Here is a 144,179-nt window from a genome sequence, read left to right as displayed (position 1 = left end):
GACCTACCTGGAAGAATTGGAGCAGATCTACCTAAAGGCATAAACAATCAGGCATTTGATATCCAAATAGGAAGTTGGGTGTTTTAATCCAAAAACTGAATACACTTAACTTGCCTTGATTAGGTGAGATATTTCTGTCCCTGGCTCAGCTACAACTCAGCCAATGGATAGAAAAGTTTCTAACTCCAAAGATTAATCCAATGCGTATAAAATTCTTGTAACATATTATTGCAATTTATAATTCAATCATTGTGCATGCAGTGATAGCTAGGATTCATATGGTTATTAATTTAGTCTTAAACTCAATTTAGGTAATTCATAACTATTTCAACACTGATACTCAATGGAATACTGATAGTTTCTATCAGTCTGCTAAGAATGATCCATTCTGATGGATATTTAATGTCGTTTTCACTTTGGTTGTTCCCATTCACTACCATCCCTTCACTGATGGTTCTCACCTAGTCACTCATTATACTCCTTTAACACTGATCTTTGCAACGAGAGGGGAGAACACATTGGACCTGGTTTACACAAACATACCCGACGCGTAACTGGGCAGAGCCCCGCCCCACCTCGGATACTCAGACCACATCTCTGTTATGCTAATCCCAGCATACAGACCGCTCGTCAGGTGCTCCAGACCAGTTCAGAAGCAGGTGAAAACCTGGCCGGCAGGAGCCATCTCTGCTCTTCAAGACTGCCTTGAGCACACTGACTGGCACATGTTCAGGGAGGCTGCAACCGATGTCGACTCTACCAACTTAGAGGAGTACACAGCGTCAGTGATCAGCTACATCAGAAAGTGCATTGATGATGTTACTCTGTCCAAGACCATCACTATACGTGCCAACCAGAAGCCATGGATGACCGCAGAGGTGCGTGCGCTGCTGAGGATCCGTGACTCCGCCTTCAGAGCAGGCGACAAGGCAGCTCTAACAACAACAAGGGCTAAACTGTCCCAGGCCATCAGAGGGGCAAAGCGCACACATGCTCAGCTAATTCACAGTTACTTCCAGGACAGCGGCGACACGCGGCGCATGTGTAAGGGCATCCAGGACATCACCAAATACAAGACAACATCACCTGACTGTGCAGGTGATGCCTCCCTCCCAGATGCACTGAGTAACTTCTACACCAGGTTTGAGGCGGAAAATGACGTGGCGGCGAGGAAGTCCACCCCTCCTGCGAATGACTAGATGCTGTGTCTCACCGTGGCCGTTGTGAGAAGAACCCTGTGCAGGGTCAACCCACGGAAGGCTGCTGGACCAGACAATATCCCTGGTAGAGTGCTCAGAGGATGTTCAGACCAGCTAGCAGATGTTCTCACTGACATCTTCAACATCTCCCTGAGCAGCGCCACCATTCCAACGTGCTTCAAGGCCGCCACCATCGTCCCCGTGCCAAAGAAGTCTTCAGTGTCCTGCCTAAATGACTACCGTCCCACTGCACTTACATCCATCATCATGAAGTGTTTCAAGAGGCTCATCATGAGGCATATCAAGACCCTGCTGCCCCACTCACTGGACCCCCTGCAGTTTGCATACCATCCCAACCGCTCAACAGATGACGCCATTGCCACCACCCTCCACCTGGACAAAAAAGACACATACGTTCCGATGCTGTTCATAGACTTTTGCATTCAACACAGTTATTCCTCAGAAACTGATTGGAAAGCTGAGCCTACTGGGCCTGAACACCTCCCTCTGCAACTGGATCCTAAACTTCCTGACTGGGAGACATCCGTCAGTCTGGATCGGGAGCAGCATCTCCAACACCATCACACTGAGCACGGGGGCTCCCCAGGGTTGTGTGCTCAGTCCACTGCTGTTCACTCTGCTGATCCACGACTGTGCTGCAACACACAGCTTGATCCACATCATCAAGTTCGCCGATGACACGACCGTGGTGGGTCTTATCAGCAAGAACGACGAGTCAGCTTACAGAGAGGAGGTGCAGCGGCTAACGGACTGGTGCAGAGCCAACAACCTGTCTCTTAATGTGAACAAAACAAAGGAAACAGTTGTTGACTTCAGGAGGGCACGGAGCGACCACTCCCCGCTAAACATCGATGGCTCCTCTGTAGAGATCGTAAACAGCACCAGATTTCTTGGTGTTCACCTCGCGGAGAATCTCACCTGGTCCCTCAACACCAGCTCCATAGCAAAGAAAGCCCAGCAGCATCTCTACTTTTTGTGAAGGCTGAGTAAAGTCCATCTCCCACCCCCCTCATCCTCATCACATTCTACAGGGGTTGTATTGAGAGCATCCTGAGCAGCTGCATCACTGCCTGGTTTGGAAATTGCACCATCTCGGATCGCAAGACCCTGCAGCGGATAGTGAGGTCAGCTGAGAAGATCATCGGGGTCTCTCTTCCTGCCATCATGGACATTTACACTATACGCTGCATCCGCAAAGGAAACAGCATTATGAAGGACCCCATGCACCCGTCATACAATCTCTTCTCCCTCCTGTTGTGTGGGAAAAGGCTCCAAAGCATTCGGGCTCTCACGATCAGACTATGTAACAGTTTCTTCCCCCAAGCTAATACCGGAAGCCTGGACTGACACCTTGCCCTACTGTCCAGTTTATTATTTATTGTAATGCCTGCACTGTTTTTGTGCACTTTATGCAGTCCAGTGTAGGTCTGTAGTCTAGTGTAGCTTTCTTTGTATTTTTTTTAAATTACATAGTTCAGTCTAGTTTTTTGTACTATGTTATGTAACACCATGGTCCTGAAAAACGCTGTCTCATTTTCACTATGCACTGTACCAGCAGTTATGGTCGAAATGACAATAAAAGTTGACTTGACTTGATCATTCCTGTCATTCCATGTGGTCACAAACATAAGTTTATTTATTTTTATTTGAAAATAGAGCGCAGAACAGGCCCTTCCAGGTGAACCAGCAACTCACTTATTTAACACTATCATTGAACAGTTTACAATGTCCAATCAATCTACTAACTGGTCTGCCTTTGAACAGAGGGGAGGCCAGCAGAGCACTGGACGAAGCCAACACAGTGCTGAGGAGAATGTACAGGCGTCTTACAGACAGCAGAATCAAAATTTGAACTCCAGCGCCCTGCGTGTACAGCATTGTGCTAACCGCTAAACCACCATGGCGCCCTATGTGTGTACTAAGTCTGCAGAAGAAGCTGATTTCTAATCACTTTAGACCTTTGTACAATTGGCGGAGACTTCACTACATAGCTGCTGCTGTGAATTACAGGAGTCGTCTACAGGCACCTTGCGTCCATTGAAACTGGTGTGGAAACAGGTCATTCTCAATCTTGTGAAGAGGATCCCTGTCACCTGGTCATGAACTCATCTCCGCTTTATTTTCTAAAGCTGTCTCTCTCTTTAAATACAGCATTGAGAAAACATTGAAGTCTTTATAAAAAGGAAACAAAAACACAGGAGACCTTTTGAAGAATACGGGCTTTACGGAGAAGGTTATAGGAATATACTTAAAGATTCTTGTTCTTTTAAAATATTAGGATGAAGTAATCAGGTGGAAAGAAAATATTTGCTTAACTTTATCGGATAGATCAAAAAGCTCTGGAATGCCAACAGCTGCTGAGTGACGTTTCCTCAATTCCTTTTGCTTCAATTTGCACCACAGAGGAAACTGTCAGCTGAAAATCTGATATTCATCTTCTGACTAATCTGCAATAAACATTTAAGAGCAGGATTCTCAAATTAAGAATGTGTGTGTTGCCAGGTACACAAGGTTAGATTACCATTAAGAAGCAAAGTGTCTTTTGTTTGCCCTCTGACACAGCTCCTGTAATTAACTTTGCAGAGCTATTGGAAACACTAAAACAAAGCAATGGAGCATATGGATGCTTGAGTTAACTTTCTTCTGGAAAAGTAAATGATTTTTTTTAATTGTTGCTACCTATATCCTTACAATATCACATTCTATGCCGCTGTTGAGAAGTTTTAAACAAAAAAAAATCCAGAAAAAGAAATTCAAGCAACTGACTGCAAGTCCCTTCAAAAGGGATTACAAGGACTGTTGAGAAGATCATCGGGGTCTCTCTTCCACCCATTAGAGACATTTATCAGGAGCGCTGCATATGCAGGGCCCTTATCATTGTCAATCATCAATTCCAACCATCGGACAATTGCTTTGACCTCCTACAATCAGGCAGGAGTTACTGTAGCATTAGGACAAGAACTGTTAGAATAGGAAACAGCTTCCTCCCCCTCCCCCCCACCCCCAGGCTGCAAGACTACTAAGACTACTTTATTAGTCTATCTCACTGGCCCATGAAACTATTGCAGAGTAGGTCGATCCCACCACTATCCCCAAATCTAAATCTTCCTGAAGGGTGAGCTCAGGCCTTCCGTCATCATCTTCAGGAAGACTATGTTGTCTCTTCCTGGATTATCCAACCCTTAATACTCCTCATACGCTCAATATTTACATTCTGCATAATCCATGGCTGTCTCATCAGCTCTTCAAATCACTGCCATTATCATTCCCCAGTTACTCTCATCTCCCCCCAGTTGCTGACTCACTTCTCCTTTAAAATTGCAATATCTTTCTTCATTGCTGGCATTCCTAGTAGTTTACCATGTTCCGTTACGCATCCCCTCAGCCATATTCTCCCACATATTCTTTGAGCACTTTGTTTTTACCAACATATGTATATCCTTAGGGTGCATCTGGTGAATTTTAACTATTTCCTCAAGCTTGTGCCAGAAATCCGAATTCCCACATGCATTGTTAAGTGAGGGCATCTCTGACAAAATGCATTGTTTCGCTCCAGGGATGAAGGGCTTATGAATGGTCGCAATTAGGGTCAAGGGCTGGCTCAGGTCATTAGGGTTCTCGACCTGACGTTGCCTGATCTCGCTAGATGCCACCCTGACAGATACCTCAGGGTAAAACCTCTCCCTGAAATATTTCCACACCAATTTCCACACAATGCAAATCGTGAATGATGGATACAAGTTAACCAGAACACACTTAAAATTGCAAAGCACGCACTCTGGAATCTGCCACTTAATGTGCATCTAAACTCACGACACCTGCTGTATTCCATTGCATCACACTTGCAAAGTGCAGATGCTGAAATGCAGCTCCCGAACGAGTATACATACCCCCACTGGCCCCCACAATCTAAGCAAGGTATCTTTTGTTTATCCTCTGACACAGCTCTTATAATTAACTTTTTAGAGTTATTAGAAATACTAAAACAATGTGATATAGCTACCTGAGTTAAGTTTCTTCTGGAAAAGTAAATGATTTTTTTTAATCATTGGTACCAATATCCTTGCAATATCACATTCTATCCCACTGTTGAGAAGTTTTAAATGAAGAAATCCACAAACAAATCCGATCACCTGACTGTAAGTCCCTACAAAGGATTAAGAGGAGTGCTGAGAAGCTCATTCGGGTCTCTCTTCCACCCATCAGAGATATTTATCAGGACTGCTGTGTGCCTAGGGCCCTTAGCATTGTCAATAATTGACCCTGTCCATCCAGCAGTTGCTTTGATCCCTTGCCATCAGACTGGAGGTACCATGGCATTAGGACAAGAAGCGTGTAGCTTTTACTTATAATTTTTAACTTGTGTCGTAAATGCACCTTATTGTTTAAGAATGTACTCGTGGCAATATTACTTTTTGTGTCTTGTGTTTACATAATATGTACTGTGTTGTGCATCGTGGTCCAGAGGAACGTTGTTTTGTTTGGTGGATGACAATAAACTTGAACTTGAACTTGAAAGATCGATTAAAGTGCACAAGAAATACCAAATATCATTCTCCAAATTGTCCCTTTCTTCCTGTAGCCAAAAACTCATGCTGAAACACAAGACAAATGGGTCTTTTATATGTTGCCCATGAGGCTACCTTTTTAATGTTTTATAGTTAACAATATGTAGCATTACTTTAAGAGAAGTATTAACCCATTTTACAAACATGGCATTAATAATGTGCAGTACAAACTATTTCCAGACAGAGAACTATATCTTACATGTCATAAATTTTAAAGCAACGACCACAAAGATTTTGAGAGGCCAACTTTGAATTTCTGAACTGCTGGTTTATCTATGTCAATACAGGTTGAATACCCCTTATCCAAACTGCTTGGGGCTAGAAGTGCTTCATATTTCAGATATGGAATATATAATGAGATAGCTTGGGATCACCATCATTTCTAACTCCGAGCTTATGTGCTACAGGTAAGCAATCTTTGTCTTACACTTGTTCATCACATATGTACTGATGCAGCTGTTCAGTGTGTTAGATTTTCATCAGCAATTACCTTGGCAAACTCATCAATGAATTTCCCTGCTGTTTCGTGAACAGCAGACGCTTTATTACCACAAATCTTTAAATTTTAAAGCCGTACCTTCTTTAAAATTTCTGCAAGCAGCCTGCTGAATATTCGCAACTACCTTCAATTTTCAAGTCATTATGGTAGATCTTTGCTTGGTTCGTGACCAGCATACCATTAAGCAGCATATATTCACACTGGCGCTCATGAATCCACTCTTTCAATACATGATCGAGATTTTCATCTTTCGCTTTTTTCAGCGTCTTTCTATATTCCGTTAAATTCTGCTTGTTACATAAGTGAGGTCGCTTCTCCGAACTGTCTGTGGTGCACAGAGACCTGAGCACCACTTTGGATCCTTTCCAGCGCAATGTGGAATTTTCCCTTTGTGATGTCAGGGTAGTGCTAAAAAAAAATCAGATCTTGGAGGTTTTTGGATTTTGGAATTTTGGATAAGGAGTACTCAATCTGTATGTATTTAGTGCAATGGGATTATGATTTTGCTCCACAAACCTCTTTTGAAGCATAGAATTATTTTCACTGACTAACGTTATCATACACTGGATGCCAGTCAGTCATACTACAATAAAAATGTGCTGTACTAATAGCTGTCAGACCTCCTGCCTTAATAGGCTTTCCAGTAAGATACTCCATACTAGCGTAAAAATACTCAGCAGAAAGGCAACAGGGGGGACAGAGTGAGTACCTTGGGGGGTGGGGGGGGGGGAAGGTTGGATCTGTGCTACAAGCGAAACCATGGCTTCACTATGTGAGAATGAAATCTTTAACACTTAAAAAGCTACCTCACTATAGCAACAAGTAGAACCATAAAATCGAAGAATAACAATGCATGGAAACAGCTGCTTTTTCTCAGTTCATCCATGCCAGCTATGCTAGCTGTAGTCATACCTGCAATGGTAGAGACTCTTCGGCCCAACACAGGCACATGCAAATTCACGCGAGTAAATATACATCAAGGATCAAAGATCAGCTTTATTCACCACATGCATTTACACGTATTAGGAATTTGCTGTGGTGTGCAAGTGTGACATGCAACAAAAGCAGCTTTCAACAATTATAAAGAATAAAGAATTATTTAAAATAGAGTTAGAAGTTTAAGTAGGGATATGGAATAAAATGTGCATAAATACATAAATACCAGCATGCACTTGCAATGTTAACAGCCTTATAAAATGAAATTCCAATTTTTTATTGTGCAGTGTAGTGATTAAGGTAGTAGACAGAGTGACTAACTAACTAGAATCCTTGCACAGACACGGGTATGCAGCCAGACACAGAAGCACACTTTCAAACAGGCACTTTGAAATCTCTCTCACGCATACAAACAGAAGAATGTACGTCCAGAGAAATCAAGTGAAACTATATTGTTAAGGCAACTTGTAAAACATGTTTCACTTGTCTCCCAGTCAAAGATTGCATAGGAAAAATAATTAGAGCAGGTTGCTGGACCTGTAGAACATGGGCTGTCAAGCCCCAGGCCAACAGAGTACTCAATGACACGGGTGCTGCTCCTAAGTGTCATTGGAATGATATAGGCTCATGTTGATGAATCTGCAAGGGAAGACTCAATTCTAAACGCATGATATTCCACTGATGCAGGAAATCTTGAACATAAGACAAGAAAAATTAGGCCTGTTAGCCTTACTTCAGTGGTTATGAAAATATTAGAATTCATTACTAGTGATGTGTTTCTGAGGTACCTGGATGCACACAATAAAATAGGTCGAAGTCAGCATGGTTTCCTTAAGGAATACTTTGAGAAAGCAACAGGCAGGATAGACAAACCAGAGTCAGTGGATGTTGTTTATTTGGATTTTCAGAAGGCCTTTGACAAGGTGGCTGATGAACACATGAGGCTGATAGCATTGCAGGAAAGATATGGACATGGATAGAAGATTGCCTGAAAAGCAGAAGGCAAGGAGTGGGAATAAAGCAGGTCTTTTCTGGTTGGCTGTCGATGACTAGTGGTGTTTCGCAGGAGCTGATGTTGGGTCTGCGTCATTTCAAATTATATGTTAATAATCTGAATGACTGAATTGATGGGATTGTGGCCAAGTTTGCAGATGACACCAAGAGAGTTGGAGGGGCAGGTAGTGTTGAGGAAACAGGGCGTCTGCAGAAGGGCTTGGACAGATTCGAAGAAGTGGCAAATGGAATACAGCGCAAGGAAGCATGTGGTCATACACATTGGCAGAAGGAATAAAAGACCGTTTTTCTAAATTGAGAGAGAATTTAGAAGTCATAGGTGTAAAGGAACTTGAGCGACCTTGTACAGGATTCCCTAAAGATGAACATGCAGCTTGCGTAGGTAGTAAGGAAGGTGAACGCAATGTTCACATTTATTTCAAGAGGTCTGGAATATAAAAGCTAGAATAAAATGCTGAAACTTCCTCAGGCATCAGTCAGACCACATTTGGACTATTATCAGCAGTTTTGGGCTCCATGTCTAAGGAAAAATGTGCAGGTGTTGGAGATGATCCAGAAGATATTCACGAGAATGATCCTGTGAATGAAAGAGTTAACATATGAGGAGTACTTAATAACCCTGTGCCAGTACTCACTGGCATTTATAAGAATGAAGGGTGATCTCATTGAAACCTACTGATTATTTAAAGTCCCAGATAGAGAGGACATCAAAAGGATGTTTTCAATAGTGGGAGAGCATAGGACCAGAAGGCACAGACACAGAATAAAAGGAAAACCCTTTAGGACTGGGATGAGCAGGAGCTTCTTTTGCAAGAGCACGGTGAGTCATTGCAACAGATATCTGTGGAAACAAAACATTGGATATATTTAAAGCAGAGGTTGATACAATCTTCATTAGTAAGGTCATTAGGGTTTATGGGGAGAAGGCAGGATAATGGGGTTGCGAGGTAAAATAAGTCAGCCATGATCAAATGGGGGAGCAGATTTGATAGGCTGAGTGGCCTAATACTGTTCCTCTGTCTTACGGTCATATACAAGGGTGAAACTATACTACAATCAAGATGTGGATGAAGGATTTGGGAGTGCAGTTGCTTTTAGTTTAAACATCTTGTATGTCTGTGAGTGCCACCTATATTTCCTATCATAATTTATAGTAGTTATATTATGTATTACAATGTATTGCTGCCACAAGACAACAAATTTCATGCAACATGTCAGTGGTAATAAATCTGATTGTAATTCAGAATCTGAAATGAACATTTACTGTTGATTTTTATTGGTAGGTAGGATAACACAACCGAGCCTGTCACCGAGTCAGCCTGCTATTTAACCATGCAGCTGCTGTGGAAGCAAGAAATCCTCCAATAATCTGAAAACCACGTAAGCCAACCGAGATGAAAATAAATAGTCGAACAGGAACACTCATGCTAGAGTTACATAATACTGACGAGAGCCACACTGGACCTGTATCCTGAGCCGTCCGGACTCTGTTTCACTGGGAAGTACAGTCTCACCTGTTTGATAGGTCAGTAACAGAATTTGCAACTGCAGAGGGTATAAGGAAAGAAACATTACTATTGTACAACATTAACACCTTTATGTACATTTACATCTACAACTAATGACTACCTACTTACTGCCCATTACACTGCTGGCATTTAGGGCAGCAATAAATGCCCTCCATCTCTGGCAGTGTTCAGGGCTTCCTTCATCATGTCAGTAGCTTCCTCTCGGTTTTCGCTACCGTCAGTCATGAAAATCCCTGGTGGAGACACAGGAAAACTGTTTTGCTCAGATGTAGAAGAATTCTTCATTGCAGTTTCTGTAACAGTTTTGTTTTACCATTCAGGGTTGTTAGCCCTGAGTTGAACCCCCACACCACCCTGAACTCCACCCTTTGACCTGTTTGGCATGGGTGACCCTACCAAGAGCCAAAGCATAAAGCCCTGACTCCAGCCAACATAGCTCTCTGGGTCATTGAGGCACACACACCTCCGAACCATGACAAGATTGTGGCCCTTCTGGAGGAACCTAGGAGCAAAACTTTTACTGACTGCAAACTTCACTCTAGAGCCGCTGATGATGCAGGAGATAATTACATATACCTGCACAGGGCATGAAGCAAAAGTAGCAATTGATCCGTAGTGGACTTATCTGAGACAAATTGCTGCAAAACGCAAAATTTCCATCTGAACGGAAGCTGGCAATTGTAGTGCATCAACAGAAGGCCCTTGAAGTGAGTTGAAAACTGAGCTGAAGACACAAAATGTTGGAAACATCTCACAGGTCAAGTAGCATCTGCGGAAAAAAGAAGCAGAGTTAATGTTTTAGCTGTTAGATTTAACAAGATCACTTTTAGAAACGGGCGGCAAGGCAACATAATCACCATGTACACTCAGAGGAGAAAATGAATACCAAAGCAGCATTTTCCAATCAGAACAATTGCCAGCATCAGAGAGTCAGTGCCATTTATTTGTTTATGAAGATAAAGTGCAGAATAGGCTCTTGCAGCCCTTTGAGGTGTACTGCCCAGGAACCTCTACTTTAACCCTAGCCTAATCAATTTACAATGACCAATTAACCTACCAACCGGTATGTCTTTGAAGCCAGGTTACCTGGAGCATGGTCACTGGTGAACTATGAACTCCTTACAGACAGCGATGGGAATGGAACATGGGTCTACTGTGCTCTCGAGTTATAGAACAGTAACAACCCCCATGGTACATCTAGTCCATTCCAAGCTATTTTTCTACCTCATCCCATCTACCTGCACCTGGACAATAGCCCTCCATACCCCTCCCATCTCTATCTATACTCCTCATAATTTTGTATACCTCGATACAATCTCCGCTCAATCACCTGCACTCTAGGGAATAATGTCCTAACCCATTTAGCCTTTCCCTATAACTCAGGTCCTGACAACATCCTTGTAAATTTTCACTGCACTCTTTCAATCTTGTTGATATCTTTCCTGTACATAGGTGACGGCAACAGCACACAATACTCCAGATTAGTTCTCACTAACATCTTCGACAACTTCAACATAACATCCCAACTCTTGACCTCAGTAATATGATTTATGAAGGCCAATGTGCCAAAGATATTAGGGGAAATCAAAGTGGGGATGATAATTAAATGGCAGGCGTACCTGAAAGCAGGGCTGCTCCTGTTAAGGGACATCTCAGCTCATGTGAATTTACCAACGAATAGAACAAATATTGAAATCAGTGCAGAACCCCTGATGATCCTGAGTATGCATTTGTGAAATGCAACACTCATCAGAGCGTTCAGCCATGGGTGGAAGTGAACATTTTCAATTTGCAAAGCAATGTAGAAGTTGACGTTAGCACATCTTTTAATGTAACAGATAAGCAAACCTCCAACAGTCTTCACTGTCATTCTATTCTAACTTAATGAGAAAATACAAGGATATTTCCTTATAATAGCTACATTGTTGACAGTTGTGGGAATGTTTTCACTGCAAATGACATTCAAATCAAAGCGTGTGATCAAAACATTTTAGGCTATCTGAGGTGAATGTAATATGCATCTCTGAAGTTTTGTCATAGCAATAGTTCTTCATTCTTCAGAGCCCTGATGAAGGGTCTTGGCCCAAAACATCAACTGTTTGTTTCCCTCCATAGGTGCTGCCAGACCTGCTGAATTCCTCCAGCGTTAAGTGTGTGTGTGTTGCTCTGGATTTCCAGCATCTGCAGAATTCCCCATGTTTTTCATATTTGTGATCTCGCCAATCACAAAGAGAAGGTCACAGAACAACACTTTGATCGCAAAAACACAAGAGATTCTGCAGGAAGGGAAGGAGGAGGGGGACCAGAGGGAGGTGATAGGCAGATGTGGAGAAGGGGTGAGAGAGTAACCAGAATGAGGAATGGAAGAAGAGAGGAGGAGGAATGGGGGAGGGGGGGAAGAAATTGTCAGAAATTAGAGACCATAGAACCATAGAACTCTACAGTGCAGTACAGGCCCTTCAGCCCTTCATGTTGTGCCGACCCATATAATTCTTAAAAAAAGTACTAAACCCACACTACTCCATAACCCTCAATTTTTCTTTCATCTATGTGCCTGCCCAAGAGGCTCTTAAATACCCCTAATGTTTTAGCCTCCGCCACCACCCCTGGCAAGTCATTCCAGACACTCACAACCCTCTGTGTAAAAAACTTACCCCTGAGGTCTCCTCTAAACTTCCCTCCCTTAATTTTGTACACATGCCCTCTGGTGCTTGCTATTGGTGCCCTGGGAAACAGGTACTGACTATCCACCATATCTATGCCTCTCATAATCTTGTAGACCTCTATCAAGTCCCCTCTCATTCTTCTACGCTCCAAAGAGAATAGTCCCAGCTCTGCTAATCTCGCTTCATATGACTTGTTCTCCAAACCAGGCAACATCCTGGTAAATCCCCTCTGCACCCTCTCCATAGCTTCCACATCCTTCCTATAATGAGGTGACCAGAATTGAACACAATACTCCAAGTGCAGTCTCACCAGAGATTTGTAGAGTTGCAACATGAGCTCTCTACTCTTGAACTCAATTACCCGTTAATGAAGACTAGCATCCCATAGGCCTTTTTAACTACTCTATCAACCTGCACAGCGACATTGAGGGATGTATGGATTTGAACTCCAAGGTCCCTTTGTTCATCCACACTCTTAAGTAACTGACCATTTATCCTGTACTCAGTTTTCTGGTTTGTCCTTCCAAAATGCATCACCTCACACTTGTCCGGATTGAACTCCATCTTCCATTTTTCTGCCCAACTCTGCAGCCTATATCATAAACTCTGCAGACTGTATCAGTCTATATCATCTTGTAACCTTCTTGTAAGCTCCATCCACAACTCCTCCAATCATTGAAGTTCATGTCATTAGGTTGGAGGATATGTAAAAACAGTGCTGCTCCTGCCAACTGAAGTTGATGTTATCATGGCAGTAGAGAAGGACATGTCAGAATGGGAATGGGAAGCCAAATTGAAATGATTAGCCATGGAGAGATCCTGCCTTTGATGGTGGTCAGAACAAAGGTGCTTGACAAAGTGGCTATTCCTATATAAAATTTTAGACCTGGAAGCTAGCTGTTGTGGTATAGTTCCACTATACAAATACATTTCCTTTTTAAGAACATAATACATTTCCTTTTTATGATTATGAATCATTTAATCATGTTCTGTACCTTGGGTGTGGCATTAAAGAAAACAGCCTCTGTTTACTTAGTACTCAGCAGAGAGTCTGTATAATGACACAAGGGCAAAACAGGTGAGTTTATACAGGAGATGTTTTTGCCTTCAAGCACTTGATGTAGCACCTTTCTGTTTTCAAGGAGGCAGGGGCATGGGCCAATTAGAAGCTATAAAGAGATCTGGATCTGAAATAAAATCTGCAGCTACGCCATGCAGTTCAGAAGAAAAAAATGTTTGCTGGTCTTCATAGCAAGAGGATTTAAGTATAGTAGAAAACATGTCTTGCTGCATTTATATGTGATGCTGGTGAGTTCATATCAAAGTTTATGCATTTTAGAGAACACTGGAAACCATCCACCCAGTGGTTCCAAAATGGATAACTCAAACACAGAGAAGAAACTGTATTTTTCTATACATACCAATGAATCAAGGGTTCTCCAAATTAATTCCTGGGATGATAGAAAATCCCTGTAAGGAGAGATTAAGTAAAGTTTGTATTGACCAAATTCAAAGAATGAGAGGAAATTTAATTGAAACTCGCAAAATTCTGACAGGGTAGAAAGGTTGGATGTGGAGGGGTTATCTCCCAGGGCTGAGGTGACTAGAAAGAGGGGTAAAATCTCTTGTTAAAAAGAAAGAGATTTTGGACTGAGATGAGGAGAAACTATTCACTCAAGGAGGTGAACTTGTGGAATGCATTATGATGGGAGGTTATACAATTGAAGTCCATGAATATGCTTAAGAAGGAACTTGGCATCTTGGGATATTGGATTTGGGAGTGTGTTGAATATGGCACTAAGATAAATGATCATCCCTCATCTTCCTGAACGGTGGAGCAGCCAAGTTGTGTACTCCATCTCCGATCTAAATCTGTTGCTGATTCAACCAAACTTCTGATTAATGCTACCAGAAATAACAAGAAGGCCAGAATTGTTCATTCTGTTAGTAAACACAAAGAACACTGCAGATGCTGTGGTCAAATCAACACGTACAAGCAAGCTGGATGAACTCAGCAGGTCGGGCAGCATCCGTTGACTGCTCGTTTCAATGGATGCTGCCTGACCTGCAGAGTTCATCCAGCTTATTCAGCATATTCATTCTGTTTCTCTCTCCAGAAATGCTGTTAGACATCTCTTTCTTATTTTCATTTTGGAGTGAGTGAGTGAGTGAGTGAGTGAGTGAGTGAGTGTGTGTGTGTGTGTGTGCGTGCGTGCGTGCGTGCGTGCGTGCGTGCGTGCGTGCGTGCGTGCGTGTGTGTGTGTGTGTTCATTCTGTTTTTGTTTTTTTTAAACAGAATCAGAGTCAGGATTATCAACACTGACACATAATGTGAAATTTGTTGTTTTGTGGCAGTGAAATAAAAATGTACTATATGTCTCGATTTAAACTTTAATAAATAAATGCATAAAAAAGACTAAAAAGTAAGATATTGTACATGGGTTAATTGTCTGTTCAAAAGTCTGTTGGCAGAAGGGAAGAAGCTGTTCCTATAGCATCGAGTGTGTGTCTTGTGTACCTCCTCATTGATTGTAATAATGAGAAGAGGGCATGTCCTGGATGGTGATGGTTCTTAATGATCAAGGCCACCTCCCAGAGGCATTGTCTTTAGAAGATGTTCTCAATAGTGTGGAGATTAGTGCCCTGAATGGAGATGACCAAGTTTACAAGCCTCTGCAGCCTTTTTCCATGCTTTTTATTGGAGCTTCCATGCCAGATGGTGATGCAACCAGTTAGAATACTGTCCACAGTACTGCTAATGGAAATCTGCTGGAGTCTTTGCTGACATATCAAATTTCCAAATAAAATATATTCACTGGTGTGACTTCTTCCTTCTTGACATTTCTGTGCTTCAGAAGCACTGTTGTATGCAGGCTGGTCATCTATGTGGGTGTGAGGCTCAAGATTTGAGTCGTTTTGCAATCTACTCATAGCAGATAAATTGTCTGTTGTCTATTTGAATCAGGTAGGGTTCTATTGACATTAAAAGTGCTGTCAGCAATACTCAGAAAGTCAGCATTGCTTCTTGCATTTGAAGTTAATTGGAACTAAAGAGAAGATTGGCCTTATTGAGTAGGCGTGGCAGGTACGTGTGTTCTGTGGGTGTGTGTCCCTCAGTTTGATATTTATGAACACTGTAAATGGGTGGTGAAGAAAGCTTTTGGTATGCTGGCCTTTATAAATCAGAGCATTGAGTATAGGAGTTGGGATGTAATGTTAAAATTGTACAAGGCATTGGTAAGGCCGAATTTGAAGTATTGTGTACAGTTCTGGTCACCGAATTATAGGATAGATATCAACAAAATAGAGAGAGTACAGAGAAGGGTTACTAGAATGCTCCCTGGGTCTCATCACCTATGTTATAGTGAAAGTTTGAACAAGTTAGGTCTTTATTCTTTGGAGTGTAGAAGGTTGAGAGGGGACTTGATAGAGGTATTTAAAATAATAAGGGGTTAGATAGAGTTGACGTGGATAGGCTTTTTTCCATTGAGAGTAGGGGAGATTCAAACAAGAGGACATGAGTTGAAAGTTAGGGAGCAAAAGTTTAAGGGTAACATGAGGGGGAATTTTCTTACTCAGAGAGTGGTAGTTGTGTGGAATGAGCTTCCAGTAGAAGTGGTAGAGGCAGGTTCGGTATTGTCATTTAAAGTAAAATTGGATAGGTATAAGGATAGGAAAGGAATGGAGGGTTATGGGCTGAGTGCGGGCCAGTGGGACTAGGTGAGTGTAAGTGTCAGCGTGGACTAGAAGGGCCGAGATGGCCTGTTTCCGTGCTGTAATTGTTATATGGTTATATGGTTACTATAAACACCCTGAGCAAGCTCAGAGCCTGTGGACCACAATATCGGGAAGAATCTTCTCTTGAGCCAGAAGTTGTACGTTCATGGTGGTATTCATAGTGAGGGGAAGCCCATGTCACTGAGCAGTTGTGTTGATCACCCATCAGATCTTTAAGGAGCACTGGTAAAGTCACATTAACACTTGGGAAGATGGTTGGTGTTGAAGTGTGTGGACTCTTTAGAGAGTAACTGTGATATCTATTGTGCTGCAACTGTGGCTTGTGATATGGAGGAGCTGCCGCTGTCCAGATACAAACAAAGTTCAGAGTTACAGTAACTAACCTCACTTTATCTGCACAGCCTTGCCTATAATATGGCTGTAACTGTGGCCACCAGAAACCTCAGCTGTCAGAGTCATTGCCCCTTTGTGAGGTTGAGTTATAAGAGCAGCTCCATGTGCAGTCCATGGGGATAGGGTCCAGGTTCTGAACTGGTTGGCCTTTATTCTCAAGATCCATTGGCTATCTACAAAATATCCAACACAGTCTTGAAGCTCCACATGATGTATCATTTGCAAGGAATTCACTGTAGCAGAGAGGGAAAGGAGATTTCAGGTGGGCAATAGCAGTGGGCTTTCCCCACATTAACACAATCTGCATACCTATTTACTAGTTACTAGCTTTTACTATCCTTCCCCCTACAACAGAATACAAGTCATTAAAGAACTTGTGCCATTGTTCAAAAGTAGACTTTGGGGTTGATAACATTGCTGTGTCTTCTATATGGCAAACCAATTTTGTGCACAAGTGCACCTTGCATCAGGAAATGCTTGATCTATCTTTTTGTGATTGCAAACTATTGTGCAAAAGAAAGTAATTTTGATCAGAGTATTGTAAGTAAAGTGGCAGTTCTCTGTAATAATTCATCTATGTCCTATCTCAATGAACCTCCTACCCATTACATTCAGCCCAGTTATTCAATATATTTGCCTTCTAGCCAATTGTGAAGGTACACACAATTGTGTCTGTTCCTTGTAGACCACATTAAATCTTCGCTACATAATTCTTGTAAATAATTAAAGAATTCAGTTATAAATTTATGCTTTGACCAATACAAAAACATCTTTAACAATCAGAAGAACCCATTAATATATCCACTAACATGAAAAGGATTTGCTAGCTGTAAAATATATGTTTACATTATTGTTACTTGTCATCCTGTTATTAAAAATTTAGCAAGTAACCTCTTGTGCAGTAAATTGCTCAATATTTAAAATTGTAGGCAAACGTAATTTAAAGCTCGCTAAAACATATTTGTGACATTTACACTGTTGCGTTATTAGCTGTCTTTAATGATGAAGGTACTAATATTTTACATCCTTCCAGAATGGAGGCTCTGTTTACATATAAAAAGCTATTGTGTGTACACTTCAATGAATTGCACACTTTCAGAATCTTTGCAATCAGTCGTTGTGAAGGTATGTTGTTTAAATGAATCTTGCGTCAAATTTACTAGAGTATTTGTTCTGCCTACTTGCAGGCAGAGTGAAATGATAACTTATAATATTGCACAGTTTCTTCAAAGTCCATTTCCCTCAATGCCATATTCATGTGTTTCTACAATGTTGTCAGTCTGGATTCAGACGCACAAATGGAGTTTAAAATTAATTTTCACTATATATATTCGAATTCAAGAAAACTAAGAAATTGATTTTTGAAAATACTTGATCAATTTGTGCTTAAGTGCAATGTTTATTTACTTAAGGCTAAAATAAGGCCTTTTACAGCCCATTATTTTGCATAAGACCATAAGGTATAGGAGCAGATTTAGGCTATTTGGCCCATCGAGTCTGCTCCTCCATTTTATCATGAGCGATCCATTTGCTCTTGTCCCCAATCACCTGCCTTCTCCCATATTCCTTTATGCCCTGACTAATCAAGAATCTATCGACCTTTGCCTTAAATATACCTAATGTCTTGGCCTCCAATACCACATATGGCAATGAATTCTACAGGTTCACCATTCTCTGGCAGAAGAAACTCCTCATCATCTCTGTTCTAAATGGACATCCCTCTATTCTGTATCCTTTAGTCCCAGACTCCTCCATCATCCTCTCCACATCCACTCTATTGAAGCCTTTCAACATTAGCTTTCAATGAGATCCCCTCATTCTTCTGAATTCCAGTGAGTACAGGCCCAGAGCTATCAAACTCTCCTCAGGTGATAAGCCTTTCAATACCAGAATTATTTTCATGAACCTCCTTTGAACCCTTTCCAATGCTAGCACACCCTTTCTTAGATAAGCGACCCAGAACTGCTCATAATACTCCAAGTGAGGCCACACCACTACCTTATAAAGCCTCAACATTACATCCTTGCTTTTATATTCTAGTCTTCTCGAAAGGAATGCTAACATTGCATTTGCATTCCTCACCACCAACTCAACCTGCAAATTATCCTTTAGGAAATCCAGCACAAGGAATCCTAAGTACCTTTGCACATCAGATTTTTGAATTTCTCTCCATTTAGAATTCAGTTCCATTGGCTTCAACAAATTTAATATTAGGCAGACTGTAAAATATACAGCAAATGCTCTATGTCTCCATGCATGGTCAATTTCACTACACGTGAATACTCTGAGCAACTAAGATGTGATTATGAAATAATTGGACCGCGGTGATTGAAACCTTTGACGTTCCAGAGAGATTGAATACAAGTATGCAGATGCTTATTATATATTTCTTTCCTTTTTCAGGATACATTGTAGAATGAGCAACAAAAAAAAAATCTGCTTTACCAAGAAAACTCAGAGATTATGCAAAATTTGATTACCGGAACTGGTTAAAGTATAAAATAGAGGAAGGCAATGAATTTATAAACTTGTTAGTCTACAGAAAAAGTTAGCCTTCCAAAACTTCTGCAATATCAGATTCCTGTTCATCATTATGGTTCAAAAGAAAACTTTCAAAGTATTGTCATAACATTTTTTGTTCCATCATGTGAGCTTTAATAAAATAAACTGGATTTTATGTGCGCAGATGTCTTAGTTTTTATTTTCACAGCTAGTTTAATCTTTGATGAGAATAGTCCTATTGCTTACTTAATGATTCAAAAATGCTAACTAAATCTGATCTTTTGATATAATGCCATTGATCTTCTAATCTGGGTACTGCTGGTGATCAAGCCAAAATCTTCAAATTTGAGATAGATTTGATTTTGTTAAAGCTGATTGAATTTTATCAAACATAAACTCTTTCATAATTAAAACAACTGCAATTTAGAAGAAAGTTTTATTTTTGAAAGCAAAATTGCTTTACAAAATGTTACATTTCAGAGAAGTAGTACATTGCAGTTTGATTAATAGAACTGAAAATGGGATATTTATAAATATCGTTCAGCAGGTCGGGCCTATGCTCAACAAAGTTTAGAAGAAGAGGTACTCATTGAAGCAAAAGATTCTGAGGGGAATTGATAGATTGGATAAAAGGAGTTATTTCCCCTTGTTGGGGTATCTGTAATTAGAGATCACCATTTTAAAATATGGGAGTGGGGAGGAATTTCTTCTTTTAAACGTTTATAAATCTTTGGAATTTACTATCTCAGATCTATGTAAGTTTTGAAATGCCTCAGAGAAAAAGGGGAGAGCTATGGAAAGTTGTTTGGCTGCTAGGATTGGATAAGGCATGGTGAGGTTGAATGGTGGAGTGAGCTCAAGAGACGAGTTGGCCAATTCCCTTGGCAACACACGCAAAATGCTGGAGGAACTCAGCAAGCCTGGCAGCATCTATGGAAAGGAATAAACAGTCGACATTTCGGGCCAAGACTTTTCATCAGGACTGAATTCAACCTTTCACTGAGACCTGCTGAAGCATCTCACCCTGAAGCATTAACTGTTTATTCCTTTACCGTCAACAAATCACTTGTAGCACTAGAGGAAAGAACACACACGACTGCTGTTACACCACCATCAAGAATGCCTACTGTAATATTCTACGCCCATACTTCGGAAAGTCTGATCACCTGGCTGTACTTCTTCGCACTAAGTATGGGCAGAAACTGAGGACTGTAGCACCAGTAGTGAGGACCAAGAAGGTATTGAGAAGGGAAGCACCGGAGTGCTTACAGGACTGCCTTGAATTGGTGGGTTGGGCTGTATACAGGGATTCATCTTCGAATCTGGATGAGTACACCACAGTTGTTACCAGCTTCAATAAAACCTGTGTGGATGAGTGTGTGCCTATGAAAACTTGCTGTACGTTCCTAAACCAAAAGCCATGGATGATCATCATCTACTGAGGGCTAGATATGTAGCATTTAAGTCTGCTGACCCAGGTTTGTACCAGGAAATCAGGTATGACTTGTGGAGGGCTATTTCAAGAGCAAAGAAACAATTCTGAGTAAGGTTGGAGGCGACATCTGACACACGTCAACACTGACAGAGTTTGCAAGGCGTTACTTCCTACAAAGTGAAACTCAATAGCATGAATGGCAGTGATGCTTCTCTACCAAAGGAGCTTAATGCCTTTTATGCCCGCTTTGAAAGGGAGAATATAACTACAGCTGTGAAGACCCCTGCTTCACCCGGTGACCCTGTGATCTCTATCTTGGGAGCCAATGTAGGGCTTTTCTCTAGGAGGGTGAAGCCTTGCTAGTGGGAGGGTCCCAAAGGAGTACCTGATAAGGCTGTGAAAACTTGCGCCAACTAAAAGCCGAGAGTATTCAAGGACATTTTCAACCTCTGCTGCAGTCGGAAGTTCCCATTTGTTTCAAAAAATCAATGCCTAAGAAGCGTAGTGTGAGCTGCTTTAATGCCCATAGTCCAGTAGCGCTCACATTTATGATAATGAACTGCTTTGGTCATGGCTAGAATGAACGTCTGCCTCAGCAAGGACATGGACCCACTGCAATTTGCCTATTGCCACAATAGATCTACAGCAGATACAATCTCAATAGCTCTTCACCTGGACAATATAAACAGCTATGTCAGGATGCTATTTGTTGACTATAGCTCAGTGTTTAACACCATCATTCCCACAGTCCTGCAGCTACAGAACCTGGGCGCCTGTAGCTGCCTCTTTAGTTGGATCCCTGACTTCCTAACCAAGAGATCACAATCTGTGTGGGTTGGCTGACGATCAACACTCGCACAGCTCAGGTGTGTGTGCTTAGCCATTGCTCTATTCCCTCTATACCTATGACTGTGTGGCTAGGCATAGCTCAAATACCAGCTATAAATTTGCTGATGATACAACCATTGTTGGAAGAATCTCTGATGGAGGTATGAAGGCTTTCAGGAGCAAGATATTCCAGCCAGCTAAATGGTGTTGCAGCAACAAACTAGCACTCAAATCAATAAGATGAAAGAGTTGTGGACTTCAGGAAAGGAAAGATGAGGGGACACAATCCAATCTGCATAGAGGAATCAGAAGTGGAAAGTGAGCAATTCCATGTTCCTGGGTGTCAAGATCTCTGAGGGTCTAACCTGTACTCAACATATTGATGCAGCTATAAGGAAGGCATGACAGTGGCTCTACTTCATTCAGAGTTTGAAGAGATTTGAAGAGTGAAGAACACTTGAAAACATCTATAAATTTACCATAGAGAGCATTCTGACAGGCTGCATCACTGTCTGGTATGGGGGGGGGGGCATGGTAGGTGGGGTTGGCTACTGCACAGGACTGAAATGAGCTACATAAAGTTATAAAATTAGTCAGCTTCATCTTGGGTACTAGCCTCCATAGTAACCAAAGCATCTTCAAAGAATGGTGCCTCAGGAATGTGGCATCCATTATTAAGGACCCCATCAGAAAGGAGGTACAGAACTCTGAAGGTACACACACAGAGATTCAGGAACAGCTTTTTCCCCTCTACCCTACGATTCCAAAATGGACGTTGAGCCCATGACCACCACCCACCCTTTTTCTATATTATTTCGGTTTTGCACTATTTTTAATTTAACTATTTGATATAAATTTATATGCACTGGAATAGATTTACTTATTCTTTTCATGTATTGCATTGTAGTGCTGCTGCTAAGGTAACAAATTTCATGACATATGCCAGTGATAATAAACCTGATTCTGATTCTTTCCATAGATGCTGCCTGGCCTGCTGAGTTCCTCCAGCATTTTCCATGTATTTTCTTGGATTTCTCTCAACATTTTGATGCTGTGCTTGCAAGTCAAAACAAAATGCAGAAGATGTTGGAAACACTGAAAAATTCAGACAGCTTCTTCAAAAACAGATAACTTTACAGCTTTAAGATCCTTCGTCATAACTGAGAAAGAGAGAAAGCATGTTGGGGAGTATGGCAGGCCAAAGGTAACTCCTGTCACACGAGGACAGGACTGCTGTAAATTAAGTCATCTGGTTGATGGCCTACTGGGACAGTTAGAGAGAGAACATCGGAACAAAGGAACATTAAAGCTCTGAAATGTGGGTAATTTCAGAATGAGAACACATACTAAGAAATGTAAAAGTTACAAAATGCCGGGCTGTAGGATATGCCCATCAAAACATGTACGTTAAAGGAAAGAAAAATCTGAACCAATCTCACAAATGCAGTGATCAGTTCTGATATAAATTGAGCAAGTAATTTATCTGAAATTGGGCAATTTGACATTGAGATTAGAAGACGAAGACATGCGGAAAAAGATGATGAGGGGTTGTTCCTCAAGCTGATATTGGTCCTCATTAAAGCAGTGTAGAAGGCTAGGAGCTTTTCCCTTTTCAGGTGGACAGTTCACACTTTCCTGATTCATATTTATGGATCCTTGTCCATCCACTCAACTCTTTCATATCTCTACATGAGCCCTCTTCAAAATTTACATTCTTACCTATCTGCCAATTACCTGAAAATTTTACGTCAGATACCTTCATCTAAGACAATTATATAAATTGTTTAAAAGATTGTTGAAGCCCAGGACTGATCTTCATGGTGCACCATTTGTTAAACATTACCACAAGGAAAATAGAGCTATTTTTTGTTAGACAACTAGTCTTTCAGCCATGCTAATATGTGTTCTCTTATACCATAAGCTGTTATTTCAAAGGTTCAAAGGTTCATTTATTATCAAAGTGTGTATGCCATTTACAGCTCAGAGATTTTTCTTCTTCAGATAGCCACAAAACAAAGAAAAGCTATGGAAGTCATTCAGAGAAAAAGAGCAAACTCATACTCCCTGCACAGAGAAGATCGGCAACAGGATCATTACCAATTCCACCTCACCCTGCGCAAAATGCAGCAAGAATATTTGCCTCCAAATCCCCCTCTCCCCACACAAAAAACTAACAAAAATGCAACAAGAACATTGACCCCCCCCCCCCGCACAAAATGCCACAAGAACAACAAGGAAGTCGGATATTTTCCACTTTAATCATTAATGTAGCATCATATCAAATGTCTTCCACAGATTTAAATACAGTCGTTGACCTGTTCCCTTTCATCAAAATGTTATTCCTGCAAAGATGCAATACTTTTTACCTCTTCCTTCCTTATTCCCCCAGGAATCAAACAGTTCTTCCAGATGAAGGAATGACTCACTTGTAATCCTTCCCACCTCGCACACTGCATTTGGAATGACTCACTTGTAATCCTTCCCAACTAGCACACTGCGTTTGGTTCTCACAGAATTACCTTCTCTGCACTGTGTAAACCAAATGCGGATTCAGTGACCACTTTGCAGAAGATCTGCATTGGATCCAGAGTTTCCAGATAGCTCTATCTTTATTGCACAAGCCTGCCTTTCTCAACAATGTCCCAACAAAAGCTCAAGAAAGCCTGCTTCCTTTGGGAGTCAGTACAAAGTTCAATAGTTTTCCTTCTCTCCATTTATGCCCCTCAATGCATCAGTTTCTAGATATTCCTTTGCTTCTTTTCTATCTCTAACTGCTGTTATTTAAGGGAAAAGTTATTTCAGCAACTTTGCTCTGCACCAAATCACAGTTCCTTTCATTTTTTATTTTCCTCTTTCTGATGAAAGCTCTTGGACCTGAAGTGCTGACTCAGCCTCTCTCCACTGCTGGGCTGGTTGAGAGTTTTCAACACTTCCTGGTTTTTATTTGGGTTTCCAGCATCTACAGTTTTGTGTTCCTTTTGCTGTTTGTGGGAGCTTACTGTACACACATTGGGTCCCATATTCTTTAGATTGTCATAGCTGCTGCACTGAAATTAATAAAATGCTAATCTATAGCTGCAGTCCTTCATGGTGTTCCAGAGGTAGTGAAAGGTGTTTTGTAATTTAGTTTTTCTTTCTGATATATAAAAGGGCAATGTAAATTTTACCATAGTGTACAATATCATTGTGTTGCCTTTATGGCATTTGTTTAGTTTATAATATTTTCACTTCAGTAATTCGTTTGTTAGCATTTTTTAGTTAAATTTAGGATTGTTTAAAATAAATTCATTGTCTGTGATATATCGCGGCATGCGATGATGTCACATCCGGTTTCGCCGCGTCTTGTGGAGAAACGGGAAGGAGGGGGCTCACATGTGCAAGATCAGCGCAAGAAAAGTTGTCTTTCTACGCACTAGAAACATAGTGAAGCAATGCCGTAAGTTCATGAGATAATCGATATGTTGAATTAAAATGTTAACACTGATTCTGTTAAAAGTAATGACGGTTGATAAAGTTTATGTTTTCGTTAGTTAAAGAGTTGCAGATAGTTTGTGTTGAAGTGTATTTAAAGCAGTCAATGGCGTAGGTACATCCTGACTGTATGCTGCACTTTAATGTAATGTAGTTGTTGTAGTTTTACTTTTGCAAGTATTTACGATGTAAATGCGATATCAAGAAGGAAACAAATACTGTACAAAGTTTGTATTGTTTTATCAACAGTTTTCACCATACGTTAATGAGGAAGAGTGAACAGTAAATGGTTAATCTTACTGCGATCCTGTTTTCATTGACTACGGTTTACCTCAGTGTTTAATTCAGCATTCTCTTACACCTGAGCGAGAACACTACAATCATAATGCTTGGCCTACAGCCTTCAACTCTATTTTTCTTAATTTCTCATCTTTACATGGTAATACATTAATAGCAGCCTGCATCACTATTTTCTAGCAAGACATGAACTGTTGTGTACCACTAGAATAAATATTAGAATTGCTTCTCCTTCCAGATCAGCTGCATACTTGATTGAAGTTACAATAATTTCTATTTCTACAAAATGTCAAATGCTCAGTAGTTGAATGGTGAATTATAAATACAGGCAAATCAAATTTATTTTAAAAAAATAGTAGCAAAAAAAACTGCAGAAAAGAAGCTTCCCTCTGAAAAAACTGTCCAGTCCATCACCAGCACCGGCATACCCACCATCAAGGGCATATAGAACCATAGAACACTACAGCACAGTACAAGCCCTTCAGCCCTTCATGTTGTGCCGACCCATATAATCCTTAAAAAAAAAGTACTAAACCCACACTACTCCATAACCGTCTACTTTTCTATCATCCATGTTTCTGTCCAAGAGGCTCTTAAATACCCCTGATATTTTAGCCTCTACCACTATCCCTGGCAAGTCATTCCAGGCACTCACAACCCTCTGTGATAAAAAAAACTTACCCCTGATGTCTCCCCTAAACTTCTCTCCCTTAATTTTATACATATGCCCTCTGGTGTTTGCTATTGGTGCCCTGGGAAACAGGTACTGACTATCCACCCTATCTATGCTTCTCATAATCTTGTAGACTTCTATCAAGTCCCCTCTCATTCTTCTACGCTCCAAAGAGAAGAATCCTAGCTCTGCTAACCTTGCTTTTTATGACTTATTCTCCAAACCCGGCAACATCCTGGTAAATCTCCTCTGCACCCTCTCCATAGCTTCCACATCCTTCCTATAATGAGGTAATCAGAATTGTACACAATACTGTAAGTGCAGTCTCACCATAGATTTGTAGAGTTGCAACATGACCTCTCTATTCTTGAACTTAATCCCCCAGTTTATGAAGCCTAGCATCCCATAGGCCTTCTTAACTACCGTATCAACCTGCGCAGCGACCTTGAGGGATGTATGCATTGGAACCCCAATGTCCCTTTGTTCATCCACACTCTTAAGTAACTGACCCCATTAATCCTGTACTCAGTCTTCTGGTTTGTCCTTCCAAAATGCATCACCTCACACTTGTCCAGATTGAACTCCATCTGCCATTTTTCTGCCCAACTCTGCAGCCTGTCTATATCCTCTTGTAACCTTCGACAACCTGCAGCTCCATCCACAGGTCCTCCAATCTTCGTGTTCAGAAATACAGAAATTCATATATACAGAAAGATTCTGGAAAAGGGCCTGCAATAATATAAAGGATCCCACTCACTCTGCTCATGAACTATTTGTCCCACTTCTATCAAGTAGGAGGTGATGTAACATCCACAGCAGGACCACCAGAATCAAAGGCAGCTTCTTTCCTCAAGCAGTAAGACTGAATAACACCTCCACCCACTTACCCACCCCTCCACACCCCCAACCATCACTACTTCAAACCTGAGAAATCCCCTGCAGATGCTAGAAATCCAAAGCAGCACACACAAAATGCTGGAGGAACTCAGTATGTCAGGCAGTATCGATGGAAGTGAATAAACAGTCGATATTTGGGTAGAGATCCTTCATCAAAACTGGAAAGGAAGGGGGAAAATACCATCACTACTTTATTTAATTTCCCATCAGTTACCTTATGTACAAAGACTCCTGTGCCTAGAGTCACTTCACAGTATGTACAATCAATCTATGTAAGTACACTATCTTATCTATTTATACATATTTTATTATTGTCTTTTTATCTTGTTGTCTTTTTTGTGCTGTGTTGGATCCAGAGTAAACAATTACTTCATTTCCCTTACACTTTTGTACTGGTAATGACAATAAACAATCTTAAACCTTAAAAGCAGTACTCGGTATATCAACTGATCACATAAAAACATGAATGCACAACAATAAACCTTGGAAAGCATTAATTGTCAACTGGAGTTAAATGCCAAAAAACTTTTTAAAAACAACAGTTTGGCACTTAAAGTGATAGATCATGTGCTGGAATAAAAGTTCCTGAAAGTTAATTTCTGCATTGATATACTTTATCCCATTTATCCAGAAAATCTATGGCTCACACTCATATAATTTCTCCACATTTTAGATCTGGCTGTTTGTTCACAGGTGACATTTATGCTCCTTCGTGCAAAATATAAAAGTAAATGAACCATAAATACACAATCAAGATGTTGGAAGTGTGAAATAATAAAAAGGAACTGCTAGAAATACCCAGTGATCAGGCAACATCTGTGAGGAGAGAAAACAGATTAACAATTGAGGTCAATGGCCTTGCATCATAACAAGAAAATGTTATAAATAAACAGATGTCAAGAAACAGAGAACTTCCCCACTCTTCAACTCAATAGTATCATAGGGTCTATTAATGGTTCTTCACTTAATGTCAGCAAGACCAAACTAATTATAGATTTCAGCAGAGGGAAACTAGAGATCCTTGAGCCAGTCCGCAACAGAGGATTGAAGGTGGAGAGGGTCAGTTTCTGGATGTCAGTATCTCAGAGGACCTGTCTTGGACCCATCAGATAAATATAATTGCACAGAAAGCACAATGGCACCTCTACTTCCTTAGAAGGCTGCAGAGGCTCAGCATGACATAAAAAACCTTGAGAAACTTCTATCGGTGTATAGTAGAAAGGATACTGACTGGCTGCCTTACAGCCGGGTATAGTTACACCAATGCCTTTGAATGGAAAATCCCACGAAAGGTAGTGGATTCGGCCCAGTACATAGTTGGTAAAGCCCTCACAACCATTCAGCACATCCACATGAAACACTGTTCTAGGAAAGCAGCATCAGTCATCAAGGATCCTCACCACCCAGGCCATGTTCTTTTCTCACTGCTGTCATTAGGCAAAGGTACAAGTGCCTCAGGACTTGCACAACCAAGTTCATGGAGAGTTAAAACCCCTCAACCATCAGGTTCTTGAACAAAAGAGAATTATTACACTCATCTATTGAGATGCCCTCACAACCAATGATTTCACTTTATGGACTCTTTATCTTGTTATTTCATGCTCTCGTTATTTACCATTTTATTTATAGTTACAATCAACAGCTTGTTGTCTTCTATGCTCTTGCTCTTTCATTGATTCTGTTTATTGTTACTATTCTATAAATTTGCTGAGAATGCCCACAGGCAAAAGAATCTCAGTGTTGTATGCGAGGACATGGGTATATTCTGATAATAAATTTTACTTTGAACTTTGATTTTTACTTTAATCTTTGGTTCTGGGGATAGTAGACCAGAGTCCAGTTTGAGGTTTTATCCCAAAGACAATACTGCAGTGTTCCCTTGCCCCGGCTCAAGTCACTGGAATGTTACTTGAACCTTTGACTCAGATTATTATATAAACAATGAGCCATGGCTGAGTCCAGATCATAAAGGTGTGAGTCTGTGAATCAGACTTTCAGGAAATACAGAGGATATGAAAACATATACAGAAGGATTTATATTGCATAATTTTGAATTTACCGAATTGGCTTGATGTGCCTGGGGTAGAAGCCTAGAGAGTCAAATATTTGGGAAATCGGTCTTTTATAATTTTATGATTCACCTCCATGTAAGATTGCTGGAGTTACAAATGAATCAGAGATGAATGAAATAAAGTGAGTTTTTAAGCTAAAATATACTGTTCCTTTTTCTTGCAATGTGCCTTAATTATTTGTCTGCTTATTCATGCTGTTTTCACAGATTTGATGCCAACAAAAACTCAAGCAGACTCATTACCAAAGGTTAAGTGGGTCATTTCTGGTTATTTAGCTGTTAAATTTGCATCAATTTATCTAACTTTCAATTGGATGTTTTTGGTTGCCATTGGCAGTAAATTCCCATGGAGAATGTCAAAAACACCACTCTAGAGGTTAGGAGGCATCTGTGAATGTTTACGCCATAGTTACTGTCAACATATCTGTACCCTAGGCAATTATGACCAATGTCTTGTAATTTTTAAAGACTGAAGAAATGCCTTTAGAAGTTATTTGAGGAAAAAAATCAGCTTTTGTTGCGACTACATACACACTGGAGCTTGTTTACATTGAAATTGTTACAGCTCAAATAATTAATGAAAATTCCTATAATCTACTACTAATTATTCAGAAATCCTGATGATTTGGCACCTGGCTCACCTGGTCTTTGCTCACGCTCCTTTTTAACTCACCGTGGCCATGTTTCCCATGCTCCCTTAAACTCATCTTATTCACTAGAATATTTATATCATATATTGTATATTGTAAAACATAGCAAATTAGAGATGTGTTAGAGTCTGTCCAATAGTCCAGAAAATCTGCCAGGCAGGTACCATTGAAGTCCCAATTAGCATAATGGTTAGTACAACATCGTTCAATACAAGCAACCTGGGTTCAATTCCCGGTGTTACCTGTAAGGAGTTTGTACAGTCTCCTCTTGACCATGTGAGTTTCCCCTGGGTGCTCTGGTTTTCTTCCACAGTCCAAAAACGTACTAATTCGTAGGTTAATTGGTCCTTTTAAATTGTCTCATGATTAACCTAGGGTTTAATTGGGGTTGCTGATCAAAGGGCTGGAAAGACCTACTCTGTGCTATACTTCAATAAAATAAAACAACAATTCTCCAGTTTTATCATTGTCGTATAGTCACTTAAAGAGGAAAACCAGCTTTGCAACAGGGACCAATTATAAACTCATCTAACGAATTAAAGAAAGCTAAAAGCAGATTGTTAACTTTATGCTGGAGGTATAATTTCAAGTATTCTCAGATTTTTTAGGACTTGCAGAAGTTTATAAAATAATGAATGGCAAAAAAAGAGTAGCCAGGTTCTTCCAGGAAGTGGGGGAAGAGACTGTCGTGCCTTTGGCAATGATCTTTGTATTTCCACTGGGCACAGGAGTAGTACCTAAAGACTGGTGCGAGGAAAATGTTATTCCTTTGTTTAAGAAATGTATTAGATTTAATCCTGGGAATTACTTACTTTTTATTTTAAGATACAGCATGTAATAAACCCTTTGGACTCTTCAAGCTGTGCTGCTCAGCAATCCCCCAATTTTAACCCTAGCCTAATTACAGGACAATTTACAATGACCAATTAGCCTACAAACCAGAGTGCCTTTGCACAGATGGAGGAAACCAGAGCACCTGGAGGAAAAACACATGGCCATGGGGAGAATGATGCAGCAGTGGAAACTGAAGTACTGTAAAGTGTAGTGCCACATTAATTATAGACTAGTAAGTCTGACATCAATAATCAGCCAACTATTGGAGAGGATTCTTAATAGAGTATTGATGAGCATTTGAAGAAGCATAATATGATTTGGCTTTGTGAGGGGCATATTATGCCTCATGGCCTCAACAAATCCTTCGTGGAAGTGACAAAACAAATTGATGAAGGTAGAGCAGTGAATGTGGAGCATATGGATTTTAGTAAGGTATTTGACAAGGTTCCTTATAGTAGGTTTATTTAGAATGACAGAAGGCATGGGATCCAGGGAAAATTGGCTGCGTGGCTTGCTCACAGAAGGCAGAGTGTAGTAGTAGATACAAAGTACACTGCAGATGCTGTGGTCAAATCAACACGTACAAAAGCTGGATGAACTCAGCAGGTTGGGAAGCATCCGTTGAAATGAGCAGTCAATGTTTCGGGCCGAATTGTTGACTGCTCATTTCAACGGATGCTGCCTGACCTGCTGAGTTCATCCAGCTTTTGTACGTGTAGTAGTAGATGGTGTGTATTCCGTCTGGAAGTCCATGACGGATGAATGACCTGTAATATGCTGTATTGTTCTATGTTCCATTGAAATGGTAGATAGTTAGAATCTTTCTTTTCCAGGTTAGAAATGTGAAATATTCGAGGACATGTATTTAAGGTGAGAGGGAAAGGTTTAAAGGAGATGTGTGGGCCAGTTTTTTTATACAGAGAGTGGTAGGTGCCTGGAATGAGCTGCCAGGCGCAAAAGTGGAAACAGATATGATAGTGTTATTTAAAAGGCTTGTAGGTAGACAGATGGATATATAGAGAATGGAGTGATATGGACCTTGTGTGGGTAAGAAGAGATTCTGTTTAATTTAGCATTGATTATAGTACAGACATTGTGGGCCAAATGGCCTGTCCCTACGCTGTATAATTTTAAGTTCTAAGCAGTGGTAAATTTTCTTCTTCTTCTCCTTTCTGTACATCACATGGGTGTCTGGATTTGTTGATGTTTTCATTGGTTACATACTGTGCCTGGTGCTCCCATTCCGATATGTCAATCCGTGACCTCCTCTACTATCACAATGAGGTCACCCTCGGATTGGAGGAACAACACCTTATATTCCTGATGGCATGAACATCAATTTCTCGAGCTTCGAGTAATGGCTCCTCTGCCTTCATCATTCCCCATTCCCTCTCTGAGTTTATCTCCTTGCCTGCCCATTGCTTCCCATTTGGTGCTTCCCCCCCACCTTTCTTTCTTCCATGACCTTCTGTCCTCTCCTTCAGATTCCCCCTTCTCCAACTCTGTACCTCTTTCACCAATCAACTTCCCAACTCTTTACTTCATCCCTTCCCCTATCACCTTGCGTTTTTCTCTCTCCCTCTCCCCCCCCCCTTTTAAAATCTACTCCTCATCCTTTTCTCTCTAGCCCTGCCATAGTATCTTGGCCCAAAACGACGACTATTCCTTTTTCCACAGATGCTGCCTGGCCTGCTGAGTTCCTCCAGCATTTTGTGTGTGTTGCCTTGAATTCCAGCATCTGCAGAGTTTCTCTTGTTCATTGATATCTACATGGTTTCTCTTACCCCCTCTTGACAAAGTTCAAAGTAAATTTTTTATCAAGGTACACACTGTATATGTCACCACATACTACTTTAAGATTTATTTTCTTGTGGGCATTCTCAGTAGAACAACCACAGAGTCAATGAAAAACTCCTCACATACGAAGACTGACAAACAACCAATGTGCAAAAGAAGATAAACTGTGCAAACACAAAAGAAAACTACTACTAATAGTAAATAATACTGAGAACATGAGTTGTAGAGTCCTTGAAAGTCAGTCAGTAGGTTGTGAATCAGTTTAGAGTTGAGGTGAGCGAAGAGCCTGATAGATGAGGAGTAGTATCTGTTCCTGAACTTAATGGTATGGGACCTAATGCTCTTGTATCTCCTTCCCGTTGGGAAGAGAGCATGGCCTGGATGGTGGGATTCTTTGATAGGGATTCTGGTGGTAGCATACCCTGTAGATGTGCTCTGTGTTGGGGAGGGCTTTGCCTATGATGGACTGGGCTATGACCACCACTTTTTGTAGGTTTCAAGGAGACACAGTCACTTTTGTCTTATTATGAAAGAGCAAAATGGGATTGAGAGCATTTGATTCAGTGTTACAGCCCATTTGCACTATGCAATCATTAACCATCTGCCAAAGTCAGCAAGGAGACGGAAAATAATAAGGGGAAAATCAAGTGTTTCTCTCAATCACCGATCTGAATAAATTGTAATAACCAGTATTTATAACCCAGCAACCCCAGAGAACATTTTGCTTTCTATTCTATAACGCCTTTGCATGTCAGTATCCTCTTCCAAAACATCAGGACTGCTTAAAAAGAAACTAGGGCTAGCAATGAACTCCCACTATGTCTTGATTTCAGTAGTTAAAAAAATTGTATGCTGTCTGAAATGGATTACTAATACTTTTGTATGACAGGACAATGATCAAGTTCACATTCATTCAGGATATTTTAAAGGATGTTCTCCCTTAACTTAAAGGATATTTCATTGGCTCTTAAGTTTCTAGGAAAGATTATCCATGTCAAAATGTTTGCTGCTTTAGGAACTTCGGGATCTTTTTTCTAGAGTTATGATCAAAAAGAATGGAATATGATAAAATATTATGCAACTCTCTAACTGAAGAGGCTGTGACAGTGTTGTATCACTATATCTGAGCAGCTCTCTGCTGCTGATCCAGGAGGGTACATCAGTTTTCAACTCTGCCACAGTCATCCAAGAACAGGCTTGGTTCATCTCACTTTCTGACTACTGTTCCTCAAAATGCTAATTTTCTTTGTAAATCAGCAGAATGCTACTGTCATATTTTGTTTGAAGTGTTCTTGTTGGTTTGAGCTTCAATTATTTTAATTAAGAATAAAGGATTCCAGTTATGAAACATGCTTTGCCAAAAACACTGGGAAATTTTACACTAATTAACTTTTATCAAGAGCATAACCAACTTGTGTTTGTAGTCTGAAATTGAGCTCAGAAAGATGTGGAGAATATTACCATTTTAAATGCAACATTTTTATTGTCAATCACTTTGGTCTGCTGTTTCTAGTTCTGTAACTTCCATTCTTCTGTTTGCATCTTAAAGGCATTCGATATTGCTGGCTCAAAGGATTTAATTCCATTAGTGATGCCATTCATAGATCCAGGTCACTTAACTGTAAACTTGAGGTCATACGTTTCTGCAGAAGATTTAGCTCATTCAAAAAAAGTTTGAAAAGAAAACTATTTTACAGATAATTTACAATTAGTTTACTTAGTAAGAAATGAATTTTGTTTTGATGCTGCTAGTGTGGTATCCCACCTGACACTGCTTTACCCCCATCCCTGAACATGTGGGGGTATAATAGCACGTTGGTTAATTGTACAGTAACAGCAGTTTGTGCAATGCTTTACAGTGACATATATAAAATCAGTCAGGGTACAATTCTCTCTGCTGTCTGTAAGGAACTTGTACATTCCTTCCATCACCACATGGGTTTTCTCTGGGCGTTTCAGTTTCCTGCCATATTCCAAAGAGGCATGAAGAGATGGAGGTACTGGTGGCAATTCCAGGAAGGGGCAAGATGGCCAATGATGGGTAATAAGAAGAGACAATCATAGCAATTGAAACAGCACGGAGATGATGCATCCAGAAGGGATCAGAGAGAAGTTCTGGAAGATAATTGAGTGAGGAGCAGATTGAATTGAGAAGTTGCATAGTGAGATCAAGCAAATTGTAAGGCATTAACAAGTATTTAACCCTAGCCTAATTATGCGTCAATTTATAATGACCAATCAACCTACTAACTGGTATGTCTTTGTCCTGTGGGAGAAACCTGGAGAAAACACGCACATTGCACAAGGAGGGTGTACAGACTCCGTATAGATGATATTAGAATTAAAATATGAACTCTGGCGCCTCAAGCTGTAATAGCTCCACGCTAATTGCAATGCTACCGTGGCACAGGATTGAGTGGTAGACAAACACACTGCATCCAGGGAGTTTTCAACCACACTGAAGATTATGTGCTTCTCCCTGATGAAGGCACTACGTATTAGCCTTTGCTACTGGGATTCACACACAGCTGAACGCAGGGACCTCCTGTGTCTTGTTCACAATATTGTTCACTGCATTCTGCATTCTCCTACTAATGCTGGTTTCATGACATGCAGTGATGTCTTCAGATCTATATTCTGCTACAGAAAGTCCAGCTAGAACTGATTGCAGAATTCAGCAAAGGAATGAAAGTGCAGGAAGCTCAAAACCTGCTTGTGATACATTGAGGAAGAGTTGAGAAATTTGTAGAAATTGTTTTTCCAACTTGACCAGTCCTCCAATATTGTGTTCCAAGCTTTGGTTTGATTAACAATTCAGGCTAAGATATAGTTATTACCCAATTGGTTATAAGTTGCTACACTAGGAAATCTGACCAGATGCTGGAAATTCAAGCAACACACACAAAATGCTGGTAGAACACAGCAGACCAGGCAGCATCTATAGGGAGAAGCACTGTCAACGTTTCAGGCCGAGGCACTTGGTCTGACAAAGGGTCTCGGCCCGAAACGTCGACAGCGCTTCTCCCTGTGGATGCTGCCTGGCCTGCTGCATTCCACCAGCATTTTGTGTGAGTTGCTACACTGATTGGTCTCCACATATCAATGGGCTGTTTGGCCCACGTTGGTCTTGTTCAGTTTATTTCTGGTAGAAAGACGTTTTGCAACACAAGAAACCAGTTTTATATTCTGTTATCTTCTTGCAATTTAAACTGAAACAAAATCTTAACTTTATGTGGTCATTAAAGATGTGGTCATTTATCTGGACTTTATGTGGTCATTTGTATAAGATTCATTGATATCATTAAAGCAGGTTGAATTAATCACTGGCATCTTGCCATAGTATCTGCTCTTTCATAATGTCAGAAATTAACTCATAGAAGATTGCTGCTTCATGCAACTAAACAGTGTTTTCTGTAACTTCTGTTGTTTATTAAGCTCAGACATTGCTGTCAATTTAGGAACAATGCAACATTCCACTATGCAGTCAAGTTTCTATGTCTATCAGTTTTAATTTTCAAGTAATCCTGGGTTTCTATCCTCCAAGAGGACCACAACCTTTTCATTGTTAGGAAGCTTGCATGCCTCAGTGATCTGGAGAGCTACATTGGCTGGAGTCAGGGTTTTATGCTTTGGCTCATTGCAGGGTCATCCAAGCCAAATAGGTCAAAGGGTAGAGGACAGAGTAAGAGTGGTCCACTAGTCCGCCAGGTTCAGGAGTTCAGCTCAGGGCTAAAGCCCTGACTGGTAAAACAAAATTGGTACAGAAACAGCAATAAAGAATCCTTCTCCAACAGAATATGACAGTATTCCCAAGTCTCCATCCAGGCCTTGCAGGACAGGCAGTAGTGAAAACTAGGTGGAAGCTACTGACACAATGAATGAATCCCTGAACACTGCCAGAGATGGAGGACCTTTATTGCTGCCCTAAACGGCAACAGCGTAGCAGGCAGTAAGTAAGTACTAGGTTTCTATGCAAAGCTATTGAAAGGACGAGTAAGTTAAAGGTCAGAGACACTTCTGTTTGTTTGGACATGGAGAGCACACGAGAAATAGTTTTGAGTTGTCAGTGGTAAAGTGATACAGGTTGTTGCCTACCTTTAAGACAACTCCACACATTTATCTAATGATCTCTCTAGTGAAAATTTCAACCTTGCTGATGCCTGCTACTATTCAAAGGAATCCCTTATGTCTTGCAGTTGTGATGTCACCAAGCTGGGTAAGCCACTGAACACAAATCAAAATTTTCAACATATTTTAATACATTTTAAACATTTTACTGTGTCTTAAGCAACAATTGGAACATCTGATTATGGCAATGCTGGAAGCCAGAAGTTGATAAACATTTAAATGTAACTATTATTCTTTATCATTATTACACCGATTATAGAGTCAGTGGCTACTTTAACACGTACCTTCTGTCCCTAATAAAGTGGTCACTGAGTGTGTGTACATGGTCTTCTGCTGCTGTAGCCCATCCACTTCAAGTTTTAATGTGTTGTGCTTTCAGAAATACTGTTCTGCACACTACTGTTATAATGCATGGTTATTTGTGTACTGTTGACTTCCTGTCAGCTTGAACCAGTTTAGCCACTCTCCTCTGAACTATTTCATTAACAAGGCATTTTTACCCACAGAACTGCAGCTCACTGGATATTTAATTTGATTTTTGCACCATTCGCTATAAACCCCAGTGACTGTCGCACGTGAAAATTCAAGGAGATTAGCAGCTTCTGAGATACTCAAAACACCCCATCTGGCACCAACAATCATTTCATGGTCAAGGTCACTTAGATTATGTTTCTACCCCATTCTGGTATTTTGTCTGAACAACAACTAAATCTCTTGACCATGTTCTAATGCTTTTATGCATTGAGTTCCTGCCACATGATTGGCTAATTAGATTTTTGCATAAACAAGGAGGTGTATAATTGTGGCTATTAATGTGTCCTCTGAGCGTATTTTAAACTATTTGTGCAAACAAAGTACTATCCACATTCATAAAATTAGTTATTTAGTTCTAGAGGGGTTGCCAAGGAGTAAGTAGGTCAGTACGCTATTAAATATATTCGCAGAATTCATGCAGGATATGTTACAGTATAATTCATTAGTAAGTAACTGAAATTTAAACCTTTTTTTTGATTCAGTGTAATAGATTACAACATAATACAATAAGACATAGGAGCAGAATTAGGCCATTCGGCCCATTGAGTTTGCCTTGCCATTCTATCATGGCTGATTTATTATCCTTCTCAAATCTTTTCTCCTGCTTTATCCATGTAAGCTTTGACAGCATTACTAACCAAGAACCTATCAACCTCTGCTTCAAATATACCTAAAGACTTTGCCTCAAAGTCATCTGTGGTAATCAATTCCACAGATTCACCGCACGTGCTGACCAAAAAAGTTCCTCCTCGTTGAACTGCCTATGGAGTCACCAATAGCAACTTTGGGATTTCTACATTAAAATACAATTGCATGGAAATACCAACCATTGATAGTGAACCTGCATTAGAACTATGGAGAACAAGTTATTGCTCTCAGAGAAAATATGTCAACATTCAGATCAATGTGGTATGAAGATTTGGGGGTCAGTAACATCAGTAAAATATTCACTTTTGCTCCTTCAAGAATAACAATAAATTCTGTTAGCCTGTCACTATTAACTCCTTCTAGCAGACAAAAGGCAGTCTTTTCACTTTTTTAATACAACTGTAATCTAATATAATGTTCAAGAAAGAAAGGACATAAAAATGTAATTCTTTTGGTGTTATTTTTCCTCAGTTTTTGATCTCCTTTGCTGACATCTAACTTCCTCTGCACACAGCTTGAGTACTTTAGGCTTCTAAGAGCTCTTGAGTGTATATGATTTACAACACAAGCTCAGAATCTAAAGGGAAAAAATCCTGCTCCAATTCTTTTAAGACAAGTCAGTCTGCAAGTCAGAACAACCAGACTTTGACAGATAAGTGAAAAACACATCAAGAACACAGCAGGCCTTTAAGAAGTCATCTCTGAAGAAAGGCCACTATAGTGTGTTCAGTGACTACTCAAAAGGGTCTCAGATATTTGATGTGAAAATAAGCTCACAAAGATTTTCTTTTAGTCATAAGGGATAACACTGGAGAAAACCATGAAAGGTTAGATGTATCCATATAGCTAAATGTCTTGAATTTTCTTTTCTGCCTTTTAATGGTGTTAAAAGAGTCTTGCATGTCACCCCAACGTTGTTTAGAAAGTCCCAAAAACATCTTCTTCGAGAGGTTCACAGCTCAGCATTGTTGGAGTTCCCTGTGCTGTGTCATTCTTCTCCTGACTATTGCTTTGATTGACTGTAAGTGCTCACGGTTACCAGTGCTTGGCCGAGCAGCTGTGATCTTGGCAGCTAGCCCTTAAAGGAGCCCACCGCAATAAGAGAGTTACAGAGACTGTCAGGGAATTCGGCCAGACACCTCTGGCAGGGAGTTGTTAGGGAAATACTTGTAAGGAGTCTATGAATACCTACACTTAAAGGAAGCTCATAGTACTGTCAGGCATCCCTGTCTAAGATACTTACATGTATAAGCTGAAAAAGATGTAGTGGAAGTCTTCCGTCTTTTATTATGGGATTCAACTGACATCCTAGTGCAACAGTGAGCAATCATCAGTGGTCTGCAGCAGAGATTAGCAGAAGCAGCCTGGACTGCCTTTGAAGCTGTGTGATATGACTCTATTTGGACTCACAGGAGTTCAGAAAGCTCTTGCTACAGGTGAGGTACCAGAAAATTGGAGTCTGGGTAATGTTGCTTCTTCGTTCTTTACTTATTAATGTTCTTTCTCCAAAACTTCATTCAACTATAACCTCCAGACAAGTTCAAGTTAATTGTCATCCAACCATGTACACCTACACCGTCAAACTAAACAACGTTCCCCTAAACCAGAGGTCGGCAACCTGCGGCTCCAGAGCCACATGCGGCTCTTTGATCTCTGTGATGCGGCTCCCCGTGGTTTGTTAGCTTTTGAAATGTAATTCGAAATTTGAAGATTATGGTGATCTTGTACAATATGAAAACTTTGCGGAGACACCGTTTCCTGGCACATCCGAACCGGCTCACAATTAGCCACCGTTCCGACTAAGGGAGATAGCCTACGGGGGTTTGTGAGTACGTGTCTTTTGGAGCATCCGCGCCCACGGGGACGGGTTGAGGGAGGCTTTAAAGCAAGGCTGTTTAGTTCGAATAAAGTTACCTTTGACTGCAGTCTTTATTTTAGCGCTGCGTGTAGCACACCGCTACAACGTGTTTTTTATCGCTATTAATATACATCACAACTGCCAATGCCTGACACCCGCCAGTGCGCGCATTCTTTTAATTCTTCGATCCAAGGTAGGCTACCTACGGAGTAACCTTCAACCCAACGTCTTTTTTTCGGAGTTCAAAATGTTTTTGTTGCATGCAGAAATGTAATTTCGTTTTCTCTGCAGGAGTTCATCAATTTCATAAATGCAACACATTATAGTTTGTTTATACATAGCATAAAGGCAAAAAAAACCCGTTGTATGCAGTGTTATTTCATTTTGTGGCTCCCAGTGTTTTCTTTTCTGTGGGAAATGGGTCCATATTGGCTCTTTCAGTGGTAAACGTTGCCGACCCCTGCCCTAAACCAAGGTGTACAACACCGTACGAGAACTCACACACACAATACATCAGAAATAAATGAACAAATTGTGATTGTGACAGCATCGGCCTGTCTTGCAGGACAATGGAGATACAGTGAGTGCTATGGGTCAGTCGATTGTCGGGCTGCAATGCCTGCTGTGGCTCTACAGTACAATTTTGGAGTGGCAGGTCTTGCTGCAGTTTCTGCAAGTGGAAGTTGTGCCAGGTATGGAGGAGCTGATTTCAATACTTCCCTTAGTAGCTGCGCTCTCTGTTTGCTTCCTGCTGCTCTTCTCTCTTCCGCTCGCTCCTCTTTACACCAGCCTTGATGGTCTGTCTACAGCTGCTGCGGTTGGCTTCCATGACTTCCCAGGTTGTTTGGCCAATGTCCCCTGCTTTCATGTCATGCTTACTGGTGTCAATATAATGCAGGGCTGGTCTTCCAGTGGGCTGCGTGCTCTCCACACAGTATGTCTTTGGAGATCCGGACGACCCTCATGTGCCTGACGTAGCCAAGCCAACGCAGGCAACACTGAGTGAGGAGGGGGGACAGGCTTACAATGTATGCTTGTTCTAGAAAGTCCTTGTTTGGGACGTGATCCTGCCATGTGAATCCCAGGATTATTCTGAGGCAGAGGAGGTGGAACGTGTTTAGGTGGGAGTAGGTGGTCCATGTTTCACAGCCATACAGGCATGTACTGAGCACACAGGCCTGGTAGGCCTTCATCTTGGTGTTATTGGTCAGCATGGAGTTCTCCCAGACTCTTACCACCAGGCGAGACATCGTTGTTGCTGCTCTGCTGATTTGCTTGTTGAGTTTAATGCTGAAGGAGAGGTTGCTTGAGATGTTGGAGCCCGGGTTGGTGAACTCATTCACAACATCCAGGGTGTAGTCGCCTATGCAGATGTCTGGTGTGTTGTTGGCATCTTGGTACATGATGTTTGTCTTCCTGAGGCTGATAGCACAAATAAATTAACAAATAATAAGTACCAAAGTACTCAAGTACCAAAAAGTCGTAATATTGTAACCGCCATTCAAAGCGATCACCCAAAAACAACGTTTGGCTCTTATTTATTGATAACTGTCAGTCCTTTACTCACACCCTTCAACTTGCTCCAGAAACAAATATTCATCATCATTATGTGATGTGTCATATAACATTAGGCGATCACGGTCTTCGGCCATGATTGTTCCTGGCAAATCTTTCTTCACAAGTGGTTTGCCATTACCTATTTCCGGGCAGTGTCTTTACAAGATGGGTGACTCCAGCTATTATCAATACTCTTTGGAAATTGCCTGGTGTCAGAGGTTGCATAACCAGGATTTGTGAGATGCACCAGCTCTCATACCACCATCCGCCTTGTGCTTCCATGTCTTCGCATGACCCTGATCATTTGGGGGGGGTGATGCCTAAGCAGGAGTGCCTTACATCTCCTTTGGTAGAGACATATATCCAGCCTGCCACCAAATAAATGATAGAGATTCCTTTATTGGAAGTGGTTAATTTTTTTTTACTGATTCTTCAGTCATCTGTATAGGTTAGTAAAGGTTAGTAAGTTGTGACCATGCTATGTTGGTGCTGGAAGCCAAGCGACACTTGCAGTCTGCCCTCAGTACAATCCTCATAGATCTGATTGACGCAAGCAATGCATTTCCCAATATGTTTGCCGGGCGGCACAGTAATGTCACAGTTAGTGTAACTCTATGACGGCACCAGAGGCCTGAGTTGCTCTCTTTAAGGGGCTTCTACATTCTCTTTGCAATCACATGGGTTTCCTCTGGGTACTCCAATTTCCTTCCACATTCCAAAGATGGATGGGACTGGAGGTTAATTGGTCACGTGGTTGCAACGGTGTGGCATGGGCTCATGGGCCGAAAGAGCCTGTTACCATGCTGTACCCTTAGATAAATAAATAAATATCATCTTCTGTTCCAAAATCATTGTACTATGCAGAAGGATTTCTTTGAAAAATACCTTTAAAGTTGAATATATCTATGCTAGTATAATATACTTCATGTTTTAAATGAGTGTTTTATATATATATTTCATTCTTTAAAAAGTGATGCTTGAGTTCAAAATGCTGTTTCTATGGTTTTACTTTATTTCTTGTACTGCAATAGATTAGTTGCATACTCAGACAAAAAAAAAACTGGTGAACAGAGAGAGGGCAATGATAGGGGATGGAGTGTTTGCTGTAGTTAATTCAAATGGATGCACTGTCTGGAATATGGGTGCTCTCTGGAACCGGAAGGAAGTAGAAAGGGGAAATGATATTGTTGCTTGGCATTTTAGGGGTGGCCAACATCTGCAAATAAAGGGCAATATTCATGTTTAAAAATCATTCAGTTGTAAGTTGGATGTGAAAAATGGTCTGCTCTGTGTTTGGTAAAGAGCCCAAGTTGTACCTTACCTGATGTAGCTCATGGTTGTTGCTGGGCAACGCACGACATTGCTGCAGCACGCACAGGCTTACAATAAGTCATATTAGACCCCTGCTAAACAACTCAAACATCAGAAGAGAACGTATCACTAAACTAACATGGAATATAAACATGTCATGTCAACAGTCATTGAATAATCTGTCTCTATTTTTTAACATAGAAACCTGTTTCCAATTAACACACTAAACTTCAGAAGATTCAAGTTCAGCTGTAGTAACTTTATTTAATCACAGGCAATTCCAAAGAGAGTGCCCTTTTATCACAAGAAAATATTTGTTTTTCTTTTATGCTGCTGTGTCTGTATTTGTGTGATATATTTTCACTGAGCAAATCACATCTATTTATATTTCTTGCAGTACATTTTTTTGCATTTTTCACTTGCCAAGATTTGTAAAATGTGCTCTCCAAAAGTCAGATACTGAACTAAAATCCTTATGTTGTAACGCTGCAAGTTGTTATTTTTGTCAGCATATTCTAAAGATCAGAAGTAAACTCATGCCACATTTTTGTGAATAATCAGGGTAGTATGGTAATGTAGCAGGTAGCATAACTCTGCTACTGCACCAGCGACCTGGTTTCAATTCTGCCGCTGCCTGAAAGAAGTTTGTACATTCTCCCCATAATTGTGTGGGTTTCCTCATGGTGCTCCAGTTTCCTTCCACATTCCAAAGACATATGGGTTAGTAGGCTAATTGGTCACATGGGTGGATCTGGTTAGTGAAGCTTCATTGGGGTGGAAGGACCTGTAACCATGCTGTAAAATAAAAAAAAAGTAAATCCTTACAAAGGTTCAGAATTTGTGGCACAGTTGTGAATCTGTCCTAAAGAAAATGGAAGCATATATTTATCAACCTACTCCACTGAGGAGCAGATTGAAATGCTTTAGTAGGATGCAAAACTAATCTCCATTTTAATTTTTAGTAACTCATTTAGTTTTTCACATATTATTCAACAAATATGGCAACAATCAGTTTTACATCCATATTCCTTTGGTGTTGACAGAAGGCAGCTTTTAAAGGAATATCAATCTCAAACATCTAAGGTGGCAGCAAGCATCAGATAATTAACTGGATTTACAACAAAAGGTGCTAGAAGTTAGTTAAATATTCCTGGAATGCTTTCAAAAGCAACAAATGGTTGTTGATCTTAGTGGCCCATTATGCTGTTGGTGTTTAGGGCAGCAATGAAGGTCCTCCATCTCTGATGGTGTTCAGGGCTTCTTTCATGTCAGTAACTTCCTCTTGATTTTCACTACTGTCAGCCATATCAGCCCCAGGTGGAGTCTTAGGAATACCATCACACTTAGATGTAGGAGGATTCTTCATTGCTGGTTCTGTAACAGTTTTGTTTTACCAGTCAGGATTGTTAGCCTTGAGCTGAAACCCTGAACCTGGAGGACTGGTGGACCGGTGGAACTCTCTTCGTCTGGATTGTACCCTTTAATCTCTTTGGCATGGTTGACCCTACCAAAAGCCAAAGTGTAGAGCCTTGACTCCAATCAACATAGCTCTCTGGGTTACTAAGGCATGCAAGCCTCCAAGCCATGAATAGGTGCTTCTTGGAGGAATTGGTTGTCGATATTGTCTTCAAATCTCTACAAACAGGGAGAAGTGCTAGCCCCTTCTCAAACCCATCTACGAAAGCTTTGGCTCATTCCACGGATATGGGTTTATTTTGTGAATGGTAAGGATCATAAAGATGCCCGGGATTATAGTGTGGTCACTCTTGCTGACAGGAGTTGACTATCATGATGTCTTGTTCATTTCATTTTTGATGTTAACTGGTGCTACCTGAACATCTAGGAATATTTCTGCATTCATATAGGACATGTACATGTTTAAGATGGACATTTAGAAATAAAATTCAACCTAAGTAAGGTTATAGAAGATGCACTTGTGGACTGGTGTCTCATTATGTGCAAAAGTTTTCTTCCTACTGTCTACCTGAAAATTGATCTATTGACATATATTCCACACTGGTAGTAAAATTAATTTTACTCCTAGCTCCACAACTACTTTTAAAATCAGTGCCTAATGTCTCCTGCATCTTCTGACATGATGATCTGAGTTATGGAGATTCTGAATAAACTTTGATCATTTTAAACACTTGGACAGGTACACGGGTAGGAAGGGTTTGGAGGGTTATGCACCAAATGCAGGAAAGTGGGACTTGCTTAGATCGTCAGCATGGACTAATTGTGTTGAAAGGTTTGTTTTCATGCTGTATGATCCCATGACTCTAAGAAAAGCAAGTTTCAAAGTATACAAAAAAAAGACATAAAAATCCTACATTTACTGGAAACCAAAATAATAAAACAGAAAGTGGAAGAAATACAATGGATTCTGGTTAATTAGGATACATCAGGACCAGTACATTTTGACCCTATTGAGTGACTGCCCCAATTACCCAAAGTTTCATGGAAGTAGTTAAAAAGGTATAAAAAAGACAAACTGCCATTTAACTGAGTAACAAATTATGTATTTAAATAAAATACAGAACCAATTAGAACATTTTCAATACTATTATAGTACTATAAAACTGTGCATTATCTGTATTATCTCCTTTTATTTATCAGCAGAGGGATTTATTCAGAGTACACTGCCATGTTCTTTTGATCATCTGTAAATGAACAAAATCATCTAATGCAGATGATTCAAACAATGCATCCTCCAAATCTTCACTTTCATTGTAAGATTCAAGATGATTGTCAATACCTTCAAATTCTTCATTGTACCTAACTTGCTGAAGAAGTGAAATTGTTTCACTTTCACATCCTGCTGTTTCTAGCATCTCCAGGCTTGAATGCTTGAAATGGCAGTGGATAAAACAGTTCTGAATTGTCTTACTGCTTATTTCTCGCCAACTATCGTTGACAAAAATCATTGCTTTTTGAACATAAATATAAGGAACTGATGCTATTTAAAAACTGTTTGCTCTAAGCGTGGTGTAGTGTCTCACAGCTGTGCAAAAGCACAAGATAGACACTAGCTAGAAACATTTGGCAACAGTCTCCTCTCGTAATTAAGTGGCATGGTGTTCCAAATAAACAAAGGGAATCCAGCTATTCTCTTGATTAGATTCAGTTCTTTAAGAGTAATCCCAAATAAGCAGGTGCCCCAATTAACCATCTGATGAAGGCTCTCGCCCCAGAACATTGACTGTTTACTCTTTGCCATGAATGCTGCCTGGCCTGCTGAGTTCCTCCAGCATTTTGTGCACGTTGCTTGGATTTCCAGCATCTGCAGACTTTCTCAGATTTTCTCCAATTAACTGATGGCCCAATTCATCCAGAATCCACTGTACTCAGATAGATAGGCCAGATCTAGGTAGATCTTTGCTAACTGCCTAACACTGGAAGGAGAAGTCAGGGAGGGAAGACTATAAAATAGCTTGGAAGGAACATAAATTAAAATGAAAGTTGATGAAATTTTGAGGCTGTGCCCTCTAGTTCTAGTACTAACATGAACCACTAGGTTCACAGACAATTGTGAGAAGACTTAAATTGTTCCCTACTATGAAAAGATTGGCTCTTGACCTCACAATCTATCTCATTATGATCTTGAACTTTATTGCTTATCTGCATTGCACTTTCCTTTACTGTTACATTTTATTCTGCATTATTGTTTTATGTTGTTCTACTTTAATGCACTGTGCAATGAATTGATCTGTATTTAACAGATAAGCTTTTCACTGCATCTAGGTACTATACATGTGACAATAATAAACCAATTCCAATTTTCCTGTAACCTAATCCTTCATGTGCCCATCAACCTCACCCTGACATCCAGGGTAATTTACAGTGAACAATTAACCCATCCATTGGCACAATCTGGACATACGTGAGGAAATTCCTCTACCTGGGGGAAACCCACGTGCTCACGGAGAGGTCATGCGAACTCTACAGAAGCAGCATGGAGAGTCAAAGTGAAATCCAGGAGTGGGAGGCATCAAAAATCAGCTATTGTGTCAACATGCCTTTTTGATTCTTCTTTCATTGTTATGAAGGATCTGTGCTGGTTGTTTATCTTGCTACACATTAAAACAATGCAAGGTCCAGACAAAGTGGTTAGATACCAAGTGACCTAGTTTTACTTGGTGATTTCCATTTCAGTTGTGAGTGTGTTCACTCAAACCACCACTTGGAACATTTGCTTAGAGCTAAATTAGGACTTCCCCAATTTTAATTGTACTTCCATCACTTGTTGCTGGGAATTAAAATCTCTCCCGATGGATGTGGCCACACCAGCATTAGTTGATGGATTTGAATACAAATAAAATGTGTAACAAAGGTTTCTCGTGACTTTCAAACTTCTGTCATCACATGATCTGAAGACTGGAGGTAATCGGAGAGAAATTGATTTTATATCATTTTCCTGCTGCCTCAGTACAAATTCTATGTGATGGACGATGTTTTTGATGTTTTATTTTCCCACTTGCAGTCTATATTATTAATAGGTATGAATAGTACTGACCCAGGTTAAAACTTAGTTACATTTTACAGGCAGTTTTGAATAATTTCCCTGAACCGATGTAGTTTAAATGTTCCACAAACATGGGAAAATCTGCAGATGATGGAAATCCAAAGCAACACACACAAAAAGCTGGAGGAACTCAGCAAGTTAGGCAGCATCTATGGGAAAGAGACCCTTCATCCAGACTGATGGAGGGTCTCGGCATGAAATGCCAACTGTTCAACCTTCTCCATAGATGCTGCCTGACCTGCTGAATTCCTCCAGCATTTTATATTTTATTTATTTACCCAAGAGACAGAATTTTAGCATAATGTATTTCCAGCTAGGATGGTGTTTGAGAATATCAAATTACACTACATTGGTGGTTGTTGCAGAATACCCAGCCTCTCATGTGTTATCATAATCATAGGAAATAGGTTTAGCTAAGTTTCAGATAAATAATGATCCCTAGTTGTTGATGGTGGAGGATTTAGTGCAGGTAGTTCTACTAACTGTCAAATGTAAGTGGTTAAAGGCTCTCTTATTGTCCCATCTCCCTTTGATAGTGTAATGTCCTGGTTCATATTTTTACTGTTACGCTGTATGCATTTCATTTTTGACAGTTCTGTGAGAGCAGCTTGATTTCAACTTGCTCCATTTCCAGCTTGTATGGGTTATGTTTGAAGTTAAGAGATGAGGAGAAATGTGTGCCATGCAGTTAGGATGGTCAAATTAAGGGGAGGTTTCTCCGGTAAGGGTCACTAAGGTTGGTCTTGGGCTTTTGTTCGTCGTGAGATGAAGAGAGAAGATGCCAGGGAGAACCAGTCATAGCATTAAGTCTGGTGGGAGACTTAACTGTTCGAGGTGGATTGCGAGTGACGTTTGGAAGATGGCATGGGTGTTCACGCTGAGGGAGGGCCCAGTACGTAAGTGACAGAGAAGATCAGGATGAGTGCCAACTTGTGCACATTTGACTGTTTAATTAGAGTGGGCCCTTTTCTTTTTGGTTATTCTTTATTAACCCTTTAGTAAAGCTAAGATTCATAAATATAATTCCCTTAATCATATGCAGTGATTTGTCTGTTATTTCATGGTGTTAATTTGTAACAGGGTAGCGAATTACACAGCATCCACACAAACTAGGGTTTGGGGTGGGAGAGCAACACAATCTCAGGAGTTTGGCGGGGCCGGAAGTTGTCTTTCCCAGACTGACACAGCCAAGGAAACCAGGGGTAATGCCCATAGAGAAAGCAAAACCTGGGTAGCTGCATGAAGCTGAGACCTCAATGAAAAGAGCATGCAAACACTATTTGCAGCAACTTGTCTTCCTCTACAGAACTTAACAGTGAATAGTCAGATGTAACGTTATCCAATCTTTATACAGCAATGGACTTCCTCTGGAAACATTAATTGAAAGCCCACACGTTATATATTCTATTTAATTTGAAACCGTAAACTAAAGTTAACTAACTTGTTAATGGTTTAATGTGCTTTTAATTCATTTTTTTCTAATTCTAGATATTTTTGAGATACATTTAAATAATTTTAGGCATTATTTAAGAATAGTCAAAAAGCCTTTTATAGCACTTGAAATGTGGATAGGTTTCTAAGAGTTGAATCTCCTGAGGCCTACTTGTCTGCCTCTTGGGAGTGGGGGGTAAAATTATTTAGTCCTCCACCTTTAGAGAAATGGGTGGGTAGGGACCACAAGCAATAGGTTCAGAGGCTTGGATGCCGCACTACAAATATTCTGTTACTTTAAACATCTTAATTTATGTTTAGTGCAGTTCTGATCCAGTTTAGCAGGCATCTTGTGATACAAATGGTATCAACAAAACATGAGATCAGTTTGAGGTTAAGCACACACAATGAAGTTAATAATAAATCCTAATTTACTTCAGCCAGCGCTCAACTGAAGCAAATAATCACAGAAAACTATTTCAAGTATGAAACCAAAATTCCTCTTCATCCCCAAAGTCAAGGGAAGAAAATCTGTCACTTATCAATCAAACTTCTTAAAAATGCCAAGCTCCTAATCTGTTCTGTATGTTATCAATAGCTATACTCAGAGTATTCAATGTTTTGATTTTCATCTAGCTCCTTTTCAAGGAGTTAGTGGAAGTGATGTATCCTAATATAGTTTAATATCTCCCAATTTGCTCTCCTCAATCCATCCTTTAGGATCTGTGCAAATGAAATTTGAGAACACAATGCTTGAATGTTTCTTACATGTACAATTCTGGAAATGTTATTGGATAAAGTTTGTGTGGTTAAAGATGTAACTAAATGATTATCTCAAGCTAAAATTTAAGATGTCGATAACTAATGGGCTACTAAAGATCTGATTGTACAATGTTTTAAGCCTGCGCCTCAGCAGGAGACAACGTTGTACTCCGACTGCTGTTGAACTGTAGCACATCAAATAATTGTAGCAACTTTTCTGTTTTCTGTTTCTGTCTGAATTGCTTGTGAACCAATAACACTATTGGCTCTCCATTTCAACAGCATAATCCTGAATTTCACTGCAATTTTAGTATCTCACTTGAGTACAAACTTTATTTTTCTAATCCTTTTTATTTTGCTTTTACTATAATTCTCTTATCATTGCAGTCAGTTGATAAAAGTATCTAATCATACAGAAGTTAAAAAAGTAGAATTCACGTGTTTTAACTCCGAAAGGATTTTGGAGATGGCTTAATCATAGTCATCTTCAAGAAAGGATCTGATCTTGGTCAGATGGAGGTCGCTCTCTGTTGTCATCACTAAAACCCTCCTCACTTGCCTGCTCCAGGTATCTGAAGAACTCACCCCCAAAATGCAGTGCGCATTCCATCTATTAAAGGGGAGGAGGACAGCAATGAATATCATCTTCACCTAACAAAAGCCTTTGACTCTCTCAAATGAAGGGAGCTGTGAAAAGCTTTCCTCAAACATAGGTGTCTGTAGAGTTCATTTTCTTTCTACATCTGCTATACGATGACATGCATCCCAAGCACACAACAGATTTGTGAAGCAATGCCTTGTCATCACATCAAGCTATCTTCCTCACCGCAGTGTTGCACAGCACCTCCAACAAGATGGTTGCCAGAGTGTCATTAAACCACAGGATGAGTGGGAAATTCTCATCCTATATGGGAGGGAAGGCATAGATTGATTTTAGAGTAGACTAAAAGATTAGCACAACAATGGGGGCCAAAGGGCCTGTATAAGGACTATAAGGACTATAACACTATAAGGACATGTAAGAGACATTTATGTGAGAATGGGCTTTATTGTTAACAGCAACAAGCAGTCCTATATCAATGTGCCTCCATTGTAGAAAACAGTAATATGAAAATTAAGGCCAGTGGTAAGACCCTGAAAATACACAATCACTTTTTCTTCCTCAGGAGCCACCTTTCAGGAAAGTCAGACATAGAGGATAAAACTCAGCATTACCTCCCCTGCATCAGTGCAGCTTTTTACTCCCTAATTGAAGATCAGGTCCTCAAACGTGCCATAAAGTTCATGGTCTACCAGGTAGTTATAATTACTGACCTCCTGTCTGAATCTGAGACATTGTCACCAACAGAAGGTATCTCAAAATACCACAGAATTTCCACCAAAACTGTCCCCACAAATTAATGTCAGCATCTTCCCCCAGGACACTCAGCAAGCTCCAATGAGCTGTCTTAAATAAATTAAGCGTCCAATGCCAAACTCTTAATACAGATGCTCTGAGCTTTTTCACAGCAAAATATTAACAGGAGGACAGAAAAAAAATCAAATTAAAGATGTTTTCAGATTTTTTTGGAGAAGTCTGCTTATGAAATCACTGAACTATGACCTCTAAATGAAGCGGAAGTCTATGGAGTAACACTGAGAAACTTGAATCTCCTCACTAGAAGAAATACTGATGGCCTGTAAACTAGTAGAAGTATGACAAGTCAAATGTTACCTACCCTCTCCATCAAACCACTTACAGAGTTTGTGGATCTCAAATCAGCCTCGTTAACCACACCATGCCCCACAGAACGGCAGTATTTCTCCATCATTATCCTTTCAGAAGACATAAATGCCTCTCTCCCTGCAATGTCAAGACTCTCATCCTTAGTATCATAGTAGGGAAAAGGGGAAGGGAGAGAGGAGAGAGCTGGTATCACCAGAGAGACATTCTGAAATGATCAATAAACCAATTGTTTAGAATCAAATAACCATGCCTGTTGTCTCAGGGCTGGGTGTGTTTGCACCTGCGCCACTTGCCATCCCGGCACTTCTCTGCCACCTTTCCTGTGGTGCTCCACCCTTGCTGCTCCCAATATTCTTTGCTCCCTCCAGATTTACAAACTCGCTCTCCACCCCGTATGTAAATCACTAATTAGTGACCTACATACAGGGTATACCTTGTTGTTTTCCTACATCTCTTATTATTATGAAAGAGCAGAGCCTATAAATCTCAGGTACAGAATTAGTGAATTGTAAAAGAGGACTCCAAACATCCACCACCATGCCCAAGGATATAAGAATATTGACCATATTTCCTTCCAAGTCATACAATCAATCTGACTTAAAATATATTTATATTCCTTAGGTCCAAACTATGATACTTCTTACAAATCGAACTGCAGAGTACCCTTACTAGAAGGACAGCTACAATTTAAGAAGGTAGCAGCAATTGCTGCATTTGCCAGTGATGAATAGATCCTGAAACTGAGCTAAATAAAGACTTTTTTTGTCATTCTTGGCTGTTCTCTATTTGGACACAATGTTTAGTCTCTTAAAATCTAAAGATTTTGGCCTAGAAAATATTTTTTGATTGTCCATTCTCATACTATTTTCAGTGTAACATGTTTGAAATCTATTCTATTTCCACACAGTAAGATGATTTTCTGAGAATTTCTGGGTCAAGTTGGACGACTGCAATTACTCAAACAAGGCTGTTGAATGATTGTTAGTAAGTGACTGTCACATGATTCCTGTGTCAATTGCACATGGGATGCCATCACTTCCTACACAAAAAATTAGACCAAATTGTCCTGTGAGTGACAAACACTGGCAATCTTCAGGTAACTAGCTCTTTACAATCCAGTGAAAGCTGAGAACATCACCTCCTTTGGCCTCCCACATCCCAGCTTTTAGGATCAGCTTTGTATTACCCAACACTGTGGCTGACTGAGACCCGTAAATACCCACTCAACCAGGACATATTATCTCTCAAACTCTGAGATTTAAAAGAGTTGTGGAGGTGTGGAATGCACTGCCTCGGAAGACGGTGGAGGCCAATTCTCTGGATGCTTTCAAGAAAGAGCTGGATAGATATCTGATGGATAGGGGAATCAAAGGATATGAGGACAAGGCAGGGACTGGGTATTGATAGTGAATGATCAGCCATGATCTCAGAATGGTGGTGCAGACTCGAGGGGCCGAATGGTCTACTTCTGCACCTATTGTCTATTGTCTATTGTCTATTACCTGAACATCACCATATACATCATGGAACCTGTGTCGATGGTCAATACATTTCTCTTTCCAATAACCCTAATGCCACACCAACTCATTTACCGTAGTTTCCAGCACGACTTCAGGCCCCGATTGGGTCTACGTTCTCCTGCCTTTGACACTTGTATTCATTGACACCCTTACTAATCAAGAACCTTTGCTTTAAATATACTCAATGATTTAGCCTCTATGCCCATCCACACAAATGAATTCCACATATTCGCCAAACTCTGGCCAAAGAAATTCCTCCTCATCTCTGCTCTGAAAGGAACCATGCTTGTATTCTTAGAGTGCACACTCTCTGACCACATCCATTCTATCTAAGCCTTTCAATACTTAATAGGATGCCAATAGATTCCACCTCTCCACCCCCAATATCCAGAGCCATTAATTGCTACTCATACATCAATTCTTTCATTTCTTCCTCTGCACCCTCTCCAATGCCAGCACATCCTTTCTTAGATAAGGGACCCAAAGTCTATGGAATTTTCTTTAGTACTTCTCAATATTGCAAATAAAGGTGAGAATTTTGAAGAGAGTTAGGCAAATGGAGCAAAAAAGTTTGGTTTCAAGAAGCAACTGACATACAAGCAATGAATATCATAAAGATCATAACTCTATCCTAGAGTGTCTACAATATAGCTGCTGGACTTTAGGCAATTCCATACTTCACAATAAACTACCTAAATCATCTAAATCAGTCATTTAAAATAATCTCTGCATGTTGATTTATGCCCACACAGTATCTTTCCCTCTCTATATATGTCTCAAAGTATAAATTCACTTGGGAAATGTGCCCAAATACTTTCCAAAAATGAATAGCAATGAAGATTATAAAACAGCATACAACTTTAAATCAGTTTAATATTTAAACCATTGTTTTTTTTTAATTTTCTTTACTAAGTAAGGTGACTATGACCATGTAACAGCCCAACGTGAAAAGGTCAGGAAGGACAGAAAGCCAATAGAACTATTGCGTTATTGTTGTTGTTGAGTACCTGCCAAACCACATGTAATCCACTACTTACTGTACTGAAAATTAAATGTGTTTAATGCCACAATGATTCACTACCTAGACAAGATGACTTCAATAGTGGGTGGTAGGCACACAGTTAGAATGCATACTGCAGACATAAACTCGTTTAGACTAGTATATTTCCCAGTATTTCCTAATTACATTTTTAGATATATGTTCCAATTATCCTTATTACATTAGAACAGGTTATGGTAACACTGGTGATAGGAATAGATGATGCTTTTCTGGGGTGTGAAGGGAACTTCCACATTTCATAGGAAATGTTTAGCTTTTTCTGTCACACGGGGAGCTATTTTTCCACAAGCTAGACTGCAACTTACAATGTTTTCTCAAATTCAAACATACTGCAATGTGACTATTATTCATTATAAACCGTAAAAGAAAAACATAAGGCATAATCAACAAAATGACATGTGCATCTGGTCACCCAGACAATCAAATGAAAGGTTTTTGACAAGACTGATACAAATTTCTGCATTTTGGAAGTATCTTAAATTTGGAATAATGAGCTGATTGCAAGAGATACTCTGATTCAGTACAAAACTCCATATAGTGTTGGTTTCTATAGTTACTACCTGTAAATAAAGTGGTTTTACATTGCAAGTTAAAACTGTAATTACATTATTCACTTAGTGATATGTTTGAAAACAACAATGGTATGTCGCCTCAAATTGAAGCAGCAGCATGTCATTACTTTGCTATTGCTTTGAAATCATATACTATACATAATACATAGAACATAATTTTGAGTAGTAGTAGTTTCAATTGTTAAATATTTACAATTACCAGAACTGGAAGAAAATAATTTTAAGTAGAAATATTAGAGAACATTATTGTTGATGGAAAGTGCTTGCTTTGGAAAGTGAAGTTCATGTTCTGTCTTCTGTACCAAATTTTGGTCACAATAAAAACACTGTTGATTATTGTTGAAATGTAAGAGGTTCAGCTGTAAGCTGGATTAATGAATAGAGTGAGAATGAAGCACAAAGCAATAAGTAAGCATTTTTTTTAACCTAGCATATATTTGCTTGTCTACATTAAAACAGTGCAAATTATTGAGGCTAATGTAGCAACAATAATACGGCCCTATTTAAATTAATTTCTCTGTGTGATGTGCATTAACATCCACTGTCATTCCTGTGGATAACTAAGTATCTGTATAGTTGGCGTAAGTCCCAAAATCTCTGAAACTGTGTTCCTAAATCATACTTTTTCTAATTTTCCTCTCTTCTGGTAATGTGCTTCCCAGGACCTGCATATTTGATGAAGTTTTTTTGTCCTGTCCTGATATGTCTTTCTGTGGTTCGATGCCAGGTTTCACCAAATCAAGTCTCAAGCACTTGTAAAGATATTTTAAGACACTAATGATGTTATTTTATGCAAGTTACCTTTTTGCAATACTGATTAGGACAGTAAAAATGTTAACCATTTGTAGTATTGCTTGCTTTCCAAAAGCTTAATAAAACCATGAAGTATTGCTTGGGTTAAGTAAGTGAGATATATTTTTAAAAGGATAGTCAACAGCTACACTATTTTCCTCATTTTACAATCAGTTCTTTTAGTTTGACCTTTACTGAACAAATACATATGCTAAATACAAGAAATTCTACAGATATGAGAAATGCAAAGCAACAATTAATCTGCTCAATAAACAGTCAACAATTTGGGCTGAGTCCCTTCTTCAGGACAGAGAGGGAAGGAAGGAGATGCCTGAATTAAAAAGTAGAGGGAGGAGAAGAGGCTAGCTAGAAAGTGATAGGTGAAGCCAGGTGGGTGGGAAAGATCTAGGGCTGGAGAGGAAGGAATCTGATAGGAGAGGAGAGTGGACAATAGGAGAAAGGGAAGGATCAGAGGGACCCAGGGGGAAATAATCAGCAGGTGAGAAGGTCAGAGTGAGGAATAGAGGAAGTAGTGGTGGTGGTGGGGAGGTGGATTTTGTTCACTGGAAAAAGAAATCGAAGTTCATACCATCAGGCTGGAAGGTACCCAAACAGAATATAAGTTGTTGCTCCTCCATCCTGAGGGTGGCCTCATCTTGACACAAGAGGAGGCCATGGATTGACATATTGTTCTATTCCACTGCAAAGTATCATCAGTCTAGTGTTTTGTTCTTACCAATATTAATTAGTCAATAAGCATCAATTACAAATTCTTGACAGCTAATTTTAGTTATTTATATAATTTTACCCAGTGCATGGTTGAGCAATCTCATTCAGTCAGCATATAGATTCAGTGCTTTCAGTCTTTGTTTCTTTGAATCTCGAATTGGTGAATTAGTAGCTTTCAATTATTATTGTTTCATTACCTACAGTAGTTTTTTTGGCTCTGCTACTCAACTGAAGTTGTTGATTTATGAAAATGTGATTTACACTCTCAGCTGGGGATTCTGATTGGGTCAGAAAGATCATTCTTACATTAACCCAGCACGTGACTGTGCTGCAACACACAGCTCGAACCACATTTTCAAGTTCGCCGATGACTCAATCGTGGTGGGTCTCATCAGCAATAACGACCATTCAGCTTACAGAGAGGAGGTGCAGCGGCTAATGGACTGTGCAGAGCCAACAACTTGTCTCTTAATGTGAACAAAACAAAAGAGATGGTTGTTGACTTCAGAAGGGCACAGAGTGACTACTCCCCACTGAACATCGACAGCTCCTAGGTAGAGATCGTTAAGAACACCAATTTTCTTAGTGTTCACCTGGCAGAGAATCTCACTTGGTCCCTCAACACCAGCTCCATAGCAAAGAAAACCCAGCAGTGTCTCTACTTTCTGCGAAGGCTGAGTAAAGTCCATCTCCCACCCCCTATTCTCAACACATTCTGCAGGGGTTGTATTGAGAGCATCCTGGGCAGCTGCATCACTGCCTGGTTCGGAAATTGCACCATCTTGGATCGCAAGGCCCTGCAGCCGATAGTGAGGTCAGTTGAGAAGATCAACAGGGTCTCTCTTTCCACCATTACGGACATTTACACTACACACTGCAACCCCAAAGCAAACAGCATTATGAAGGACCCCACACACCCGTCATACAAACTCTTCTCCCTCCTGCCATCTGGGAAAAGGCACCAAAGCATTTGGGCTCTCACGACCAGACTATGTAACAGTTTCTTCCCCCAAGCCATCAGACTCCTCAATACCCAGAGTCTGAACTGACACCAACTTACTGCCCTCTAGCATGCCTATTGTCTTGTTTATTATTTATTGTAATGCCTGCACTGTTTTGTGCACTTTATGCAGTCCTGGGTAGGTCTGTAGTCTAGTGTAGTTTTTTTTTCTGTGTTGTTTTTACGTAGTTCAGTCTAGTTTTTGTACTGTTTCATTTAGCACCATGGTCCTGAAAAATGTCTCATTTTTACTGTGTTCTGTACCAGCAGTTATGCTCAAAATGACAATAAAAAGTGACTTGACTTGACACAGGCCAGTGGCCCAAATGACTACGATCCACATGATAACTTTTCTGTAAGTATAATTCTGATATCCTCCAAAAAAGATATATTGCCCAAAGAAGTTTCAATGGAATTGTCAGTGTTTGTTCAATCCTGGTAATTCCAAATAATGGCTGATATTTTGCTAAGAGGTTCTTGGTTCTGTATGTTACTCAACACCAATGTGTGTTGGTGGGGAGGGGTGTAAGATTTTGCAATGTTCTTGCTGCCAGTAGAGTCACCAATCAGTCCCACAACACGGTAACTGTCCTTTCTGGCCAACTAGCCTGCATTACCCAATTACACCAATGAGATCAATTAAGCTAAGTTTTTGGGATGTTGGGGGAAACCCAGAGCACCCAGAGGAAAGCCGTGTGTTCACCTGGAGAACACATAAGCTCCTTAAAGACAGTGGCAGAACTGAACCCGGGTTGATGGTGCTGTAATAGAGTTATGTCAGTCTCTATCATGGCACCCTTAAACCACAGATATAAACATCAGAGTCACTGAGTTCCATTGTTTCTGGGAAAAAAGTATAAAAATATGCATTAAAAGAGGAAAAATAAAACATTGGCCAGATCTTCACATGGTACAAATCTGGGCTGGAGCAGGAGTTCTGTTTATTGAGTATGTTCCCTGAAGGGACCAGTCACAGAGATACTGGGATTCAGATCCCCAGTGTCATTGCCTTTGTCAGCTGTGAAGGAAAGGCTTATAAAAACAGAATGAAATAAGTATGTATTTAGCTTTTTGACCCTTCTCCGCCATTCAATACAATCATGGCTGATCCCCTATCTTAATATTATATATTAATATTGCCTTACACTCTTTAATGCATTCTCCTGCTACCCTACAAGGCAACCTGTGACATCCTGACATTAGCTCCTGTCTCAGTATTTTCCGGATTTGTGACCAATTCTTACTAACTTTGCAATGGAACTTAGCTGAAACAGAAGTGAAATTTTGAGGGTTTTATACAATTTTGGAAGTCTAAAACTCTTTATTTGTTCTTTGCAGCTTGGTGTTTCAATGGCACATCTGAATTTATTTAGCACCAGACATCCCATATTGTAGCGTAGAGTAGGAGTTAGTACAAAGCTATTAGTGCCAGCTATAAGGTCAGGATCCAATTCCCACACATCTGTAAAGAGTTTGTACGTTCCTCCCGTGACTGTGTGGATTTCCTCTGGGTGCTCTGGTTTCCTCCCACATTCCAAAGACATACGGTTAGGGGCAGTGAGTTATAGGCATGCAATGTGGGTGTGCAGCAAAATTCTCGCTGACTTAATTTAACACAAAACAATACATTTCATCTCTGTTTCAATGTAGATGGGACAAATAAAGTTAATCTTTAAAGTTCACCTCAAGGCTGGACAGTCTTATGAAAGAATGAAAGAGTTTAACACATTTGAATCTACCTTGGCCTTGAACCTAGGAAGCCATTGAAGAAAGAGAATTTCCATTGGGAGTTACTTAGCTTTACAGCAAGGTTCTCAGTGGCTTTTCCCAGCTTGTGTCCTATGTCATATTGATATCTGATAATGTACAAAACAGAACATTACAGCATAGTACAGGCCCTTTGGCCCACGATGTTGTGCCGACCTTTTAACCTACTATAAAATCCATCCAATAATCAAGAATAAACCATGCATACTGTGTAAAATTGAATCACTTTAAACCATATAGTTAGAAGAAGATCAACTGAAACACAAGATTTCAACACTGTAATTGATTGAATCCCACAGCAGTTTTTCATCTTGGTCCATTGAACAGTTCAGCAATAATAATTATAATAGATGAATAAGGATGCATATTGGAACACTTGCATAGAGTGGTTCCTATTCTGCCAGTGATGTGGAGGTCTGAAGTCTTCTTAATCTTTGGGTATCAGTGAGGATTCATTTAGAACTTTGCCTCAGAAACAGTAAAGTCCATGATGAAAAAGCAGTGCAGCAAGCTTGTGGGAAATGTCACATCACAGGCCAAATGATCTTTCCAGAAGTTTTCTTGCTGTCTTGTACATCTACACCCGCACCATCTCTGACAGTGCATGTAAGTGTTGCACCAGACTCTGGAAAGACTTGAAACTACCTGAACATATAGTCTGCAGAAGGCAAGGTCTGTGTCTGGGCTTTGTAGGGAACTCTTGTTCAACCAGGATTCGGTGCCCCATGCAATGCTCCTATAGATTCTGGAGGAGGAGGTGGGTCTTACAGCCGCAGACTGCTGTATAAAAGGAAAATCTATCCACTGAGGATTGGTCAAACTCAGCAAAAGATAGGGCAACTGAGAATTGGTGCTGCTTTGTGCCTAATACTCATTGTAAAGTATGGAAGCTCACCAACCTTCCACCAGATCAGCTCAGTTAATACTTTCGGTCATTGTTACAAGAAGTTCTGCTGGGTCTGAAAGCCTTTTTTTTTTGCAAGTGTGTTCTGGTAGCCCAGACTGATAGCTTAAAATAAAGGGCAATAGCAAATCAAAATTATGGAGTCAATTTCACCTGAGCATCAAATCAAAAACAGATGACATTACTTAGAACACGAGAGCTTGTGCCCTTTTCAATTTTATTCTACACTGAAGTTAAAGGAGAATAATATAGAGCAGGATGTAAATTGGCATTCCAACTGATCCAGTGAATTAGATTATAATTACTCCCATCATTTCATATAAAGCCCAGCATATTTGATCGACAAAATCCTTCCACAAATTCCAAACAGGAGCTTCGTATACATAGTGAGCTGTTGCCTATTCTGGATTCCAGATCTTGAATCACTTTGGAGCAATTTCTAACAACAAGCTTCGGGCAAGATGAAATTCCTCATGAGGTTTCACAATTCTTTACTGGCACAACTATTTCTTTAGGTGGAAGCTGATCCTAAAAAGCTTAAGTGGAAACCCTGTACTATTCTCAAGTTTAAAAAAAACAAGTGTTGTAGTAATTTGCTCTTAGTAGCAGACTTGCAGCTGTCTACATTTACAAGGTCATACTATGGCAACCTAAGCCAAACCTTTCAAAGGCCTGGGGTCAAATTTCAAATAACTGCACATTCTTACTTTAGCTGAAAGTGAGGCCCCAGTCTCAGCATGATTTAAGATTAATGTTCATCTTTTCTCACATTAGAGACTTCAAAAGGTACCAATTACCACCGTTCTGACATGGGCTACTGCATTATACTTCCTGTTTTGTGTCTTTTGACCATCTTTTACCTATAAGCTTTCAGAGAGGTTATTGTGTATAGGTAAATACAAAAATGCATCACATTTTTTTCTGTTAATCAGAAATATTTGTGCCCAATTGCAGTCCTTTTGCTTTTCTTATCCCAATGATCTCAAAAACCAATTGTCTTTAAAGGCAGAAAACAGACCTGGCTGACATTCTTAACAAACAACAAGGAGCCAAAAAATCTAAATTTAAGGATGAAAATAGCACATAAATTTACAAAAGAATGTCCTTGTTTGAGTGCCAGGATTTCATTTTAAGGAGGTTAACAATTTAATAGTATTTTTTTGAAATGCTTGAAAGGTAATTTTAATATAGACATGGAAACTACTGCATTTATCATGGTCAAATACAAATATTAATAATTTAAGCTTGCTTGTGTAGGTTTCACTATGCCCAACATTAAAAGTAAAAGTTTTGAAAAAAACCATTCAAGGCATTACTTGACCCATGAGATCGGAGCTGTACGGAGATTTAAATAGAGTTGCTCAAATACACTGTTTTCATTACACTCTCACCTTTCAGCTTTTTCTTACCATATTCTTTTAATCTCAACTGAAGTGCCTACTATCTAAGTACAGGATCACCTTTAATGTACAGAATTTGGTGTTTCATGAAGTGATTTTAACTTGCAGATAATGATTTGTGATCACTTCCAGTCACATACTAGCTGCCTTAATTCTGACCAGGTCTGCAATGGTTGCCTACCATTGGAAAATTCCCTGTTCCTCCCTGTGCTGCTCAGGTGGGGCTTTCTGACCCGTCTGCGAAGGTAATTGGATGGCCTGACTGTGAGTGATTATGAAAAACTCCCAGGCCTCTGAACGAAATGCCAGGCAGTCTGCCACATGCTTTCGACTTGAAATGCACAATTCTTGCGAGAGCTTAAGATCCAACTTTCAATTTATTCTCCTTAGTGCCATTATTTTATTATTTTCCTGTTTCATCCTTGGTCTTTTCTTCTTTCAATAACATAATTTGATTTTCTTATATCTTTAATGGAAGATGACCTCTCCTTGATTTTTTCCCTTCATATTCTGCTTATTTCCCTTTTCAAGATAGATGGAATTGCAGAATGGGGGGAAAGAATTACCCCAAAGACCGCTTTCTAAGCCGATTGATTGAGAAAAAAAAAATCTCAAGACTGATGTGTTCATGTCGCAACTTGAACATTTTCTGTCATATGTTTTTAGAAACAAAAAATGAGGTGTTATTTTCATCATAATTGCACAGCTGAATACAACACTTCATAGGCTATGATGCCCATATTCTTCCCTTCCTGGCTTTTTTCTCCATAATGCACAATTTCACTGAAAAAGACGCTGAGTTATAAGAAGGAGTCTTGGGGTCACTGGTTGTTGTATTTAATAATGTTCTTGGTTAGTTATTCTTTTATGGCTATTGGATTTACTGAGTATGCTTGTAAGAAAATGAATCTCAGGGTTGTATATGGTGACACACACACACACACACACACACACACACACACACATATATACTGTATATTGATAATAAATTTACTTTGAACTTTGAAGTATTTCCTTCAGTAAGGATGGATTTAACTTCTGAGAGGATTTACCTGAGATCAACTCTAACATCAGAAACCCAAAATTTAACTAATTATTGCTTCGAATTCATTTGTTTCAAATCATTGGTGCATTCTTTTGCGACTCCAAAGTACTACCATAAGGAGTAAAATTACAAAAAAAAATGTGTTCAGAAGATTGCTCCAGTTTTGTATTGTTGACAGGGTTGCACTGTGTCAAAAGGTGTTAAACTCCCCCTGTCAGCCATAATGATAAACTAATTGTTGATAAAAAGATCACAACAAATAACATAGAAACAGGATTTGTCTTTTCAGTCCTTTGTGCCTGCTCCTCCATTCAGTAAGATCAGAGTTACCTTCTGTCTCAATGCAGTTTCATTGTACTAATCCCATATCCTTTGATTTTCTTCATAAACAAAAAATGTATCCAGCAACTGCCTGTCACCTCCCTCCTCCTTCCCTTTCTCCTATGTTCCATCCTCCTCTCCAGCTCTCTACCTTTCCTACCCTCCTAGCTTCACCTATCATCTTCTCACTGTCCTCCTACCCCTCCCCACAGTCTCTCAAGTCCGCAAGAAAGGTCTTGGCCCAAGACATCGACTGTTCATTCATTTCCATGGATGCTCCCTGACATGTTGAGAAACTTCGGGCATTTTCTGTGTTTTACAATAGATAACGGTTCACACTTTATTAGGTACACCTGCATACCTGCTCATTAATTCAAATATCTCATCAGCCAATCATGTGGCAGTAATTCAATGCATGAAAACATGCAGAAATGGTCAAAAGGTTCAGTTGCTTTTCAGACCAAACATCAGAATGGGGAAGAGTTGTGATCTGAGTGACTTTGACCACGGAATGATTGTTGGTGCCAGAGGGGGTGGATTGAGTATCTCAGAACCTGGGATTCTTCATGCACATCAGTCTCCAGAGTTTGCAGAGAATGGTGCGAAAAATAAGAAAAACTTTAAAAAGTGAGCCTTAGATTGGTGGGTGAAAATGCCTTGTTAATGAGAGAGGTTAGAGGAGAGTGACCAGACTGGTTCAAGCTGATAGGAAGGTAATGGTAACTCAAGTAACCATGTATTACAACAATGGTGGGCAGAAGAGCATCTCCAGATGCACAACACAGCAAACCTTGAAGTGGACGGGCTTCAACAGCAGCAGACCACACGGGGTTCCCCTCCTGTACCTAATATAGTGGCCACTGAAAGTATAGAAAATTTCAGTACCAGCTGCTTAAAACACTGTTTGAAAATGTATAAAATTCTTATATTATAGATATAAATACTTCCCGTTCTTTTCAGTCCTGAAGGAGAGTCTCGGCCTGAAACGTTTATTTTCACTTCCATAGATACTGCCTGACCTGCTGAGTTCCTCCGGCATTTTGAGCATGTAGTTCTTATCTTTCATCTTACAGCAGTGTAACCTTTCGACCTCCATGAATTAGTTCCTTTCTCAGATGAAAAGGTGGATACATGCCGAGAATGCAGCAGCAGATGAATTATTTCCTTCATTTTGCAGAGCAGGTCATAGCGAGGGTGGGGAGTGGTTGTGAAATATTACTGTTAAGTCAAATGTAGGGAAGGACATAAAGAGTGTCAGGAAGGATTATCCATGTGGTTCAAAATTATTGGTACTGAACCAAGACAGGATGTAAGTGTACCTTAAACAAGAAGATAGTGAGAACAGCTTGCTAGGAGTTATCAGAATCAGGTTTAATATCACTGGCACGTGTCGTGAAATTTGTTAACTTAGTGGCAGCAGTACAACGCAATACATGATAATATAGAAATAACTAAGTAAATCAATTACAGTAAGTATATAAATGTATATTAAATAGCTACATTAATAGTGCAAAAATGTAAATAATAAAAGGTAGTGTTCATGGGTTCAGTGTCCATTTAGGAATTGGATGGCAGAGGGGTAGAAGCTATTGTTGAATCACTGTTTTGTGCCTTCAGGTTTCTGCACCTCCTTAGTAACAATAAGAAGAGGGCATGTCCTGGATGATGGGGTCCTTAGTCATGAAGCTGCTTTTTTGAGGCATTGCTCCTTGAAGATATCTTAGAATTTAGAATTTATTTAAATGTTACATCCATCCCACAATGTGAGGGAGTATAAACCTTTGAGCTATTACTCCATTGCAATGTACAGACATGTGACTTTACAAGTCTAAAGGCTTTTAGAAAGAAGCTGACCCATAGCTTGTTGGTCCTGTTTTTAATGCTGTGATAGCGTTTACCAGACGGAAGCTGCTGGAATGGTTTATGGTTGGAGTGACTGGTGTCCCGGATGATCTTCCAGGTTTTCTGTCTACACCTGCTGGGATAAATGCCCTCAAAGGAGGGAAGTTCATATTCACAGATGTGCTGGGATGTCTGTACCACTTTCTGCAGTGCCCAGCGATCAAGGCTGGTGCAGTTCCCATACCAGGCAATGACACAGCCAGTCAGTCGGCTCTCAATGGTGCCCCTTTAGAAGTTCCTGAGGATTTGGGGGCCCATGCCAAACTTCTTCAGTGGCCTGAGGTGGAAGAGATGCTGTCGTGCTTTTTCTTTGCCACGAAGTCGGTGTGTACAGTCCAGGTGAGATCATCGGTGATGTGTATCACAATTCTACCTCCGTGATCACAAATCTACCTCCTTTACCATAGCATTGGAGAGGGATAGGAACAGACAAGTTAGGAAAGCATTTAATTGGGTTAAGGCGAAATATGAAGTTATCAGGCAGGAACTTGAAAGCATGAGCTGGGAACAGATGTTCTCAGGGAAATGTACAGCAGAAATGTGGCAAACGTTCTAGGGATATTTTCATGCCATTCTGCATAGGTACGTTCCAATGAGACGGAAAGGATATTAGGGCACAAGAACCGTGGTTTACAAAGGCTGTTGAAAATCTAGTCAAGAAGAAATGAAAAGCTTATGAAAGGTTCAAAAAACTAAGTAATGATAAAGATTAGAAGATTTTAAGGCTAACAGGAGGGAAATTAAGAATTAAATTAGGAGAGCCAGAAGGGGCCATGAGAAGGCCTTTGCGAGCAGGGTTAAAGAAAACCCGAAAGCATTCTATAAGTATGTGAAGAGCAAAAGGATAAGACATGAGAGAATAGGACCAATCAAGTGTGATAGTGGAAAAGTGTGTATGGTACTTGGAGGAGATAGCTGAGGTACTTAATGAATACTTTGCTTCAGTATTCACTACGGAAAAGGATCTTGGCGATTGTAAGGTTGGCTTGCAGCAGATTGAAAAGCTTGAGCATATAGACATTAAGAAAGAGGACACGCTGAAGCTTTTGGAAAGCATCAAGTTGGATAAGTCACTGGGACCAGATGAGATGTACCCCAGGCTACTGTGAGAGGTGAGGAAGGAGATTGCTGAGCCTCTGGCAATGATCTTTGCATCATCAATGGGGATGGGAGAGATTCTGGAGGATTGGAGGATTGTGGATGTTGTTCCCTTATTCAAGACAGGGAGTAGAGATAACCCAGGAAATTATAGACAAGTGAGTCTTACTTCCGTGGTTGGTAGTTGATGGAGAAGATCCTGAGAGGATTTATGAACATTTGGAGAGGCATAATATGATTAGGAATAGTCAGCAAGGCTTTGTCAAAGGCAGGTCACGCCTTACAAGCCTGACTGAATTTTTTGAGGATGTGACTAAACATGTTGATGAAGGTAGAGCAGTAGATGTTCTGAATATGGATTTCAGCAAGGCATCTGATAATGTACCTCATATAAAGCTTATTCAGAAAGTAAGGAGGCATGGGATCAAATGGGACCTTGCTTTGTGGATAGGTTTGCCCACAGAAGGCAAAGAATGGTTGTAGACGGATTATATTCTGCATGGAGGTCAGTGACCAGTGCTGTGCCTCAGGGATCTATTCTGGGACCCCCTCTCTTCGTGATTTTTATAAATGACATGGATGAGGAGGTGGAGGGATGGGTTAGTAAATTTGTTGATGACACAAAATTTGGGGGTATTGTGGACAGTGTCAGAGATCACAGCATTACATTGATAGGATGCAAAACTAGGTTGAGAAGTGGCAGATGGAATAAGTGTGAGGTGGTTCATTTTGGTAGGTCAAGTATGATGGCAGAATATAGTATTAGTGGTAAGACTCTTGGCAGTGTGGAGGATCAGAGAGATATTGGGGTCTGATTAGGACATTCAAAGCTGCTGTGCAGGTTGACTGTGTGGTTAAGAAGGCAAACTGTGCTTTGACCTTCGTCAACCGTGGGATTGAGTTTAAGAGCTGAGAGGTAATGTCACAGCTATATAGGGCCCTGGTCAGACCCCACTTGGAGTATTGTGCTCAGTTCTGGTCACCTCACTACAGGAAGGATGTGGAAGCCATAGAAAAGGTGCAGAGGAGACGTACAAGGATGTTGCCTGGAATGGGAAGCATGCCTTACAGGAGTAGTTTGAGTGAACTTAGCCTTTTCTCCTTGGAGCGAAGGAGGATAAGAGGTGACCTAATAGAGGTGTATAAAATGATGAGAGGCATCAATCGTGTGGATAGTCAGAGGTTTTTTCCCAGGGTTGAAATGGCTATCACGAGAGGGCACAGTTTTAAGGTGCTTAGAAGTAGGTACAGAGGAGATGTCAGGGGTAAATTTTTTACTCAGAGAGTGGTGAGTGCATGGAATGGGCTGCCGGCAACAGTGGTGGAGGTAGATACGATAGGGTATTTTAAGAGACTGCTGGGTAGGTACATGGAGTTTAGAAAAACAGAGGTCTATGGATAACCCTAGGTAATTTCTAAAGTAAGTACATGTTCGGCCCAGCATTGCGGGCTGAAGGGCCAGTATTGTGCTGTAGGTTTTCTATGTTTTTATATTTCCATGTATACCGAGAAACTTGAAATTATTCACCCTCTCATTGGCAGACCCATTGATGTTGATTAGGCCGAGCCTGTCTTCATTCCTCCTGTAATTCACGATTGGCTCTTTTGTTTTTTGGACACTGAAGGAGAGTTTGTTATACTGGGAACACTATGTCAGTGTGTCAACCTCTCCTTTGTATGGCTGTCTCATTACCACTAGAAAGAAGGCCAATCAAAGTCGTGACATCTGTGAATTTGATCAGCACATTGAGCTGTGTGTGGCAGCACAGTTGTGGGTGTAAAGGGAGTAGAGAAGTGGACTCAGAACACAACACCTGAGTTGAGCGTCAGAGGAGCAGAGGTGAGGGAGACCATTCTTACCACATGTCCGCGATCTGATAGGAAGTCTAGGATCCAGCTGCACAAGGCTGCAGGCCAATGTCTCTGAGTTTCCTGTCAATTCAGTGGGGAATTATAGTTTTGAATGCTGAACTGTAGCCCAGGTGCATTCCTCTTCTTCAGGTGAGTGAGGACATTGTGGCTATGGTGTCATCATTAGACCGGTTCTGTCAGTAGCTGAATTTTAGAAGGTCCAGTGTAGGTGGCAGCATGCTGCATATGTAGTTTTTTAACCAGAAGCTCAAAGCATTTGCTTGTAATTGAGGTGAGGGCGACTGGGTGCCAATTGTTCAGACACGCTACCTTGGTTTTCTTAGGTACTGGGACAATGATAGATGATTTGAAACATGAAGGCGCTACACACTGGGAGAGGGAGAAATTGTCTTGGATACAATGGAGTATACAAGAATATTTAAATTATGATATATTTAAATTATCAAACTATAATAATAAATAGAGAATTCAACCCCCAGTTATCCATAAACATTGGAGCTTTATGGATTTGCCTGAAATGAAGTGTCTGTAGGCTTACTGCTGAAAAATTTGGCAATCAGTTTCCCATTCTCCTGGGGCAAAGCAGTTTGTTTCTTAAACTCTTTGGGAATGTCAGGATTCTCACAAAGAGCCTGCTAGGATTTCCAAACCTTCTTGCTTCATGTTGGCCAGCGAGAATGTTTATTTATGCAAGTCAAACAAAAAGCACTGGAGTCCAATGGTGCCTGGAAGTACATATCTTTCTTCACCAAGTACACCAAGTTCTCAAGTAGTTTACAGTTCTGTTGTTAAAATTTACAGTTTTAAAAGCCAAGTGTTTTAGTTCATCACAATTGTAATTATGAGGCTGTTGATAGGTGAGTTAGTCATCTGGGAGTTTCGCAATAAAACAGACAGTTGTAATAAAAAGGTCTTGTGAAATCTCTAAATTACATATACTTTTTCAGCAACTTGTGGGATCACTGTAATACTCCGATTAAAAATGACAGCCTAACTGCTGGAGATTTAGTACTAGATGTCGCTTCATGAGCAGTTAATATTTAAATTATTAATAACTGCAGCCTGCACATAAAACTACTGTGAAGTATTCAGTTAAATAATAATATAGCTCATTTTTAATTAAAGTGTTGAAAGTGACCAGTTAACCTCACGCCTGTATGTATTTCTTTTTGAAAATATGATGAAGTATTAGTAGATAAGAATTATTAAATAAGATCACTGACTCAGAATCCTTTCTTTAAGTAACATTTTCCATACTTGTCTAGTTATTTTTAAATAAAGTCAAAAAATGTTTTATATCAGTTGTTTACAAATGAGTTCAAGTTTATTGTCATTCAACCTTATACGTGCATACGGCCAAATGAAGCAACATTCCGCCAGACCAAGGTGCACAAGTCCAACACAGTATCATTCACACACTCGGTAATATTACCATACATATTGAACATAAGGTAATATTGCCATAAATAAGGTAACAAATAAAAGATGAATTTATGACTCAAGTCAAAACGTAAACAGTATATGCTATGGCACTTCATAAGTGATGAGACCTGGGTGGTGGCAAGGAGTTCAGTGGTCTCATGGCCTGGGGGAAGATGCTGTTTCTCATATGAACTGTCCTATTTGTCCTACTTATTGGTTTGGTAAGACTAAGAGTAATCCAGTCCAAGAAACTGGTTCTCACAGACACCAGGCTGGCCACTTAAATTATTTGAAGAACACAATACAACTCAGATGTAAAAGTCAGCATGCAGCTCTGTCCTTTGGAAGAGAAGGTCATGATTTTGATTCTTGCTCATTGCTGAATTAGTACATCTCAACGGGATGAAATAAAAATTCCAAATTGAAGTCACAATCTTCGGCATTGTCATCTCATTCGTGGTTTGAAGGCCTGATTGACATGTTGGCTACTTGGGCATAGAGTGATTCTCTTCTACATGCGGTCAAGTGTACTTACTGAAAACTCAAACTAAATTTATTACCAAAGTACATATATGTCACCATATACTACCCTGAGATTCATTTTGTGGCAGACATTCACAGTAGACCAAAGAAAACTACACACAAAGACTGACAAACAATGAATGTGCAAAAGAAGACCAACTGTGCGGGTAGTGGATTTGGCCCAGTACATGATGAGTAAAACCCTCCCTCCGATTCTGCACATCTACGTGAAATGTTACCATAGAAAAGCAGTGTCTGTCATCAAAGATCCTCACCATCCAGGCTATGCTCCTTCTCGCTGTTGCCATCAGGTAGAAGGTACAGGTGCCTCAGGACACTCCCCATGTTCAAGAGCAATTACTACCCTTCAACCATCAGGCTCTTGAACAAAAGGGATAGCTACACTCACTTAGGGACTCTGTTATATTGTTATTTTATGCTCGTTATTTATTGTGATTTATTTATATCTGCAGTTGCACAGTTTACAGTTAACAGTTCCTGATGTTTACTGTTTACAGTTACTGTTCTATAGATTTGCTAAGTCTGCCCACAGAAGAAGAATCTCAGGGCTGTATGTGGTGACATCTATGTACACTGATAATAAATTTTACTCTGAACTTTGAAATACAACAAATAATAAGAATAATATTATATTAACAACTGTCTCAGAGTTGGAGAACTTTTCCTACAAACAAAGGAGTTCCTTGTGGCGATACGGATCCAAATGTTTAACACAAAACAAAAATTATCAAATGACCAAGAAATTCAAGACAATAAATACAGAAAATGCCAAGAGAAACCAGAAACATATTCTAGGATCGTCCATCAGTTTAATTCAATCTGATTATTTACACAGGCACTATCATGTGGCATTAAAAGTTCTTTAAAATACAAACTCATTAATGACACTATACTTTCAATAAATAAAAGGCTGATCCAATTTTAGAGTCAGAGTCCCACGTATTATATTACAACAGATCCATTATTACAGATAGGACAATCCATAATAACCATACCAATATCATATTACAGGATACACAAGCAGGAACAACTTACATAATATATAGAGCAATTCCAAACAAACATAACATACAGAAATCAATAAGTGAAAAACACCAGTAATATGCTGAATTAAAAGAGGAAATTGAAAGACTATGGAACATGAACAGGGTATACATTGTCCCAATAGTAATATCTACAACTGGCATCATCCCAGAGCCACTACACAACAACATTAAACAACTAGGCCTAAAGAGCAACATTCATGTAAATCTCCAGAAAGCCACAATAAGAAACACCACAAGAATAGTCCAAAATTTTCTAGAAATTGAGAAATAAGTGTGCTTGGCTATGCCCGTACCTTAGGTTTTACAAGCTTGAGCTGATAATAAATAGTAAGTAATAATACTGAGAACCTGAGTTGTAGAGTCCTTGTAAGTGAGTCGATAGGTTGTGGAGTCAGTCTATGTACAGTTGAGGTGAGTGAAGTTATCCATGCTGGTTCAGGAACCTGATGTTTGAAGGGTAATAACTGTTTTTGAACCTAATACTGTGGGACCTAAGGCTCCTGAACCTTCCTACTGGTGGCTCCTTCCTCTTTGCGAAAATAGGACAGAGGATTAAAAATAACCTGAATTTTCTGACAGTTATAAAACAATCTTTCTGATTATTTGATGTAATGCTATCTCTGATTTTCTCAATGCTGCTGATATAATGTTGAAAGAGTGGGACACGGGACAAGAAAATTAAGTGCAATTCAGTGTTGTGGTTTTATAACAGGTACATTACCAGATTAGCAAACCAGAAATAACACTCTGGCATCATGAATTCAAACCCCACTAGGGTAGCTGTAGAGAGTCAATTCAGTTAATAATATAGAATTATTAAAATCATTTAGCTTTTAAAAAACTATAAAATTGTTGTAACAACATCTTCTCTAGATGACTGGTAGCTTTCAGGAAAGGACAAATATCTGAGCTGGCCAAAGTGTGAATAGGTGTGCAGCACACTGCTCAAGTCTTAAATGGCTTCTGAAATGGCTTTGCCAAGTAGATGTACGATAACTTCTCCACCTTCCTGATTTGCTATTACCATTCTTTCACTATTGCTGGATTGAATCACAAGTGGTGCATGCAATGTTTAAGAGAAGTTTGGATAGGTACATGGATAGTAGGGATATGGAGGGCTATGGTCCCTGGGCAGCTCAGTGGGAGTAGGCAGTTTTAATGGTTTCATCTTGGCCTAGACAGGCCAAAGAGTTTGTTTTCTGTGCTGTAGTTCTCGATGACTCTATGATTTATCTCCAATGAAGCACATCTATAGAAAACAGCCAGACATTTTGCAGATTTTAATAAAGTGAAACAGAGCTGATTAAAAAGAGCTGCTGAGTTTAAGATGTCTTTTGAAACAGGGTAGCTGTCAACTGCCTGAATTGCAGTCATCTTTTTCATCCCTTTAGCAGTTCTTCGAGATATTGTACTCCATGTACAGATAAGGTCAGGCAGGAAAAGTCACCAACAACCATTTTATAACACTTATGCCACAAAATAAAACACAACCCATGCATTTGAAGAATTATAAACCATTCACGGAAGATTAATGTTCCCATGTTTTACCTGCATTGGAAACTGGGCATAAAAATTAATAAGCAATGGTGTACACTCAGTGTCCGCTTTATTAAATGCTCCTGCTTGTCAATGCAAATATCCAGTTAGCCAATCATTTGGCAGCAATTCATTGCACAAAAGCATGCTGACATGGGCAGGCATAGACAAGTGATGCCTTTGTTGTTCAAACCAACCGTCAAAATGTGGAAAAAATGTGATCTAAGTGACTTTGACTGTGGAATAATTGTTGGTGCTGAATGGGGTCATTTGAGTATTTCTCAAACTGTTGATCACCTGGGGTTTTCAAGCACATTAGTCTCTGGAGTTCACAAGGAATAGTGCGAAAAACAAAAAAAACACCCAGTGACAAGTGGCACTTCTGTGGGAGAAAATGCCTTGTTAATGAGAGGGGTCAGAGAATAATGGCCAGACTGGATCAAACTGACAGAAAGGCGACAGTAACTCAAATAGCCACACATTACAACAGTGGTGTGCAGAAGAGCATCTCTGAATAAACAACATGCGAAACCTTGAATGGCATGAGCCACAACATTAGAAGACCATGAACATATACCCAGTAACCACTTCACTAAGTACAGGCAAAAAAAAGTTGTTGAGATCTGACAAACTGACTGTTGAGATCCACAGTCCGTGAAGGTTGGTGATAACATCTCCTCCTCACTGACGATCAACACTGACGCACCTCAGGGGTGTGTGCTTAGCCCACTGCTCTACTCTCTGTATATACATTACTGTGTGGCTAGGCATAGCTCAAATACCATCGGTAAATTTGCTGACAATGCAACCATTTTTGGTAAAATTTCAGGTGGTGATGAGATGGCGTACAGGAGTGAGATATGCCAACTAGTGGAGTGGTGCTGCAGCAACAACCTGGCACTCAACGTCAGTAAGTCCAAAGAGCTGATTGTGGACTTCAGGAAGGGTAAGACAAAGGAACACATACCAGTTCTCATAAAGGGATCAGAAGTGGAGAGAGTGAGCAGCTTCAAGTTCCTCAATATCAAGATCTCTAAGTATCTAACCTGGTCCCAACATATCGATGTAGTTATAGAGACGGCAGGACATCGGCTATACTTTATTAGGAGTTTGAAGAGATTTGGCATGTCAACAAATACAATCAAAAACTTCTATCGTTGTACTGTGGAGAGATTTTGGTCAGGCTGCATCGCTGTCTGGTATGGAGGGGCTACTGCACAGGACCGAAAGAAGCTGCAGAAGGCTGTAAATCTAGTCAGCTCCATCTTGGGTACTAGCCTACAAAGTACCCAGGACATCTTTAGGGAGCGGTGTCTCAGAAAGGCAGTGTCCATTATTAAGGACCTCCAGCACCCAGGACATGCCCTTTTCTCACTGTTGCCATCAGGTAAGAGGTACAGAATCCTGAAGGCACACACTCAGTGATTCAGGAACAGCTTCTTCCCCTCTGCCATCCAATTCCTAAATGGACATCAAAGCTTTGGACACTACCTCACATTTTTTAATATACAGTACTTCTGTTTTTGCACGTTCTTTAAAATCTATTCGGTATACAGTACATAATTGATTTATTTGTTTATTATTATGTTTTATTTCATTTATTATTACTATTTTTTTCTCTCACTGCTATATTAAGTATTACATTGAACTGCTGCTGCTAAGTTAACAGATTTCATGTCACGTGCCGGTGATAATAAACCTGATTTCTGATTCTGATTCTGACTCAGTACAATCTTGGCAGTTGTGACACAAGCAGTCGTTCTGTACTTTCTGGGAGTGAATTCCAACCATAGCTGGGTCAAACCTGTCTTCCTAATTAAGTAGCAACTAATTGCTACTCCAGTAACACTGTTACTAACACTGCAATGATACAGGGAAGATTGGTATGGCCTCAGCGCAACAATGACATGCAAATTTGTGAAGCATTCCACATATTTCTGGTTGGCATGGCGGCATAGCAGTAAGGCCAAAGCTTTATTGTGCCAGGAATCACCAATCGGGTTTTGATTCCTGGTGCTGTCATTAAAGAGCTCACAATTCTCCTTGTGACCAAGCGGCTTTCCTCTAGGTGCTCCGATTTTCTCCCACATTCTGAAGGTGTATGGTAAGTTGAAAATGTTATGTTGTTGCTGGAAGTGTGGCAATATTTGTAGACTGTTCCTAGGCAAACCTTGCTGATCTGATTTGATGCAAATAATGGATTTCATGGTATATTGTAGATTTCGATGTAAATGTGACATATATGGCTGATGTTTCGAAATCTCTTTAGTCATATATATTTTTTTATTTCCAGCATGTCCCTGCTTTATATTCTATGTTTTGCCCAGTTATGATTAACATACTACAGCCCATCTGATTTTTCTGCCCTGCTACTTTCAGAAATCAGGGACAGTCAATAACTTTATTTCTCTTAGCCTCTTGGTATTTTTTATCTATTTTCCTCTTTTGTTTCTCATCCCAAAGAGAGCAAAGAACAATATATCTCTCTGCTCCATAAAAAAATGTTGCTCTGAACTAATTAAGCTAATGATGCTTAATTAAAACAATCCCTTCTGCCTGAATATGGTTCATATCCTTCCATTTCCTGAATATTCATGTGCTTCATGACCGTCTCAAATGTCTCTGCTGTACCTGTCTCCACCACTACCCCTGGCAGCACATTGCAGGCACCCGCCCTTCTGTGTAAAAAAACTTGTCTTGCACATCTGCTTTTAACTTTCCCACTCTCAACTTCAATACACACCCTCTATACATTTTAACCCAGAGAAGAAGATACTGACTGCCTACTGTATCTATACCTTTCATAATTTTACACTTATACAATTCATTATTAATTTGCCATTTTTTCTGACCACCAGTCTATTCATGCTTTCTTATTGCATACAACTTTTTTCCTCACTTTGAATCACAAAATCAATTTTAATTAGGGTGTAAGTTTGATCCTTCATTCATACTAATTTCAGAGATGTTCATTTGGCCATCTTTTAGTTAGTGGCCATCTCCTTTTAGTTAGTGATGCCCTTTCATTTGGCGACCAGAATATTTGATATATTTGAGTTAGATGTGCTCAGATTGTCTTTATACTGTAGTGAGTGACCAGAGCATTTCAGATGCACTCCTGGCTTAACAACCATGCTGGCAACTGACAGGGCAATTCATTGGCAGGTAGCAGATGAACCAATTACAAGCATCTCTCCAGCCTAAGAGGCGGGCAGCAACAAAGTCCTTCAGTCATTAATGCTCAGGGTGTAACGTTGGGAATATCCACTGCTGGTTGCCTTGTAAAAAGTGTACTGAGTTTGCACTCAAGTTGAAGATTTCAATTACAACAAATATCAACTGCTACAGGTTCACAGGATTGTACTAATGCTCTACACAAAGGGGAAAATCCCTGGAAGTGTTACACTGCACAGTCACTCTATTTCAAGAACTGTAAAGCCAATGGCTTATTGTATCATAAATCCCCTCTGCTGATTGTGTTGAGGAAGGCCATCTGCCTAAAGCAAAGCATTTATTTATGGATCACTGTGATGTTGGTTAAACAGCAACTTAATGAAAATGTCCTATTTTGCTGAATGTTATCAGATATCCAAATGGCAATTATGCATTGCAAGCTTTGTTTCTGGCCTGAAAGGTGTCAGGACTGAATGCACTGAGAACGGATCTTCAATAATGGTATAAATTTAACTGCATAATTACAAACCATCCTATTCACTGTATGGACAATGGCTAACATATTTTATGAGAGTAATTATAGTTCTGCATGTAGAAAACTACCACTGTACACATAGACAGTATATTTTGTGAAGTTTCTACAACCACTAAGAACTGATCGTTCTGTTGTAGATTATTTCCTATTATACTGGGGTAGCCAAAGATAGATTGGGTGACTACAATACAGAAAAGCTTGATTCACTCCATGTGGTATTGAACTTCCAGTCAGCTGTTACTTTAATTCTCTGTCACTTCACACTCATCTTGCAGTTCTCAACCTTATACATTGTTCCAACAAAGTTCACTGTAAACCTAGGGAACAGCACCTCATCTTTCAACAAGGGCATTACAAACATTTTGAACTCAACAAAGAATTCAGCCACTTCAAGTAATCAGCATTCAGCACTCTTGGTATCGATGGATAACTTTCTTTCTTAGTTTCTTTAGTAACTTCAGAGATTTAATCCATCCTTTCACTTATTCCAGGTGTAACACGCTGTAATGTTTCACAGCTAATGTAATGGCTTCTTTGTAATGTTCACTGCTGAGGTAACAGTTTCATTGTAGCAGCAACGTTTGGGTTATGGCTGAAGATAGTAGGATGCCCAGACAGACAGACATACTTTATTGATCCCAAGGGAAATTGGGTTTTGTTACAGCCGCACCAACCAAGAATAGTCAAGAAATATAGCAATATAAAACCATAAATAATTAAATAAAAATAAGTTAATCATGCCAAGTGGAAATAAGTCCAGGACCAGCCTATTGGCTCAGGGTGTCTGACACTCCAAGGGAGGAGTTGTAAAGTTTGATGGTCACAGGCAGGAATGACTTCCTATGACGCTCAGTGTTACATCTCGGTGGAATGAGTCTCTGGCTGAATGTACTCCTGTGCCTAACCAGTACATTATGCAGTGGATGGGAGTCATTGTCCAAGATGGGATGCAACTTGGACAATGACCAATAAGAGATTGTTGCTGTGTCTTGTGATTCTGGAAGCAGTTGATTTCATGGGTTTTTGCCAGAGGGAGAGAGAGAGATGAAGAGAGAAGACGCGAATGGAGAGATGTGGTAGGCCACCGGATGGGGTGGACTCGGACCGGGGGTCCAAAGATTGGCGACACTTGGAGGAGACTGATGGAGGAAGAAGGACTACAGAACTGTGTGAGCTCCAACATTGTGCAGACTGTTTATTATTAAATCTTATGATTTGGACCCTATTTCTTTTATATTTTGTTTTTCTTCTAACCATATAGTCAAAGTAAGAGTTATAAAGCTTAATTGTTTAATCACATATTGTGTGCTGTTTGTTATTTTGGGGTACTGATTTGTAACAGGGGACATATTGTGCACCATCCACCCAAACGAGATTTCTTAAGTTCGGCCGGGCAGTTATCACCCCCTATATTAAGACGCTAGGCGAAACGAGTGCTACACAGGCACTTTTTAACACTGAACTATCACTCCATTTTACATTTAACCTCTCCAAATATTTATCCTATCAACTTCCCTTTAATTTTCTTCTCCACCTCACGTCCTCATCACCTACCAAACCCAATTAAGAAGTTCTGCAGATGCTGTAAATTCAGAGTAACACTCATGAAATGCCGGATGGCAGATCTGGCAGCATCTATGGAGAGGAATAAAGAGTCACTGTTTCGGGGTGAACCCCTTCATCAGGACTGGAAATGAAGGGGGTAGAAAGCAAAAACGAGAAGTTGTGAGAAGGGGAAGGAGTTTAAGATTGCAGTGATCGGTGAGACTAGGTAAGGGGGAAGGTTGGTGGTGGGGAGGAGGTAACTTTCAAAACTGAAGTAAGAAGAGAGGAGATGAACAATGGGGCGAGGAAAGAAGGAGGGGCAGCAAAGACAGGTGATAGGTAGAAGAAAAGAAGACAAGCGATAGGAAGGGATCCAAAATGAGGAATGGAGAGAAAGGGAAGGAGGGAGAAATTACTGGAACTTGCAGAATTGAATGTTGATGCTGTCAGGTTGAAGGCTAGCCAGCTAGAGCATGAAGTGTTGTTCTTCTAATCTGAGACTGGCCTCATTGCACAGTAGAGGAGGCCATGAGTCAGCATAAGTATTGACAGCTCAGAAGGAAAAAAATGTTTCATTAGAATTGTAAACTATTTGCAATAAAAAAACAAGTTTAAATTGCAGAGGAAAGTAGGAGGGTGGAGGGAGCAGAAGGGAGGTCTGTGATGGAGTCAGATTGAGTGGTGTTGGAGGAGTCTGAGCAGGCCATGCTCTCTTCTTGCTGCTGCCATCAGGGAGAATGCACAGGAGCCTCAGGACTCACACCAACAGGTTCAGAAGCAGTTATTATCCCTCGAAAATCAGGCTCTTGAACCATAGGAGGATAACTTCACTCAACTTAACTCATCCCATCTTGACACTGTTCCTGCAACAGTCCACTGTTTCTATAGACTCACTTCTAAGGACTCTTCACACCGTTTTCTTGATACTTATTGCTTATTTATTATTATTTTTGTTGTTATTTTATTATTATTATTTCTTCTTTTTTGCACAATTTGCACAACTATTTGCACAACTTGTTGAATTTTGCACACTGATTGTCCTGTTGGTGTGGTTTTTCATTGATTTTATTATGGGTATTAGATTTTTTGAGTACTTTCACAAGAAAATGAATCTCAGGGTTGTATATAGTGACATATTTGTATAGTACTGTGCAAAACTCTTAGCCACCCTAGATTTTTTTATATGGCTTCAGATGGTACGGCCTCCACAGAGCCCTGATCTCAATGTTTTCAGGCTGTCTGGGATTACTTGGAGGGACAGAAGCAAGTGAGACAGCCAAAGTCTGCAGAAGAACTGTGCCAAGTTCTCCACGATGCTTGGAACAAGCTACCAACAGATTTTCTTATAAAACTGCATGACAGTGTACCTAAGAGAATTAATGCAGTTCTAAAGGCAAAGTGTGATCATACCAAATATTGATTTGATCAAGTTTTTTTTTACTGTTTACTTCTTTTTATAGCAAATTTTCTGATATTTAGAAACTTTTCATTTCTTAATTTTTGAAAGCATTTTCACTTTATAGGATGTGTTATGCATTTGCTTGAGTCTTTTGCACAACGGTACTTAGGTAATAAATTTTCCTAGAACATTGAAAAAGAATGCTAAAGACTAATACTTACAGAAATATCTGTGGGAGGACTGAGATATCGAAAGAAAAGCCCAGAGATTATCCGAAGAAGAGAGAGAAAAAAGTAAAGCCCTGATACTGGAATTGCGACATACAAAGCTGGTATTGCAGGTTATCTGAAACAGCTAACTTCATTGCCTAGTCTGGAAGATGAGATGTTGTTGACAAGCATGCAACTTGCTTCCATTAGCAGTGATTAAACAGAATGGTACATGTATACTTAACTGGAGCTTGAGTATAATGGAGCACTCAAGGTTTACACTAATAGATGTAGATGAATAGAGGAAGCTGGAGAGAAGCACAATTCTGATCTGGACTGTGCCTGTGCTTTGTATCTCATGTCATCCTGTGGAAATAGTTTGAGAAACCTAATTTATAGTCATCAAACGTGGAGAATTAAATTGTCAGGTATTAATGCAGACTGCATAGAGGTGCTCTGCAAAGAGCACACCAGATTCAGAACTACATTGTCAAATGGTGAGAAGCAAGGAGGTTATGGAGTAGATATTGCGCCTCCCTGTCATTGCATGGGAAAGTGGCATGAGAAGGGTAGTAGTGGGTGGAGACAGGATCAATCTAGGTAGTCACAAAGGGACACCTCTATTTCCAATGATGAAAGGGGACAGGAGGGAAAATAATTCTTCTGATGGAACAAATGATGGCAGAAATTATAGATAATGACCTATTGAATGTAGGATCTGGTGGGTAGAAAATAAGGGCAAAGGAAAACTGATCCTTGTTCTGGCTGAAAGAATTGGCTGTAATCAATAAGATACAGTTGTGAGACCCCTAAAACTCAACAATGGAAAACTATGATGAAAATAAAAAATTCCTAAAGATATTAAATAGATCACACACACACAAAATTCTGGGGGAGCTCAGCAATTCAAGCAGCATATATGGAGGGAAATTGACAGTCAAGTTTTCAGCCTGCGACTATTCACCAGGATGCTGAGGTCTCGATAAAGGGTTTCAAGCTGAAATGTTAACTGGTCATTTCCCTCCATTGATGCTGCCTGATCTGATAAGTTATCCTAACATTTTGTGTGCTTTTTTCAAGATATGTGGAATATTTTTGTATCTCTGTATAAAGGATCATTATGGTTCGATATTAAGAAAAAGCATCTATGTATGAAATAGTTAGGGCTTCTGTTCAAAGAGGAAGCATAAGGTCTCAAGTAGATCTGTGGTGAAATGGAAGTGGAAAAGAACTGACGTGCCTGGATTCAGAAAATGGGAATATGTTAACATGGTGGACTGGGTTCAGAAGTTTGACATATGAACATGAGAAGAGACTGGACAATGGGAGAAAGGATAGAGTCAACGTCAGAAGAAATAAATGCTGTGGAACCAGAGTAGTTCAAAAATCAAAGTAAGTTTTATTATCAGAGTACTTAAATGTCAGCACATACAACCCTGAGGTTCATTTTCCTGTGGGCATATTCAGCAAATCTTTAGAATAGTAATTGTAACAAGATCAATGAAAGATCAAGTAGAGTACAAAAACAACAACCTGTGCAAATGTTAGTATAAATAAACAGCAATAAAAAATGAGAACATGAAATAACAAGATAAAGAGCCCTTAAAGTGAGATTATTTGTCGTGGGAACATCTCAATGGATGGACAAGTGAGTGTAGTTATTCCCTTTTGTTCAAGAGCCTGATGGTTGAGAGGTTGCAACTGGTTTTGAACCTGGTGGTGTGAGTCCTGAGGCTCTTCTACCTTCTATCGGATGGCAGCAGCAAGAAAAGACCATAACCTAGGTGGGGAGGTGGTCAGATTCAAACAGTATGTATACAAGCACACTTAGGAATATTGGGAGGAGGAAGTGGTGATCTGCAGTCTGGATCATCCTGGGGAGAAACTATAGAAGAACTTTAACAGGTTCTGCCTGAGTGTTCTGCTTTATTTCAGATTACCAGCATCTGCTTGTTATCATTCTTTTGATGTTGCTTGATGATGCGTTGAGTGAGGGAGTTTAGTTAATTCTTCAACACAGAAAATTCTTTCAGGAGGATGGTGGCCCTAAAGGGGAATACCAACCTTCACTGTGAGCCCTTAAGAATAATGATGCAGTGGAGCATTAAAGGCTGTAAGCGTTATGATCTACAGCAGGGGTTCCCAGCCTTTTTCATGCTATGGACTCTTACCATTAATCGAGGGGTATGTGAACCCCAGGTTGGAACCCCTGATATATAGTAAACATTCAATCTTTCGGAACTCACCTTTGTTCTGTTGATCAGACAGTGCTAAAATTATATACTAGGGCAAAATCTTTCCTGTATTTAGATGCAGCTGTTAAAACTCATGGTGAAATTATTTAAACAGTTGTAGTGTACAGACAATATAACAACACAGCAGAAGGCAAGTATTTTGCATGAATTTTTTAGTGCCCAGTGGCATAGAACAGCCACTTAACCAGGAATAACAAAATTAGAGACTCACCAAAGTTACAATTTCTTGCTTTTACTAAAGCTCTCAATGGTTTCAAGGCCTCATAAATAACATACAATCTTTAATGTAGCTACAAGGGTTAGAAGTGATCTGAGAGCCATTATTATTGAAATGTGCATCAATATTTGCCATAATGTCAAAATTAGCACCCCATTACACATATTTTGTTCCAGTAATCCAAGTGGAAGATGCTTGTTTGAATCTTTATGTGAAAATAACACTTAAACACAAGCAGGAGTTCATAATAATATACCAAGGGAATAGCAGCAAGAGACTATGAGCACTGTTTACTTCTAATGCCAGCTCAGTTGATTTACTTGAAGGAATCCTTGCAATACCCCATTGCTCGTATTTTTAACCTGTTTTTACCTGATTTCTGTTTTCTATATCAAATCTATTAAGTGGTCCCGGTGGGTAAATTCAGATTATACCCTTCAATTAGGATATACACAGGGAAATTTATCCCTGTGGCAAGCAGAAGGTGGTGGAGAGTGCTGGGATAAAGGTGTTGTGGGAGATGCATTAGATTATCCCTTCCTCAAGTCATACTATGGACAACCAGCTAGGTACTTCCCTTTGGCTTCTGGCAATCCATTTGCAGATGTTTAGAAACCATAAAAATGGCATCATATATAGCTACTTGGAGATAAATTATATTCCATTCCACTGCAATAAGAAACTTAAGTTTACAACTGTTCTGTAGGTTGTATTGGTGACCAATTTACCAAGACTTTTAAAGTTTTTCTATGGAGCTATAATTGCAATTCCTGCTTCCTTATTGAGCTATTTTGGCAAATCAGTCTATGATCAATTATTTCTTAATGAACAGACTTCAAAAAACTTTGAGATTCTTTTTTACCAAGTAAACTTAACTGGCAGAATAATTCCTCACTAAAGAATCACCTGATTTGTTATTAATCCAAATTATATAAATTCCTCACTGGGATGCCACCATTATTAAAATATGAGTCCTAGTCTTGGAAACTTAAAATAGAAACTAAACACTTAATCAACTTATAATGATGATGATGATGATGATGATGATAATAATAATAATAATAATAATAATAATAATAAATACTTTATCGATCCTGAGTGAGAAATTCTTTTGTTAACTTAGCAATGTTTAAAAACACACTTAGCAGTTACTAATAATAACATACAAAATAATAATACACATGATAACAAAGAAACCAATGTACAATAATGTGTGAAATAATGAAGCAAAGACTATTGTACTGTGATATGACTTCTCCTGTCATACTGAGATGAACAGTTGTATATGCCTATTGCGTTTGGTAGAAAAGATTTTCTGTAACGATCCTTGTGACAGCGGAGCTGAATGAGTCTGTTGGAAAGGATCCTCCAGTAAGCTTACTCAGTCGGTCATGGAGAGGATGTGCCAGATTGTCCTTAATGGATAACGGTTTATTTAGTGACCTCCTCTTTAGTGACCAGATTGTAGCCAAGGATGGATCCAGCCTTTTTCAATGAGTTTATTTAGACTTTTTGCATCATCAGCACCAATGATACTGAGAATTCAAGGTATTCAATGCATATTCTCTGATTCATGGAAAATAGCTCCTTTTCCTCTGTCTTCCACAACGGTCCTTACACGTGCTTTCCTGAGGTCACCTAACTGTAGATAGCTCAGACAGAGACAATCTGGGACATTTATTTTTACACTGTTCAACATTACACTGAATTGATAGTAATGAATTGAAGAGTTTAATCACTAAGACAATGAGCGCTTGTCTTGTGCTTCTAGGTTGAATTTATACTTTGCAAATAATTTAAATATTTATTATTTTATGTAAGAGTCTGGAGCTTTTAGTGATTATTTCAAAATTTAATTTCTGTTTACTTTTCCATAATATTTACAATCTGCAGTACTTGTCAGTTGCTAGAATCATTTCCACCTACCAATATTTAGTGAGTCGGTTGTCCAGTAATAACAGGCATATTGATAGCAACAATTTACTTGTGAGCAGAGATGTGGTTTTTTTTGACAATGAATGACAGGGCAAGATGCTGAGATAGAAGTACGTGGTTCCCTGAAAGTAGCGACATTGATAGACAAAGTGGAAAAGAAGGCATATACAAGAGAAAATCTGCAAACACTGGAAATCCAGGCCACACAAACAAAATGCTGGCGGAACTCAGCAAGCCAGGCAGAATCTATAGAAAAGAATCCAGTCAACGTTTTGGGCCAAAACCCTTCAGCAGGACTCTGAAGAAGGTGCATGACACGTTTGACGTTATCAGAGGAAACAATGGGTATAAAATTCATGTTACAGTTGTAGAAATCACTGGTCAGGCCACTGGAGTATTGAGTGCAGCCCTGGTCTCCATATTACAGAAAGAATGTGACTAAGCTAAAAAGGGTGCAGAAAGATTCACAAGGATGATGACTAAGGAGGTAGGTTTTGAGTTTTTAGGAGATTGTAATCAGGTTTTGTATCACTGTCATATATCATGCAATTTGTTGTTCTGTAGCAGCAGTACATTACAATGCATTATAATAAAAACTGTAAATTACTGTAAGAAGTGTGTGTGTATATACATATATTTAAAAAGTTATATTAAATAAATAGTGCAAAAAGAGAAAAAAAGTAGTAAGACAGTGTTCATGAGTTTATTGTCCAATCAGAAATCTGATGGAAGAGAGGATGAAGCCATTGCTGAATCATTGAGTTTGAAGGTTCAAAGATCCAATTTAATGTCAGAGAAATGTATACAATATACATCCTGAAATGCTTTTACTTCACAACCATCCACAAAAACAGAGAAGTACCCTAAAGAATGAACGACAGTTAAATGTTAGAATCCCAAAGTCCCTCCAGTTCCCCTTCCTCCCGCACCTAATTGGCAAGAAACAACAATCCCTCCGGCAAAAGAAAAGCATCGGCACCTGCCACCGAGCACTCAAATATGAGCAAAGCAATAGCAAAGACACAGACTTACAGTTACACCAAAGCTTTTGCGTTTCAGCCGGTATACGGTATATTACAGGGTCTGTCTCTCTCTCTCTCTCCCTAATAAGGGAGAAGGAGGTGTCTCCATTCTCTCAGCGAGTGGAGAGACGTAACAAACAACTCGCCGGTTTACCATGTTAAAAGTCCGTTACGTCACCTTTTCAAGCTCTATGCCAGAAGATCTCAAAGATCTCGGGTCTCTGGGCACACAGCAGATATCCCGACTCCCCCGACAACACACGGGTCTCCTGCTGTGACACCGATCCACCATCTGCCCATCTCCAGAGCCCCGAGATCTCAGGCTTCCAAATCCGAGCTGGACTCTTAGGCCGAGCCCTTGGTGTGCCGAACAACAGTTGGTTATGAAACCCCAAGAGCGGGTCCCATTCCCGCAAAGAACCGAAGTCAGCGTGTAACTCCAGGTCAAGATCTTCCAAAGAACCCTGAAAGGGTAAACAATGATATTAAAGATGGAAATAGAGCTGTTTCCAAACATGAAAGCAAAGGAGTCGCTGTTTATCACCATCATTACTCTGCTCTGCCTTTTCTTCGGGCCTTCAGGCTCCTTTGCTTCTCCTTGGTGAGAAGAGGGCATGTCCTGAGTGATGGAAGAACTTAATGATGGATGGTGCCTTTTTGAGGCATCAATCCTTGAAAATGCCCCGGATCTGATGAGGCTCGTGTCCATGATGGAGCTGACTGAATTTACAACTTTAGCAGCTTATTTCAATCCTGCGCAGTGTCTGCCCTCCCACATCCCGATATCAGATGGTGATGTAGTCAGTTAGAAGCGTTCCAACATATCTGAGATAACAGATAGGTTGGAACTTTTCTCTCCTGGAGTAAAGGAGGCTGAGAGCTTACCTTTTAGAGATTTATAAAATAATGAGAAACTTAGATCTGGTAGCTAGTCAGAGTTTTCTTCCAAGAGAAGGAGAGTCTAAAACTAGAGGGAAGAGATTTAAGGTAATAGGGGGAAGTTTTTCACACAGAGGGTGGTGGGTGTATGGGATAAGCTATTAGAGGAGGTAATAGATACAACTGCAAGATTTAAAGGACACTTGGACATGTACAAGAATAGGGATGGTATGGAAGGATAGGTGCAAATACAGGTTTTGGGATTAGTGTAAGTAGGCATCTTGGACAGCATTGCCATTGAGTTGAAGGACTTGTTTCCATGTCAATTTAATTCTATTTTTATGTCCTCAGTCATTACCTCATCACAAAAACAGATTAGTTTTCAACCTCACATTACATCTATGCCTAGAAACTTCACTGCCCATAGTTTCATATTTATGACATGTGACCTAGTTCTACGCCGGTACACTTCACTTATCAGATGGCCTGACTCCCACCAACTTGCAGAATTTAACGGAGTCACTGGAAGCTGATATGAAGCATGAGCCTTAAGGAAACTAGCTCTCATTCTGTAAATGACTTGGCTTTTCTCATTTCAGAGCTTATACTAAAAAGAACTTAAACTTACACTGTAACAAAACACAAAAGATTGAGTGAAACAAACTTAAATCTACTGTATCATCTGCCTATATTGAGCAAACTTGAACACAAATGTTAGAAGGCATGTACAAATTCCATAATTCTCAGTGCTCTTAAACACATTCCATTTTATACAATATATAATTGGACAAATAGATAATAATTTCTTTATGTCATATGTGCTCCCTCTTTTCTTTCAAAATCTGTAATTTGGACACCTACGGTCTGTCTCATCCTCCAAGAGGACCACAACATTGTTGTGGCTTGTTGGCTTGCGTGCCTCGATGACCCATGGGGCTACATTGACTGAAGTCAGGGCTTTGTGCTTTGGCTCTTGGTAGCGTCATCCATGCCAAACAGGTCAAAGGGTAGAGGCCAGACTAAGAGTGGTCCACCGGTCCTCCAGGTTCATGGGTTCACCTCAGGGTTAACAAACCTGGGTAGTCAAAAAAATAATGGAAGCAGCAAAAAAGAATCCTTCTATATCTGTGTGCGATGGCATGGGCAGTCAGATGGAGGACCCCTAAACGCCAGCTACATAATAGGCAGTAAGCATCTGTCTCTGTCTCTTACAATATTTATATTGTGAGTTGCGAATCCAACATCTATTTAAAACAATGTTGATCTTTGTTGCTTCATCAATCATTTCCTTGGACAGAAGAGGCAGAAATCCAGACCTTGTTTTTGTGTAGTCCAACCAAACAGGGAAATGGGGGTTTGACAAGTCAACAGGGACTGTGGCTAAGAGCTGGATTTAAATATATTACAGGTGAAGACTTGGAAACAAGTGGCAGGTGACTCCTGTTGGCGGGGCAAAGTCTGGCAGGTGCCTACTTGTGTAGCCGTGACACACACTTCTCACAAACATGATCATTATAATGTAGTTGAAATCACCCAGGATTTACCGATCCAAATCTGAAGAAAAGCTTTGTTTGCACCCTATAGTTCTATTTACGGAGAGCTGCCTTGCCATTGTGAGGATGGGCTACTGATTGGCCCGCTCTAGTCAAAAGCAAATAGAATATGCTCTTCCAATTAGTCGTTCCATCTCCCAATCCCAACTCCAGCTCCAAATCACCATGGTCACGCTGAATGGTAAAGCAGTTGCCAAGAGGGAGAAGTAAGTTTTATAGTTACCTTACCCAGTTTTTCTCCCCCAAGAGATAAGTAAGGAATCTGCCAAAATAATTATTTGAAACTCTGACAGTTTGGCTGAACTCTGCTTTGAACAGGATTATATTCTCTTCAATTGGAGGTAGCCCAGCACTGAATTAATTTCAGAACAATAATAGCATAAATTGTTAAACCAAAGAAAAATAGCTTATATTTTTGATATGGAGAGTGTCGCTTCAAACTACAATTATAAGCACTGAGAAAGTTTGGATTAATTTCTCAGCTATTACTTTCCAAAGAGGTGAAATTACATTGAGTAACAGAATAAAAATCAGGTTTATGTATGTTGTGAAATTTGTTATTTGTGGCAGCAGTACAGTGTGATACATAAAAATATATTAAATTCAAAGTAAATTTATTATCAAAGTACTTGTCACTGTATATAGCCTTGTGATTCATTTACTTGCGGCATTCACAGTCAGTATAAGACTGCGTGTACTATGTTGATGATAATTGGACAGAGATTTCTTTAAACAAGTCTGACAGAAGTCCCTGATTTGAAAGGCGTCACAGTAGGCTGTTTCTTTTTTGCTGATGGCAACTCTCAATACTTTGAGTAGCTGCTTAATATCAGACTTTGTGGGTATGTAAGCTGCAGTCAGGATCAGGGAGAAGAACTCTCTTAGTAAGTAGAATGGTCAGCACATAATCATTAGATATTCCAGGTCTACATTGAATTTACCTTAAAACACAGACACCCTCCCCCCCCACCTTTTGTCTTCTTTTAATCAGTGTCCGGTCCACCCTGTGTTTTGAGAAGCCCTTAGATCTGACATGTCTAGGGTGAGCCATGTTTCCATGAAACAGAGAACACAGCAATTCCTCATTTCCCTCCTATACAGCTACCTTGCCTTTCAGTCCTTGGTTTTGTTCTCCAGCAACTATACATATGCTAACAAGATTCTGAGGAGAGGAAGTTTCATGCCCATGGCTTGTTATAAGATATAATAGGAAATATTAAACAGGAGTGCAGAGGTAGAAAAAAATAGTGAGGAAGTGTTCATGGGTTCATGGATCATTCAATAATATGATGGCAGAGGAGAAGAAACTATTACTAAAACTTCCCTCTCCGGAGTTTTTTTTTGTTTTATATTTTGCAGGGATCTTCAGGTTAAACTAAGTATTATTATGGAGATCATATTCTATCTCTGCACAATGAAGTATGTTTACAATTAAATCTTCAGTACTGAGAGTCATTGTCAATGAATATATTAATACATTTTTTTCTTTTCGTGCCTTGTGGTGCATTGGGTGGCATTTTTGGCATTTCCATTGCATTTGACTGTTTTTCCAAGACCAAGTTGCTAGCTCAACGCTCAACCGAGCACGGATGGAAAGCACGCAAGGTACTGGCCAGATTTGAACTTAAGACCATTCGCCTCACAGTCCGGTGCTGATGCCACTACACCATTCTGTAGTGCCATTACATAAAGAGTTCTAAATGTGTTGCAAAGTTTTATCTCACAACATTTGTAAAAACCTCAAATTAGCTACCAGGAATGCCACAGAATTCAGTAACTTGAGGTCTCTTTGTTTCATGTTAAGGAACTTTAATTCATGGCAAACTTTCTGTACAATAAAAAATAACGTAGTAATGCTAAAGCTAACAGATAATTGGGAGTTGCGGGAAATCTCTGCTTAGTTTGCGTATGCATTAATCAATATTTCACCATATGCTTTCTTGATCACCTGATTTAATTTGTTCATCCTCCTTAGACCTTCCCTGAGATTAGGCTGAACAGCTTTGTAGTTCTGCCAAAATAAATCCCACTATGAAATACTTATTAATTATTAACACTTTGTCCTTTAGAAGAAACATTTACTTCATTTATTTGTATGTTTATTTAATGTCAAATGAAGGCATGTTTACACGGTGAAACTTCAAAAGATTTCTGTGCACCGACTCATCAAGTTGACTTCAGTCCACTAGTTACATTATACAAAACATCAAAGGAAAGATGAAGTAAACAGCTGAACTTGTGCATTGAGAGACAAAATGAAATTAAACGTATAATGCATTCTGGGAATGCAGCTCTCTCCAATTGATCAGCTTTGTCTTGTTAAAGAGACAGGAGACCATTTCCCCTTGATACATACTGAAATACTTCAGTTTCATTTAGATGAGTGTCTTTGGTGTTGAGAATTGATTAGAAGACAAACTGTCCATACTATGGCTGTTAAATCAATATTTGTTGTAAAAAAAAATGTTTTAACTAGAATGAAGAGGTCATGTCAGGATCAAGTGATTATTTTCCACATCATTCAATTTCTTGGATGGACGGAATTCAGAGAAATCACAAAACAGAACTATGCACACTGCCTGGATGCAAGGGATATTTAGATATCATCAACATTCACACCATGTGGCATTGTTCAAGCAGACGCAAAAATACATTTTGCATTTCCAATGTAAAGATGCAAATAGGTGTAAGTGGAAATGATATCACTGCAGAAACAGGGGAATCAAGGATGGGAGCTGAACTACATACAGTTTATAAAAAGTATATATATAAAAAACTTGGGCTATATCAGGTGTCGGCCCGAAACCTTGACTTTTTATTCTTCTCCATAGATTCAGGGATCTGTAGACTGCGGAGCCTAATGTCAGTGGTTGGGAAATTATTGGGGAAGATTCTTAGGTACAGAATATACTTGCATAATACTGTGACTCTGATTCATTGGTGAGACGGACGGTGGGGGAGCTGCTTTGCCTTGGTTGTTCAGTGAACAATGCCCTCATGCCCTTTGCGACTACCAGGGAAGGAGACACCGGAGCTGGCTGTGTGATGGATCCCATACTCAGTTTGGGTCTGGTCCCTCTTGTCAGTGCTGCCCTCCAGGATTTTCTTGATGGAAGACATGCCTGATTGTGTTTGTCTGTGGCTGCACTTGCATGAGATGAGGAACTGCTGTGAGATTCTTCTTGCAGGAACATGGCTCCAGGGCAGCATCTAGGCACCTTCAATCTACAGGACATGACACTCACTGTATGTTTTTCTGCTGTCATAATTATATGTGCTGTGTGAGATTGTTCTGTGTTTTGACCCTTGGCCCCAGAGGAACGCTGTTTCAATTGACTGTATTCATATATATGGTTGAATGACAATTAACCTTGAACATGAACTTGATTTGGAAAAGCATTGACTTATTAGGGAGAGACAGCATGCTCTTATTAGGGAATGAAGAAGTCCTGTTGCACAAATTCAAATATTTTTTTTGGAAGATAATTAATGAGGATACAGACAGACAGACAGACAGACAGACTGACATACTTTATTGTTCCCAAGTGAAATTGGGTTTCATTACAGCCGCACCAACCAAGAATAGTGAAGAAATGTAGCAATATAAAACCATAAATAATTAAATAATAAGTTAATCATGCCACGTGGAAATAAGTCCAGGACCCGCCTATTAGCTCAGGGTGTCTGACACTCCAAAGGAGGAGTTGTAAAGTTTGATGGCCACAGGCAGGAATGACTTCCTATGACGCTCAGTGTTACATCTCGGTGGAATGAGTCTCTGGCTGAATGTACTCCTGTGCCTAACCAGTACATTATGGAGTGGATGGGAGTGGATAGGACAGTGGATGGTGTGAACATGGACTTTATTAATGCACTTGATGAAGCTCCTCATGATAGGCTAGTCGCAAATGTTTAAATTATTTAGGATCCACAGTGAGTTGATAAATTGGAGATAAAATTAACTTGGTCACTGAAGACAGAGGTAGTCATAGAGGGGTGTTCCTTTGACTGGAGATCTGTGATCAGAGGTCCAAAAGCATCTATATATATTTCTCTTCAAATGAAATCCAAGTGGTCCGATTAGTAAGTTTGCAAACGACACGCAAATTTCTGGAGTTGTGAAAAGTGAAGAAATTCATCAAAGGATACAGCAGGGAACAAATCATATAGAAAATTGTGGGAAGAAATGGCAGATACAGATACAGTTTAATCTGAGCAAAGATGAAGTACTGCACTCGGGGAAGTCAAATGCAAGAGGAAAGTATGTTGTAAATGCATTGATGTACAGAGGGATCTCTGAAAGAGGGAACTCTGAAAGAGGGAACACAAAAGGATTGGCTGTACACAAATGCATATAGCCTGCTTGTCTTCAGTGGCCAGGACATTCAGTACAAAAGTCGGCAAGTCATCATACAGCTGTATAAAGCATCTTGTTTGGCCACATTTACTGTGCATTATGTTGTTATTTCCCTACAGATATGAAGAAAGAAGGTGGAGGCTTTGGAGAGGATTCAGAAGAGGTTCGCTGGGATGTTGCCTGGATTGTAGAGTGTATTACCTGTCGGAGAGGTTGGACAAACATGGATTGTTTTCTCTGGAGTGTGGGAGGCTGAGGGATGACATGATAGAAATACACGCAATGGCCACTTCATTAGGTACATCTGATTGTTAATGTAAGTCTTATCAGCCAATCATGTGGCAGCAGATCAATGCGTAAAACCATGTAGACATGGTCAAGAGATTAAGTTGTTGTTCAGACCAAACATCAGAATGGGGAAGAAATTTGCTCTAAGTGACTATGACCATGTATCAATTGTTGGTGCCAAACAGGGTGATTTGAATATATCAGAAACCTCTGATCCCTTGGGATTTTCACACACAACAGTGTGAAAACAAAAAAAACACATCCTAACAGTAGCAGTTCTGTGGGCAAAAATGCCTTGTTAATGAAAGAGAATGGGCAGATTGATTCAAGCTGAGAAGAGAGCAACAGTAGCCCTAATAACCACGCATCACAGCAGGGGCGTGCAGAAGAGCATGTCGAAATGCACAACATGTTGAACCTTGAGGTGGATGAGCAACGGTAGCAGATGACTACAAATACATAGTGATACACTCAGTGGCTACCTGCTCAGGCATTTCCTGTAACTAATGAAATGACCACAAAAAGTACATAAAATTATGACAGCCATAGATAGGGTCAAAGATTTTTCCCAGTTTGAAAATTTCAAATACCAGAAGGCAAAAGTTTAAAGTGAGAGAGCGAAGGTTTAAAGGAAATTTATGAGGCAAGTTCTTTTGAAGGAAAAGTAGGTGCCTGGAATGTTCTGCCTGAAGTGGTGACAAAATCAGACCTAAGGGTAATGTTTAAGACATATTTAAACAGAGACATAAACAGGCAGGGAATAGAGGAATACAGACTACGTGCAGACAGATGGGATTGATTAAATGGGATAGTTGTGACAGATAGTTTGGGCCAAAGGGCCTGTTGCTGTGCTGTACATTTTATGTTTGTGAAGTGCACTTGAAGAGGACTTTGAAAGTCAGATTACCAGTGGCTTGTCATTCTCAAAACATTTTCCCTTTCTACCTAACAGGACTATTTCTTGTTAGTGTCTGGTTCTAATGTACCAAGAGCATTCCACGGAGTCAAATAAATGCAGTGACAGACAGTAGCACAAAGATAGATTCAGTCAAACAAAGATTACTTCAAATCTTACTGAGGTAAAAGGATCCACATTTCTGGAAAATGACATCAGAAAGCAATGTGACCAACAGCGACATCTTGCAGACAGCTCACAGAACTACTTCTTTTACTTCTTTTTTTTCAAATGTGAGTCTACTACTAAGCTGCATGAAACTGGAACCTATGATTTACATTTTTTGATGGTGTGCTTTCAAGCCGACCGAGCAATCTGGGGCTTTGCTGTCCCCAAGGGAGTTGGGTGAGGTTTGGAGCAGAGTGTGTGGCCAGCAGGCCGAGAAGCCTGAAGGTGGGACCCAAGCCAATGATCAACTCCATTTCTCACAGATCTTCCTGATTAAAGCTTTGAGCAAGACTGAAATCAATGAGGATGAGAGCAGAAGGCGAGCGAGTTTTCACTGTTGTCTTCCTGCTTTGACTGGTCTCTCTCTCCCTCTTGCTTACTGCTGCCAGACACTTGGGTCTTGGGCAAGGTTTAGTCGATGTGGTTTATGGACTTGGCTCTGTAGTTCATGTTATATGTGTTTCTGGTTTCTGGCTACTTATTTCTTAATTGCTATTTTGTGTGATTTGATTATTGCTCTGCTTCCTGCAGTCAACAAACAACACCATGATAAGTTGAAATGGACTGAACTAAACTGAACATTCCTAGTCTGTTTCAAGGCCTCTGTGGTTTGGTGCTTTATATCCTGTGTGATTTTTACTCATTTTTTTTTATTTGCATGATTTTTTTGCACATTGGGTGTTTCTTTGTTTCCTGGCTATCTGCAGGTAGACAAACCTCAGGGACATACTGCAAACATACATTGATAATAAATATATTTTGAATCTTTGACATGTCATTTTGTTAGCGTTGGCACCAATCTCTGATGGAGTGAAAACTTTTTAATATTTGCATTAGTTAATTATATGTATAGATGAGTAATCAAGGACAATTAGAAGTTAAAAATCACTTGGATGCAAATGAATACAAGCAGAAATAACCCAGCACTGAACTGCTCCCACAACTTATGGACTCACTTTCAAAGACTCTTCATCTCACATTATCAATATTACTTATTTTTTTTAGTATTTGAAATATTTGTTGTCTTTTGCCCATTGGTTGTTTGTCCATCCTCTTGGATGCAGTGTTTCATTGTTTCTATGATGGCTCTTGGATTTACTGATTATATCCACAAGAAAATAAATTTCAAGGTTGTATATATACGGTGACATATTTGTACTTGATAATAAATTTATTTTGAACTTTGAACTCGTGAGTAATGGAATAACACGAGCAACGTAAAGAAATCAGATTCTGACATACAACACGGATAAGGCCCTTTGAGCCACTGTATTTTCACCAACACATAAACACTAAAACCAATTTATTCTCCCCACGTTGCCATCAACTCTTTCCAGGCATTTTTGATTATTGATACAACAGAGACAATTTAGATTAATCATCAAGCTTACCAAGCTTTAGGATGTGGAAAGAAGTTGGAGCACTTGGAAACTGGTCCAGGGGAAAATATGTAACTCTACAAAGACAACACCAGAAAGCTGGATTCAGTTGCAAGGCAGCATCCCTATCAGCTGCATTACTGTGCCACCCAAGCGTGTTGCAGCAATTCACTTAGTTTATAGTTGGGTAAGGTTTCAGGAATGTTGGTTTCAGTATTTGGGAAAAGGATATTTATTTAACTGGAATTGGTGGGAGTACTTTCTGTTCACTGGAAGGGTCATGTCACAAATTGTCTGACAACTCAATTCTAGCCTCATCTGCTTCACAGTAGGTTGGAAATGGGCCAATAAGTGTGAAATGTATTTTGCCATTGAGACAGCCATCCCTCTATCACCTTAATATTTAATAGTCACCATACTATGTAATAGTCGCTAAGCTGAATTATAACACACACAAAATCCTGGAGGAACTCTGCAGCTCAGGCAGCACCTATGGAAAAGAATAAAGAGTCAACATTCCAGGCTGAGGCCCTTATCAGGACCAATTAAATCAAGCTAAATTAGAGATTGTAATAGAAACCTAGAAGTTCATTCTATCTGAAATTTGCAATTCCATATCTTATCAGAGTAGGATAAAATAGCAATAAGTTCTCACTTTCAGTTTCTATATTAGATGTACTTATAACACTATTCACTAAGGAGAACGTCATTCACATGTCATCTCCGCCAACGTCAAAATAATGTCCATACCTTGTGGCTTAGCATAACTACAGCAAAGCAAAGTGATGCAAACTCAGAATGGTCTCACAGAACAGCACATAGATTGAGGATAGATTTACTCCTAAACGATGGAGCATATGTTACTCCATACTTTGTCAGCATTTATTGTTTCAGCAACGAGAATTAGCTGCAATACTAATTTTCAGTTTTAGTTACATGGCCAGCTGTGCTCCTCTGCATATTTGCACAATCAATATTCTTCAAGAGGGAAAGAAAATATTTGCTCAAGCTGATGAATAAATTACTGCCTTTTACTTCATTCTGTTTAAAGTTTCACAAGAAACAATGAAACTCCTTTTGTGTGAGTTTTGTATGTTTGTATTATACATCAAGTGCAATGCTTATATTCAAAGAGCATGCAGACAGGACCTATGGCTACCACGTGAACCATTAACACCAGTCTGCATCAATCCATTTTCACCTTCAACTGTTTCCCGCTCTGATTGTCCTGCTAACCAAACAAAAAGGGGTGAATTACAGCTTCCATTTAAGCTGCCAACCAGCACATTGTTGGGATATGGGTCGAACATGGAGTAGTTGGAATTATGGGGTGAATATATAAAGAATGCTCAAACAGCTCTAGAATTGAGAACAAACTCACATCCTTGAAAATATGAGGCGGCAGCACTGACAACTGCAAAACTGAGATTCTACAGTGAAGAGAAACTAGGTAGAATCGTGCCTGATCTAAACCTTACTCCAATATGCCTTTCCATTTAATATTGAAAAACTCTAAACAAATTCAATTCTACTTTTTTTTGCTGATTTAGAAAATAATCAATTATTTTATTAAGCCTGAATGATTAACATTGGATGCAAGACACTGCTGTACATTTAAACTATTCAGTAAGCTGCTTTTCTTTTGAATGCTTTTTTTTCCAATTGAACTTTATGTTTATACAACGGTATAAAATAAATTTTTGCTAACTCTGAATGTCCAGCCCTGCTTGAGTTTACTGAAGAATTAGAATTGAAATTGGTTTATTACTTTGTCACATGTACTAACATACAGTGAAAAGCTTGTCTACATCTCCCTACCGTCCAGGCCACGCTCTCTTATTGCTGCCATCAAGAAGGAGGCATAGAAGCCTTATATGCCACATGACCAGATTCAGCAACAGTTATTACCCTTCAACTATCCTACACTAGCCTGCACAACTTCACTTACCTCAACACTGAACTATGAACATAGCCTACGGACCTACTCCCAAGGACTCTACAACTCAGGATCCCAGTTTTCATTTATTCATTTAATTACTTGTTTTTTATCTATCTGTCGAATATCCTTTATTTGCACAGTTTGCCTTCTTTTGCTCATTGGTTGTCAGCCGTTTTTCTTTGATTCCGTTGTAGTTCTTTGTACTACTGTGAATGCCTGCAAGAAAAAGAGTCTCAACGTATCATATGATGACATACTGTATATTGAATATAGAAGATAACATGCTGATGATAATATAGCATTCCTCGTTCTGCAATTCAAAGATGTGTTTCTAGGTATGCAAGCTTACAAAACAGGCAGACACAGGAACAAACAAGGGAAAATCTGCAGATGCTGGAAACCCAAGCAACACAACAGAAGAACTCAACAGGCCTGGCAGCCACTAAGGAAAAAAGTACAGTCAGTATTTCAGGCCAAAACGTCGACTGTACTTTTTTCCATAGAGGCTGTCTGGCCTTCTGAGACACAGAAACAGAAGGCTTATAAATTTCACACACAAAATGCTGGTAGAGCGTAACAGGCCAGGCAGCATCTATAGGGAGAAGCACTGTCGACGTTTCGGGCCGAGACCCTTCGTCAGTACTAACAAACTAACAGGGTCTCAGCCTGAAACGACGACAGTGCTTCTTCCTATAGATGCTGCTTGGCCTGCTGCGTTCCACCAGTATTTTGTGTGCGTTGCTTGAAATTCCAGCTTCTGCAGATTTCCTCGTGTGAGACTTATGTCTTTTTTTTCAGTTTTATCAATATCTTCACTTCATATAAGTCCTTTTTTTCAAGTTTTAATATCTTCACTTAAGAAAAAAATTTCAAGAACTTGCATGTCTTCAGCCCTACGAGATAAGTCCTCCACATTCAGAGAGAGGTGGGGAGACCAGGTCAGAACAATGTGATCTATCAACACATCAAAGAAACACACCTAAAAGTTCTAATATTAATAGTTTCAGCAGAAAACTACTGGAAATGACAGGTTACAAAGCTGACAGAAGTCTGATTCTTATGAATTCTTCAAAGCTTATCTCAGTGTAAACCTGAATTCACATTTTTTTGCCTTTTTATTTTCATACCATTTCCTGAGACAAGATCAATTATTATGTTTAAATCTACAAACCTGTGGACTCAGTTCTTTCTTTATGATGGTTCCATATTTCATCCTTTCATCCTCAGTGAAATTAAACATTACTTAATTTATTGCACTAATATGTCTAAATGCTCACATCTCCACAGGGTGCTGTGAAAGTTAAAAGTGCAACAAGACTTCAGATGTAGTACTCTGCTATCTTCACCCTGAAGTAAAAGCAAACCCCAGCAGCTTCTTTTTAGGAGAATGCTGTCATTTAAAACATAGTGCATTTTCACATTGGATAAATACACTCTGTGGCCACTTTATTAGGTAACTCCTGAGTATATGTTCATGGGAGTCTGCTGCAGTAGCCTAGCCATTTCAGGGTTCAATGTGCTGTGCATTCAGAGATGCTGTTCCAAACACCACTCTTGTAACACATGGTTATTTGAGTTACTGTCCCCTTTCTATCAGCTTGAACCAATCTGGCCACTCTCCTCTGACCTTTCACTAACAAGGCATTTTTGTCCACAGTACTGCCACTCACTGGATGTTTTTTTTTTGTTTTTCTCACCATTCTCTGTAAACTCTAGTGACTTTGTATGGGAACATCTCAGGAGATCAGCAGTTTCTGAGATACTCAAACCACCCCATCTGGCACCAACAATCATTCCACAGTCAAAGTCAGTTAGATCACATTTCTTCTCCATTTTGATGTTTGGTCTGAAGAACAACTTAACCATGTCTGTATGCTTTTATGCATTGAGTTGCTGCCATATGATTGGCTGGTTTGATCTTTGCAATAATGAAAAGGTTTACCTAATAAAGAGGCAACTGAGTACATATATTCCTACTAAAACAACGTTTTGTTAAAAGGGACTCCTCTGCATCCTTCCCTTGCCAACTTCCTTTCTTGGTTCCACCCACCTACCACCTACACATTTCTTCCAATGGATTCTCTCCCCCATCTGGTTCTTTATCTGTCCCTCATTATCCCCCTCCTTACTTATCAAAGTCCAACATTCAGAGTGTTTCTACCCATCATCCTGCATCCATCCTCAGTCTTCGCCTCATTTCTACCCCTCCCCCTTCTCTTTATCCCAGCAATCTTTCCTTTCCAGAGTGAATCCTGATGTAGGATCATGGCCCGAAACATCGGCTTTTGCTAGTGGAGGAAGTCCCTCAAATATTGTAGTAATATACCAGCTCAGGGGGGCACATGAGTGATCGCAGTGCTATTAATGTATATGAATGCAATAGAACAGTATGGAAAGCATTGACTATGAATGTAAAGAAAGTAAAGTAATTGAACAGTTTATTCTTATAAATATTTCAATATGCATAAAGTTCATTTTGTTAAAAATGTAAGTTCCTCTTCATCAGCAGATGCTCTTTGACCTATTGAGTTCTTCCAGCAGGCAAGTGGATCAAAATTGTGATGAAATTTGTATTTCTTGTATTTTACAGTTATAATACATGATATTTAATTTCTCTTCTACAGTGCAAAGTTGGCTGTTATGTACAAAAGAATGACTTAAGACTTAGTGAATTATTGCAATACTACAATGTCACTTCACCTTGAGTACAGCTATCTCCAAATGATCAAGTAGATTCAAAAGCCTTACTCCATCATACACTAATAATGAACCATGGGACCTCTATCACTGTAAGGAGTTCAACAGGTTCTACATTAGATAAATTAGTATTTCAGTAGTGATAACGCCAATATGCTTTTTTCACCTAGGTGAGTAAAATTTCTCTTTCAGTTTGGAGATTAATTAGAAGTAATATTTAAAGTCAAGAATATGAGTGATAAAACATGTTTAAGTTTCAAACTTATCAATAGCACCAATGGAAAACAGAATACTATGGAATGGAGTTCTCCACACCCAATTCAAATAAAAATCTGAAGACATGTATTCAGTTTTATTTACATTTTGTGGTTTAATAGCAGCCCAGTTCCAACAATGCAGAAAGTATTTTGGAGATGTGCTGAGAAAGTAGGTTTGTGTATAAAGGATAACTTTACTGGGTTTGATAAATTTTGTCTGTTAGTTAAATCTCTGAGGCCCACTGTTTTAGTGAATCCACTATATCAGTAATATATTCTAAGGAGAACAAATTTAAGAACGATACCTTCACATTCAAAGTTTCTGGTTCATATTGTCAAGACCAAGATCCATGATGTGTGTTATAGTTGATATATTTAATAAATACTGCAAAATATTTTAAATTAGCTTAGCTGACTCTTTAGGACTGTTCCAAGAAACTCATATATTGTGAGCTCTCGAGAGTGCATCCAGCAATATTAACAGATGAACGTTTCGCAAGTAAGAAATAAATTCCTTGATCATTTATTGTAATGAATAATAGTGTAAAGGAATCTCATACAAAAATTGCATCTCTTTTTCCCTGAATTGGAAATGTTATAGCCAGTGAACACGTAGGTGGAGAAAGTTCTGAGGATTGAATACTTTCTTGCAGCGTCCTCGGAAGCAATATTTTTCCACGCAGGTTGTGCAAGCCAGCTTGTGTGCATAGTTGATGTGCTTCCTGGACTTCATTATGGTTATGCAACAAAACGAGGCCTGGTTTCAGAAGTCAGCCTGGAAGTATGGTACGGTAGTGTTAACTGTTTGTGGAATGCCTGACAGCATCAGCCATCGCTGTTGGAGTGCAATTCCTGCCACTGCCTGTAAGGGGTTTTTACATTCTCTCTGTGACTATTTACATTTTCCTTGGTGCTTCACTCACTCCTACATTCCAAAGATGTACAGGTTACAGGTAGTACGCTGTGTCTATTCTACATTGGTGCCAGACGCATGGTGATACTTGCAGACTGCACCCAGCACATCCTTGCGCAGTGTTGGTTGTTGACCATATGACAGGTTTTACTCTATGCTTCGATGTTTTAGTACATATTGACAAATTAAGCTAATCTTGAACCTTAATTGTAATTGTTGAACATGCAGTCCTGGCAGGAGTTCCTAAAACTGCAGTCTCATGATGAGTTGCAACTCAAAGTACTGGGCCCAGAATGGATGCGGAGTGGCCCCAGTTCACTCATCAAACTAGCTGACCTCAATCAGTTGCTCCGAACTTTCCTTCCCTTGCCCTGAAGTTTAGCTCGCTGCCTGTTATACCTGTTCTGTTCTCTCGTGTTTTGTGACCCCTCACGGCTTCTTATTTTGCAGTCTATTATTAAGGTTGTCATTCACCTCTGAATCATCTCTGCTGCTCTGATCTTGGGTCAAACTTTTGCCATTTTTCCCTTGACTGCGCGAGCTCTAATCTGATCTGCCGCTGTCTGGGATACCAACACCTCTATATGCAACTAATATTCAGATTTTACCTCCAAGATGCACTGGGTTTTCTATCAAGTGGCAAGGATCTCACTCGGTGCTGGATTACCGCTTGGAATTCAGGACCCTCACAGCAGAGTACGGCTGGAATGCTTATAAGATAAACTGTCTATTCTGAAAATGCCCACCAACCTTGAAAGCTTCGTCAGCCTAGCCCTCCAAATTGACAAGCGTCTTAAGGAACAACCCTCCAGGTCATCAGCCAGAACCCTAGTCCATTTCCCAGACCCAAATCAGGCTGCAGGTCTCTCAGCGTCAATGCCTCCAGAACAAATGGAGTTGGGAAGAGCTCCCTTAATCCCCTTTCCCCACCCAGAGATGGAGAAACATTGTGCATTTACTGTTGTGCCACCGTTCACCCACACATCAAATGCTCCCTACGTTCAGAAAAACGCCACCAAGTAGAGACGAGAAGCCTTCTATCTGCTAATCTCCCCCCAGCTTCTCCTTACAGCACCAATCACAGCTTCCACTCCCTGTCCTCTTCCACACCCCGATGGCTGTCTGCACACAGGAGGCTCTGGTGGATCCTGGTGTGGCTGCCAACGTTCTGGACCGGACTCTGCGTGTGCAGGATTGACTCCCTACTGAGCCAATCTCTCACTCCTTCTGTATCACAGCCACTGACAGACACTCCCTGGGGATTGGGAGGTCAGCGCGTGCACATGGCCTACGCGCATGAGCACTGCGTGTCCATCCAGTTCCTCCTTATCGACTTGCCCAACACTCCCCTCACCTTGAGTTACCCCTGGCTGTCCACTCATGAACCTCACTTCGCCTGGTCATCCGTTTTGTTGCTGAATCGGAGACCCACGTGCCAGATCACCTGCCTTCAAACTCAACTGACTTCATCCTGTAAGTCCTTGGAGATGGAAGAAACCCTAGACCTCACCAAACTTCCTTCTGCGACTTAGCTACCACCTTTAGTAAACAACCAACCACCTCACAGACAACATGATTGACCTCCTCCTGGACACCACCTCTCCCCAAAGTTGTCTGTTCTCCCTCTCTCCTCCTGAGACACAAAGCTGCAGTAGCAAAGCACTGCTGCACAGACCCATTCATCCATCCCAGACCCCGCTGGCGTAGGATCCTTCTCTGAATTGAATTGACTTTATTACTTACATCCTTCACGTACATGAGTAGTAAAAATCTTTACATTACATTTCCGTCTAAATGTGCCATGTGTAATTTATAATAATTTATGTACAACAGGACAGTCAATATAAAAGTGAAATACAATTGTATCAGCATGAATTAATCAGTGTGATGGCCTGGTGGAAGAGGCTGCCCCAGAGTCCCGGAGCCTTTTTGTCCGGGCTTTAATGCTGTGGTGCCGTTTCCCGAGTGGTAGCAGCTGGAACAGTTTGTGATTGGGGTGACTCAGGTCGCCAATGATCCTTCGGGCCCTTTTTACACACCTGTCTTTGTAAATGACCTGAATAGTCGGAAGTCCACATCCACAAATGTGCTGGGCTGTCCGCACCACTCTCCGCAGAGTCCTGCGATTGAGGGAGGTACAGTTCCCATACCAGGCAGTGATACAGCCAGTCAGGATGCTCTCAGTTGTGCCCCTGAAGAGAAGTTCTTAGGATTTAGGTGCCCATACCAAACTTCTTCAACTGTCTTAAGTGAAAGAGGCACTGTTGTGCTTATTTCTCCATACAGCCAGTATGTACAGATCATGTGAGATCCGTGGTGATGTGTGTACTGAAAAACTTAAAGCAGTTCAGCCTCTCAACCCCAGATACATTGATATCAGTAGGAGTTAGCTGTCTCCATTCCTCCTGTAGTCTACATGGATTCATCTGGTCACTCTGAATACATCATGATGTCTTTCAGTCTTTCTAACAGTCCAGCTATTTTTCAAACTTTTAACAGTAAGATTCTCCAGGGTATGCTATACAGGTATGTGTTCGTCCTCCTCGATGACGTCCTCATCTTCTCCAAGAATTCCCAAAACTACATCAGTCACATCCATTCAGTCCTTCAGTTTCTTCTTGAGAACTAATTCAACTGCAAGTTAGAGGAATGTCAGTTCCATACCCTGGTTATTTTTTTCCTGTATTTTTCCTGTATTATATACCCCAAGGCACAACTATGGACCTAGAGAAAGTACATGTAATCGTTACATTATTGTTAAATGGCCATGCTCCCTCAAACAGCTACCGTGTTTCTTGGGCTTCTCCAACTTTTATCACCATTTCATTAGGACCTATACCCAAATTGCCACTTCTCTCACCTCCCTCACCAAATCACCTACCTCGCAGATAACCTGGTCTGCTGGCATGGACCACTGTTTTGAGAACTCAAGAGGTGCTTCACCACTGCTCCCATTTCCTGGCATCCAAACCCCTCTGGACCTTTCGTAATAGCAGTTGATGCACCTGACCTAGGTGCTGGGGCCATCCTCTCCCAGTGAGAACCTGATGGAAAGATACACCCCTGCACTTTCTTCTCGCACAAGTTCATCTCTATGCAGTGCCATTACGGAGTAGGAGACACGGAGCTACCCACTCTTAAATGGACCTTGGAGGACAGGAGACTGTCTGATGGGAAATGCTGAGGCTTTCATGATCGGGACTGACCTCTAACTCAACCCATGTCAGGCTCACTGGGGACTCTTTACCGAGCAAAAAAAAACCTCACAATCTCCTACCAACTCAGCTCCAAGACCATTAAGGCAGAAGCCCTGTCATGACACTTCAATCCAGCTGAAATGGAGATTGATCCTCAGCCCATTATTCCATCCTCACCCTTATCATCTGGGACTTGGAGAACCAGTCTCTGCAGCATGAGCTTGCTCCAGCTGGCATCCCTACAATCACAGGTATGTGCCAACAGGCATGTGCTCTGAAGCTGCGGGCAGATGCTCACTTCTCCCTGGCCATCCAGGAGCATGACGGATCCTGGATTTTGGTGGCCCACCATGATTGTAGTTGCATGTCATTACGCCCCTGCCTGCACTGAATGTGCCCAGTCAAACTCCTTCAACCAGTGGCCCTCTGGACTCCTGTGGCCCCCGCCAGTCCCTCATTGACCATGATCTCACATTGCCATGGATTTTGTCATGGGTTTGCCATCTGCCAATGGGGTCACAATACTCATGACAGTGGTGAACTGGTTCTCCAAGACGGTAGACCTGGTTCTCCAACATGAAGTTTACCTCTACAGCTTCCCACAGGATAGAGTGTTGGACTGGGACCCACAATCTGTCTCATGCTTCAGGCAATCCCCCCACACCTCAGTGAGTTTGTCCTCTGGCTAAATGTCAGTTAGAAAGAGACTATCAGCATGTAGAGAAGTTTCTACAATTCTTCGCCACCTCTAACATTTCCACATGGAAGAAGTGTCTTCTCTGAGCTAGAATGTCTTACAATCTACACACTTCCTCTGCCACATAGCTGTCACCCTTATGAAGTGCTTCATAGCTACCAACCCCGATTGTTCCCTATAGAGGAGCCAATACTGGAGGTCCAGTCCACAGGGCCCTGGCTTGTTGCTGGCAGAGTTCTTGGAAGAGGACATGCAGAACCATTCTAGCGGCAAACTATGCCTACTGCCACTGGGCCAACCACTGGCATTGTCCAGCCAAACTACTCCGGCCTGACAACCATGTCTGGTTGCCCACCAAAGCCCTTCCCTGCTCACTGATTCCTACAAGCTCTCACCCTGGTTCATTGGACCCTTCAAAATTGGACCCAACGTGCCTCCACCTGCTACGGTCCCTCAGGATCACACCTACCTTCCATGTGTTCTGCACAAAGCCCATTGTCCATGGATCACTCAACCCAGCTGAGCCTGTATCTTCTGAACCTAGGATGGTAGAAGGCAGTCCAGTGATCACGGTTTGCCAGTTGATGGATTCTCCTTGTTGTGGACAGGGTGTGCAGTACCTACTCGACTGGGAAGGGTACCGGACACATCCGGATTGCCCTGGGTCATTGAGTGCTTACGATAGGAGGTGATGCCCTGTCGGGCCTACACAGGTTGGCTCCTCGCAGTCTTCACCCAGCTAACTTACCTTTCATTTCCAATACATCACGTGCACTCCATTTAAATCCAGCTCTCATCCACTATTCCTGTTCACTTACACGAACCAGCCAGCCTCAACCAGTTGTTTCTAGCCTTCAGTTACCCTGTTGCCTTGTCATGTTTAGTATCTGTTCTCTCTTGTTTTGTGGCCCCTTGTGGCTTGTTATTTTGCAGTTTATTAGTAAAATATCATTTACTGAATTGTCTCTGTTGCTCTGCTTTTGGGTCAAGCCTCGTCTACATTTGCTGACAGTATCTTGCTAGATACTACCTCTGGCTTGATATTTTATGTAGATTAAAGTTTTGCATTGTAAATTTCTCTCTCTTGAGGTGAATTCAGCTGGCAAAGTCAGTAAAATATTAGGTTATGGATAGTCTAAGGAAGAAATAAAGGTTGTAGGAGAGAAATCTGCAGAGACATGCACAGCAAGACTTTTGGAATTACATTTCTGTAATGACATATTACCACCAAATAAATGTTACATAACCTTTAGCTGACCACTGCCCAGAGATTTATTCCGTCTTTCAATTTATATGGTGCTAGTTAATGAATACGATATTAAACTAAATCATATTTTGCTTTTATTGCTGATAAAATATCACTGGCCTGAAATTTAACTTTTATACTACGTCTGTCTCTCTCTCTCTCTCTCTCTCTCTCTCTCTCTCTCTCTCTCTCTCTCTCTCTCTCTCTCTCTCTCTCTGTCTCTGTCTCTCTGTCTCTCTCTCTCTCTCTCTCTCTCTCTCTCTCTCTCTCTCTCTCTCTCTCTCTCTCTCTCTCTCTCTCTCTCTGCACTGATGCTAGCTGACCTGCTGAGTATTTCGAGCATTCTGCATTTTAGATTTCAAACAACAACAATTCCAGGACAATAACTTTATGTTGCCTTCTGTGTTAGTTGTTGTTTTCTTGTTGAATTAAGACTTCCATCACCTATATTTGAAGAAATTTATCTATGAATTTCATGGTTTTTGCAGCTCATCGTGCTTGGAGGGGATTTTTTGCAAAAATTGTTTCAATGATGGCTACCATGAAAACAAAATAAGCAAAGGAAAATCAATCCAACTAACCATTCCTGGTTGCTATGCAACATCATAGACTGAAAATGCACACATTTGTCACAGGGTAAGTAAGACAAAACCACTGCTTAACAACCTCCTGATAAACTTGATCGAGGCTCATCTGAGAACTTTGGCAATAGTCAAGATGGTGGAAGATGACTGCCATCCTTGGGACAATTGCAATGAGTGAATTAGCAACCTCAGGAAGGGTGAGAGAAAAGTGTGTGGGGGGGGGGGGGGGAATCAAAGGAAAAATCAACATGATGATTTATTTGGAAAGTGGTGCTGCCTTTACATTTTTGTCATTACCAAATATAATCTTAAATGAGCCACTGGTGTCACAAATAAAATCACTGTTGCATCCCCTGCTGTATGAATCAATGCATGTATTTATGCTCAATGTACTTACTGTGGCATAAATAGGGAGGCAATTTAGTTCCATAGACAATGCTCCCTCCAATGAATTTCCTTTTAATAGACTCTTCCGCTAGCACTGAAGATGCAATGGGACAGTTTTAAAATAGGATTAACTTTACTGAAAATACAGCAAATTCACTACCCTTTCAAGAGAAAATACATACAAGACACAAATACCGAAATCACACAATGATATTGTAGGCATCAAGAAGGCAGAGATTTTTTTCCCATTACCATTGCAAAAAAAAAATGCTGGCATCATAATGTACGTAGTGCAGAGACTTCTCATTTTCCTTGAAAGAGGCAGATCAGCTTTGTCTACACCATTATAACACATTGCGCATTTTAATCTGTACTGCCACACCACAACTGCGGCTGCTACATGGACAAATATTTAGATTCTGTGGTGCATACATTTATTTTTATCCCTTTTTGTATTTTTAATGTGAATTATAATCAGGTTCTGCATTAATGTTTCATTTATAATGTCATTAAAAATTAAACTTTTCAGACTTAACAAAATACCATATACTAGTCTCTGCTTTTTTCATTCATTTTCAATTATTTAAGGTAATAACTAGAGTTATTGGGTTTAATGATATTATATTTATATCACCAATAACCATCACATAGAAAAGATATTAAAATCCAGTTAATCTACTTTTGCTTAGGAAAGGCTCATTAAAACTATCAAAGTTTGGGGGAGGTGGAAGGTGTACTAGTGGCAAATCTGGCCCTGACCCTTCATGCACTGACTAATTTTGCACAAGCAAAATAAGCCACTAGTTATCTCAAAGAAAGAAAATAAGGATATCATTTGAGATAAATTCAGTCAATTTTATTATATGGTGTCCTTTGAATGGCCTAAAACTGAACAACTGAAAATGATTGAATGTGTGTGTGTGTGTGTGTGTGTGTGTTTGTGGGCTCGTCCGTGTGTATGATATATTGTATATGCATCTTTCCCAGACACAAAGTAAGTCTTGCTTATTCAGGGGGCAAGTTCTTCAATTTCCACTTATATTTATCACTCTTTATTATCACTGTCGAGTGTGTGTTTATCATGAACAAAGGGAGATAGGTATTCACGCAAATATATCACGCTGTGATGACTCAGTGGATCTTTTCTCACTAAAACCAGATACAGAAAGTAAGAATAGAGCTTTCTCTGTCAGGACCAAATTTTCAATTTATTTGTTGCAAGTATCCCAAGAGTCCATAAATACAGTTAAAATAAATATACTGTATAATAATACCTTATGTAGGATACTGCCCTCTATTCCCACTGCTGCTTATAAGAAGCTTGCACGCTCTCCCCATGACTGCGTAGGTTTCCTCAAGGTGCTCCAGTTTCTTCCCACAGTCCAAAGACGTACTGGTATCTAGGTTAGTTGATCAGTGTAAATTGTCCCGTGATTAGGCTAGGGTTAAATCGTGGGTTACTGGGCTCCATGGCTCGAAGGGCAGGAAGGGTCTATTCTGCCCTGCATCTTAATAGAATTCTTAAAAAATTAATTAAGAGGTCAACTATACATTGGTAACTGCTTGTTTATATCTATTTCAGCTATGTAGTATAGACTGGGTTAGATTGGAAAGGGTTAATCTTACAGGGCCCAGGTAAGTTCATTTCCTACTCAGTTCACTGCACATCCTTAATGATTATTAACAAGCTTAAAATACTTAAGGACCTCTGGGAGTTTATGGCTAACAACTAAGAAGTAGACGAGGTGGGAAATCATTATGCTAATTAGGTCGGTATAATAATTTTCAATCACACACAGTTTCCAGACTAATCCTAAGGGGTTTGGATAGGTCACTGGGTCTTTAAAGCATTAAACATTTTTTCATGGGATTTTAGTCTTTCCTTTATTTAATGGGAAGAACAACAAAATGAGTTAAATGTGACTCATTCAGGAGTTACTAATATGTGCAGTATTATGCTAAATTCTATTTTTGTTCATAGAATTTTAATGACCACACAATGAAACAATAAAAAAAGGCAGAAAAAAAATTACTCCCCAGAAAAATGAAGACAGGAGAAATGTTTAAATAATACCAATGTAAATGATTTTGAAAAACTGATCGTTTCATCTACCAAGATACAAGCCATGTACAAATAGCAAGGTAGTTTTGCTTGCAATCCTCCTGTAAATTAATGTAAACCTTTTACAAAAAAGCTTAAATTATACAGGTAGAAACATATGATCTACTTTAATTTAAAAGAATTCTACATGGTAGCCATAGCAAAATATTAATATAAGAATGGGAATTTATGAAATCTCTAAGATGGCTTTGAGATTCATGTCAGCAGTGTGTCTGGCTCTCATATCTTCATAGACTCCTGGTATAGTCACATTGAAGATCGCATTTAGATTGTTTAATTATTTCCATTTTGTGTCTGTAACTGTGTGAGTTGCTGTGACTAATTTCAAACCTGTTTAAATTGCTGTTTTAGACATGATCTAACATCACTTGCAAATTACTGGAATAGTAAATAAAACAAAAGATTACAAAAATGAATAGGAAGATAGAGGAAGCATCATCCCAGTGATGCTTCAGCTTTTCTAAGTGTGAAAATAACACACAATTTCTGATAAGCTTTGTTCTCCCCTCTCATTTGTTTTCAATAGATGTACATAATGTTGTGCACAGACTCTTCAATATTGTTCGCTACAGAGGAACGAAGGAATGATGGAATGGTACCAATTTTGCATAGGCACACACAATCATTTTACCATTAACCAAACCTTCAATGTAAACAGAGTGGTAAGCGAATGCAGCTTCAGTTTCATTGTTAGTAGTGATATGACAGATTTAAATTTTAAAATATATAGTCCTGGATTCTGTGACCTTTCAAACTTTGTTTTGCAATGAGCTGTGGATCTACTACAGCAGGTGTGAAGTTGCAACCATTGAGTCTGTCACATTGACTTCCAAATTCAATTTGGGTGAAACTGTGCCTCCGTTACGCTATAAAGTTTTGATCAGTGTAAAGTCAAACCTGATTTGTGTCAAGTCAGTCCAGGCTATATAACTGGGTTTTCAAATGCCCATCCCTTCAAGTGTCATCAAGACATCTATAAAGTCACAGGTTCGTGAGGTGTGACCTTCACTGGTGTTAAATGAGATTCCTAATCATTCTGCCAACTCATTGGAGGGGTGGGACTTGAACAGGATCACTATGTGCATCCCACCTCATGAGTATTGGTCTTTTTACGGAGTAATATGCACTTTCAGGGTTCTTTGTACAGCAATGAACTGATGTCATTGTAAATTCTACAGCTAATAATAAACTAATTTGATCTGACTGGAAACTATTTACGGACGAAGGTATTTTTGTGTGGTGATGACTTGACAGCTCCGAGTGTGAAAAGAAAATTCTATTAGCTCTTGCCATTACAGAACAATGCTATAAAACAGCGATAATACAAAAAAAATCCACCCAATTTGTTTAATTATTCAGAAACTGTGTGGCTCAAAAAATGTAAATAAAGTTTTAAGTCTGTCAGCCCCAGTGAATGCTTCTTTAAACAATTACAGATGGTGAGGTGCTGGCTGCAATTGACAGTGATATCAGCTTCAGAAACTGTTTTGACAGGTTTCATGGTATGATGATTAATTACTGCAAGCCTTCTGTGGGCTTTCCAATTTCCTTTCTCTTTGGGCCCAGGGCTGTAGGTGATAACTGTAGATCTTATTACTCTGCAGCGGGAAATGTCTTTAGCTGCCCTATCCCAGAACTGATCAGAAAGGAAGAAGTCAACAAAACAAGGCACAGCGTGATATGTCTTCTTAACATTTTCATGCTGTTTGAATCCAAACTGCAGCTCACAATGTCAAGTTTATCTTTTCCAAAGGAATATTCCCTGTTAGAGACCTGCTTATTTTCAGATGTAATGTGGGCTTATCTAGCGGACAGCATGTATTGGACATTCAGATTTCTTCTCACCCTCGTCCTAATTTGCTGAGGCGTTATGTGAGCTCCCGGCCTGCTGCTTGTGCAGTTGGCTGAAAATATTCCTTCAGTTTTAGATTTTGTTTGCCATGAAGAGGGCCCTTGATTGGAAAGAATAAAGTTAATCCCATTCATTACTTACTTCACCTTCATTCTTCAGAGTAAAGATAATGTTAGATGAGGTTAGGATTTCTACAAATCTTCAGAAAAAGATCACTTTCTGCTCAGATTTCATCTATGGTAATTCCGATATAATCAGGTTATTTTGAAACAGCTTGCATTCTACCTTAAGATGCTGTAAGTCTTTCACTAATCTGAATTTTATATGGTGTATTCAGCTATCAGCTGTAACTTATCAACTAAAATACATTTTAAAGCTGAAAAGTTCTTATAATCCCTTTATATTGGGTGTTCTATAATTATTGTTTCAAGTTTTAATCTATAAAAAAGTGACTTGGATTCATAGCTTTCAGCAATCAATATACTTAATTTCACATAAGTATTGAAATATTTGCCAAAAGTGCAGGCTTCCTTCCATGTTCTAACCATCCTCTGAATAAATAAATATCTTTCCTCCTTCTTGTTCGAAGATGCCTTATCTCAGCTCTCCGGATGAGAGTTTCCATCTATGATATTCCTGGTGACTCTAAGCTGACTCAACCCTAGAGTTTTAATGGGTTCTACATCTTTGAATATAATGTAGAATCCAAAATGGCATACAACACTTTCACTGCAACCTAGTTAATTTTGTAAATGAATTCATCATTATTTCTTTACTGTCACATTCCATGATCTTATTTATAAGACTCTATTTATCACCCATTTGGACTCTCTGTTTATCCATAATGTCCAAAGTTTTTCTATTATGTGAGTGCCTCCTTTCTTTGGTTATTCAATCAATGCCTCCCCCTTTAAATTCAGCCATACATTTTACCTGTTTTCTTACTCAGCTAACTTTTCCACTTTTCAGAATTTTTTAACAATTTCTCTGCACTATTTATTAAATCCTCTGCCTTTGCATTTTCTGAAAATTACAAAATTATGTTCATGATATCAGTTCCAAATTATCCAGATTTTTGGTGGGGCAAACAAAAATAATTCTGGGAATATTGTCAATTTCAATCTCTTTCCAATTTACACAGAACTCCACTGCATAATTGTTTTGAACAATTGTGATTTTAAGACTTTATGGACTGTATCGTGAATTAACTACCATCTAAGATACACAAAAATGTATACAATATTCCAGGGCAATCAAGGTAAAGAACTTAAATAAAGTATGCACATTATACTTGAGCTCCTTAAGACTCATATGCTTGTATAATTCTGCAGTGGTTTTTACTAAAGGATAATAACCTACTGGCATACAGACACTGTTCATCAGTCCAAAAGTTACATAAGCCATTGCATTTTATGTGAACACTTTCTGAAAATTCTTACATCCTACAATATGCCTATCAGTCATTTCAACAGTCCTTACACTTGTCAAGCACAAACAAGAATTACTGCTGGTAAATCTGCTGTTCACAGAGAAATAGACTGTAAATTAAAAGATATTATTTGCTTTTGTGGAATATATTTGTCGGGAATAATCTGGGACAGATTAAATATTCAGCTCACAGATCAGATGCAGACAACAGCAAGCAAACCATGATCCAAGAAGTTTGATGTGTTTCCTTCAGAAAAGTGATTTGGTAATAGTCTAATTGAAAGTTAATTTGCCTAATTAAGATGGTAAAGTAGATTTAGGCATATTGACCACAATGGCAAAGAATCCAAATAATAGGAGGCAAACAGGAGCAATGTGGGAAGACAGTATATTTTGTGTGGAGAGAGGTGAGAAATAAATAGATGCCAACAGTGAAAGTGGTTTTAAAACATAAGCTTAATGGGTGGGAGGTCAGCAGAAGTAGTGAGAAGACCAGCTTTTAAACTGATCTGTCCAAGATGAATCAATGCCTGATCTGTTAGAATTTTGCAACTGTTACATTTAGTTGCATTTGTAATGTGTGTTTGTTAAATATGGTCAGATTTCAGTCATTAGAATCATTATGCAGAGCATGTCTAAGCTTTTCCCTGTTCTCAAGAACATGAAAGCAACCATTAAAAGAATTTTAACTCCAGTTTGCAATTTTCTTCTTTATCCGTTCACCAGTGCGAAATGCAAATCTCTGCACTTCTTTATTACTATCTTCCAATTTTATTCTTGACAAGAGTAATCAAGTAATCAAAAGAATAACAAAACAAGTCATCAAATCCCTGAAAGAGTTGAAATAGAAAGGAATTGATGGAATTTAAAAATAGTAGACAACACAGATATTTTTTACAGGAATAAGTACAGACTGATTAATACATATAAAATAACATGGCTAGTCCAACTGTTGTGGAAGTTGTTTTCAACAAGCGACATTTTAAAACAGAATTTTATAAAATGATTTTTTACAGAGTCCCCTAAAGTACTGCTAAACAAAGAACTTCATAATAAAAATCTTAACACACTTTAAAGTGCTTCAATCCAATAATGGAACCTTCAGCATTTGGCAAAATGTTTTAATTAAAATATATCTTATTAGGCATTTATTGAAATACAATAAATAATGGGGATCTACAATAAATGACTCATATCATTACTGCTTACTGCAATGTTTCCTCAAGACTTGTCTGATGAAAGGAATTATTTAAAATAACAAACATATAGTGGGTGATATTAAGAAACCTCTTCTACAATCCCTTTTTCTATTCCGTAAGAGCACAAATTAGGTTTTGTGCCAGGCAGTAGCATGAATGCGTTTTATTCATACTGAAATTATTTTTCTGAATCAAAATGTTTTGTACTTGAAAAATAAAAGCATTCTGAGGTAATAAAATTCCCTTTCATTTGCCTGGTAAACAATTATTTTACATTCATGGTAAATGGTCAACAGTTCTAGAGACAGGAAATTAAATTCTGCTAACTTGGACTTTAAAAAGTAGCCATGATAACAACAGAACGCCTGTTCTTCAGGGGAGGAGATCTGCGCTTGCTTCCTCTCACTGATTTGTGACATAGGATGGCCTAGCAAAGGCAATAAATATTGGTTCCTGCTTCTTGACTAATGAACAAATCTATAAAAAGCATGTTTGATTCCCACTTTTGCTTCTGGGCCTCAGATCTTAAACATCTTGATCCAAAATATACTTTGATTATCTGTAGCGTTCAAAAGAAGAACTCTAAGGTCCCAGTAACACATCAACCCATCTTGTACATGTTGAGTAGAAGTGAACCGGCTTTTAGTGATCAACGTAAGGTAGGTTATGAAGACCTCTACGGATAATAGGGCTTCGGTAGTGTCGTGGCTGGGACCACGCTTTACAATACAGGAGACCTGGGCTCAATTCCCACCGCTGCCTGTAAGGAGTTTGTGCACATGGCCACATGGGTTTCTCCTGCGTGCCTCGGTTTCCTCCCACAGTCAAACGATATACTAGTCGGTAAGTTAATTGGTCAATGTAAATTATTTGGGACCACAGCTCTTTACGATTTATGTCAACGATTTAGATGAGGGCATTGAAAACTATATCAGCAAGTTTGCTGACGATACTAAACTGGGTGGCAGTGTGACATGCGAAGAGGACGTTAGGAGAATACAGGGAGACTTGGATAGGCTGGGTGAGTGGGTAGATACTTGGCAGATGTCATTCAATGTGAATAAATGTGAAGTTATCCACTTTGGAAGCAGGAACAAGAGGGCAGAGTTTTGTCTGAATGGTGTAGAGTTAGGTAAGGGAGAAATGCAAAGAGACCTAGGAGTCCTAGTTCATCAGTCAATGAAGGTGAATGAGCAAGTGCAACAGGCAGTGAAGAGGGCAAATGGAATGTTGGCCTTTATTACAAGGGGAATTGAGTACAAGAGCAAGGATGTCCTTTTGCATTTGTTCAGGGCCCTGGTGAGACCACACCTGGAATATTGTGTACAGTATTGGTCTCCAGGTTTAAGGAAGGACATTCTGGCAATTGAGGAAGTGCAGCGTAGATTCACTAGGTTGATTCCTGGGATGGCAGGGCTGTCTTACGCAGAGAGATTGGAGAGATTGGGCTTGTACACACTGGAATTGAGGAGATTGAGAGGGGATCTGATTGAAATGTTTAAGATAATTAAAGGATTTGATAGGATTGAGGCAGGAAATATGTTCCAGATGTTGGGAGAGTCCAGTACCAGAGGGCATGGATTGAGAATAAGAGGTCAGTTATTTAAAACAGAGTTGAGGAAAAACTTCTTCTCCCAGAGAGTTGTGGAGGTGTGGAATGCACTGCCTCGGAAGACGGTGGAGGCCAATTCTCTGGATGCTTTCAAGAAGGAGCTAGATAGATATCTGATGGATAGGGGAATCAAGGGATATGGGGACAAGGCAGGGACTGGGTATTGATAGTGAATGATCAGCCATGATAGAATGGCGGTGCAGACTCGAGGGGCCGAATGGTCTACTTCTGCACCTATTGTCTATTGTCTATCCCGTGATCAGGCTGGGATTAAATCAGGGGCGATAAGACTCAGAAGTTTGGAAGGGTCTATTCTGTGCTGTATCTGAATCAATCAATCTATCATTAACTCAGTAGAATTATTTAAAGAATACAGGAACACCTTCAAATATTTCTGGCTCCTTTCCTAGGATCGCTGGGATATCTCACCAGGAGAGGCAGAGTGTAATTATGTGGAGGTCTCCTCACATGGAGTGAAGAAGGGCAATGCTTGGTAAGAAACAGTCCTATTCCCTTTGACTGACTGTCAGTAGTTCAAGAGCAACTCTTCTACACAACAGTCAGCACCTCCCTCTGCCCATCTAAGTCTGAACATCCCAGCTGAACAGGGTGAAATAAAAGATAAAATCTGACAGCTTTATTGATAGATCTAAATTGGTTTGAGTTGGCTTCCAATTGTGTTCTCCTTCGCTAATTCCAGAAGTGTGTTTCAGTCAGACTGAGCTTGTCTTTGAGATGTTCCGCATCTTAGACAACCTCCCAATGAAAAGCACCATTTCTGAAGGTGAACATTATCCCAGTTAACCAGCTGAGACTGTTCTCAAACGAGTGTGTAAGTCAGAATGGCAACTTAAGCCACTGTTCAATGTGAAGTCCTCAAGAAGCTGAATTGTTTTTAAATACAGCTGTAATAAGAGGAGTCCCAGAACTTATGCTTAATATTTTTAAAATTGATCACATGGCTCCCACCAGATGTAGTTCTAATTTGTGAAGTCACTGCTGGGACTGAGAAAGTTAGCTCTGTTGGGTAATATGGATCATTCAAGTTGAGCTATTGATTTGTCTCCTGACTTTCTATTTAGATAACAATGTCAAGAGATAGGTGTAGGCAGAGATTAGCCTTATCTTAGCTCCCGTGTTAAAATAGATTTGCCGGTTTCGTCTTTAATCAGATGTGAATGTTCTCAACAGGCCAGAGGTCCAATTATGTGTCATGCATGCAAGAAATTAAGCTTAATTTTAACCATGATGTGTCTGAATATTACCACATGGTTGAAAGCTTATAGCATGCAAAAAAAGGTTGAAATTAGCTACACCACACCAAAAAGTTGATATTTCTATAAACCAATATGTAAAAAGGATAATAGAGCTTTGTAGCAATTTGCAATAGGAAAAGCTATCATTTAGACAAGGCTTTGTATATCAATCCTGAATTAATATGACTGCATTGACCCCAGGGTCCTGTAATTCCTCCGCATCAAAACTCATCCAGTTTTCCCTTAAAGATACACAGGCATTTTCTGAATCATGTATTATGGCATTTTCCAACAGCACTTAAGAGAAGAACTTGCTCCTTATGGACATATTTATTCTCTTAAGGGCAATTATAAATTGATAGTCCCATTTTTAACACCTGGACCAGAAGAAACAATTATTCCCATTTAATGGTAGCAAAAGTTTAGAAAATTGTCGAAGTTGGCAATGTAATCCTGCCAGTTGCATGAATTTGTGTTCATCTATTCTGTCACAAACATCTGAATTTGTTTGCTTCTCAGTGATTAAATAACACCGTGTGCAGTGTGCGACGTGGTAGCGTAACGGTTAGTGCAGTGCTGACACACCTCAAGGCGTTGGAGTTCAGAGTTCAGACCTGACACCATCTGTAAGCAGTTTGTGTGCTCTCCCAGTAGCTGAGTGGGTTTCCTCCGGGTACTCCAGTTCACTTCCACATTCCAAAGTCATACCAGTTAGGAGGTTAATTGATCACTGTAAATTGGCCTGTGATAAAGCCAGGGATAAGTCGATGGGCAGCCTTGCTCACTGAACTAGAAGTGCCTGTTCGATGCTATATGTCTAAGTATAATAACAAACACTAACACTAAAGATCCACCTCACAGGTTTCTTTGCTGTGTACAAAAGCTAATGTTATAATATCCTTACAGGGGTCTTTTCTATGGAAACAGCAGTATTGTCTATTTAAGAACAACGAGAAGAATAAAATCACCATTTCATATGGTCCTGGTACAATCTTCTCTTTGCTCATAGCTATTAGAATATTTTACTAAGAAGTCCCTTAGCCAGAGAGGAATGAGGAAATTGTGTTGGTGAAATTTCTCACGATCAAACTTTCATGTACTTTCATGTGCTAATTTAAGTAGACTGAAGTTTGTTACAGTTACTCTTGAGTGGTGCACTCCATAAGCTGTATAATAGTGTCAGAGTGTGGTGGAGTTCCCATGAAGTTTAGTTCCATCAGCAATTCCAGAGATGGCTTTCAATGCATTGCCTCTCCTGCAAGGGGCACTTAATCCAATAGTCCAAAAGAATTTTAGATACTAATCTCCCACCCTAAGAAATGTCCTGCTGATATGTGTTCTCAAGTAAACTAGTATTAAAATAATGTGACTTGTTTAAGTTACTTACAGACACCAGTATGACTAAGTTAGAAAGCATGAGATCACAAAGCATGATTAACCATCACCTGTACAACCAAGTTCAGGATGTATACCAAATTCACATGGAAACCTCATTATTATGATTCCTGCCTGTTACAGCAATTTATTGTGCTATGTGTAGCCTCTGCTTCGTAACCCAGTCAGACCGAATTACAGGTGGATGGTGTACTGATGCTGATTGGGAACAACCAGCTTGTGAAGAAGCCTGTAGGCTGCAAAGTGTCCTTTGGGAACAACCATCTCATTCCCTGTAAACTTCTGCAGCATGTACTAACTCCTGATTGACCGAAAGACTTGCAAAATTGTGCCAAAAGCGAGCTGAAATCGGCAAGCAACTAACCCGAAAGTAATTGCTGGAATCATCAGCACTGGAAGGCTGGAGGTGATCATTTGTGGAGGCGATGCTTATGCAATTAACCACTTGCTTTTAAGAAAAGGCAATAGTTGGGTTGTTGAGCTCCAAAATGATTGCACTAGCATTAAGTCCCAAACCCATGCATCTATTAAGTATGCAAACAGTGCACGTAGTCTGACACCTTTGGTAACAAAGTATGGCATGACACATGCCATTTGGAAATAATTTGGGAAATTGTGTACCTCGGGTGGCTGATGGTTAGTTTGAGTTGTTCTCCGATCTTGGCAACTTACTTGAAAATGTTTTTCACTATGCGAGGAGACAGCCTCAGTGTACAGTGAATTGTGGTGTGCCCACTGTAAACTTGGCCTTTATATACTTTTCAGCCAGCTGATTAGACACCATTTAAGAAGGTCAATTGTGATGTAGGGAGGAAATCTCATCATTGATTGGCTGTGTGGAGAACTTCGTGCGTTGTGGTCTGGAATTTTGCCACGTCGGCTCATAAATAGGATTGCAGTCTACATGTTTGTTTAGAGAATTGCTCCAAAAAAAAACACGCTTCTAGGAATTCTCTAGCATGCCACTTGTTTGCGTGTACCATAACTGACTGATGCCCAGACAGATCTGTGCCCCACTTCACCTTCATGCCATTGTTTTATGCATTACATGGATGCATTTTTGAACCTCTACAACACTCACAGCCCCCAAACCAGAGAGGCTTGTGTATCCAATTGCTCCTTCCAAAAGTCCTTGCTACAGATGGGAAAACTTTGTAATTGGCACTTCCCTAGGTCACTAGAGAATAAAGTAGTTACCACTTCTGTTATGGCATTTATGTTGCTGTTTTTTTTTTCATTCCTTTACTAACTAAATTGTAAAATAGTTGTTGAAATACTAAAAAAACTGCTTTAAAAGATAAAAGAAAATATTCTTACAAAATGTATTTTTTGTATATATTGAAAATATAAACTCAAAATAGCCAAAATGTTAATAAGTAATGTGATAATGTATACTTAACATTTTGAGAAAAAATCGCCAAGTTTTTATTACTTTAACAATTCTTGCACACAGCAAGCTTCCGTTGCTACCACTCCAGTGGGAACTGAAGGCTAAAAGAGCAAAGCTTACACTACAGAGGCTAAGTCTGTTTATGTTGGAAAAGAGAAGACATGGAGGATCAAATTCAGGGACTGAGAAATCTTTAGGGTATCAACCAAATGAACATTGAGAAACTCAGAGCATGTTCCAAAAAGCAGATAGCGTACGATCATGCACAGAACGAAACTCATAACAGGCAAAATAATATATTTCATGCTGAAGGTGATGGAACAATTCCTAATCAAGACAATCTAGCTGGAAACAACATAAATGAAAAGAAGAAGTTAGACAGGCATATGGCAAAATATTAAGTTGGCCTCTGGGGCTGGACAAATGTTTTCCTGATATTTTGAATGTCTTTGTTCCTAGATTCTGTTATGTGGTGTTTGAAACAGGTTTTTACATGAACCCTGAAGGCCCATTAATTCTCAGGCATAGCGCCAATCTCACTTTCCCAGCACATTTTACCAAAATGACCAAAGACGTTACTCAATTGAATGTGGAAGGATAAAAATCTCTAGGACAACAGTGTAACCCAGGATTGTCTAACAGGAGCTGCAAAAGTATTTAAGGTTTGTTGAATTTTTGGTCCTGGTGAAGCGTCAGCCTGGCTACAAGTTCAAATCATAAAATCATGGGAGGGATGACTGCAAGTTCCACTGCTTACCTGAAAGGACACGTCCCTCAACATGGACCGTTCATTTTAGGATATGCTTTTTGCAATTAAGTTTCACTGTCAACTCTGAACTTCCACTATGCTGATGGATTCCTATTGAACCTATTCAATCTGCTCAATGATAGGGTTCTTGATATAACTGGTAAAGTGTGTGTGTGTGTGTGTGTGTGTGTTTACTCATTTAAATTATATATATATATATATATATATATATATATACACACCACCTAAATGTAGCTCTTATATATGGTACGGTATATAAACACAGCTCTTTATATACCATATATATATATATATATATATATAGTACCATGGTGCCCAAGACTTGCATTGTACTCTAGTAATTTTATGTATTGCACTGTACCGTTGCCACATAACAAAATAAATTTCATGACAAATGTGAGTGATGATAATCCTGGTTTTGATATGGGTCTCTGTTGTGGACTGAGAGTAGGAAGGGGGCAGGGAGAGGGGAATCATGGTTGGGAAAAGGGGAAGTAAGAGGAGGAGGGGCGAAAACCCTCAGGGAGATATCCAGCAATGTTCAATAAAGCAGCTATTTGGAATCAAATGACCTTGCCTGGTGTCCCAGAACTGGGTGCGTCTGCATCCGCAACACCCGCCCCGGCACTCCTTCTCTCCCACCCGTCCCACACGCCTCCCGTGGCACTCCATTCTCACCATTCCACAACAATTACAATACTGTAAAAAAGTCTTAGGCACCCTTTTGCACAGTACTGTATATATATCTATTAGGCTGGTCAAAGCAATCACATCCAGATTTTGAGGGATAGAACATTTGCTGGAAATAACAGGAAATGCTGATTGTTTGGCAGTATCTGTGAAGTGAGAAAAAAAACAATTGACGTTAATGGGTTGATGGTCTTATATCAGAACAGACCAGTGATGCTTTAAATAATAGTTATACAGTTATAACCTGTGTACACTCTATTGACGGCCATAAACGCTGAACTTCCAATATGTTGATGGATTCCTATTGAATCACTTAGTCTGCTCATTGATTAGAGTTCTTGATATGTCTAATGAAATTTAAGTATATAGTGTACACAGTTTATAACTGGAGAACTATTACTTAAAGCATCAGTGGTCTGTTCCGATATAAAACCATCAACCCATTAACATCAATTGTTTTTTTCTCTCTCCGCAGATACTGTTGAACCATCAGCATTCCCTGTTATTTCACTTTTCCAGCAATTGTTCTATCCTTTATTTGATCTACCTCCAAACAGGTTTGCTACAATTAATAAACCTTTGCTAACTTCTCCCAGCAGAGCCAATGCATCTCGCATCAACCATTCTCTCTTGGTTTCCACTGTCAGAGACATTCCCTTTGTTTTCTCGCTCTCTCTGTGCAACTCAAAACATGCTTTTTACTAAGTTTTCTTATTTCTTATGAAAGGTCATCAACCTGAATTGTTTTCCTCTCTGCGAATGTTGTCTGAACTGCCAAGTATTTCCAGCAGTTTATAATATCATTTCAGATTTCCAGCATTTGCAGCTCTTTATGCTGCAGCTCCCTTTGAATGTACTAGAGATCCACCGGTGGTATGTTACCAATTTATGTGAAAATGACATCGGCATACATCATTTGAGACATCCTTTCAGTAACATTCATGCAAAACTTTTATGTATCATTACAGAATCATATGATGCTGAAGAAGATCATTTTGACCAGAGTGTTGTGTTGAATAAACTGGTCCATTTTATTCACTGTATTTGAGTGCCACTGAGAAAAGAAATTAACAATTTACAGTTCAGCTTCATGACATGGTAGGCTAATTTGGAGACTTGTAAATTTGTTATACTGTTCCAACAATGTCCAATGTAAGCTCAAGGAAAAACACCTTATTTTCCATCTAGGCATGTTGCAGCCATTGAGATCCAAGTTTGCATTCTGAAAAATCTGGTAACTAGTCTTCGCTGTTTATATCAGCTCTCTCTACTCAGTGTAAGGTTATTCACTGGTTACATTAACTCAGTATTGTTTTTCTCTCTCTGGATGCTACCTGGAGTGTTGAGTATATCCAGTATTATTTCAGACTCCTTCAAACTTCATAGTTTGCGTCTTTTTTTTCTTTCTGCTACCTACATTGATCAGGCTAGATTTAGAACTCCACTCAACGGATCTTGTACCGCAACAGTAGCATTTGATTCACCTAAACAGGTTTGGTCTGTATCCTATCACAGGCACTCTCTTTACTCTCGACACTCTGCTTCCTGCTGAACACTGAAGAAACACTTCTTGTTTCACTCTTGATGATATGCCGTCAACTTGAAACATTAATTTCTTTTTCTTTCCATGTATTATGCTGTCCAGCCTGCTCAGTAAATCCTGTATTTTCTCTTAATATGTCAGATTTACAGGCAACTGCAGTACTTCTGCTTGTTAATGCAGATATTATTTGACAGTGAAGGAGGAGAGCGTTAAGATAGGTAAAAAAAAACAAAAGGTAAGTCCAGAGAAGCTGCAGATGGGAGAAACAGAACCATTAACTGGTTACCAAAGAAACCACTGTGCATGCTGAAAAAGTCTATGTCTGATCATCGGAAACACTCAGAATGTTGGAGGAACTCAGTGAGTCAGGCAGGATCTATGCAAGAGAACAAACAATGTTTTGGGCTGAGACTTTTCCTAAAATGTGAACTCACTTCCAATTTCTTATGGCACACAAAATAGATAGAGCATTGAGCGTTGGTCCGCCGTATCCTTTCGGACCGTCATTTGTTTAGCCCATTTTCCAGTAAATAGCCTCAGTGAAGTATCATGCAGATACTACTAAAACAGGGACTCCCATTTTTTTAAGCCATGGACCAATATAATTAAGCAACGGGTCCATGGACCTTAGGTTGGGAAACCCTGTTCCAAGATCTTGAGAGGCTCTCTGCCTCTGCCACACCCTGAAGCTTGGCATTTTCTTTTTTGTTTGTTTTAAAACGTGACATTCCTTTCCTTCCAAATCTTTTGCAACACATCTGAATCAACACCGAACTAAACATTACTTTATAGAAGTTTAAAATAGATTGCTATTCTCTTTACCACAATATCCATCGTTGTATCTTCTACACTGACATTGTTTTTCTCAACAAAATAGAACCAGCCCTGGATAAGAAAAAAACATTTAGGAGTAGATTCTCCACACAAAGGTGTAGGTATGCCTGAGTCATTGCCACACTAATGGATTTGAGCAAATGGGACTGACACATCCTGCTTCTCCCATTTACAACTTCGCTGGATATTTATTGCTTTACTTCTACCAATGCCCTCCTACTTCACTTTCAAATAATATCTGCATTAAAAAGGGGGAAAAAAACACTGCAGTTGCTCCGTCCTGATGAAGGTTCTTTGTCCAAAGCTTTGACTGTTTATTCCTCTTCATTGGTGATGGCCGACCTGCTGAGTTCCCCAGCATTTTGAGTGTGTTGCTCTGGGTTTCCAGAATTGGTAGAATCTCTTGTTTTTATGGTGAAGCCCAGTGGAGGTTCACTGATGGACATGGAACATGGAGCAGTACGACACAGAGACAGGCCATGAGGTGGTGCTAGACTAATTAAATGAGTAATTAAGTTTAGGGTGGTGGTGAATAACTAAACTAATAACTTGTGCCTAACTTAGCTACTCCCTTCTGCCTACACAATGCCCATATACAGTATCAGAATCAGGTTTATTATCACCAGGACGGGTGGGGAATAGACCATTGAAATGTTGAGGAATGATTTGAAAATATCATCTTCCCTTGGGTTGATATGGTCAGCTTGATGCACCATCAATAACTCATTCTGAGACGTAAAGGCGAGATATCGGCTTTTATTGACTGAAAGAAGGAACAAGCAGCGAGTGACCACCATACTACATCCTGGAGACAGAGAGGCCGGGCTCAGGCCTCGATCGCCTTTATACAGGGGTCTGTGGGAGGAGCCACAGGAGCAGTCAGCGGGGGGGGGGGGGGGCGTGTCCAGACAGGTATATGTAGTTCACCACACAGCTATTATTGACATCTGCTGGCTATGAGCCCCAGGACCCCACAGAAAAATTGATGTTTCAACTGCTGGGGTGTACTTTACAGTAACATAAAAAAAAGGCCAATGGACAATTCAAGCAAGTACAGAATTCCAGTTAAATGCAAAGACTGGAAGTTGCTCCACATACCTCATTCTACAAGCTGCTCGAAAATTATATCTTGTTCCATGAGTTTCCCATTCAAGAGTACTGAGTGGTGCTAGTATATGTCACCATTTCCAACCCTAAGATTCATTTTCTTGTGGGCATACTCAATAAATCTATAGAATAATAATCATAACAGAATCAAAGAAAGACTGCCCAATCAGCCTGAGTGCAGCAGACAACAAACTGCAAATACAAAAAGGAATAAATATTGAGAACATGGGATGAAGAGTCCTTGGAAGTGAATCCATAGGTTATAGGAACATTTCCATAATGGGCCAAGTGAAGTTGAGTGAATTTATCCCGTTGGATCGAGAGCCTGATAGTTGAAGGGTAGTATCTGTTCTGGGGTAAGTCTTCTACAACATGTTTCAAGGAGTAAAGAAAACCCCCAATGTTGGCTTTGCCAACAGAAATAAACGTATCATAGCAAAAAATTTCTTACAGTATTCCTGCAGCACGTGCCACTTTGAGGTAAGCTACCAAAGGAAGTAAGCATCCTCATCATTGTCTAAATTCCAATATTCCATTTAGGAGAAGGATGATCTACAGCTAGAAGCAGGCTTCTTGGGTGGATCTCAGATTTGTACTTGAAAACTTTATTTGCAAACATAGGGCCCAAAGAAGGAATTTGGGATTCTGAGGAGAATTGTCACTGGGGTGTATGAATAGTAATGGTTTGAGAGTTTGTGAAGTTTATGTTGGTGAAAGCTTAACAGTGACCAACAAATAACATCTAATGAACAATGTGGAAATGAACAAGGTTCAAACACTGAAAACAGCTGGACTTGCATATACAAGACATTTTGACAGGGATTCTTCCAATGCACAGACTACAGCAGAGTCTTCTCCCTTGCAATGTGAAATTTCAAGCAAGGCGCCATCGACTGCTGGACAGGTTTATAATTATGTGTGGCAAATCAATTATCTTGCATTGAAAAATGATTTTGTTTCAATGAAGAAAGAAGAAAGACAAGTAGATAAAAATAAATGCATTGGCTGCATGAAACATTTCGAACATAAGTAATATGGAATCAAGATGTTTGAAATTTCAAAGTAAATTTATAATCAAAGTACATATATGCCACCATATACTATTCTTTTTCTTGCAGGCATTTCCAGCAGAACGAAGAAATACATTGGAATCAATGACAAACTACATACAAAGACTGGCAAACGACCAATGTGCAAATACAAAAAAAATACTAAATAGTAAACAAATTATACAGAAGACATGATATGGACATGACTCCCCTTGAATGTGAGTCCATAGGTAGTGGAATCAGTTCGTTTTGAGATGTTTGAACCTTGCTGGTTCAGGTGATGTAATTAGAAAAACATCCACCGGATCGATGAATATTCAGATATACTGCTACACTCATTTAAAGAAAAAGAACTGCTTTAATCACCCGACTTCTATTTCTACAACTGGCTCATTCAGCGACTTGAAAGAAGCTTGTAAATCTGCTCAAGCAGCTCCAGTAAATATGCTCAAAGATTCTGGCTAGGTCATTGCAACCACATCCAACAGGCAGCCTACAGAGGCAACACTAGACAGTTGTGTGAGGCCATTAGAAAGGCCGTTGGGCCAACAAAGAACAGGACAGCTCTGTTGAAAGACCTGGAAGGTAATATCATACCTGATGAGGGGAAGCAACTGGAGAGATGGATTGATTGATGTAAAATGATATACCCTCGAGAGTCTCCTTTAACTTAACATAAGCTAAATGAATCGCCAAGGTTTGAGGTTATGACTTGTCTGGATGCTAAGCCCGCACTGAATGAAAATGAAGAAAACATCAGAAGACTTTCTAATCATAAAACATCAAAACCAAATTATTTACCTGCTGAAACTTACAGCTAGGCAAATATACACAAAACTGTTATTCAGTTGGAAGAAAGAATCTGTTCAGTAAAATTACAAAGGTATTGAATTCATGTGTTTCTATAACAAAAAATTATTTGAATTAAATGACTGCAGTCAGTTAAGAGGTATGCCTCCTCTTAACATCACAGGAAGAATGTTAAATTGCCTACTTTTACTGGGACCCTAATATCTCAAGTGGCCATTTAAGTTTTTAATCACCTTCTGTGGTAAGTTTATGAATATTTAACATGCAAATACAGTGACCAGGAATGTGATAAGGAGGATAAATAAAAATTGCTGTTTAGGCAAAGCTAGCACAAATTGTCTGGCCACTCATGGGGATCCATGGTTTTACATCATCTTGTCCTGAGTTATAGGGAAAGGTTAAATAGGTTAGGAGTTTCTTTCCCGGAGTGTAAAAGATTGTACAGAAGATACAAAATTATGACAGGTATAGACAAGGTAATACGTGCAGGCTTCCCCCTACCGAGGTTGGCTGAGACTCAAACTAGAGGTCATAGGTTAAGGGTGAAAAGCGGAATAGTTAAGGGGAACCTGATGGGGAACTTCCTCACTCAGACGATAGTAAAAATGAGGAATGAGTTGCCACCATACATGGTGGATGTGGGTTTGATAGCAACATTTAAGAGAAGCTTGGATACTGTCAGTACATGGATGGGGAAGAGAAGATGTCTATGCTCCATGTGCGGGTCAATGGGACTAAACAGACTAACCACTTTAAACAGATTAGGTGGACTGAATGGCCTGTTTTGTGCTGTAGTGCTTGTTGACTCTACAATTGTATGTCACTGGCTGAGTTGCACATTTAAAATGCACAGTACGCTCATTGAAGTGGAAAGGCAACTCTAAGTCTCTTTACAAAGATGCTACCTGACCTATTAAGTATTCACAGCAATCTTGTTTTCATTGCAGATTCAATTATCTTGTGCTCAGATAATTATTTTCCATGTTCCACATAGATAATACGTAAGCAAAAGTCAGCTTCTATCTTGTGAGCAGTTTCAAAATTGAAGAACAAAAATTTCAAGAACCTACACCAAGGGAATGGATGTATATGTTACAGATGGAAGGGTGAATGTAACTACTTAGATAACATATAAATATTTAAAAATCAATATTTAAACATGCAAATATTTAGAAAGCATGAAACAGAATTTAAACACAAATAAACTCTCCTCTCTTTGGTGGTTATGGAGCTGCAACAGAATCTTTATTAAGCAAGCAAGAAAAGTATTTAAAAAATGTCTTCACATATTTGGCAGTGAGCGCAATGTTTGTTAACATGAAGAACGTGTCATCCTTGTGCTAAATTACTGTGTTTTGTGCTTGGTTTACACACAAAAAAACATGTAGAATTCATCCAGTTTCTATTTCCAACTATTTTATATTTAGCCACTTAATGTACATTATATTTGTAGTCATGTTCTCACAATTACTGACAATCCATCACAGCACATACACTATTTCTGCACTGTACTATAGGTTTAATATAAGTATGTCATTTTACTTTCAATTTGTGTTTATTTCACAAAGGCAAAGGCAAGAAGAATTGCCTTAAGTGCTCATAAAATTGATGTTGCAAACAATACAGTATTGTGTTTCAGAAACTCCCTGAGAGGTAGAAGCATGATATTCTCATTGCACAGTATAATTGTGGACTTTTAATAAACTCTCATGTAAACACCACCTTACTCAACTGATTCTGCCAAAATGTAATTATGGATCACTGGACTATTGTATCATAAACATCTCAATGCAGTTAGTGTGCTATAGTCATGGAATTTTCTGCACAATCAATCATTTTTATTTAATTTAAGGTCATTAAATGAGGTGGATATTTGAAGGGGGTTACATGCATTGTGCAGAGCGAAGAGAATATAGACTGCCAATAAAGGCCAGTTTATTCAGTAAAGAAGCAAAGTGGAATTGTGGGTAAGCAATTCTTAGTGTAAAAATAGTGTATCAATTATTGAAGGGGAGCCCCATCACATATCAAAATGATTCAAAGTTCAGTTCATTGTGCGATTAGATTTTATCAGCTCAACAAGGATTGCACTAGTTTTGCAAAATTAGCCTCAGAGCAGTTTGACCACAGAGGATAAAATTAGTAGGGCTTCAACTTCTAATTTGTACTCAGGCTAAAACTCTACATATGGGCACAAGAAAGAAAATGACTGAGCTTTACTGGAGTACCCTTAAGGTTAAAGAGGCTATGGTTCAAAAGCTGTCTAAATTTACACCTAAGTATTTGATAAAAGGCACAGAAGACATCATGGACATCCACTGCTACCAAGGAAGAATCCAGTTCGTGATGCTTGTTTGTACCACAGGATTTGAACTTCTGAGGTCAAGAGAGTGGAGCTGCCCCGGTTCCACAGCTTTTCCACTTAAAAAACACTCCCACACAGGTTTCTTGCCATCATCGGACATGATGGACATCCAACACCATAGGAAACAGCAACAAATAGCTCGTGTAAGAATTCTTGTGAGCCTAACCTTTGGAAAATCTCAACATTTCAAAATAAGATTCAGAATCAAAATCAGGTTTAATGTCACCAGCATATGCCGTGAAATTTCTTGACTTTGCAGAAGTGAGGAAGCGTTCATTGGTTCAATGTCCATTCAGAGATTGGATGGCAGAGGGGAAGAAGCTGTTTCTGATTTGTTGAGTTTGTGCCTTTACACTTCTTTACTGATGGTAGCAATAAGAACCAGGCATGACCTGGGTGATGGGTCCTTAATGAAGGATGCTACCTTTTTGAGGCAACCCTCCCTGAAGATGTCCTGGATACCACTGAAGCTGGAGCTCGTCATGGAGCTAAGTTTACAAATCTCTGCAGCTTATCTCAAGCCTGGGCAGTAGTTCTTCCCCCACCCCAAGCCAGGTGATGACGCAGCCAGTATGAATGAAACATTTAAAGTAATGGAAGTAATTTGTATGGATAAAAAGCTATGCGGAGAAACTGAATAATGAAAAGAAATACGGTTTTTCACACAGTTGTATGAAACTGGAAGGAAAGTATATCAGCAGAAATTTTAAATCCTCCTCACCTGGAAGAAAACAGACTGGGGGGAGAGTAGGGTGGTGAGGAGAGGGATGTGATTAAAGTGCACAGGCAGTTTATTTGCTGGACCAGTGCACCAGTCTGGCTCATGAACTTTAAGTTTCAGATACCAAAGACACATCCAAATTCAGGCCTTGATCAGACACTTGAATATAAGTATCATATAAAATCAAACAATAATATAAAAAGACATAAAAATGCATGAATTTAAATAAGTTAATACTGAATTACAAGCTTGCAAACTGTTTTAATTATAGCTATTCTAACCCTGCTTCACTGAAGGATAGTTTTGTATCATAATAAAAGTACCAAGTGGTAATGATATTGAAATTTTGAAATTTTATAATAGTCTATTGGAAATGATTTAAATAAACTGTATGCCCCTAAATACATGACACAAGTTGCTAATAAAAAGGATATATTTATTGTCCGCAATCTAATTTTATGTGTTCAGGTTCTTGAATTATCTTCTCTAATAATCTTCAACACACTCAAAAGGTTTCAATAGGTACATTTAATCCCAGAAAAATGTCTGCAATATACATCCTGAAATTCTTTTTCTTCGGTAGCCCAATGTGGATGCTAAATGTAGTGTTATGAATGTCCTCTTCATTCTTTGTTATTGTTTAATGTACAAACTTATTACTCATATTCATTAACAGTGTTAGTGCGTGGCCAAGTGGTTATGGCGTTGGTCTAGTGATCTGAAGGTCGCTAGTTCAAGCCTTGGCTGAGGCTGTGTGTGTCCTTGAGCAAGGCACTTAACCACACATTGCTCTGCGACGACACCGGTGCCAAGCTGTATGAGTCCTAATGCCCTTCCCTTGGACAACATCGATGGTGTGGAGAGGGGAGACTTGCAGCTTGGGCAACTGCCGGTCTCCCATAAAAAAAGCCCTGCACGGGATTGCACCCTGGAAACTTTCCAAGACGCAAATCCATGGTCTATCGAGACTAACAGAGGCCTACACACACATACACATTCATTGACATGAGCAGTTGACATTAATTATAATAAGATTGAAGATCTTGTTTTCTTTATTATGAATAGTAGTACACAAATTGCATCAGCATTGGCACAGTTGTCAATGTTCTTGTCCCTGACTCAGAAAGATTAGGTTCAGTTCTAACTCTTTAGATACAGATCTTTAGATAGAGCACAAAATCTAGGCTGATTAATACTCAGCCAATGTTGATATCCTTTTGATGAGATAGAATCATAGGCTCTCAGATTTGGACAGCCTTTCACTCACTGCATCTATTGTCACGGTCCTGATCGTTTATTCCCTAGGTTCGTCTAATTTCCTTTGATTATGCCATGGTTCCGACTGTTAATTTCCCAATTGCTTCCAATTTTCTTTAATGACGACACAACTGCAGTATAAGAAACCCGGCGTTACAAACCCGAGTTGCCAGATCGTTGGTTTTACCTGTGTGGCGATGAACGTTTCCTGCTGCTCAGAACCGTGTGTTCTAAGTTTTGCTCCACTTTCAGGGTTACCTATGAAACCCCGTCTCTCCATGCCAAGCTCCGTGTCTAGGCTCTGTGTCACTGTCTCTCATGTTTGCCGTGCAACACTCACATCCACAGTGGAGGCTACTTCAGTAAATATATTTCAGACAAGGTCGGATAGATTTTTGCATAGCTGGGGAATTAAGGGTTATGAGAAAAAGGCAGGTAGGTGGAGATGAGTCCATGGGCAGATCAGCCACGATCTTATTGAATGACGGAGCAGGCTCGATGGGCCAGATGGCCGACTCCTGCTCCTATTTCTTATGTTCTTATGGAATCTATGATCCGAGTGGCCTAATTCTGCTCCTATGTCTTATGGTCTTTCACTTCACTGACACTGAGGGAGAAGTTGTTGGACTTGACACCTTGCTGTCAGGCTCACTACTTTCTTCCTGCACTCTGTCTCATTGTTACTGAGCACTGAACATGTACAGTGGCATAATCCATAAACTTGTAAATGGAGGCAAAGCAAAGTCTGGCCGCGCTGATGTGAGTAAAGTCAAAGGCTGAGAGCACAGCCCTGGAAGACTCCCGTCTTCAGGATAATTGTTTTGTTTTCATTTTTAGATCCAAATTTACTGATTGTAAATCTCATGATTAAAGCCATCCTGGAAGAAAAATGATTGCACACTGTTGTACTTAATCCACTTCGAAATCCCCGTTTAAACTCCACATGTTTAGCACAAACTGAAACAGTTCACACCTCCAGGAAGCCATGTGTTCCAATGCTCAACGCACAAACTGAAGCAGTTGAGGCACAAGGAGCATGAAGGAATGTGCTTTTGTTTAACACCTCAACACAGTCTGCCTCTCAGACTCTTCCACAACATATTGGTACAGATCAACAACACTTTGTGGGAAGAATAGTTACAGCTAGGCATGTGGTATTACCTTTAAAGTAAAAATCACGAAGGGTCTCGGCCCAAAACGTCGACAGCGCTTCTCCCTATAGATTCTTCCTGGCCTGCTGTGTTCCACCAACATTTTGTGTGTGTTGTAAATTAATTTGATTTAATTCTTTTATATATTTCTTATTGCAATTTATAAGATTTTCAAGTATTCTTCTGTACTGCTACTGCAAAACGCTAAGTTTCACGGACTTACCATGGTATTAAACCTGATTCTGATTCAGTATCAGGAATGCTGCGTCTATTTTGATGTGCAGGATTTGAGCCTGATTTTCGAATCAGACTATAGATAGAACAAAATTTCTTTGCACTAAATGTGTAGTTACGGTGTCGGTAACACAAAAATTAAAGTAAGTACTGAGTGTTATACAACTAAGTAAAATGATAGTCTCCTATTTGACATCACGTTGGTTGTAATGAATGTTTTTCTTGTTGCAAAACTAGATTTTTAAATCTCCATTCTCCATTGGACTCCTGATTGTACACACAAACACTCAAAAGTTATAGAAACACAGAAAGATAGAAACATAGAAAACCTACATCACAATTCAGGCCCTTCGGTCCACAAAGCTGAGCCAAACATGTTCTTGCCTTAAAAAATACATTTGGATACCCACAGCCCTCTATATTTCTAAGCTCCATGTAGCTATCCAGGAATCTCTTAAAAGACCCTATCGTATCCGTCTTCACCACCGTCGCCGGCAGCCCATTCCACGCACTCACCATTCTCTGAGTAAAAAACTTACCCCTGACATCTCCTCTGTACCTTCTTCCAAGCAACTTAAAACTGTGCCCTCTCATGATAGCCATTCCAATCCTGGGAAAAAGCCTCTGACTATCCTCACGATCAATGCCTCTCATCATCTTATACACCTCTATCAGGTCACCTCTCATCCTCCGTCGCTCCAAGGAGAAAAGGTTAAGTTCACTCAACCTATTCTCATAAGGCATGCTCCCCAATGCAGTTAACTTCCTTGTAAATCTCCTCTGCACCCTTTCTATGGTTTCTACATCCTTCCTGTAGTGAGGTAGCCAGAAATGAGCACAGTACTCCAAGTGGGGTCTGACCAGGGTCCTATACAGCTGCAACATTACTTCTCAGCTCCTAAACACAATCCCACAATTGATGAAGGCCAATACACCATATGCCTTCTTAATCACAGAGTCAACCTGCGCAGCAGCTTTGAGTGTCCTATGGACTCGGATCCCATGATTTCTCTGATTCTGCATAGTGCCAAGTGTCTTACCATTAATATTACATTCTGCCATCATATTTGACCTACCAAAATGAACCACTTCACACTTATCTGGGTTGAACTCCATCTGCCACTTCTCAGCCCAGTTTTGCATCCTATCAATGTCCTGCTGTAACCTCTGACTGCCCTTCACACTATCCACAACACCTCCAACCTTTGTGTCATCAGCAAATTTCCTAACCCATCCCTCCACTTCCTCATCCAGGTCCTTTATAAAAATCACGAAGAGTAGGAGTCCCAGAACAGATCCTTGAGGCACACCACTGATCACTGACCTCCATGCACAATATGACCCATCTACAACCACTCCTTTCCTTCTGTGGGCAAGCCAGTTCTGCATCCACAAGACAATGTCCCCTTGGATCCCATGCCTCCTTACTTTCTCAATGAGCCTTGCATAGGGTACCTTATCAAATGCCTTGCTGAAATCCATATACACTACATTGTAGCGGTGTGCTACACGCAGCGCTATTACGACACAGAGTCGGTAACTGCAGTCGAAGGAAAAACTTTATTCGAAATCCTCAGCCTCACTTTTAAGCCTCCCTCAACCTGCCCCCCGTGGCGCAGAGGCTCCAAAGCTCTGTGCTTGCAAACCCCCGTAGGCTATCTCCCTTAGCCAGAAAGCTGGCTAATTGTGAGCCGGTTCGGATGTGCCAGGAAATGGGTCACCACATAACCCCCCCCCAGAACCGGCGATACACCCCCCAATGTCCACAGTCTGGGCCGGAACCTGCTTGGGAGGTCGGCCTCTGCGCCGAGGTGCCGGAAACTCGACCGGTTGCGCCAGGTCCACATGGGCCGGTTTGAGTCGGTCCACCGTGAAAACCTCCTCTTTCCCCCCAACGTCCAGCACGAACATGGACCCGTTGTTCTGGAGCACCATAAACGGCCCCTCGTAAGGCCGCTGCAGCGATGACCGATGCCCGTACAAACACAAACTTACAGTTCTACAGGTCTTTGGGTACGCAGGTCGGGTTCCGCCCGTTCTGTGAAGTGGGTATGGGGGCCAGGTTACCGAGTTTCTCGCGTAGTCTGCCCAAGACTGCTGCGGGATCTTCCTCTTGCCCCCGTGGGGCTGGTAGGAACTCCCTGGGGACGACCAGGGGTGCGCCGTATACCAACTCGGCCGACGAGGCGTGCAGGTCGTCCTTGGGCGCTGTGTGGATGCCGAGTAGGACCCAGGGAAGCTCGTCCGCCCAGTTGGCTCCTCGCAGGCGGGCCATGAGGGCCGACTTCAGGTGACGGTGGAAATGCTCCACTAGCCCGTTCGACTGTGGGTGGTCCCCAGAAGGCTGACCATAGCTGACCACAGGCTGGAGGTGAACTGGGCGCCTCTGTCGGAGGTAATGTGGGCCGGTACACCAAAGCGAGATATCCAGGTGGTGATCAGGGCTCGGGCGCAAGATTCGGAGGTGGTGTCGGTGAGCAGGACCGCCTCTGGCCATCTTGTGAACCGGTCCACGATAGTCAGGAGGTGCCGCGCTCTGCGCGACACTGGCAGGGGGCCCATGATATCCATATGAATGTGGTCGAAACACCGGTGGGCGGGATGGAACTGCTGCGGTGGGGCTTTGGTGTGCCGCTGCACCTTGGCCGTCTGGCAGTGCATGCACGTTTTGGCCCATTCACTGACCTGTTTGCGGAGTCCGTGCCAAACGAACCTGCTGGAAACCATCCGGACAGTCGTCCGGATGGAGGGATGCGCAAAGTTATGAATGGAGTCGAAAACACGGCACCGCCAGGCTGTCGGGACGACGGGACGGGGCTGGCCGGTGGCGACGTCACAGAGTAGGGTCCTCTCACCCGGGCCTACAGGGAGGTCCTGGAGCTGCAAACCGGAGACTGCGATTCTGTAACTCGGAATCTCCTCAACTGCCTGCTGTGTCTCTGCCAGCACCTCAAAGTCTACCCCTTGGGAAAGGGCATGAACGGTAGGGCGAGAGAGCGCATCCGCCACAACATTGTCCTTACCCGAGACGTGCCGGACATCCGTCATGTATTCAGAGATGTAGGACAGGTGGCGTTGCTGGCGGGACGACCAGGGGTCGGACGCTTTCGTAAACGCAAAGGTAAGCGGTTTGTGGTCCGTGAACGTGGTGAAGGGCCGACCTTCTAGGAAGTACCTGAAATGCCGGATTGCCAGGTAGAGCGCCAACAGTTCCCGGTCGAAAGCACTGTACTTGAGCTCAGGTGGCCGCAGGTGTTTGCTGAAAAACGCCAGGGGTTGCCAGCGTCCTGCGATGAGTTGCTCCAGCACCCCACCGACTGCCGTGTTAGATGCATCCACTGTGAGGGCGGTAGGGGCGTCCATTCTGGGATGTACTAGCATTGCGGCGTTCGCCAAAGCTTCCTTCATTTGAACGAAAGCGGCAGTGGACTCCTCATCCCAGGTAATGTCCTTGCTCGGACCCGACATCAGGGCATGATCCGGGCAGCTGAAGGGAGGAAGCGGTCGTAGAAATTGACCATACCTACGAATTCCTGAAGGCCTTTGATCGTGGTGGGTCGGGGGAAATGGCGGACCGCATCTACCTTAGCGGGCAGAGGGGTTGCCCCGTCTTTAGTAATCCTGTGGCCCAGGAAGTCAATGGTATTGAGTCCGAACTGGCATTTGGCGGGGTTGATTGTAAGACCGTACTCACTCAGTCGGGCGCAGAGTTGACGGAGGTGGGACAGATGCTCCTGACTACTGCTACTGGCTATGAGGATGTCGTCCAAATAGTCCAGGTCCCGTCCCACTGCGTCCATTAACCGCTGGAACGTCTGTGCCGCATTCTTCAGGCCGAATGGCATGCGGAGGAACTCGAAAAGGCCAAACAGGGTGATGAGAGCCGTTTTGGGGACGTCATCAGGATGCATCGGGATTTAATGGTACCCTCGGGCGAGGTCTATCTTGGAGAAGATCCGTGCGCCGTGCAGGTTCGCTGCAAAGTCCTGAATGTGCGGCACAGGGTAGCGGTCCGGTGTGGTAGCCTCGTTCAGCCTGCGGTAGTCGCCGCACGGTCTCCAGCCTTCCGTCGCTTTGGGCACCATGTGCAGAGGAGAGGCCCATGGGCTGTCAGACCGCCGGATGACCCCAATTCCTCCATCCTCTGGAACTCCTCCTTCGCCAGTCGGAGCTTGTCCGGGGGAAGCCGCCAAGCGCGGGCATGGAGGGGTGGTCCCTGGGTCAGGATGTGGTGCTGTACGCCGTGTCGGGGCATGGCCGCTGTGAACTGCGGTGCCAGAACAGATGGGAAATCCGCCAGGACCCTGGTGAAGTCGATGTCGGACAGCGTGATGGAGCCGAGGTGAGGGGCTGGCAACTGGGCTGCACCCAAGGAGAACGTCTGAAAGGTCTAGGCGTGTACCAGTCTCTTCCTGGGCAGGTCGACCAGTAGGCTGTGAGCCCGCAAAAAATCCGCACCCAGAAGCGGCCAGTGTAAAGTCCCACGTGAACTGGCTGGAGCCGAACTGTAGCTGCACCTGACGGGTGCCATAGGTCCTTACTGTGCTGCCGTTCACGGCCCTCAGGGGGTGCCCCGGTGCCCTGCTGCGGGTGTCGTAACTCGTCGGAGGTAAAACGCTGATCTTGGCACCAGTGTCGACCAAAAACCAGTGTCCCGACCTTCTGTCCCACACATACAGGAGGCCATCCCGATGGCCAGCCGCCATAGCCATCAGCGGCGGCTGGCCCTGGTGTTTCCCGGGAACTTGCAGGGCGGGCGACAACGGCGGGCTTCTGCGCCCCACCGCTGGTGGTAGAAGCACCAGTGTTCATTGGGCCGGGGGTTGGCGGGCTCTGTGGCCGGGCCTGGACTGGTTTGCTGCTGGGAGCGTGGCTGGGAGATCTGTGCGATGGACGCCCCACTCACCTTTTTGGCGTTCCACAGCAAGTCCGCCCGGGCTGCCACCTTCCGGGGGTCACTGAAATCCGCGTCGGACAGCAGCAGGCGTATGTCCTCGGGCAGCTGCTCCAGGAATGCCTGCTCAAACATGAGGCAGGGTGTGTGTTCGTCGGCCAGAGGCAACATCTCATTCATTAAAGCCGAAGGAGGTCTGTCGCCCAAGCCGTCCAGGTGCAGTAAATGGGCAGCCCGCTCGTGCCGTGAGAGTCCGAAAGTCCTGAGGAGCAGGGCTTTGAATTCCATCTACTTGCCGTCTGCCGGGGGGCGACTGTACGAACTCCGCAACCTGGGCCGCTGTGTCCTGGTCGAGGGAGCTCACCACGTAGTAGTAGCGGGTGTCTTCTGAGGTGATCTGGCGAACGTGGAATTGGGCTTCGGCTTGCTGGAACCATAGGTTCGGTCGCTGTGTCCAGAAACCCAGCAGTTTCAACGAAACCGCATGAACAGAGGCGGCGTCGGTCATTTCTGGTCCAAAAATCGTTTGGACCATCGGGGTCACCAATTGTAGCGGTGTGCTACATGCAGCACTAAAATTACGACACGGAGTCGGTAACCGCAGTCGAAGGAAAAACTTTATTCGAAATCCTCAGCCTCACTTTTAAGCCTCCCTCAACCTGCCCCCCCCCCCCCCGTGGCGCAGAGGCTCCAAAGCTCTGTGCTCGCAAACCCCCGTAGGCTATCTCCCTTAGCCAGAAAGCTGGCTAATTGTGAGCCGGTTCGGATGTGCCAGGAAATGGGTCGCCACAACATCTACTACTCTACCTTCATCAACATGTTTAGTCACATCCTCAAAAACTTCAATCAGGCTCGTAAGGCACTACCTGCCTTTGACAAAGCCATGCTGACTATTCCTAATCATATTATGCCTCTCTAAATGTTCATAAATTCTGCCTCTCAGGATCTTCTCCACCAGCTTACCAACCACTGAAGTAAGACTCACTGGTCTATAAATTCCTGGGCTATCTCTACTCCTTTGCTTGAATAAAGGAACAATATTCGCAACCCTCCAATCCTCTGGTACCTCTCCAGTCCTCATTGATGATGCAAAGATCATCACCAGAGGCTCAGCAATCTCCCTCGCCTTCCACAGTAGCCTGGGGTACATCTTGTCCAGTCCCGGTGACTTCTCAAAAGCTCCAGCACATCCTCTTTATTAATATCTACATGCTCAGGCTTTTCTGTCTGCTATAAGTAATCCTTACAATCACCAAAATCCTTTTCAGTAGTGAATACTGAAACAAAATACTCATTAAGTACCTCTGCTATCTCCTCCAGTTCCATACACACTTTTCCACTGCCACACTTGATTGGTCCTATTCTCTCACGTCTTATCCTCTTGCTCTTCACATACTTGTAGAATGCCTTGGGGTTTTCCTTAATCTTGTCCACCAAGGCCTTCTCATGACCCCTTCTGGCTCTCCTAATTACATTCTTAAACTTTTTCCTGCTAACCTTATGATCTTCTAGATCTCTATCTTTACCTAGTTTTTTGAATCTTTTGTAAGTTTTTCTTTTCTTCTTGACTAGAATTACAATAGCCTTTGCACATCACTATTCCTGTACCCTACCATCCTTTCCTCTCTCATTAGAACATACCCATGCAGAACTCCATGCAAATATACCCTGAACATTTGCCACATTTCTTCCGTACATTTCCCTGAAAACATCTGTACCCAATTTTTTGCTTCCAAGTTCCTGCCTGACAGCCTCATATTTCTTCTTACTCCAATTAAACACTTTCCTAACTTGTCTGTTCCTATCCCTCTCCAATGCTGTGGTAAAGGAGATAGGACTGTGATCACTATTTCCAAAATGCTCTCCAAATGAGAGATCTGACACCTGACCAGGTTCATTTCCCAATACCAGATCAAGTACAGCCTCTCCTCTTGTAGGCTTATCTGCATATTTTGTCAAGAAACCTTCCAGAGCACACCTAACAAACTCTACCCGATCTGAACCCCTTGATCTAGGGAGATGCCAGTTGATATTTGGGAAATTAAAATCTGCCACCACAACAACCCTGTCATTATTATACCTTTCCAGGAGCTGTCTCCCTATCTACTCCTTGATGTCCCTGTTATTAGTGGGTGGTCTATAAAAGACACCCAGTAGAGTTATGGACTCCTTTCTGTTCCTAACTTCCACCCACAGAGAGTCAGTAGACAATTCCTCCATGACTTCCTCCTTGTCGTCAGCCGTGACACTAACTCTGATCAACAATGTCACGCCCCTCCTCTTTTGCCTCACTCCCTGTACTTTCTGAAATATCTGAAGCCTGGCACTCGAAGTAACCATTCCTGCTTTTGAGCCATCTAGGTCTCTGTAATGACCACAACATCATAGCTCCAAGTACTGATCCACGCTCTAAGCTCATCCACTTTGTTCATAATACTCTTTGCATTAAAATAGACACATCTCAAACCATCGGTCTGAGCGCGTCCCTTCTCTATCACCTGCCTATCCTCCCTCTCACATCGTCTCCAAGCTTTCTCTATTTGAGAGCCATTATCAGACAAATCCCTCTGAAATCTAAACATCGAGTGTTTATAGAATGTATAAGAAGATTAGGTGTATTAGTCACATATGCTGTCAATCAAAAGATGAAAACATCTAGTAAAATGTGTTATTTGCATCAATGACCAACGCAGTCTAAAGATTGTGCTGGCGGTAGCTCACAAGTATAGCCCTATCACAAAATCACAATCAAAATCACAAGGGTGATTTTAGATGCATATCATATTTATACTGAGTTAAATACTGTATGTAATTAGTTTTGCTACAATAAGTGTATGGGACACTGGAAAAATGTTGAATTTCCCCTTGGGGATGAATAAAGTATCTATCTATCTATCTACAAGTGTCAGCATGGATCCAGTGGCAACGCTGCATGCCCATTACTCAATAAACATAACCTGGACGTTTTTGGAAAGTAGGGGGAAACTGGGGCACCTGGAGGAATCCCAAGCAGTCACAGGGAGAACTTACAATCTCCTTACAGAGAGCAGCAGAACTGGACCCAGGTCACCATTTCTTTGTAGCATTGGGCTGCCCACTAAGTTTCCATGATACCCCCTCCATAGATGCTGCCTGACCAGCTGAGTTCCTCCAGTGCCATTGTGTATTGAGAGTTTACCCTTTGGGGGAAAGGAGATCAGTGTGTTTTTCCACTTCGTGGTAAATGTAGCTCCAGTGTGTTCATTTCCCATTGTACCCCAGAGGTACCTGCCCAAGACTAATAGATGTATAATAACCTGTATGGACTGGAAATCTTAGTAGACCACAAGCCTGTGATCAAGCTGTCAACTACCATAGACCCAGTAGCCCACAAAACGCTGATCAGTCTGTCAATTGTCTCTCCAGTTTAGCAACACAGTAACAGTCAAAAGTAAAACAATTTTACCAACTTCATTGCAAAGAGAAAAAAATAATGTGACATTAGCTCCTTGTACATCTTAACAGTGATTACACTTCAGACGAAATTCATTGTCTGTGAGGTGCTCTGGGACAGCCTGAGGCTGTGAACAGCTCTATGCAAATTCAAGTCTTTCTTTTCTTTTTGTGTAAGAAGGTTTACCATTCAGATATATTTTGTCACATATTTTACAAAACAATCTCAGAAATCATCAAGAATGAAGAAGTGTTTATTGTACTCATGTAAATGTAACCTTTAACCTTTTGAGCACCCAGGGTTATATTTTTACATCATAATGAAAGTGACTGGCCTCAGTTTGCATTTTAAGTTAATTCAGTCACTCCAGTGAAGTAAAGAACATTTTGTCAAGAGCATCCTTTTTAAAAAAGATTCCTTGTTTGGCATGGACAGAAGACCTTTTTTTTTGCAGATGTTTTGTGACAGAAAACTTGTTTATTTTGAAAACTGGATGAATGACATTTCCCCACAAAGAAAAGAGGCCATGATTGACAATATAATGAACACAAGGATTTTATAAATATTTTAATGAGCAGATGAGTTAAAATGTCAACATGAAAAATAGCTTAAATCTAAGGAAGCATATTGTTATACTTGTTAAGTTGGAGAGATTCTGTATCCTACAACGGACTTCCCTTTCCTATCCATACGTTTGCCGATGCCAATTGCCTCTGCAGTTACTCTCTACTTTTGCTAAGTTGCTGAAGAAGTAATGAGGCTTGACTTGATTTTCCTTCAGAATTTTAGTCCCTTTATCCTCATCGGTTCCCATAGGATAAAGTACACTCCAGGGTCATTTAAAAACTGTGCTGATAGATGGGAAAAGGAGGTGATCCATGCAGTTTGGTTTCTGAGTTTCCTCTTCTTAGAGAGCAGTTGGATAGATTCCAAGATCTTTCAACGCTGTCAATTTCCCTTGATTATGTCCGTAGGATAAGCCAACGTGATGATGTGCAGGTCTCTGGACAAGATTTACTATCTGTTTCGTTTATCACTTCACAGATACTAAATGTTGACCTTCCCATGCCACCTTTTTTTGTATGATTTTACCTCAGAATGACACATTCTGACTGCTGATTTTTTTTAAAAAGAGAAAACATGGCCCAGGTAGACAGATGTGCCCCATTAGTTCATTAGCCTAATATGAGCTGAAAGCTCTTTGTTGTGAGCAGAGGATAGGAAGGGACTTGGGGACTGAAAGAAGACATTTTGCTGGCAAGCTTGTTGAGATTTGATTGCCTTTGTTGTGATAATCTGAAATTAATTTGCACTTGAACCTATCTTTCTTCTAGGCTCAATTTGAACTGCGTTATAATTATTCAGCCTGCATGAAATCGAGAAGAGATGTTGATATGGCAGAACTGAACATTTCAATTCCCAAGATACAGAAAGCCTTTTTCTCACTTTTCTCATGGAGTAATAAAACAAAAAGCCCAATGCTTTGGCTTAAGGGAAGGGTATTTGCCTGGGGGGGAAACTGTAATAAATGGTGTATCATGACACGTTTTCTCATGTACAACCTCAGTAGGTCAACTCTTTAACTGATGTTTAACGTGTGCTGATAAAAGTGTTAAGTATTATGTAATTTGAGAGAAAATAGTTGGAATAAGCTCTCTATACTACTGTGAAAAAGTCTTAGGCGCCCGCGCGCGGGCACACACACACACACACACACACACACACACACACACACACACACACACACACACACACACACACACACACACACACATATATATATATATATATATATATATAGCTAGTGTGCCCAAAACTTTTGCACAGTAGTGCAAATGGCAATGAGGTTCACTCCATGATGAACTTGATCCTCTTTATTCTTGTTGTTAGGGATTATTTTGGAGTTATGTGAATACAGCAGATATTAATTCAAACAGGAACCAGTCTTCAGTCCTTAATGTAAAATGTAAATTGCAAACAGTAAATTGAAGTTACAGTACTGTGCAGAAGTCTTAACTATATAGTGCCCAATGCTTTTGCAGACAGCTCTATTTTTCTTATAACTTCTTCTATTGCTTCTTCACAAAAATAGTATTACATTACAGACTGAAAAATGAATAAACATTCAAATTAATCCATCCTCATCGCTGACTACATTTAAGTGGATCGGTGCCAGACAGAAAGCAGCATCAGTCATCAGACTGCATTATCCAGGACATGCTCTCTTCCCCTTAATAGCATTGGGCAGGAGGTGCAGAAGCTTTAGGTCCCGCACCACCAGGTTCAGGAACACCATTACCCTACAGCCATCAGGCCTCTGAACCGGTGTGGATAACTCCATTCATCATTATTCCGAACTGATTCTACCATCTACAGACTCACTTTCAAGACCATTTCACAACTCATGTTCTCAACATTAATTTTATTTGCAGTGTTTTTGTCTTCATCTGCACATTGCTGTTTGTCAGACTTCATTTATGTAGATTTAAAAAAAAATTCTGCTGTATTTCTTTTTTCCTTTGTAAATGCCAAAATGAAGTAATGTATTGTGATATATACACTTTGATAATAAATTTACTTTGAACTTTGAACTTTAGGACAATGTTTAGAAATGCAACTTACTTATCATTGAATAAGTTGCAATATATCTTTTTTATCCCTATTTTTTATGATTTAACTCAGATTAGAACCTCTGATATGGAAAATCATACAGGTACAGACAAGATCCAGCCACTACAACATTGATACATATCTTGTTCTCAACTATTGTGGGCTAAAGTCACACTACAGGGGTTAGAGCCCAAAATCTAGAGTGACCTCCTGGGAAGTTGAACGTCTGATGTTTGCGAATCCATTGGAGGCTGGAGGATGAAGATGGCCTGTCCTGGGATTGGAGCACTGTGTATGAATGTACGGGTGTGAAGAATGGGGCTTGTTTTGTAGTTGTTCGGTATATTCTGGTTTGCTGCATTCTGCATTGTTCTGCTGAGTATGGTAGGAATGCTATGTTGGTGCCAGACTGTATGGTGACACTTGTGCACTCCACCCAACACACCTTTTGGCATGTTGCTTGTTAACACAAACAACACATTTTCCTGTATGTTTCTATGTACGTGTGATAAACAAATAAACCTGATTCGGAATCTGACCCTCTAGTCGAGTGTAATGCCGAAAGAGTCTTGCACTGCTGGATCTACTGTTTTTTGAACCTAGCGTGATGAACCTGCCAATTTCCTCTCATGCAGACAAAAAAAATTACATGACACAACTTTGATAAATGATGATAACTGTTTACAGTATGCTGGACATTTTTATCTCTTTGCTAAAACTCAAATCAATATCACAGAGCTTTCTTTGGAGTTATGTTCTGTGCTTCATTTAGGCTTAAGACGCTTCATAATGAAATTGGCATTTTCAAAGTTCGGAGTAAATTTATTGTCAATGTACATATATGTCACCATACGTAAGCCTGAGATTCATTCTCTTGCAGGCATACTCAATAAATCCATAATAGAATAATAACCATAACAGAATCAATAAAAGACCACACCAACTTGGGCACTTGATGTTCAAACTGTATGTAAAAGACAACAAACTGTGCAAATACAGAAAGGAGCAAATAATAACAAATAAAATAAGAAATAAATATCAAGAATATGAGGTGAAGAGTACTTAAAAGAGAGTCCACTAGAGTGGGAACATTTCGATGGTGGGGCAAATGAAGCTGAATGAAGTTATTCCCTTTGGTTCAAGTCCCTGATGGTTGAGGGGTAGTAACTGTTCCTGAACCTGGTGGTGTGAGTTCTGAGGCTCCTGTACCTTCTTCCTGATGGTAGCAATAAGGAAAGGGCAGAGCATGTCCTGGGTGGCATGGGTCCCTGATGATGGATGCTGCTTTCCTGTGAGTGCTTCACATAGATGTGCTTCCTTTTGGCATGGCTATGATATATAGGAGGGCAAGAAGTAATTCATTGCCAATGGCAATCAAGGTCAATATGACCGTCAGTCACCTTGGGGATCCTTTTGGGTTGTACCGGGAGATAAGTGCAACAACTTGTAGTTTTACATTCAGTACTGCATAAAGGAGCTAATTGAAGTTTACTTATCGTGGAAACCAAATGAAGCGATTCATTGTTGCTGGAAGGTAGCGAGAAGACACACATCATCATTTGTTTATTTATCTGGAGACACGGTACAATAGCAGGCCTTTCTAGCCCAATTACACTCGTGTGACTAATTAATCTACTAAACCACATGTTTTTGGAATGTGGGAGGAAATTAGAGTACCTGGATGAAACCTACACGATAATGGAGAGAATATACGCGATTAAGAAAATCTTCTCCAGTGTCTGGAGTTCTATTAACTGTGTGTCACAGTTATATCTAACTAGAAGCCAACAATCTGTGTGGATTGGTGATAACATCTCCTCTTCGCTGACGATCAACACTGGCGCACCTCAGGGGTATGTGCTTAGCTCACTTCTCTGCTCTCTCTATACTCATGACTGTGTGGATAGGCACAGCTCAAATATCATCTATAAATATGCTGACTATACAACCATTGTTGGTGGAATTTCAGGTGGTGACGAGAGGGCATACAGGAGTGAGATATGCCAACTAGTGGAGTGGTGCCACAGCAACAACCTGGCACTCAATGTCAGTAAGACAAAAGAGCTGATTGTGGACTTCAGTAAGGGTAAGATGAAGAAACACATACCAATCCTCATACAGGAATCAGAAGTGGAGAGAGTGAGCAGCTTCAAGTTCCTGGGTGTCAAGATCTCTGAGGATTTGTCCTGTTCCCAACATAATGATGCAGTTATAAAGAAGGCAAGTCAGCAGCCATACTTCATTAGGAGTTCGAAGAGATTTGATATGTCAACAAATACACTTAAAACCTTATATAGATGTACCATGGAGAGCATTCTGACAGGCTGCAACACTGTCTGGTACGGAGGAGTGGGTGGTGTGTTACTGTGCAGGACTGAAAGAAGCTGCAGAAGGTTGTAAATTCAGTCAGTTCCATCCATCTTAAGTACTAGCCTACAAAGTACCCAGGGCATCTTGAAGGAGCAGTGCCTCAGAAAGGCAGCGTCCATTATTAAGAACCTCCAGCACCCAGGGCATGCCCTTTTCTCACTGTTACCATCAGGGAGGAGGTACAGAAGCCTGAAGGCACACACTCAGTGATTCAGGAACAGCTTCTTCCCCTCTGCCATCCGATTCCTAAATGGACATTGAAGCTTTGGACACTACCTCACTGTTTTTTAAATATATAGTATTCCTGTTTTTTGCATGATTTTTAATCTATTCAGTATACATACACTGTATAAAGTATACTGAATAAGATCTACATATTTATTTAGTATTATTATTATTTTATTTTTTCTTCTTCTCTATTATGTATTGCATTGTACTGCTGTTACTAAGTTAACAAATTTCATGTCACATGCTGGTGATAATAAACCTGATTCTGATATCTGTTGTATACCGCAATCAAAAACTCTCCAGGTTATTAATTGCCCAGTTAACGTGCAGCTACCTTGCCCAGTATCCTGGTAGAAGTAAACTTGACTTTGAGTGGCAGCTTTCTTTTTGTCATTGTATCAATCTTCTAGAGCCATCAAATTTCTACAGGAGGGACACTGTTATAGGTCTAGCTTGTGCCTTGAAAGCAGATACCACCTTGAGGCCGCAACAACAATGATCATCTGGTATGAAGGTTCCACAGCTCTGCAGCAAGTTGTCCTCCCCCCAATCAAGGGCATTTTCAAAAGGCAGTGCCTCAACAAGCTGGCATCCATCATTAAAAATCCTCACCACCCAGGTCATGTTTTATCACCCTTACTACCATGTGGGAGGAGGTACCCACTCCGTGTTTCAGGAACAGCTAGTTCCGCTCTGCCATCAGATTTATGAATGGTTTATGAACTCATGAAAACTAATAAACCCTTCTCAGTCTTCCAGCCTGGTACAGGTATTGAGTATAACTGACATTTCGATGACAAACTCTGCCATCATTTGTCATCGAAATGTCGGTTATATTTGATACCTGTACCAAGAGGTACAAGAAGAGTTTATTGGTCATATACGCTGGGAAAGTACCAGATCCTTTTTCATGGAAACTACCTTGCTATTCCTCTTTTGCGCTCTTATTATTATCTTTAGGTAACGTAGTTTCTTTAAAAAATATCTTGTACTGTACTTGCTGCCACAACACATCAAATGCTAATGACATTCAAGTACGTTAATGATAA

General features: G+C 40.4%; 2 long non-coding RNA genes and 1 other non-coding gene across 9 annotated transcripts; 2 read left to right on the top strand and 1 right to left on the bottom strand.

The window, feature by feature from the left end:
* Positions 1 to 7,019: 7,019 nt before the first annotated feature.
* LOC132378656 (uncharacterized) lies at positions 7,020 to 55,323 on the bottom strand. Its single transcript, XR_009507144.1, has 3 exons — positions 55,248 to 55,323; positions 26,694 to 26,824; positions 7,020 to 10,535 (listed from the first exon to the last, which is right to left on the bottom strand). It is a non-coding gene; the product is annotated as an uncharacterized LOC132378656 (long non-coding RNA).
* A 17,533-nt stretch (positions 55,324 to 72,856) lies between these two features.
* Positions 72,857 to 72,961, top strand: LOC132378720 (U6 spliceosomal RNA). The gene has a single exon (XR_009507169.1). It is a non-coding gene; the product is annotated as a U6 spliceosomal RNA (small nuclear RNA).
* Positions 72,892 to 127,384, top strand: LOC132378323 (uncharacterized). Of its 7 annotated transcripts, XR_009506973.1 has the most exons (7): positions 72,892 to 73,128; positions 90,224 to 90,316; positions 97,458 to 97,700; positions 104,329 to 104,476; positions 107,460 to 107,595; positions 113,435 to 113,517; positions 123,127 to 127,384. It is a non-coding gene; the product is annotated as an uncharacterized LOC132378323 (long non-coding RNA). The 7 variants fall into 7 exon arrangements; XR_009506975.1 differs by lacking the exon at positions 97,458 to 97,700 and having other exon boundaries at positions 90,224 to 90,402; XR_009506972.1 differs by lacking the exon at positions 97,458 to 97,700 and having other exon boundaries at positions 123,127 to 127,383.
* The last annotated feature ends 16,795 nt before the right edge of the window (positions 127,385 to 144,179 follow it).

The sequence above is a fragment of the Hypanus sabinus genome, chromosome 20, assembly GCF_030144855.1.
Source record: "Hypanus sabinus isolate sHypSab1 chromosome 20, sHypSab1.hap1, whole genome shotgun sequence".
In the NCBI taxonomy this organism is placed as follows: Eukaryota; Metazoa; Chordata; class Chondrichthyes; order Myliobatiformes; family Dasyatidae; genus Hypanus; species Hypanus sabinus.
Note: the sequence above shows the minus strand (reverse complement) of the source record. Positions and strands in the feature narration are given on the sequence as shown.